Genomic DNA, 118,370 nt, shown 5'->3' with positions numbered 1-118,370 from the left:
CGCCGACCTCACGGATACAGAGACGACACTTGAACCCACTACGCCACCCAGTCTGGTGGTATAATCTTTGCAAAATCGAAAGAAAGTTAAATAAATAATGGGAATATTAATGTTTAATACGAATTGTGTTCAGGTTTAAATTACAGATTATTCGTTGCTTATTTAATTACGTTTATCCTGTACATTTATCCTTCTTGGTGTTTTCCTGGACATTAACAAAGCCTATGATGCAGTCTGCACCATCTCAGTGTCAGTGGCAAAATGTTTTGGTGGGTCCGAGATCTTCTGTCTGTCGGGTCATTTCAAGTGAGGGTGGGCCAGACCCTGTCTTCCTGCTTTCATCTGAAGGAAGGCATCCCCCAGGGCAGCTGTCTAAGCCCTACACTTTTCAATGTTATGATCAATGATATGGCCTCCCTCCCAGTCTCAGGGAGCCATGGCAAGATGCTGCTGTCTGCGGACAACATAGCTCTGTGGTCCGGAGTAAAAATTTCACTTTTGCGTGAAGGAAACTTCAGGCTGATGGAGCTGTGGGTCCAAAGATGGGGGTTCCAGTTCCCTGGCCCCAAATCCAAGTTTGTAATTTTTCACCGCAAGAGAATGGCCCAAGACAGACACATCAATATCAGTTGGTGGAACAATAATCAGAGCATCTTCTGAAGTGGCATTCCTGGGTGTTGTTTTTGACAAGGGACTTACATGGACCACCTTTGGAGGCCATTTTTCCCCGCAGAGCAGGGGTTGGTCCCCTTTTTGAAGCAATGTTTTATGGCCATGGCCTAACCCTTAACCCTAATCCAAACCTAACCCTAACCCTAACCCTAACCCTGCCGCCAACCATGTTAGTTGTCTCTTGCAACACTCAGGGAATTACCAGTGAACTGGTCCAGGCTGAGTCAACCCCCCTGTAGGCTATCAGCTAGGGGGGTCAACCGGTACCAAATTGAGGGAGTAAGGCTAATAATGATTTTTGACAAGGTTTTTACCTCTAGAATAAGAAAATATGTGATAGCAAATTCAACGATGTAGCTAAATGTGTGTTATCACCCATTTTCAAAATGGCCGCCAAATTTCTCAAACTATCAATGGTCAATGTAGTGTTTTTTTCACTATTCACCCTATACCCCAAATTTGGGTATCTTATACCTGGTTTTAGGGGTTAGAAATGATTTTACAACTTTCTAAATGTCAACTTATGTGGACTGCTGGCAATTCCATGAGACAGATTGCTAACCAATTGGGACATCACCATACCAGTATTAGTCGTTTGATAAGAAAGTATCAACAAACAAATGATGTGAAGGACAGGCAGGAATGTGTCACCCAATTTTGTTCTCTTCATTGCGTTCCAACATCTGGACAAAATGTTGCACAAGATTACCCTACACCGCAACGAAAAGGTGCAAAAATTCATTGATACATTTCCACTATGTCGAAAATACGTGGTGGTGCGATACTTTTTTCCATGTGTATACTTGCAAATCTACTGAATGCCAGTTATTTTCGTGCATATTTTGTGCATAAAGTTGTTGCTATGATGGCAGCCATTTTGTGAAATTGGGCGCCATATTGGATTCTATCTTCTTGGATTAAAGTTCAGATGATGTATTTCATACTTTTAGAGAGTTGTAAAGTCTTAAACATCTCAAAACGCAATGCTATTTGTTACAAATTCCTACAAGAATATGAAACATGGTGTTTTTAATAGAAAAACATGCATTTTGGCGGCCATTTTGAAAATGAGGTGATAACACCCATTTAGCTACATGGTTGAATTTGCTATCACATATTTTCATATTCTAGGGGTAAAGACCTATCCAAAAATCAATATTAGGCTTACTCCCTCATTTTGGTACCAATGGACCCTATTTTGGGGGTCTGGATGATGGCCTACTGGTGTTAATTCAGCGATCAACCGGGATTCAAACCCAGGATCCCAAGCCAACACCAGGCTTCCCCCCACACTAAGAAGGTTGCGGTCAAATGCGCCAAGGGCATAAATCCAATTCGATGCCTCACTGGCACTTCCTGGGGCGCCCATCAGGGAAATCTTCTCCTCCTGTACAAAGCCCTTATCCGCCCCCATCTTGACTATGGTTGCCAAGTTTTTTTCTGACATGTCAAAAACTAACCACAAAGAACTTGAAGCTATTCAGGCCAAAGCCTGAATCGTCTGTCTGGGTGCTTTTGTGAGTACGCCCGTCTCTGCCCCTCCTGGTGGAGGCCGGTGAGATGCCTCTATCCCTCCGCTAGGAAGTGTCCCGGCTTAAATTCTGGGCCACATCCATATCTTCTGGGGCCAATCGCCCGGTCCAAGCTGTTTTCGCAGACTGTTGGGAGTATGAGGCATGGAGCAGAATCAAAATTCCCCTCCCTTCGGTATGGCCTGCAGGTGAGAAGCTAGAGAAATGGGTCTGGACTCCTTACCTATTAAGTCCGTCAATAAAGTTCAAATCTGCCTCCCCTGGACTCTCAATATGCCTCAAATCCACCTGGATTTATAGGGGAAAGTCGACGAGGATAACCCTTCAGCTTCCTGCATCCAGGCGATCCAATTCATCCATTCGGTTTGGAGTCAATCTCTCCACATTTACACGGATGGTTCTAAAGTCCCTTCCCTTGGGAGAACTGCATACCTGATGTTAAGGTGACAAAGGCCAAGAGGTTATCTGATTGTCTCTCTGTCTTCGCAGCTGAACTCTGCTATTGTACTGGCTCTGGAATGGATAATCGAGTTCAATCTCTCAGTGCCGTGATCTTTTCTGATTCCCTCTCTGCGCTTAAGGCACTAGAATCCTTACAGGAAGGATGTAGGTTTGACCTGGTTCTCGAAGTACTGCACCTGATCAACATTGCCATTTGCAGAGGATCTGTGGTCAATCTGTGTTGGATCCCTGCTGATGTGGGCATTTTGAGGAAATGAGGCCTGCGACCATGCAGCCAGGTGTGCACTCACCTCCAAATGCGTCACCCAAATCCCTTTGGGTCCGGCTGAAATTGTGAATGTGGCCAGGGACAAGATTGTTTAAAAAATGGCAATCCCAGTGGGAAACCACCACTAAAGGTAGGTTCTGTTACAGGGTGAACCCAGAGGTGACCCTCCTATTAGGCTCACTCAGTTGTCCCGCAGAGACCAGGTGGCGCTCTCCAGACTAAGACTTGGGCACTGTCGCCTTAATTCGTATCTTCACGTGATAGGGTGTCACCCTACCAACACCTGTAGGAAACCCGGGTCAACTTTGCCACTTGTTTCTGGAATGCCGTCTATATGATGGACCCAGGTTGCTCCGATTTAAAATCATTAGCTAGGCGGGGGTTGGTGTGTCTGATCTACCGTTCATTGTTGGTCATTTAAACCAGAAGCATCCTCCACTGACCACTGTGCGAGGCGGTCCTAAAGTTTTTGAAAGCGACCGCGAGACCATATAGTTTTATGGAGCTTTCATAGGCTTCTTTTTCCTTCTCTTTTCTTTTTTTTTGTTATGTTTTCTTTTCACGGTCAGTTATGCCCAGGTACGTGGCGTGTTTAGAGTCTCCCGGCTCTGAAAACGCCATAAAACGTAAACAACAGAGGAAGAAGAAGAGGTAGAAGCGGGAGAAGAAGATTTAGCATTCCACCTCCCTGTATTCGGTAAAGAAGAAGATCCGGCTAGGGGGTGTGGCTGATATCTGACCGTCCTCTGCCCATGAGGAAGACATGGCGTTTGCAGCGCTGTTCCGGTCGTTGCGGATTGTGCAGCCGTTGTCATCGTGCAGCCGCGTAAGTTGAACTGCACTTGATGTGGGTTCAGCAATCGAGGAGTGTAAAAGTGGATCGATATCAAGGCTTAATTAATGGAGGGTGAATCGGTGCATCGATCATCAGCGCCTGGTCTGAGGGCACTCGTTTAGCAAGTACAGTGTAAAGTACAGTACTGTATAATGAACTGTACCTTAATAACACGATGGTATTAACCAAGATTTCCATTATACTGTATCTGTGCTTCACATATTAACTCGTACAGTATAAAGTACAGTACTGTATAATGAACTGTACCTTAACACGATGGTATTAACCAGGATTTCCATTATACTGTATCTGTGCTTCACATATTAACTCGTACAGTATAAACGGTCTTTTGCTCCACAATGTTGGGCAGATGGTGATGATGTTATCTGATTAATTATTGTTTCTATTTTTATGTGTAAATTAGTTTGTTATTGATAAATGTTGTTTTGGTTTTGATTAAGTACAGTTAGTATTTACCGTTGGGCTTCGGAATATGGGAGATGGGGGTAAGTTGAGCCATGGGGTAGGTTGAGCCACACCTTACTGGAAGTGCCAGGATGGAGAGAGCTGAAAGGTGGCGCCATCTATTCATAACAAGTCGCATACTTTGCTTGTTGATGTCAGGAAAAAGCAGTTTTAGAAACGTGCAGTGAAGAAGATCCTTCGGGGGTTTTTTTTTTTTTTTTTTTTTGTTTTTTTTTTTTGTTTTGTATACAAGGTCGATGCTCGTGAAAGAGCGAACATTAATCACACAGAAAGACAAACCGACACATAAAACATATAACATAGGGAGCGGTAGACAAGATGGGGAGAGAGGGGGAAGGACACAAACACAACATTTGAGAGCAGTGACCGAGAGACATGGAGACATCGAGAGATCTGAGAGAGGGCGAGGGCTTGGGGGGGGGGGGGGGCGTGGGAAGGGGGCGGTGGGAGAGGTATAAAACATATGGACACTGCCAGGACTTCCAGGAAAGAAGTTGGAATTTCAAACAAGGTGGATCTGGGGTGAATTAGCGGGGGTAGAAAAGATCAAGGTTTTGGATGGGGGAAGATAAGAGATGGTGGTGAACAGCTGTTTTAAAGACCTGGAGGGAGGAGTGGGATTGAAGGGAGTGAGGGAGTTTGTTCCAGAGGCGGGAGAAAAGAGGAATGAAAGAGTGAAGGTGAGCAGAGAGCCGAGATTTCGGCAGTTTAACCATCAGAGGGTTGCTGGCAGATCTTGTGCGACCTGTAGGAATATTTGGGGGACAGAGCACAGAGAGAGCTGGGGGTGCAAGGCCGGAGAGGAGTCGGTAGAAGACAGAAAGACCACCTACCTGCCTGCGGTGAGTGAGTGAAAGGCCCTCAGAGATAGCTTCATCGCGGGAGATTCCAATAATTCTGAAAGCTTTGGTTTCAACAGCGTGAAGCCGAGCTAGGTGTGAGGCAGGAGCACCGGCCCATAGGGGAGAACAGTATTCCATTGAGCTGCGGATGAAAGCCTTGTATGTGGTGAGGAGCTCAGGTGTGCCGAGGAAGGACTTCGCACGACGGAGGATGCCCAGTCGGCGACTGGCTTTGGAGGCCAGCTTGGAAATGTGGTTTTCCCAAGAAAGATCATGGCAGATAGTGAGACCCAAAATCTTGAGCGACAGAACTTCTTGGAGAGGATTGTTGAGAAAGTAGATGGGAGGGTTGTCCAGTCGATCTTTTCGGAGAGACATAGTAAGAGTGTGAGATTTGTCAGGATTGAAAGACATGTTCCACTTGTTTGACCAGTCTGTGATTTTGTCCAGGTCTTCAGAGAGTGAGGAGGCAGCAGACTGCCGATCTGAGGGAAGAGGAATGGAGCGGCAGAGAGTGGAGTCATCAGCAAAGAGATAGAGAGGATTTTCGAGAGAGTCAGAGAGATCATTGATGAAGACCAGAAAAAGCACGGGGCCCAGAACACTGCCTTGGGGAACTCCAGCCTGAACAGGAAGAGGAGATGAGAGAAACCCATTCAGGGCCACACGTTGACGACGACTAGAGAGGAAGTCCGCCAGCCATGCGTGGAGATTTCCATGGATACCAAAGGAGGAGAGTTTGGTGAGCAGAGCGGGGTGCCAGACCGTGTCGAAGGCACGTGATATGTCGAGGGAGACAGCTCTAATTTCCTGTTTGGCATTGAGGACCTCCATCCATTGTTGAGACAGCAGAAGCAGCATGTCCAGAGTAGAGTGACCTGGTCTGAAACCAAATTGATGATCAGAGATCAAGCCATTGGAGAAGAGGAAAGATTTCATATCCGAAGCAATGATGGATTCCATGACTTTGCTGATAATTGGGAGAAGGCTGATTGGTCTGTAGTTGCTAGGATCTGTTTTTGCACCTTTTTTGTGCAAAGCGGTGATGTTGGCTGATTTCCAAGCAGATGGCAGTTGACCTTGAGCAAAAGAGAGGGTGAAGAGAACAGAGAGAGGGTGAGACAGAGCAGCAGAGCAGGATTTTAGGACCCGTGGGCTGATGCCGTCGGGTCCAGTTGCAGAATCAGAGTCGAGGGTTGACAGAAACTTTTCCACCTTGTCAGGAGGAAAGGACACGGAGTCCAGGAGCAGCAGGGTACGACTGGGTATGGTGGGTACAGAGAGGGATGGGTTTGGGACACAAGATTTAGAGGCAAACACAGAGTTGAGACATTCAGCTTTTTCACGTGCGGAGTCAGCTGTGTAGCCGTTTGAGGTAAGGGAGGGGATGGAGGGGGAACAAACACCAGAAACGGATTTGACCAGACGCCACCAGGATTTGGAAGAGGGAGACAGATAAGAGAGTTCGGTCTTGAGAACGGAGAGATATTGTTTCCTGGCTCTCCTGAGGGTGGACACACACTTGTTTCGGGCTTTGTGAAAGGAAATGAGATTTCCTTCCGTTGGATTTGCTTTCCAGGAGACGAAGGCAAGTTGTTTCTGGGCAACCGCCTCACCACAAGATTCCGTGTACCATGGACGGGAGGAAGGGTATGACAACTGAAGACGAGATGGGATAAATCTGTGCATGAGAGAGAGCAATTTACTTTGGAAGAATTCCCAGGATGAGTTGATGTCAGAGGTGGTAGAGATGGGAGACCAGTCCAGATGATTGATGGCTGCTTGAAGACCGTGCCAGTTGGCCTGAGTGAAATGCCAGACTCGTCGACGCTGAGCAGGCTCCCTGAGGATGGTCAGAGAGATGTCCACTTTAACAAGGACATGATCAGATGATCCGATCGGAGCAGAAGAAGAGCAGCAGACATTTTCAGGGAAGTTAGTCATAACCAAGTCCAGAAGAGAAGATGTTCCGTTGACTGAGATCCGGGTCGGGAAATTGACAGATTGTGTCAGTCCCAGTGAGTCGCAGAAGTCCTTTGCTGAGGAGCCATGGCTGGTGAGAGAGGTACCCACACCCAGCCAACTGGCATGATGACAGTTGAAATCACCACATATGAGGAAGAGAGAGTTGGGATGAGTAGATAGAAGTTGGTCCATATCATCAGACAGCGAGATGTAGATTGAGTCATCACTGTTTGGTGGACGGTACAACACACATATGAACAAGAGGTGGGAGCGAAGGGGAAGCCGTAGCCAGAGGTATTCCTGGGGGTGAGGTGGAGAGAGTGCAGTGCAGGGCGAGTGAGGAAGAGAGTTTTTGATAAAGATAGCAACCCCGCCTCCAGGACGAGGCTCAGGTCTATCATACCGGAGGAGGGAGTAGCCCGGGAGAGATACTATGGAATCAGAGACATCATAAAGGAGGAAAGTTTCTGTTAAGCAGATCACGTCTGGTTTGACAGAAGCAACCTGTATGGAGAGATCAGTTAAGTTTGAACGAAGGCCCCGGATGTTTGAGGTCCATACCGTTAATGAAGAGGAAGGGGGAGCATCAGATACAGAACAGGGGGGAGGAGGGGTAGGGTAAGATGTGGAAGAGGTGGAAGAGGTAGGGAGAGCTGTTGAAGGTGTGTCAGAGATTTCAGAATAGCTCGGAGAAAGGGAAGGATGGGGCGGACAAAAGGTTTGATGGTGATTGGGTGAGCCACAATGAGGTGTTATTTGAGGAGGGGGAAGAGCGAGGCAGAAGGTTGGGGGAGATGGAGGTGAGAGTTTGAAGGGGGAAGAAGCGGGGAGGACGCTTTGAGGAGGGGGAGTGAGAGGGGGGAAATTGAGAAGCAATGAGGGTGGGGAGATTTGAAGGGGAGGGGTGAGGGGGGAGTTTGGGAGGGAAGGGGCAAGGGGAGGGATTTGAAAGGGATGGGATATGGGGGAGATTTGGAGGGGAGGGGTGAGGCAGGAGTCTAGGAGGGGAGGGGCGAGGGGGCGTCTTGGCGGGGAGGGGTGAGGGGGTAGTTTAGGAGGGAGGGGGCAAGGGGGGAGATTTGAAAGGGATGGGTGATGGGGAAGATTTGGAGGGGAGGGGTGATGGGGAAGATTTGGAGGGGAGGGGTTATGGGGAAGATTTGGAGGGGAGGGGTGAGATTGGATTTTTGAAAGTGTACGATTTATGGGAAACGAACATTTATTGCAAAATGAGTTTCTTGTGACCTTCGAGTTAAAAATACGTTTAAGGACGCTGGATGGAGGATGGAGTGCAGGAGAGTTTAGGGAATGTAGAAAAAAGGCACTATAGGAGATGGATATTTTTTTTGGGATGAATTGATTTGGTGAGCAAGTCGAAAGCAGCCTTTTAAAGAAGAAGAAGAAAAAGGTGTTATAAAATATGACGGAATACATAACTTGAGGGGAAAGTGTAAACATTGAAGGTTAATGAGTGAAAACTATCTGGGGAAATGGGGGAGAAACACGTGGTCGAAGAACGAACGAACGAATAAGAATGAATAAACGAATGAGAACAGAGAAGGAAAATGTTTTTTTTTTTTTTTTTTTTTTTTTTTTTTTTTTTTTTGAGTTGAGATTTACACAAGGAAGTAGGCTATGGGTGAAAAGACTGGGAATACAGAGAACGAAAGTTATTGGATCACAAAAGACGGACCGCTGAGAGAAAAACAAAGCCTCAAGGTTGTACAGTGCACACTGTACAAGGCCTCAAGACACGACACGGCAAACAGACGATCAATTTATGAAAGATAAACACCGAGAAACAACCAAAGTTGCACACAATAACTTCACACACCGAAAGATAAATACAGTTTCGACAAAATACAATTGTGAACAGACTTAACTTCGAAAAACGTGGAGACCGTGTGGAGCTTCGAAAATCCCTGCCGCCGTCTCCAAGATCTCGCGAGATATCAACATACCGGTTGCTCAACATACCGCCTTCCCTCCCCCTCTGCCCCTCTCCCAAACCTGTGTAACACACGGCACCTACTTTTAGAAATCTTCCATGGTAGGTACTCGGATGTGTTCTCCATTACATTGAACCAAGACTGAACCTTTTTTGTTTTATTTCTAGGGAGTGGTGGTTGTTGAGAGATGGTGGGAGCCGCGGCTTGCCAAGCTTGGTCGGAAGCCGCGAATTGAAGACAGGGACCGCATATACTTTGTGGCGCATGACACTAAATGGGATCCACCCAAGTACCTGGAGGTCATCCTCATGCAGAGTGTAGAAAGTGAGGTTAAGGATGGAATAATGTGCTTGTGAAATCACTTTCAGAATTATTGTACTAGTTTATGGATCTGTGTTCTGAATTTGGTTTCTCTATTTCCTTCTGAGAATATTTCAGGTTTGAGGTCATCTTTTTTTGTGGACAGGGGTCCCCCTCACTGTGCTGCCCCCCCCTCACTGTGCTGCCCCCCTCCCCTACTGTGCCATCCCCCCCCTGTGGCACCCCCCCCCCCGCCTGTGCAGTCCCACCCCCTGTGCCGTGCCGTCCCCTCCCCCCGTGTCCCCCCCATCCCGTGCCGTCATTTCACGTGAATAGTTGTTGTTGATTTTGTTGTATAGCCCCAGCCAGTTGTCTCAAACAATCTCGTGGCACGGAGACAGCCGATCAATCTCCCGGGAGTGATCCAGAGATGCCCCCCAGGCCCCCCCCCTCCCTTCTCATCCAGGATTGTGTACCCCGCCTTCACGAAATCAGGGCCATTGTAGAATTAGAAATAAAGAGAGAAAAGCCCATTCCATGGGGACTGCACTGCCTGTCGAATCCGGGCAGGAGTGAAGAATGGGGAAGACTTGACCCCCGACATTCTTTGGGGGGTACAACCAATGCGAAGAGGCATCCCCGATAGTTGTCATGTGAACCGTTGAATCGTTCCTTTGTTCATGGGGTCATTGTTTCCATTGGTGTTTGGAGTTTGTATCTGTCACTCAGAAATACAGGTAGAAGTGGCAATGTAGAAAATGATAACACTCTCAGAATGAGGTTGTTCTCAGGTTGGATATGATATAGATCAGGGTATGCAGAGTTACTTTGAGAAAATGGTTCTCACACTGCTCAGCACCCAACGGCTTTCACTGCATGCTCAAAACAGACTATAAGAAAAATGTTAGACTTGCAACTGAAAATCATAAATTTTCAACATATTCCTGGAGGATGACCCTTGGAAGCCACACCCTCGTGCTCGTACCTTACCTGCTTCAGGAAATTGCACAACTCCCCCCCCCCCGTTAACCAACCAGAGTTTAACAAGGCATAGATTTGAGATGGTGTACAACAATAGGAATGTTATAACTGGAAGTAATCGTTTTGGCACAATATTATAACGAGTATTTAATTGTGTGTGTTTTGTACCGAGTCTTATTTGTCATTTGTGTTTGAAACTGACACTTCCCTTCAATTAATCCATTCATTATTTCAGAGCTTGGGGATCGTGGGGACGTGGTGACTGTAAGGAGAAGACTTGCCCGAAACAAGCTTTTTCCGTCGGGTTTGGCTGTGTATGCCTCACCTGAAAACAAACTTTATTATCAGGTATTGCAAAATATATTTCCTTCAGCAAGTTTGAGAGAATGTTGGAGATTGATGATGGTCAATAACAGCTCATTGATACATGTTGACATGGGGTGTAGCAAACGGATATGACAGACCTCCGCCCAGTTTAGTCTGAGGGCCCGGACACCACAAATTTGGATTATCGATACTATCTGGAGGACTAATCATCATATTTTTGAGATATTATAGGTCTTCACTTGAGCTCAGAGCTCAGAAATCCTGTCTTGCTATATTAAACAAGCATTCTGAGTATTGCGCTGCAATACATGTCCCCTACCTTTAGTCTGTCGTCCAGAAAACTGTTGGGGAAATTACCAAGTGTTATTTACCCACAGGTTCTGAATCGTTCAACAACAACAACAACAACGTGCATTTTAAGGCCATTTTCCCTGCAAGAGCGGGGGTTAGCCTTGCGGTCCCCATGACAATCTTCTCCATTTTGCCCTATTTTCTGCATCTCTCCTTGTTAACCCCTGTGCCCGCATTTCTTCTTCCACCATCTTTAGCCAAGTCTTTCTCGGTCTTACCCGTCCTCTACTTCCTTCTACATTCATTTCCATCACTCTTCTCAACCAGTCACTTTCATCCTTCCTCAACACATGACCAAACCATCTCAACCTGTTCCTCTTCACAGCATCAATCACAGGCTCTATTCCCATCATCTTTCGCAATTCATCATTTGTCTTCCTCTCTCTCAACGACACTCCGCACATCCACCGAACCATTCGCATTTCCACCCTTTCCAGCCTTCATTGCTGCTCTACATTCATGACCCATGTCTCGCTCCCATAAATCATAACACTTCTCACACATGCAGCATACACCTTTCCCTTCAGCTTCAACGACACTACCCTCCTCATCAGCACGCCACTCAGTTCCCGAAACTTCTTCCATGCACATCTCACTCTAGCAACCATTGCCGAGTCTGATCCACCTTCTCCATTCAGCATGTCTCCGAGGTAGCAAAATGTTTTCACACCTTCCAGCTTCACGCCGTCTCCAAGATCCAACTCAACATTTCCTCCATCTGCAGCTCCCTCTGTGCACACCTTACATTTGAATGTAGCTGCCACACTGGTTAATGACCCTCTCAGACCACTACATTTTTGATGAAGCCACTCAGCGCACATTGTACATTGAATGGAGTTCACTCCGACACCCTTCCTGCACACAGCACATGGCCACTTCCCAGTTCTTTCCACCTCACCACATGTTTTACCACTTGCCATCACCTTCGTCTTTCCTATATTCACCTTCAGACCTTTTGTCTCCATACATTCCTTCCACTTGTTCATCTTTTCCTTCAGTCCATCCATACTTTCCGCAATCAACACCAGATCGTCTGCAAACAACAACTCCCACGGTAAACCCTCCTTTACGGTCTGAACCAGCACCTCAATCACAGCTACAAATAGTAGTGGACTTAGTACCGACCCCTGATGCACTCCCACCTTCACCTCAAACTCACCACTGTTCCCGTCCTTCGTCCTTACAACTGTGCGCTCTCTTTTGTACATTGCCATCACAACTCTGATCAACCATTCCTCCACTTCTAACTTCCTCAATGCCCATGTCAATACTTCGCATGGAACCCTTTCGAATGCTTTCTCCAGATCAACAAACCCAAGAAACAACTTCTTCCTCTTCTCCATGTACTTCTCCTGCAACTGCCTCACAATAAAGAGCGCGTCTGTCGTTCCTCTTCCTGGCATAATAGTCCGGCATCTAAGCTAAATATAGCATAACAATTGTGCATTTTGTGAGGAAAGCACCAAATTTGGCACACTAGTAGACTATCATATTATGAAAAGATCTAGATATTGGGCCATCTCAGATTCAGAGATTTGATTTTTGCAAGATTTGCAGATTTTGCAGATTTGCAAGCTGAGATTGCAACGCCAGGGACGGCCGACTCCTTCCTGCGAGCTGCCCACGTCACCCGCACAAGAAGAGCTCATCAAATCACTGTGGCGGCACTGCACATCCTGCAACACCGTGCGCATGAACGCCACCGTATGACATATGCTGATGATGCAGAAGACCTGCCTGAGTTCGAAGACTGGTGTCACCAGAGAGGAGAAGACATTCCCAACTTTCAGTACTGGGCAACTGTGCTGGAACTAGAGATGTTGGTACTGGTCTACGTGCGTTCTCTGTGGCAGGCTTCATTCACGATGTACCTTGATGCCCTGACGGAACTGGTCCCATGGTTCCATGCCTTAGACCACACACACTATGCCAGGTGGGTCCCTGTTCACCTGAGGGACATGGTTGCACTCCCAATGAAGCACCCAGATGTAGCCAGAGAATTCAGGGCTGGCAACTTCACTGTTCAGAAGACGAAGAAGGTGTTCTCTTCGATCCCAATCGACCAGGCGCATGAACAGAATAACGCCTGCATCAAAGGAAATGGTGGAGCAGTCGGCCTTACTGACAAACCCAAGTGCCCTGCGGCGTTGGATGATTGCCGGGCCAGAAGTTGCCAGGGCCGTAGAAGAGTTCCAAGATGGCCATCAACACTGGGGGAGGCGAGAGGACACACGTCATCACGACCAGACACCAAGTGTGCAGACCTCTTTCCCCAAGGATGTCCGCGCCCTTGTCAGCATCATAGAAGAGCTTGGCGACCCCTTTGAGGAAGAGAGCATGGATCTGGTTGTCCTTGACACAAAGGAAATTGCAGGTCCTGCTGCAGTTGAGACTGTCAGGAATGTGAAGAAGATTGGCCAAGAGCAGTTCCAGGCTTTCACCAGAGAATGCCTGGTGGAAAGGACCAAGCCAATTGATGATGCAATTCGTCGGAACAAGCTGAAGGTGTCATTTTGGAAAATGGCTGCCACCGCCATCAGGGGCTGAATTTGAGATGGCCCAATATCCAAATCTGTTCATAATAGGATAGTCTACTAGTGTGCCAAATTTGGTGCTTTCCTCACAAAATGCACAATTGTTATGCTAAGTTGCCCCACTATAAATCCAAACTGCATTTCGTCGATCTTCACCTTCTTCCTTATCCTCCTCTCCAACACCCTTTCCAATACCTTCATTCCATGCTCCAATAACTTTATCGCTCGGTACGAGCCACACTCCAGAGGGTCACCTTTCCCCTTGTATAGAGGGACGAGGGTACTCAGTTCCCAATCCACTGGAATGCGACCTTCTTTCACCACCAGATTACTGATCTCTGCCATTCTCGTCACACCCCAACTTCCTGCTGCCTTCAACATATCTCCCACAACTCCCATCGGCCCTACCGCTTTTCTACTCTTCATTGCTTTTATCGCTTCCTCAACTTCTTTCTCAGTTATCTTCTCTGCCGGTCCTCAAACTGGGTTACTCTCTATGTTGCCATCCCATGCATTCTCTGTATTCAACAGCATTTCCATATATCTTTTCCATCTTCCTTTAATTCCATCTGGGTCCACAACGATTTGTCCCACTTCATCCTTCAAGCAACTCACCCCCATCACATCACACCTCTCTTTCGCTATCTGCTTTGCAATCCTGAATACCGCTCTCTGACCCTCTTCCAAATCCAAGCGTTCTCCGAACATTTTCGTACATGTCTCCTGCGCCTTTGCTACCTCTTTCTTTGCAGCCTTCTTGGCTGCCTTATAACTTTCATGCTCTGCTTTTTCTGCTCCCGTACCCTTCGCCTTCTGCCACTCCTTGAACTTCTTCCTCTTCTTGTCAATCCTCTTTCCAACTTCATCATCCCACCACCATGTTTCCGAGTGCCTCGGTGGTCCTTTTGTCCATCCACATACCTCACCAACGGCTCCCAACAGACTATCTTTCATTGACATCTAACCACGTTCAAGCTCAACCACATCATCCTCTACCCGACTCAGCCTCTCTTTTAATGCCTCCCTTACTGTCACCTCTTTCAACCTCCACACCTTCATTCTCGGTTGGTACTTCACCCGCCGAGCTCTCCTCGCAACTTTCACCCTTATGTCGCAGACAACCAAGTGGTGCTGTGAAACAGCCTCCTTCCCCGGGATCACCTTTGTGTCCCGGAGGTGCCCCCTATCTCGCCTACGCACCATCAGGTAGTCAACAGTTGTCGTCGACCCACCTGACGTGTATGTAACATTGTAACAAGCTTATTATCCCCTTTCTGGAACTGAGTATAACAAATCAGCAAACTCCAAAATCCTTTCACCTTCTCCATTTCTGAATCGTTCCCAATCGCTAATTACCTCAGGATGGGCTCACCTGTGATTCGCACTCGGGACATCGATTTATATACCTTGCAGACAGGTCAGCAGAAGCACGAGAAAATAAGTTGTTGATAAAGGACCTTTCGAGTCGCTAAATATCAGTAATTTATTATATTTTCCGGTTCACGATCAATGATCGATGTGTATATATATATATATATATATATATATATATATATATATATATATATATATATGTTGCTCGGCTTGGCTCCCCCCCCCTCCCGAAAGCGCGCGCTGTGTCACGCTTTTGTCGTTCGCGAGACGAGGCTGAGGGCGTGTGGTGCGGCTTGAGGAGAACTCCAGAATAAACCATTTTCCATTTTCTAAATCCATTTTTCCATTTCCAGAGATATCCATTTTCTAAATATTTTCGTTTAATTAACAATGCCTGCCAAACCACGTGCCCTATCGCAAATTCCAAAAGGACATTTTAGTAGATTGACATGCAGAACAGATCTGTGAAGTTTCCCCTCGATTGGATCAAAAATGAGGGAGGGTCTCGGTTTTAAAGGTTCATCTCTATATAATTCCAGCAATGTGTGTGTGTGTGTGTGTGTGTGTGTGTGTGTGTGTGTGTGTGTGTGTGTGTGTGTGTGTGTGTGTGTGTGTGTGTGTGTGTGTGTGTGTGTGTGTGTGTGTGTGTGTGTGTGTGTGTGTGTGTGCGCGACCGCTGTTTCTCGACAACTACCGGTCCGATATACTTGAAACTTGCCAGGTATATTGCTGGGGACCCGAGGATGTGCCTTTTCAAGGTTTGAAATTAATCGGACAAGTGGTTCCCAAGGTATGGTCACCGTACTCGCAAGCCGTTCGCTTTGGCTTTGCGAATGGACCAAACCATTTCATGTAAATAGAGGGGGGGGGGGGTTCTGTGGTCGTTACTGCCACGTGGTTTCAAAGTTTTTTTTTGTTGTTGTTGTTTGCACGCATGTTTTTTTGCACGCACGTACGGGCAAGCACGTACGGGCAAGCACGTACGTGCGGGCACGCCCTAGTGCTTAAAAACGTCATAACTCTGAAACCATGTGACGCATGACGTCATGCTCGCTGACTTTTTTGTTCGTCATGCGTATGCGATTCTGCCAGCAAAGTTTGGCCTCGATCTGTTCAGCCGTTGCAGAGAAAAAGGGGTTTTCGTGATTTCATGAAAAACAATATGGCGGCCGAACCACGTGACCTGTGACGTCATAATTACCATTAAAATGTTCTGCAGACCGAGTCCCCCCTATGGTGAAAATTTGATCTCAATGGTCCAATTATTGCAGAGAAAATCTTTTTTAAAGGAAATTAAAACTTAAAATGGCACTGAGTTAAGGATCATCAGAAATATCTGAATTCCCAAAGTTCAAAGTGCCATAACTTTGTCAAAAATGATTGAAACGTCCTGAAGTTCGAACCTGGCCTGTAACTTATCATAAGGAAACCATGTGCCAAGTTTGAAATCATTAGCATTAAGCGTTTAGAAAAAAAGTCCGGAAAACCTTTCTTTGCGTGACGGACTGACGGACGGAGGGACGGCGTGCAAACCTATAGTCCCCTCTGGTGTACACCGCTCGGGGACTAATAAGGTCATTCTTAGTATGCATGTGTGTTCATCTGAAAATCATTAAAAAAACAAGGCTGTCCCAATCACCGCCAAATTCTGCATACCATAAATGAGGGTAGTACCCATGGTAACCCATCCCTTCCTCCCACTCTCCTCGCAGAGAGACAACTTGACAATGCTTCCAAGGGGGTGGGTGTTTCTAATAGTTGATGTGGCTGGAATCTTTATAGTCACAAGAATTCCTCCTGTTCAGTGTTGTGTGTACATTAACAAGGCCGTTCCAGGTCTGTGTTAGCAGACGGAAGTCGACACAATCAGGCAATGAAAGGTTATCAGTCATCAATCTTCATCATCAAATTCTACCATACCCACACCATGTGAAACATCACCTTCAATCACATGAGCCTCAACTTTGTTATCACATGATTTGAAATGACGATTCAGTACATTTGATTCAATTTTTGATCCAGGTATATTTTGCAGTCACATCAACGAGATCACCACATACAAGACAGTCGTTTCCAGGACTGCCTCCAATGCCACTTGTTAAAAGTCATTTCTATCCTTTGTGATCGTCCATGCATGCCTGATTGAACCAGTATGCAGAGTATCTGGATATGGGCACAAACTGCCTCCACACAAACATTAGGCAGTTTGCACAAAGAAAGTACTGCTGGAGATGGAAGCTTAAGGCACATTTCTGCAATGCAGTTCATTACCCCGTGCATGCAAAGCAAAAGGCGGGGCTAAGCAATTGGTTCACTTTGTCTGTCTGTCTGTTTACAGACGTCAGTTTATGATGAACGAAATACTTTATTTCAATTGAATATTCTATTTTGAACATTAATTGGAAAACTAACCAGGAAGTTTAGCAGTACTTTTGCTCTGAATTTGGCCCAATCGTGTATGCACAGAGAAGAAGCAGCGTGGTGTGGCTTAACTGTGAAGGTAGCTGGCTTGAGATCTTGGGGTCCTGAGTTTGAGCCCCTGTCCTGAGAATAGCACGAAACTTCAGGATTTTTAAAACGATCTTTAAAATCATTTTTGAATTTAAATGGAAGTATAGACTTGAACACTGCGTGGGGTATCGTGTTCTATGAATTCTCTAGTTTGATGAAGAAATACCTTTATGTAAGCGATGATTTGTACTGTTGTCTATCCAATTCTCTAGTTTGATGAAGAAATACCTTTATGTAAGCAATTATTTGTAAAAAATAATATTGCCAAATATGCAGGGTGGGCCGTTTATCTATTCCCGATTTGGAAACCCTGAGATAAGAAACAAAATCGAACAAAATATTTACAGGATGTAGATACATATTTCAAGTTTTTGTGGTAGAAGTTTTTATTCAATGCAGAAATGTACAAAACTAGTTATGAATTTTGATGCGATTTCCATAATTTTTTTCGCGATTTTCTGTCGCATTCCCACCGTAATTTCTCCAAAGCTGCTTGAATCCGCTCTTTTAGGTCTTGAATGTTTGCTGGTTGAGTTGCTTAAACTTTGCCCTTAAAGAAGCTCCACAAGAAGAAATCACACAGGGTGGGATCTGGCGAAGGAGGCGCCCAATATGCCTTGGCCTCTTTGTTCGCCAGACCTCACCCCGTACAATTTTTTTTCTTGTGGGGCCGAATTACAAGGGTTCAAAACCGGGAATAGATAAATGGCCCTCCCTGTACTAGTTACGATCAACATATTGTGCACATTTTGTCAGGACTTTTAATTTTGGGCCTTGGCTTCATTCCCCAAAATCGACGATGGCAATCCTGCCATTCCCATTGACTTGTCACGCTGTGTGTGTTCTAGTTTTGGAACAATTTTTTTAAAATTCTACTTCTCATAATCTTTGTTTCATTGTAACACAGGTTCGAATGTCCATTGATTGGTCCTTTCTTTTTTACGAAATACTGTTTATGCTTCTGTTTGTTTCATCACCTCAATTCCATCTTGCATAATTATGGCTGTGTTTTGGCAATTCAGGATGTCAGGTTCTAATAAAGTCATCACCTCGAATAAATAGATATCCAGGGTCGTATAAAAGTGAATGTCAAACCACCCAGTGTATGCATTCCCTGCCCAGAGACCAATACTCTGGACATGGGATTTAATTTAATATAAAAAGTTCACTCAAATACTTTTACACCATATCTACCCACAGGCCAAAGAAGGAGATGTACAGACTTCAACTGGCAAAAAGGTGAGAGGGAACATGTCCCCTAAAAAGGGAATCTAAAAAGCTTTTAAGTGCAACTTTCTTTTTAAAATTGCCCTTGCACTATAATATGGCTGATAAAGATTCTCCAAAAAACTTAATTCTGAGTTAAATAAAAATGATGAGATGCTGGAGAAGGTCCTTGAAGATTTCACCATTATAAATGCACTATTATGTACCTTCTGATGGAAGAACTCTGTTAATTGTGAGCTCAGATGGCTGAATGGGCAGAGTGTAAGCTTGTACTTGTTTGCTTAATCTCCCATATGGTTCATTTTTAATTTTGCACCATGAAAGGAAAAGGGTAACACCACCTTGATTATAAACGAACAACTTGTAATACATCTACTGTATAAGCAGAGGAACTAAATAACAGAATAATAAACTAGAACAAACAATCAGATTGCAGACCCTCTCCAGGACCTGTTTTCAGTGGTTTCTAAGGCCTTTGTGTTAAAACAAATATGGCGGTCGTGACCAATGACGTCATCTTTTTTTTTTCTCCACCAATTTCTCCCCACATGATGCTCAAGAAATTTCATCTTGATCGGATGAAGTCTTGTACTTGTGGAATTATGACATCATAATGGAGGCACCTATTACCTCATCATTAACATATGTTATTCCACATGGAGAGTTATTTAAAATGAGCCATTTCTCTTTTTTTTTGTATTCAGCGCTTTCGGAGATATAGAGGTGCAAAGTTTTTCGGTTTTTCCAAGATGGCACCCGTACCACGTGACCTATGAAGTCATAATTATCATTTGAAAAATTATGCAGGTGGAGTTGCACCTATGGCGAAAATTTCCTGTCAATCGGACCAACGGTTGCAGAGAAAATCATTTATTCTGTGCGGACAAACAAACAGACACAGACAAACGAACTCAAATGCAATACCCTCTCCTCTGGCGAGGGTAATTAGAACAGCACTTGGTAGAGAACATACCTCCACCTGGCTGAACATTCTACGTTTTGTATCTACTGATAGGTCGGATCAACATCCACGCCTGAGCCAAAATGTAATCCGCTTGTTCTTGTCACCTCATCCACCAAGTTTTGTCATAACCCATCCACGGCTGCACGAAATCTGCTTCCTATGGTGTCAACAACGACCATGACAGGCATTTGGCGGCCACTTACAGTGTGGTGGTGACAATAATAACAGCGAGCATTCGGTGGTCAATGGCTGTGTGGCATGCATTGATAACAACGAGCGGTGATTGGCGATGTGGCCGGTGCCGGCGACAAAAACAGCGAGCGTTCGGCGGCTAACAGCGGTGTGCCTGGCATTGGCATCGACAGTGACTACGACGGGCATCTGGCAGCCCATGTTGGGGTGGCCCTTGTTGGTGGCCAATACAACAGTGTTTTGGTGACTTCTGGAGTGGCAGCTTTGACAGCGGCTTTAGATCTGTTGGAGTGGTGTGTAGCGCTGCTTGTTCCTTTGACGGCACCCTTGGAAATGACGCTGCATTAAATAACCCCTTAGTTTCCAGCATGGTCGCTCTGGTCACTACACCTCCATGCCCCAAATGCAAGCACGTCAACACGAGGAAGCGTTCCAGCCAGTGTCGGTCATGCAATTCTTGCTAAGTTGTCTGGGCGTCAGGCGGAGGTGTTTTTGACCAATTGGTCATGCCCTGTCTGCCATAGGATTTAATTGATTCCTTCCTCGCCTCCCCACCTCCCCCACATCCCCCCAGCTACTGCTGCCAAACCAATAGACATCTCCATCTTTGTTGAGATGTCGTGACAAATTTGGCGTACTCCATAAAGTACCCAAGACGCTCGTATTCCTGTCGCCGACGCCATTGGTAAACTTCTCTGCAATGTCCTTTGGACCAGGCCCTTTTGGCCTGGTATACAGTGGTATAGTCGCGTTTTTTGCTTCTTTGGCTTTAGGGTTACCAATAAGGAAGCACCAGACTCCTCTGATGTCTTGCTGGCATCCAAAGTCGAGCATCTGGTGGCCGATTTTTATATTAATGAATTTATTTTTTTGATTTGGACGGTTTGCTGCTTCCAATCGCCATTTCAAGCAACCCCACCATTAAGCCCCGCAAAGTTGACGACCGGCGAAACATTAACAAAACGGTGAAGGCCATATTCGCCGACATGGATAATCAAGGAGGCCGTCAGAGATGTGGTCTGCGAGGGCCATGCTCCACAATCAGCTGAAATGGGTGATGTGCTTAAAGCCATACATCCAGCTGCCCCACAAGACCTCAATCTTCCAGTTGCACCCAATGGTGAATTGGCTGCTCTGATGGTTCTCATCCAGACCTCGATCTCGGTCAATTTATTTCCCCCCGGGGTCGGCTGCAGGCCCTGATGAGCTCAGACTGGGTCACCTTCAGGCTTTCCTTGTCAAGGAATCTGCTGATGCGGGAGCTGGCCTACTCTCTTCTTTCACCCTGTTCATTATCATGGCCATGTGGGGGGGGGGTAGTTTTGGAAGATCTGCGTCCTATTTTTTTCAGTGCGAACTTATTTGCTTTAACCAAGAAAGATGGCGGTGTTCGCCCGATTGCTGTAGGCAATACATTTTGCCGACTCGCAACCAAAGCTGGAGTCCGATCTTTTCCAATGAACTTGGGGTTGAGCTATACTCTGTCTAGTTGGACTGAATGATCGTTTTGAGGCCATTTTCCCCGCTAGAGCGGGGGTTAGCCTTGCGGGCCCCATGACAATCATGGTTCCCTGTTTGAGGCAATGTTTTTTTTATGGCCGGATGCCCTTCCTGACGCCAACCCTTGGTCGCCTTTTACGATGCGCAGGGATACGGTGTACCTATTCTAAACCCGGGGTACACACCGGGATCATTCATCCCAGAAAGCTGGTACTCAAATTTGCCGACCTCGGAAGGATGACAGGCTGAGTCAACCCCCCTGGCATTAATTCAGCGATCGACCGGGATTCGAACCCAGGATCCTAGGATCCCAAGCCGGCACCCTAACCGCGAAGCCAACACCAGGCCAACACCAGTTGGACTATTCAACCAAAGTTGGGTGAGAAGCGGCTGCTCACGCTGCTGGATTCTGGCAAATCCGCCCCCAAACCACGTCTTCCTTTAGGTCGACGTGTGTATTGCGTTCAATTTCTAGAGGCATGATATTTTTGGGCTGAAGCACGAAGACACAACCCAGCATCTATCCGCTCATCTGGCAGGCCATTGTTCTACGGTGACATGGCCATTCCTTCAGTAACAGGCATCCAACAGGGTGACCCCTTCGGGCTCGACCTTTTCTCTCGAGACATCGACCACAATGCTAGGAGGGTTCAGTCGTAGCTTAACATATTGTCGTGTGGCCGCCTTTGATGAAAATCAGGTGGTCACGGAAGCCGATTGAGAAGGCCTTAGCTCTCGAGGCGAAAACTCAATGGCGGACTCAAAGACAGAAAGCTATACAAAATTGCGCGGGATGGAGGGGCGGCGCAAGTCCCCTGCAGTCTTACCTGTTCTCGGGGCGTCTCCAATGCCGCTGCAAATTAAATAAATCACACGGAAAACTGCGTTCAGGTATATACAGAAAATAATACAAGGGTTTATTTACAAGGATAGCGGGACAGGAAAACATGCGCCCGTAATAAATGTCCTAATAGGGACGTCCCCACACACAGATTTCGGATACGAGACGAGGGAATGAATGAAGGAAAAATAAAACCGTTATGTATTTGTTTAATGTGGTGCGTCCTTATCTGTCCGTCCTGGTGTGTCCGTCGTCCAACGCGGCTCCCTCAGTCCACCTAGCTCGCGGGCTCAGCCAGGCCCCGAGCGACCCGCTCCGCTCCAGCACCGAGCCTCGCTCCCACCACCAAAACTCGCTCCCAGCACCAAAAGTACCGTGAAGGGCCGAGCACTGCTTCAAGCTCCGAAGATAACGAACCAACGACCACCAGCGCAGAGGCAAAAAGAACGAGCTTCAAGCACAGAGAGAGATCTCCAATACGAAGGGGTCCAGCGCAAAAGAGAGAGACAAAATGTCGTCCAGCCAGCCCTTTTATCACCTTGCGTGTGACGTCAATCTCGCGCATTCCCAATCAGAGCCTCGTCTCTCGACCTCTCAAATGTTCTGCTGTGCTGGTGCCCTCCCATTGATCAAGTGCTTCCCTTCCTCCATGTCACGCCACCCTCGTGGCCAACCACAACTCCTTCCCTTCCCTCCAATCACGGGGCAGTTCTCTGTCCCTTACACAGACCAATCACAGTCCTCCTGGGCGTGGCTATAGTCTGCCACGAGGCTCGTGCTAGGCTAGCTGGTGGTGTAGCTGGCTGCGGCCCATGCGGCGGTGCCCCGATCTGGCTTCCTGCCTGTTTTATTCCAAGGTCATTGTTGTAAGGGAGGGGAACTAATTAATGTGTGCACTAAGGACCTATCTAAGTGTTTATTTGAGTGCGTTGCCATGAGGGACACAGGTTTCGCGACAGAGGGGACGACGAACGAGGGAACTTTATCCATAATCCCTGCACTATTTAGCATGCCCTGCTCCCTCGTAGCGGGGACATCAATACAGCTTATACCGACAACCCGGGCGAACATAGAACTTATTACAGGTAGATTCCCTATCACAACAGTCGGATACCTACCTATAAAGATCTATCTGGCTATATATTCCTCTACCCCCTGACATAACAATATGGTACCTCGATGACGGATCTTTTGGTTATGAGCCTGTGAAAGTGCTGGCTGACCTTCAGAATATCATTGTTCAACTGACTGACATTGGCCTTGAGATCAATGGAGGCAAGTGTGAACTGACCATCCTTAACCATGCATCGTCAGACGACTGTCAAATTACCAAGGCCTTATTCATGGCAGTCCTCCCCAATATTATGAATGCCCTGATCAACGACTACACCCTTCTTGGCGCTCTGATCTCTTCAATGCCATCGCCCAAAGCTATCAATAAAAAGCATGACGATCTGATCCGAATGGCAGGTCACCTGAAGCTAATGGGTGCACATGAAGATTTTTTTTTTTCTCAGAAACTGCTTCATATTGTCCAAGCTCCTGTATATCTTGCATGCATCCCCTCATACCTGAATGGCGTGCAGGTAGGAGCTTTTGACCACACCGTTTGCGAAACTGTCAGAAAAATCTCTAATGTCGCTTGGACGCAAGCCATGCTTTCAGTAAAGCAGGGTAGCCTGGGTTTCAGGAAGGCTATTGGCATTGCCCTCCCTGGGTTAATCTCCTCATTGCTGGCTGTCCTCCCCTTACGTGATGCCGTTCTGTCCTGCATAAGTGGTTTGGCGCAAACGTGGGAGTCGACAGCGGCCATGTTGACATGAAGTTTGGTTTATGCCGTTGCCTGCGAACCTGAAGGCGTTTTCTGGCTCAGCCAAAAAGTTTGGGACGTCGAGCCGGCAAGAGTGTCATTTGCCTGTCTGATGATCAGGGCGGATAAGGTTACCAGAGCCCGTGTTTTGGCTGCAGTGGCTAAGGAGAGCAGGACGTGGCTTAATGCAGTCCCTGTTCCCTCTTTGTAAACCCAGCTTGACCCAGAGTCCCTAAGGGTTGCATTAGCCCTGCGAGTTGGAGTGACGGTCTGTGAGCATCACAAGTGTCGATGCGGCAGAATGATGGACACACTCGGCCACCATGGTCTGTCATGCTGTTTCAGTGCCGGTCGATTGTAGACTTTCTGCCCTGAATGACATGGTTAAACGTGCCCTTCATGGGGCAGGGGTACCATCAGTTCTGGAACCCCTTGGTTTTGACTGTGGTGAAAACACACGCCTGGATGGCTTGAGCATAATCCCATATAAAAAAGGGAAAAGCCTAACTTGGGATTGCACCTGCATTGACACATTCGCTGATACACATGTCTACAATACAGCCATTATGACTGGAGCGGCGGCCACCGACGCAGAACACATGAAGCGCCAAAAATATGCCGGCGTCATCGAAACTTGCATGTTCAAGTCCATCGCCATTGAAACGACGAGTTTATGGCCAATCGACGTCGCCCCGTATCATCAGCGATATTGGTGGAAGGCCTGCTGCGACCAAAGACAACTGGCATGGTTTAAACAACGACCGTGCTTAGCCGTCCAGCGGTGAAATGCCAAATGACATCAGTATTTTGGCCTCGGCACGGAAAACATAATCACTTTGCATCTTCACATCAGTGAATTTTTTTCATCATTTTAATGTATTTTAACAATTTTGTGTTTTTCTGGTGTGTATATAAACCGGTCCATAAATTTTTGAGATATCGTGCTATATATCGTTTTTGGCCCTATCTCTCAATGGTGAAGAATCAATTTTATATTCTCGTATCTGGATGCGTACATATCTTCACCAAAATCTAATCAATTAGTCCTTGTCGCACACCCATTCTCTTCAATGAATTTCGTCCAAATCCATCCACACCTTTTTTGAGATATCCTGCTCACAGACAATCACAGGTGAATGCGTAACCTCTGTCCACCATCCATCGGTGGCGGAGGTAATAACCAATGACCCTCACTAACCACAATGCTATGGGCCACAGTGGAAGCTAGAGAGGAAGGAAATCAAATTGCGAACTCGAAAAAGCAATGAGCGATCGCAGACCCTCGTCAGCGATCGTTATGACTGTGTGTTTTTAAGAGTACGTATTTTAGACGGTCACATTCTAATTGTACATACTTTTCGTACATACACAAGGAAAACCGTCGCTTGTATCAATTGTTGTTTTTATTTATATATATATATTTTTCCTTCTAGACAGTTGAGTTTTTGAAACATTGTCATTTTGAAGTTTGCATGAGGAAAAAGAACGTGGAATGGGAACTGACCAAGGAAATTGTCTGCCGACAATTCTTCAGGCAGGTGAGACTTCAGACAGGTGGTATCATATAATTTATAAATTGGCAGTGACTTAATGAATTATATAAGAGTTTTGTGTTACATAATTATTGCCCCTGTAGTAAAGTGGAACGATACCAAGTTGAAATGAGACTTGAACTTGCATTAGTTAATTAATCGACGATTCAACGTGCATGGTTACATTTTTGTACCATTTGTACATTTAATAACAACCGTATATGGAAAGAGAACTCCCGGGAAGGTTTGTGACACAATTGTTTTCTTTTTTTAATGGGTACGTGGGTACATGTGGCGAAACTGCAAACGCCAACTTACGACGATGGTTATCCCTGCACGGAGGGAGGCCAGGATCTCCCAGGAATCCTTTTTTTGTTCTCGCTCCATAGATTAGCCATCACAGCTACGCCGAGGAAATGGAAAGCCCTGCTTTTTCATTTACGCAAAGGCAGAGACGAGGAGACTTCAGAGTTTGTTTCCTGTCATTGCCCGTGCCTAATACGTACCCCAGACAGTTTGATCAAAAGAAAGAAAAGAGTGGGAGGGTGAGAAATAATTTTTCTTTTCATCTTCCTCTTGGTGTGTTGTTGTATATTATTCGCATTTCAGCATTTAAAAAGGTTGTGATTAATATACTATTAGCAGTCTCCTCGCTCCCCGAGTGGACAGCTAGGCCGGTATCTATACACCGCCTAATTTCATTTTTTCCCATTAACCAATTTTTTATTTTTTTTGCAATTACACATAGATTGATATTCCCATAAGCGAAGCGACTTATATTACATTCTAGTGCTTGGGAAATGCGAGATGACAGTTTGTACAGAGGCTGCAAATAGGCCCCAGAGTAAACATCTCAAATGGCAAGTATGCTACCTCTGTGCTATCCTGTCAGTCCAGACTCTTGGTGAGTGATATGTATATTGTTTGGAGCCATGGTTTCCAGTACCTGGGAATGCATGGGACACTTACACACAAGGGGGAACAATACTCCACAGTACAAAGTAGACATGCCTCAAAAATTGCGGACTTAGCATAACAGTTAATTTCCTGTTGGTTGCCATCTTTGTAATGTGGTCTGCCTGGTAAACGTCTTGCCTGATGATGCGATGGGACTTTCAGGGAATGAACTTGCTCTAGAGGTTATTCATAGAAGTAGATCGTTGGGTTTGTTTGTTAATAATTATGGAGAGAGATTGTGAGGATTTGGGACTTGCATGGACAAAATGTCATGAACAATCAATCTCTGATCCATATTAGTCTCGGCCCGAAAGGGTTGCGAGACTATTGGTGTATGCATGCATCAGTCAGCTCTTCCATGAGCCTTTATAAACTAGGAGAGAAAAAAGAAGAAAGGCTCGTCCATATGTTAGGCTGTGTTAAAGGCGTGAGATATATCCACGGACACAGCCCTAACATTTACTTCCGGTTTAGGTCCTCCTTCTGTCCGTACCCTCCCCCATCCACCATCCATTGTTGTGCGAGGGGTAACAGTATGTCCGGGTTTGCTTGACCAGGCCAGAAATCAAACTGGTGATGCCATTAGCAGGCATGTGCGACCAGTTTGAGAATGCAAGCTTCTTGATATTACCTGCCTCTTTTCAAGCTGTGTATTTGGACTGAGATGGACAGCAACAACAACAACAACAACATGCATTTTAAGGCCATTTTCCCTGCTAGAGCAGGGGGTAGCCTTGCGGTCCCCATGACAATCTTCTCCATTTTGCCCTATTTTCTGCATCTCCCCTTGTTAACCCCCTTGCCCGCATTTCTTCTTCCACCATCTTTAGCCAAGTCTTTCTCGGTCTTCCCTGTCCTCTACTTCCTTCTACATTCATTTCCATCACTCTTCTCAACCAGTCACTTTCATCCTTCCTCAACACATGACCAAACCATCTCAACCTGTTCCTCTTCACAGCATCAATCACAGGCTCTATTCCCATCATCTTTTGCAAGTCATCATTTGTCTTCCTCTCTCTCAACGATACTCCGCACATCCATCGAACCATTCGCATTTCCACCCTTTCCAACCTTCGTTGCTGCTCTACGTTCATTACCCATGTCTCGCTCCCATAAATCATAACACTTCTCACACATGTAGCATACACCTTTCCCTTCAGCTTCAACGACACTCCCCTCCTCATCAGCACGCCACTCAGTTCCCGAAACTTCTTCCATGCACATCTCACTCTTGCAACCGTTGCCGAGTCTGATCCACCTTCTCCATTCAGCATGTCTCCGAGGTAGCAAAATGTTTTCACACCTTCCAGTTTCACGCCATCTCCAAGATCCAACTCAACATTTCCTCCATCTGCAGCTCCCTCTGTGCACACCTTACATTTGAATGTAGCTGCCACACTGGTTAATGACCCTCTCAGACCACTACATTTTTGATGAACCCACTCAGCGCACATTGTACATTGAATGGAATTCACTCCGACACCCTTCCTACACACAGCACATGGCCACTTCCCAGTTCTTTCCACCTCACCACATGCTTTCCCACTTGCCATCACCTTCGTCTTTCCGATATTCACCTTCAGACCTTTTGTCTCCATACATTCCTTCCACTTGTTCATCTTTTCCTTCAATCCATCCATACTTTCCGCAATCAACACCAGATAATCTGCATACAACAACTCCCACGGTAAACCCTCCTTTATGTTCTGAGCCAGCACCTCCATCACAGCTACAAATAGTAGTGGACTTAGTACCGACCCCTGATGCACTCCCACCTTCACCTCAAACTCACCACTGTTCCCGTCCTTCGTCCTTACAGCTGTGCGCGCTCTTTTGTACATTGCCATCACTACTCTGATCAACCATTCCTCCACTCCTAACTTCCTCAATGCCCATGTCAATACTTTGCGTGGAACCATATCAAATGCTTTCTCCAGATCAACAAACCCAAGAAACAACTTCTTCCTCTTCTCCATGTACTTCTCCTGCAACTGCCTCACAAGGAAAAGCACGTCTGTCGTTGCTCTTCCTGGCATAAATCCAAGCTGCATTTCATCGATCTTCACTTTCTTCCTTATCCTCCTCTCCAACACCCTTCCAATACCTTCATTCCATGCTCCAATAACTTTATCGCTCGGTACGAGCCACATTCCAGAGGGTCACCTTTCCCCTTGTATAGAGGGACGAGGGTACTCGGTTCCCAATCCACTGGAATGCGGCCTTCTTTCACCACCAGATTACAGATCTCTGTCATTCTCTTCACACCCCAACTTCCTGCTGCCTTCAACATATCTCCCACAACTCCTGTGGGCCCTCCCGCTTTTCTCCTCTTCATTGCTTTTATCGCTTCCTCAACTTCCTTCTCAGTTATCTTCTCTGCCGGTCCTAAAACTGGGTTACTCTCTATGTTGCCATCCCATTCATTCTCTGTATTCAACAGCATTTCCATATATCTTTTCCATCTTCCTTTAATTCCATCTGGGTCGACAACGATTTGTCCCACTTCATCCTTCAAGCAACTCACCCCATCACATCACACCTCTCTTTCGCTATCTGCTTTGCAATCCTGAATACTGCTCTCTGACCCTCTTCCGAATCCAAGCGTTCTCCGAACATTTTCCGACATGCCCCCTGCGCCTTTGCTACCTCTTTCTTTGCAGCCTTCTTGGCTGCCTTATAACTTTCATGCTCTGCTGTTTCTGCTCCCGTACCCTTCGCCTTCTGCCACTCCTTGAACTTCTTCCTCTTCTCATCAATCCACTTTCCAACTTCATCATCCCACCACCATGTTTCCGAGTGCCTCGGTGGTCCTTTTGTCCATCCACATACCTCACCAACGGCTCCCAACAGACTAGCTTTCATTGACATCCAACCACTTTCAAGCTCAACCACATCATCCTCTACCCTACTCAGCCTCTCTTTTAATGCCTCCCTTACTGTCACCTCTTTCAACCTCCACACCTTCATTCTCGGTTGGTACTTCACCCGCCGAGCTCTCCTCGTACCTTTCACCCTTATGTCGCAGACAACCAAGTGGTGCTGTGAAACAGCCTCCTGCCCCGGGATCACCTTTGCCCCCTATCTCGCCTACGCACCATCAGGTAGTCAACGGTTGTCGTCGACCCACCTGACGTGTATGTAACAAACTTATTATCCTCTTTCTGGAACCGAGTATTACAAATCAGCTCCATCAGCAAACTCCAAAATCCTTTCACCTTCTCCATTTCTCACACCATATCCGTAACCCCCATGAACTCCCTCAAAACCATCCGTACTCCTTCCCACATGTCCATTTAGGTCTCCTCCTACCACAACAACTTCCTCATCTTTCACGTTTTCAATCAGCTTCTCTATTGCACACCAGAACTTGTCCTTCTCTTCATCGCTCCGACCAACCTGCGGAGCATATATTCCGAGATAACGTTCACCAAGAGCTTTCCAATCATCATTTTCACCATCATCAACCTATCACTCACTCTAGTCACACTCACCACACTGTCTACAAACTCCTCAGAAAACAGGACACCAACACCATTCACGCCCTACGGGCACCCTTGCCACACAAACTTGTATTTCTGTCCCTGCCTACCCTTCACCATTCTCACACCACTTCCCTTCCATCTCGTCTCTTGCACACAACATATGTCCACTCTTCTTCTGACCAATACTTCCACCACTTCTCCTGATCTCCCTGTTAATCCTGTCATTGTCCCTACATTCCATGTCCCAAACCTCAGAAACCGATCTCCACTTCGGGCTGTACCCTGCCCATATGTAGTTGTAATTGTCATGGTTCTCTTTTTGAGGCAATGTTTTTATAGCCGGATGCCCTTCCTGATACCAAGTTTAAAACATGGAAATTCTGGGGGGGGGGGGGGGGGGAGGGGGGAGGGGGGAGGGGGGAGGGCGGAGTCTGTATCACGGCTGTGGTTTAAACATATTTAAATAATATTTAAACAAAACAATGAAAAATAATCTGGGAAAAGTCTCTTTGTGCGGATGTGGATTTGAGAAAGAAGGAGCAGAGGTGGAAGAAAAACGAGATATAGGGGGCGGGGCACAAGTCGAGACGAGGAGGAGAGCGAACAAGCACGTGTCCAGGAGGAGAGAAAGAATTAATAAAGAATTTTTTTGTTTGTTTGTTTATTTGTTTGTTTTGTTTTTAAAACGTTGGACAAAGGGTAAGATGTGCGTGAGAGGTAGGGGGGAGAAAAGAAAATCAAAGAAACAAGCAAATACTATGAAGGAAAGAACTTGTATTCACAAAATACTGACGGGGGGGGGGGGGGGGAGGGAGCCTGGAGAGACCAGGCCGCGCATGAGGTGCGAACAAAAAACGACTAATTACACACAAATTTGCAATAATTACAAAACCAAAACTAAATAGAAACAAAATAACACACAATAAAATAACCAGTGGAAATTTGACAAAGACACGAATGGGAAAATACTCAAACTTTGATGTCGTGGAGAGATCGAAGCAAGCCTCCTCGCTCAAGGGACCGGAAGCGGAACTCACTGAGATGGACAGCATAGATTTAAATTGATGTTTGGATCGTTGACAAACACTTGTACCCTTTGTGTGATTTGTATACTTGCAGTAGAGTAAACCCCCCATATTCTAAAGGTTACGTTCCTAGAAAACCTTGTGAATGCAGAATTAATGAATATGGTTACTTTGGTTTAATTGGGGAAAGGGGGTTGCTTTTTGGAAGCTTCTCGTGGAAGAGTGAGAACACTGAACAGATCAGAATGCAATGGAAAGAGAAGGGGTGGGTACACACAAACAGCAGGGATAAATGAATGATCGTTTTAAGGCCATTTTCCCCGCTAGAGCGGGGGTTAGCCTTGCGGGCTCCATGACAATCATGGTTCCCTGTTTGAGGCAATGTTTTTTATGGCCGGATGCCCTTCCTGACGCCAACCCTTGGTCACGCTCTTACGATGGGCAGGGATACGGTGTACCTATTCTAAATCGGGGTACACACCGTGATCATTCATCCCAGCAAGCTGGTACAGCAGAGACAAACAGCAGGGATGAGGGGCAAAATAGGATACTTGGACAAACAATGCATGTGGGGAGGAATGAGAGGCAGGGGAGGAAGCATGGGGTGGGCAAGGTGGATGCAGAAGCAAACTCTCAGGAAGAAAAAAACTGGAAATTGTGAAGGGGGTGGGTTTGGGTTTCGAAAACATCATGGTTTTGGATTGGAGATGATCAGATGGTGGTGAACAACTTTCTTGAAGACTTGGAGGGAAGAATGAGATTGAAGACGATGTGGAAGTTGGTTCCACAGGTGGGAAAAGAGAAGATCAACTGAGTGGAGGTCAGCAGTGATGAATGGATCCCGTTGAGAGCCACTCATTGGCTACACGAGAGTAGAGGAAGTCAGTAAGCCATGTGTTGAGTTGGCCTTGGATGGCCGTCGGCACAGAGTTTGGAGAGCAAGGCAGATGCCAGATTGTATAGAAAGCTTGGGATATGTCCAGAGAGATGGCCCTTTTCTCATGTCTGACATTGATGGCCTCCATCCATTGGTGAGAGAATAGGAGCAGCATCCCGGGTCAGACTGAACATTGGGGGTAGATGGTAGAGTATTACGAACGATGATTAAATTTAATAAATTACAGTGTACACAGAACAGTCTATTTTTAAATTTGCATTTCATGGAGGTGATGCCGATGGTGGTGGTGTTGGAGTGGAAGTCAGAAGCACAATTCATGGCCACTGCGGACGCAATCACACCCGTAGCCAGCCTGCCTAATCACTTTCTTTTGTCTCGTTCCAGCAAACTCGCCTTCCCAATTCATCTTGTGCTTGGAGGCCATGATTAAGGCCAATTAATAGGCAAAAAAACAAATCACAAATACTAGAAATCGAGCATAAATTTCCCAATTCGTGAATACCTGGAACTTGTGAAAAGAGAACTCGTGAATATGGAGGGTTTACTGTACTTCAACCATTGCAGAAAAAAGTGTATTTAACAGGGAGGCTCCAAAAAAAAAAAAAAAAAAGGTAAATCATTTAGTGCTTAGAAAACAAAGGATTTTGTAGAAGGTGCTCAATTTTTACTTTGAAATTTTGAGAAAGGAAGAAGATTGTATTTTATGCAACAATCTTTGCTGAAAGTGCCTTTTTTCCGATGAGTTCAATAATAATTGATCACATGTTCAATTCAGGCCCCCTGCCTCTCAATGACGACTGCAGCACGCACATAGGAATCGTCTATTGCATGATTGATCACATCCCTTGCACATGTCTTTCAGTTCCTTTAGGGTGTGAGGAGTGTTGTAGAAATCTTTCAAGTCTCACCTCACCCCAATCCCACAAAGTAATCGGGGGGGGTAACAAGTTAGGGAAATATGGCAGCCAATGATTTTCTGTCTGATGAGACAACACGTCTCCTAGGAAGCGTTGTGCTACTAATTCCAGTGCAGGGGCAGCAGTTTGAGGTGTAACACTATACTGCTGGAAGGTGATCGGTGCCACGTCCACACCATGCTTCTGTGAGAACGTCTGTTTGTTCTTGCGTAGAGTCCTCCATAGATTTTCTGACTTGGACATTGGGGATCTATATAATCTCTGTGGCCTTGTCTGTTTGGAAAATCTTTTCTAAACTGCATGTGAACCTCCGTGTGCACAATAATAGGCTTCGATTGTGCCTGCAAATAGAAAATAAATATGCAAAAGTTTAGAAATGATAGATTATGAAATGGTCTCCATTTTTGGGTCTCACTCTAGGTATTTAAAGGTTCCACAATCTGCAGAGGAATAATTGATTCTTGTTTCTAAAAGCAGCGTTGTACCAAGTCCTTGTGATTTGTTGTACTCTTGTTTCTACCCATTTGAACCCAACCTTAGCTGGGTGTCGTCGTGCCACCACACACCCTGCGCCTGCCCGATGAGTCGGTGACCACATACGGCGAGTCCTGGTGTGAAGTAACGGTGAGGACAAAGTTTACCTGTTTGGAAAGGAAGATGAATAACTGTTTGCAGTACACAGTTCATTTTTGTATTCCGGTTTAACTGCTTGGCATCGGATATGACGTATAATAGATCTTTCATGGCACCAACAATGACATTGTCTATCTGCCTTTCCTTTGGGTGCAAGATGTGGACCAGGTGTCTTTTTTGCTGTGCTGTGGTATTTAGACTGCGTGCGGGAAGTGAAAAGTGGGGTAAAGCAATTTGTTCACATCCGTCTGTCCGCAAACCCCCCACCCCCCAATGTCACCCTTTTACAAGGAACACAAACACCACACATAGACATAAACACCCTCTTGATGGTCGCATAACGAGATGCTAAAAATATCCTTGTAGTTATGCAGGAACAACCTAATTTAATGTTATATTTTGAAAACGTAGGAAAATTAGAACGGCACTCGGTAGAGTGTATACCTCCGCCAGGCTGAACAGTTTGTTTTGTATCCCACTGATAGGCCGGATCTAGATTTGGACCTGAATCAAAATCTAATCAACTTGTTCTTGTCACCTAACCAACTCATTCACCTAGTTTAGTCGTCCATAACTTTTTTAAATATCATGTTATATATCGTTTTTCGTCGGATCTCTCAATGGTTAAGAATCACTTGGAAATTAAATAACTATCATATCTATATCCACATTCAAATCTTCACCAAAATCGAATCGATTAATCCTTTTCACACACACAACCTCTCCACCAAGTTTCGACCAAATCCGTCCGTAACCTTTTGAGATGTCGTGCTATGTATCGGTTTTAGCTATATCACTCAATGGTGAAGAATCACTTAAAAAATTCTCTGATCCGGATCCAGATTAGAATTTCCACCAAAATTGAATCAATTCTTCCTTGTCACATACACTACCTCTCTGCCAAATTTCGTCCGAATCTGTCCACAACTTTTGGAGATATCTTGTTCACAGACAGACAGACAGACAGGGGTGAAAACTTAATCTCCATCCACCTTCGGTGACAGAGGTAACGAACCTGTAGTTTAGCGTTACTTTGGCTCTGAATTAGTCCCGATCGCACATCCGCAGAGAGGAGTGAGATTAAATTTTATTTTACTCTGGCAGTCAAACAAAATTGAAAATCATTCCAAATTAGGCAAAACTTACTGGTTTAAGGATGTCATAAAGGACACAAATAACATGCACAAATAACTAATGTAACATGTTCAATAAGTTTGTGTATAAAACGCTGCATCAACGACAATAACCTTTTGGAGAATTTTTTTTTTACAACCTTTAAAATCTTTCTTTTGTTCCAATTGAAGTATACCCTTGAACAATGAAGAACACAAATCGCCTTTTAGCATTTTCAAAACCCTTCTGTTTCGCAGTACTTGGACAAAATATTACAGCATTGTACGTCATCACGACCAATCAGATTTGCCGTTCATAGAACAGGCCCATGTCCATGTTTCTCAAGTCTCAAGTCTCAAGGTGTTGTATGAAATCTCTAGTTACAAATGCTGCAGTCTTTATACATGACATACGTGCTTTATCTTTCTTTATACATGACTTTATACATGACATATACATGACATGACATAATCTCCAAGAACATTTCACTGTTTTCCCACCTGTGTCGACGCCATCATGAAACCTAGAGCACACCTGCTTTTAGTCAATCGGTGTTATTTTCAAAGAATGAATATCGCTCATTCTGGACTCCATTCACCAGGTGAGTTTTTATTTTTGTTTTTATTTGAAATGCTTATTCCAATGTTCCTATCGTCTTGTGTTGTCAGGTCAATGGCCTGGATTCGGTCAGGATTCCATTGCACGTGGTCGACACGCTGTCTTCTGACCGGCGTGACCTCCTCAAGAGGCAGTCTCACCTGAAGGCCCTGGCGGCACGAAAAGCCAAGGAAGCTCAAAAAATCAGTGAAAGGGGCAGTGATGGAGAACTTGTGGAAATATTTGAAGCCGACCGGCAAAACAAGAAAGAAGAGTGGGAACATGACAATTTGGATTTGGCCATCGGGTCAGAAGATGTAAAGGAAAAGGATTGACGCAACCATTACGGGAATTGCTCTGTGTGATATTTAATGAAGAGGACATGTTTATCCGTCGAGTCGACATGGAGAATTTCTTCTGTTCCACCATGAGGTTTGCGTTTCGTATCTGTTATTCCTTGCAAGGATAGATGGAAATGGGTAGAACATGAGTGTCCCAATTCCAGTACATACAAGTGTACTCTTCCTTCTTGGTTACAAACTTTGGCAAGACGTCACTCCACTCTCATCCAGGTGCGGCTTTGGTTTTAATATTTCTGCATTCGTTTTCTTCTCCTTTGGAGGGAGGTTAGCACATTGTTTAAAATACATAAGTAAAATTTTTGTTTCTCTTATCCTGTCTGTCTGTTCCTTTACTCCATTCTGTGCCTTCTGTTTACCACAATCTGTCCTCTTTAGCATTTCGCAATTTGAGACATCTCGGGGTAAAATAAACATATTTGAGATAACACGTCTGCAGAGCCATGTCTTTTGATTCGGGAAAATATTGTTAGGCTTATGGGGGTAGATGAAGGAATCCCACATCTCAAAGGTAGGACTGTATAATCTATATAATAATACCGTAAGGACTCGACTTTGTTATCCCTTTTACGCTGCACCCAGTGACCCAATGCCCACGGCACTAATAGATTTACGATCTACGAACCTCGCTCTTTGTTTATCACGTACAGACATACTCGAAAAATCTGAATTAGCCGACGTTGGGGCCCAAAAGCATCCGATTAACTGCCGATATGACGCCATCTTATGACGCCATCGTATTGGCGTCTGCTGGGTGAAGGCGCAACAAGCCGTCCGCTGATTGGACAGTCGAAGGCGACAGCAAGCCGTCCACTGAGTGGACAATCCAGAGCATGCATTTGTGCCGGTGTCGGCGATCGTTGTTCATATACGCACTCTTCATTCTCATCTTTCTTCCTAACTCTTACTCGGACAAGCAAATTCCCTATGCCATCCATAATGGTACACACTATCCATACACCAAATCCTCCCTTCCGTGGATGTTCCACGGGTTTCGGCTAGTTAGCATGGATCGTGGACGCGTAGAAGAAATCTTGATGTACTTAAGTAGGAAAACTGTAGATTAAGATTGTGTCTTCACATGAGGGGTGAAGCAGTGATAATTAGTTATGGATTTAAGGTTAGTTTTCCCCAGTATGTGATTTTTCCCTCTGTAATTTTCCCTAATGCTTTGAATTTAATAATAATAATAATAATAATTCATTTATTTTGTATAGCGCTTTTCCAGAAGCCCAAAGGCGCTTTGACAGAGTGGCAAACATAATGCATAACAATACATGAAAACAACAATTGCAAAAAGACAAGAATCAATAGGGAAATATTTAAAGCAAAAGGAGGGAGAAGGAGAAGAGATAGTCAGGGGTTAAATGCTGTGGGTTGAATGTTGAATGCAGTGTTGAACAGGTGGGTCTTTAGTGATGTTTTGAATGTGGTGAGTGAGGAGGAGTGTCTGATGGTGTGAGGTAGTGAGTTCCAGAGGGTGGGAGCAGCGATGGAGAAGGCCCTGTCCCCCCAGGATCTGAATTTGGTCCGGATGGAGGGGGTCAGGAGGTTGGTACCAGCAGAGCGGAGGTTGCGGGTGGGAGTGTGTCTGGAGAGGAGGTCAGCCAGGTAGGATGGGGCCAGGTTATGGAGGGCTTTGTATGTCAAGAGGAGGATTTTGTACTGGATTCTCTGGGGGATGGGGAGCCAGTGAAGCTTGTAAAGGACGGGGGTGATGTGGTCACGGGTCCGGGAATGGGTGAGTAGACGGGCAGCGGAGTTCTGAATGTATTGGAGTTTATTGGTGATTTTTGAGGGTGAACCATAGAGGAGGCTATTGCAGTAGTCCAGACGGGAGGTGATGAAGGCGTGGATGAGGGTTTCTGCAGCCGTGGAGGAGAGGGATGAGCGGAGACGGGCAATGTTTTTCAGGTGAAAGAAGGCTGACTTTGTGATCTGTTTAGTGTATTTGTCGAAGGAAAGGGTTTGGTCAAAGATGACGCCAAGATTCCGGATGTGAGGGGAGGTGGATACTGGGATACCGTCGATGTTGAGGGCAAAGTTATGGGTGGATTTTGTGAGCGTTTTTGGGCCAATGATGATTATTTCAGATTTATCACAGTTAAGCTTGAGGAAGTTGATTTGAAGCCAGGATTTTATTTCAGTGATGCAGTTTGTCAGGATAGAGTGGGTGTCGGTGGAGACGGACTTGGTGGAGATGAAAAGCTGGATGTCATCGGCGAAGCAGTGGAATTGGAGACCATGACGGCGGATTAAGTGACCGAGCGGGGACAGGTAAAGGATGAAGAGGAGGGGGCCAAGAACTGAACCTTGGGGGACACCTTGGGGGAGGGGAGCAGTGGGGGATTTGCAGTTATTGATGGAGATGAACTGGCATCTGTCAGAGAGGTATGATTTAATCCAAGAGAGGGCAGTGCCGGTAACGTTAAAGGTGGATTCGAGTCGGGTGAGGAGGATAGTGTGATCGATGGTGTCAAAGGCAGCGCTGAGGTCGAGGAGGACGAGAATGTTGAGGTTGCCAGCGTCAGAGGAGAGGAGAAGGTCGTTGGTGATTTTGAGGAGAGCAGTTTCAGTACTGTGGTTGGAGCGGAATCCGGATTGGAATGTTTCATACAGGTTATTGGCAGAGAGATGATGTTTGAGTTGAGTGGCTACAGCGCGTTCCAAAACTTTTGACAGAAAGGGTAGGTTGGAGATGGGTCTGAAGTTGTTTAGGGTGTCAGGGTTTAGACCAGGTTTTTTTAGAATGGGGGTAACAGCAGCAATTTTGAGGGAAGGTGGGACGATGCCTGTAGACAGGGAGGAGTTTATTGTTGCGATGATAAGTGGAGAGAGAGCAGGGAGGGAGGCTTTGACAAAGCTGGAGGGGATGGGGTCAAGAGTGCAGGTGGCAGTTTTCATTCCTATGAGGAGTTCAGAGAGGTCAGTAGGGGAGATTGGGGAGAACCGAGACAGGGGATGGCAGGACAAGGGGGGGCAGGTGGTTGGAGGGGGAGCGGGTGCGGCGGTGGTCAAGCTGTTGTAGATGTTGTCAATTTTGCGTTGGAAGAAAGAGAGGAAGGAGATGCAGTTGTCTACTGTGAATGACTGGGTGGTGGTGTTCAGGGGGCGGAGGAGTTTGTTTATTGTCGAGAAGAGTGCTTTTGGGTTTCCGGAGCCAGAGTGGATCATTTGAGAGTAGTAGGCGGAGCGGGCGTGGGAGAGGGCATCTTTGTAGTGTTGTAGGTGGTCCTTGTAGGCTTGGGAGTGAACTGTGAGACCTGTTTTATTGCGGAGTCTTTCAAGTTGGCGAGCACGAGTTTTCATCAGGCGGAGTTCAGGGGTAAACCAGGGAGCAGAATGGGTGAAAGAAACTGTTTTGGTTTTTACAGGTGCAAGCTGGTCAAGGCAGGAGGAGAGAGTGTGGTTGTAGTAGTCAGTGAGGTCGGAAGGGGTGTGGAGGTCAATGAAGGGAGAAGTGGACATTTTTTCAGAGAGGGTGGATGAGAATGAGGTAGGTGAAAGAGCGTTTAGCTTACGGAAGTTGATTGTGCGATAATGCCTTGGTGTTGGGGCGGGGATGTTGATGGTCAGAGTGATGGCTAAGTGGTCAGAGAGGGTGAGGTCGGAGCCATAGAGATGGTGCAAACTTAATCCAGTGGAGCAGACAAGGTCCAAAATGTGACCACGGATATGGGTAGGAAAGTCGACATGTTGAGTGAGGTTAAAGCAGGTGAGTAAATCAGTGAAGTCAGTGGTTATTGTGGAGTCAGTGGAGTCCATGTGGATATTGAAATCACCAAGGAGGAGGATTGAGGGGGAGAGGGAACATAGCTGGGTCAGAAAGTAGGAGAAGTCAGACAGGAATGATGGGTGTGGTTTGGGAGGGCGGTAGACGACAGCCATGACTGACTGCGTGTGACCAGAGAGTTTTAAAGCCAGGTGTTCAAATGATGGAGCAGATGAGATGGAGATGAGGTTGGTCTTGATGTCTTGACGGTGGATAACGGCAATTCCACCACCTCGGCCCTCCGAGCGTGGTTTATTGACGTAGGAATATCCATTGGGTGTGGTGAGGTTAAGTGTGTAGTAGTCCAGAGGTTGTTGCCAGGTTTCGGTGAGACAGAGAAAGTCCAGTTTGTTATCCAGGATGTATTCGTTCAGGATGAGGCATTTGTTGTTGAGGGACCGGGTGTTGAACAGGGTGAGCTTGATGTTGTTTTGAACAGCAGGGATGAATTCAGGTGATTTAGCCAGGGTTCGTAGGCAGGAGGTGCGATCGTGTGGGTTGCTGTGACCAGGTGCGCTGGGACGAAGAGTGAGAGTGCGCAGAGCCGACCAGAGGACGGGGATGGAGTGACCTGATTGCAAATAAACAAACTTACGACCGGAGCCACGGTGAATGTACCTGGGTCGTCGGAGGAGTCCATTTGATTTGATGGCAGAGATGCATGATGGGGTGGAGCGGGTATTGAGCAGAAGAAGCCTTGCGGCGGAGTACCTCAGAGCCATGCCAGGCAGGAGCGAAGGGACGAGTACGAGGCCAAGGTCGAGGAGGTAAAGCGGCAAACGCAGCGGCAAACGCAGCGGCAAACGACTGCAGCCGCTAATCAAGACCACAGCGGCAAACAGCCACCGCCGCAAACAACGGCCACAAACAACGGGAGCGGGCCTGAGGAAATAGTGGAGGAGCCGGGCAGGCGAAGCCAGGAGCAGAGCCGGGACCGAGCAGAGGGCAGACCCAACGGTCAAAAATCCGCCACGACCACCAGAAAAACAAACTATGTACAATGGCCCAGTCGGAGAAGCGGCGAACAAGTAACGCCAGCGTCCTCTCCAGACCGGACCGGAAGCGGAAGTGAAGATCCTCTTGGATCCAGAAGAAGATCCTTTCCACCTTTACCACGTCCAGACATGACTCGCGTTAAAAAAAACCCAATTCGGGGAATTTACCATGGCCGGCCATAAAAACTTCCATTTAACGACGACAACCGCCGACAGAACCCGAGCAGAGCCGATAGGACTAAGCCCCGCCCACATGAACACTCACGGCAAGTAAGCCCGCCCACATGAACACGCCCCTGGAGTGGCGAGGGCCGGGGGGGTGACATCAGCGAGAAGCTTCGAGAGCAGAGAAGAGCAGAGCTGCTCGAAACAAGATGCTCACCATTTTTTTTTTGGTTCGGTTGGGTTGTGGAGTTGGTGCGCTTTCAAGGAGAGAGGGAGTCGACAGCAGCTCTTTTCTTTGGTGGGCTGGAGGCCACGCTGAACATCCTTAAGCGGTGGAGGAGCCTAAGAGACAATCTTTTGACTTTGGCTCACCTTGCATTCATGGCGCCGTCAAACTGGGCGTCGCCGACTCGCCACCATCTTGTACCAGGTTCCCGCTGAAGGGACATCGAACTCTGAGCCTCGTCCCCAGCTGCCAACCTCGCAGAAGAAATAGGGCCAAAAACGATTTATAACACAATATTTCAAAAAGTTGTGGACGAATTATGACAAAATTTGGTGGATGAGTTGGTTAGTTGACAAGAACGAGCCGATTCGATTTTGGTTCATGTCCGGATGCAGATCCGGCCCATCAGTGGGATACAAAATGTAAACTATTTAGCCTGGCAGAGGTATGCTCTCTACCAAGTGCCGTTCCAGTTTTTGATGCGATTATTAAAGATTTTGTGCAAACGTTCCTCTGCAGCGAACTTTTATCTTAAGTCCCAAAATCTCTTTAAGGAGAAGAGTCCCACACAGCAAGTTCTGAATGCTTATTTGCCTGAGAACCAACCCTGGACAGGTTGCCACTCCATCGCAAGGGTGGCCAGGATCCTGGGACGTAATGGTGTACACTTGCAAAAGATACTAGGATCTTTAATCCCCCACCTCCCCACACAAAATGCTTGGAGATGGAACACCAAGTTGTTGAGGTCCCTCCTAAGCATGGAAGTGCTGATCCGATATGAAAAATTTGCTTGCTTGGGCCTGGTCCTCATTGGCCTAATAATAGAGGGAGTTGGGTTGGAGCAGAGACCCTTAAACTGGTGATTATCACCATGCGTGGGCACTGAGCCTCCCCTCCCCCCCTACCCCCTCCCCAATTTAGCCCTTTTACAAGGAGCACAAACACTACACAGTCATAAACACATTCTTGATGTTCCCATAAGATGCAAAAAATCTCCTTGTGGTTGTGAATCTGTGTGGTGCAGCTGAGGTAGTCAAAGGTTCCTTTCTTCATCCTGTACCGGTGTCTAATTCTCGCTGTTCAGTTTAGACTCTGGTTGTGGCATAACAACCACGTTTTGGCACAAATATTGTCATTGCATCAGAAACACGACAACTCAGTGAATTAAATTGTCCCATTTCAGTTACATCGAAGGCTGGATGTTAAGGGCCGAAGGAAGACGAGACCTCTTACTCGTTGGCGCACCTCTGAGCTGATTATTATTCGATTTGTTCTCCCATGTGGTTCTGGCACCCCAGGTGCCATGCCGATCTCTGGATGGACATTACGGCCGGCTGAATGGGTGACCTCCATGAGGAATGGAGTGTATGATAGATCATTTGGTGGAGTTTGAACATGAGGTGTCTATTGGGGATTTGAAAATTCTAAGACCAGGTGATCCTGATCGGGTGGAAGGGCTGTATCGGGTTTCAGAGCATTTAGTTGGTAAATAAGGGACGAGTAGGGATACAAAGTTTCAGGGGGTAACCTCCTCTGGGAGCCCCCACCATCCGAAATCGAAAAATCGACTCATGTGTGATCGATGGGCTCCTGTCTTGTATTCAGGTGTCAAGTTTCAGAACAAAGAGCCAGGTGTTATGGGAGGAATAGCAAAAATAGGACAAAGTTAATGGACAACGACCGGATAAGTTAAGAATTAACATCTCTCAGGTCAGTCCTTTGGGACTGTCACATGTAACCCAGTGCAACCTGCTGCATGATCGGGTTGTCTCCCTTATGTTTTATGTGCCGCATGACCTTCCTGTTCAGGCTGGAGTTCCCCAAGACAGTGTTCTGGGCCCTGTGCGTTTTCTGGTCTTCGTCAATGATCTCTCCGACTCTAGAAAATCCTCTCTATCTCTTTGCTGATGACGCCACTCTCTGCTGCTCCATTCCTCATCCCTCAGATCGGCAGTCTGCAGCCTCCTCACTCTCTGCAGACCTGGACAAAATCACAGACTGGTCAAACAAGTGGAACATGTCTTTCAATCCTGACAAATCTCACACTCTTACTATGTCTCTCCGAAAAGACTGTCTGGACAACCCTCCCATCCACTTTCTGAATAATCCTCTCCAAGAAGTTTTGTCACTCAAGCTTTTGGGTCTCACCATCTGCCATGATCTTTCCTGGGAAAACCACATTTCCAAGCTGGCCTCCAAAGCCAGTCACCGACTGGGAATCCTCTGTCGTGCGTAGTCCTTCCTTAGCACACCTGAGCTCCTCACCACATACACGGCTTTCATCCGCAGCTCAATGGAATACTGCTCTCCCCTCTGGGCCGGTGCTCCTGCCTCACACCTAGCTCGTCTTCACGCTGTTGAAACCAAAGCTTTCAGAATCATTGGAATCTCTCACGATGAAGCTAACTCCGAGGGCCTTTCACTCACTCACTGCAGGCAGGTTGGTGGGCTTTCTGTCTTCTGCCGACTCCTATCTGGCCTTGCTCCCCCAGCTCTCTCTGTGCTCTGTCCCCCAAATATTCCTACAGGTCGCACAAGATCTGCCTGCAACCCTCTTGTAGTGAAACTGCCAAAATCAAGACTCTCTGCTCACCTTTTTTTTTTGTTTTTTTGTATACTGAATCAAGGCTCGTGAAAGAGCTGACATTTATTTCACAAACAAATCAACCAGACAAACAAAATATATAAAAAGAGGGAGCGGAAGACAAGAGAAGGGGAAGCACACAAACACTTGAGGCCACACAACATTTAAGAGCAGGGAGATGTGTGGGAGGGAGAGGGCTTGGGGGGAGGGGGTGGCAGAAGTATCAAACACAAGGACACCAAGGACTTCCAGGACAGAAGTTGGTATTTCAAAAAAGTGGAATTGGGGTGAAATTAGCAGGGATAGAAAAGATCAATGTTTTGGATGGGGGAAGATAAGAGATGGTGGTGAACAGCTGTTTTAAAGACCTGGAGGGTGGAGTGGGATTGAAGAGAGTGAGAGTTTGTTCCAGAGGTGGGAGAAAAGAGGAATGAAGGTGAGCAGAGAGTCTTGATTTTGGCAGTTTAACCATAAGAGGGTTGCAGGCAGAACTTGTGCGACCTGTAGGAATATTTGGGGGACAGAGCACAGAGAGAGCTGGGGGAGCAAAGCCAGATAGGAGTCGGTAGAAGACGGAAAGACCACCAACCTGCCTGTGGTGAGTGAGTGAGAGGCCCTTGGAGTTAGCTTCATCGCGGGAGATTCCAATGATTCTGAATGCTTTGGTTTCAACAGCGTGAAGACGAGCTAGGTGTGAGGCAGGTGCACCAGCCCAGAGGGGAGAGCAGTATTCCATTGAGCTGCGGATGAAAGCCTTGTATGTGGTGAGGAGCTCAGGTGTGCCAAGGAAGGACTTCGCACGACAGAGGATGCCCAGTCGGCGACTGGCTTTGGAGGCCAGATTTGAAATGTGGTTTTCCCAGGAAAGATCATGGCGGATAGTGAGACCCAAAAGCTTGAGTGACAGAACTTCTTGGAGAGGATTATTCAGAAAGTGGATGGGAGGGTTGTCCAGTCGTTCTTTTCGGAGAGACATCGTAAGAGTGTGTGATTTGTCAGGATTGAAAGACATGTTCCACTTGTATGCCCAGTCTGTGATTTTGTCCAGGTCTGTAGAGAGTGAGGAGGCTGCAGACTGCCGATCTGAGGGATGAAGAATGGAGCGACAGAGAGTAGAGTCATCAGCAAAGAGATCGAGAGGATTTTCAAGAGAGTCAGAGAGATCATTGATGAAGACCAGAAAAAGCACAGGGCCCAGAACACTACCTTGGGGAACTCCAGCCTGAACAGGAAGAGGAGATGAGAGAAACCCATTCAGGGCCACACGTTGACTACGACTAGAGGGGAAGTCTGCCAACCTTCACACTTTCATTCCTCTTGTCTCCCACCTCTGGAACAAATTCCCTCACTCTTCAATTCCACTCCTCCCTCCAGGTCTTTAAAACAGCTGTTCACCACCATCTCTTATCTTCCCCCATCCAAAACCTTGATCTTTTCTACCCCCGCTAATTCACCCCAGATCCACTTTTTTGAAATACTGACTTCTTTCCTGGAATTCCTTGCAGTGTCCATGTGTTTTTTTTACCTCTCCCACCCACCCTCCCTTCCCCTGCCCCATCCCCCCAGCCCTCCCCCTCCCACAGATCTGCCGATGTCCCTGTTATCTACTGTTGTACTTGTGTGCTTCCCTCTCTCTCCCATCTTGTCTCCCGCTCCCTTTATTATGTTTTATGTGTCCGTTTAGCCTCCATCTTGTATTTAAAAAAACAAGAAAACACAAGTGATGGCACTGATGGCATTTCCCCCAAGCTCAGTGGCTGTGTTAAGTGTTTGTGTGTGAGATCCATTACGAGCTTTAGAACATGTATGAAAAAGTCTGGAGGAAGGGGGTGGGAGGAGGGAGGGGAAGAGGTGAGAGAAGGACTCCTCATTGTGGGGTACCTTTTCTTTCGTCCTCCATCCCTTCCTTCCTCGCAGCCCTCCTCGCTCCCAATACTTGTCCTCACGCCTCCTCCCTTCAGCACTCCCCATTCCCTCCTCGCTCCCCTCCCCTCCTCGCTCCCCTCCCCTCGTCACTCTCCCCTTCCCACTCCTCTCTGTCCTCTACCCCTCCCCTCCCTCCTCATTCTCCCCTCCTCAATAACTCTTCGCATATCCCTCCCCTCTCTCCACCCCTCCTTCCCTCCTCACTCCCCTCCATCCTCACTCTCCCCTCCCCAATCCTCTCGCTCCTCATTCCTCCACCCCTCCTCACTTCCAATCCATCCTCTCTCTCCCTCCTCTGGCCCCCTCTCCTTCCACTGTCTCTTCCTCCCTCCTCACTCTTTTCTCCCTCCTCTTATCCCCCTCCCCATCTCATTCTCCTCCCGCCACCCTCTTGATATACCCATCAATGAAATGACCGGTTGTATGCGCTAGTTTCTAATAATATAAAGGTGGGTGTGTGTGTGTGTGTGTGTGTGTGTGTGTGTGTGTGTGTGTGTGTGTGTGTGTGTGTGTGTGCATGCATGCGTGCGCGTTAGTCTCCTCCATAACTCAAAAAACATGAAACCTCGCGGCCCCAAACTTTGCAAACATACTTATCGAACTTTAAGGGAGTGCAGGAATTAAAACTGTGTTTAAACACTCCTTTATACTTATCGAACTTTAAGGGAGTGCAGGAATTAAAACTGTGTTTAAACACTCCTTTTGAAGATTATTAAATCTAAAATTGAGCAAACAGTCTGTATAATGACCCCGGTACAAGACTCAGTGGTGTAATGAATGGTTCGGCCGTTAGAGCGTCTGCTCCGAGTTTGGGAGGTTGGTGCTTCAAATCCCATCCGAATCATACCAAAGGATTTAAAAATGGTGCGTGTGGCTTCATTTCTTGACGTTCAGCATTTTAAATAATAAACACGACCTGAAGCATGAAAGCCGTCCATGCGCATGCACGAACGGTCCAGTTGGGTTCGCAGGGCAAATGGTCAGCAGGTGTCCAGTGGTGTCTGTGGAGCGCAGGGCAGAGAGTCTAGCTCAGATGGTCTAGCTCAAAAGGTCTAGCTCCGAAGGTTTATGGTCTAGCTCAGAAGGTCTATGGTCTAGCTCAGATGGTCCAGCTCAGAAGGTTTATGGTCTAGCTCATATGGTCCAGTTCAGAAGGTCTAGCTCAGAAGGTTTATGGTCTAGCTCATATGGTCCAGCTCAGATGGTCTAGCTCAAAAGGTCTAGCTCCGAAGGTTTATGGTCTAGCTCAGAAGGTCTATGGTCTAGCTCAGAAGGTCTATGGTCTAGCTCAAAAGGTCTATGGTCTAGCTCAGAAGGTTTATGGTCTAGCTCAGATGGTCCAGCTCAGAAGGTCTAGCTCAGAAGGTTTATGGTCTAGCTCATATGGTCCAGTTCAGAAGGTCTAGCTCAGAAGGTTTATGGTCTAGCTCATATGGTCCAGCTCAGATGGTCTAGTTCAGAAGGTCTAGCTCAGAAGGTTTATGGTCTAGCTCATATGGTCCAGCTCAGATGGTCTAGTTCAGAAGGTCTAGCTCAGAAGGTCTACCTCAGAAGGTCTAGCTCAGAAGGTCTAGCTCAGAAGGCAAAATCCAAGATCAGTTCTGAGGATCAGTGTAGATACACACAAGGGATTGAATAATGCGGACCATCGTTTGGGATCGTGCCAGCAGTGAAGGACTCATTATTATTAGTGCCTCGTGACCTCGTTTTCAGGTATATGGGTAAAAATAGCCGAATGGGGCGTGGAAAGTACACAGGTGCGATGAGTCAAGTCGGTGCCCTCCCTATCCAGCCTTGAGAGGCGTATCATATAAAAGGGACCGGATGGGGTGCTGTGCACGGTTAATGTGGGAAAATAACCCCGAGGTTGTACGTACTGTACTATAGGCAGGTGTGTACAATGGCGAGTACCACGAACTGCGGCTCTGCCCGGTTTCCATGCGACCTCCCAGATGTCACACTTTTTGTGGCTCGGTCGTTTTCACGGACTTTCAGTGGATGCTACGATAATGTCTCGTGCGACTCCAAACCTGACGTCGCGTGCGACTCCAAACCTCATGTCACGTGCGACTCAAAGCCGCATGTCGCGTGCGACTCCAAGCCGCATGTCACGTGCGACTCCAATCCTCATGTCACGTGCGACTCAAAGCCGCATGTCGCGTGCGACTCCAATCCTCATGTCGCGTGCGACTCCAAGCCTCATGTCGCGTGCGACTCCAAGCCTCATGTCGCGTGCGACTCCAAGCCTCATGTCGCGTGCGACTCCAAGCCTCTTCGTTTTCCCAAATCCCGTCAATTTTATTCCCCAAAACCCCGAAAGAATCAAGATCAAGCGCCCAATTCCGTGCAACATGTGATGTCTTGGACGAGGCCAAGACGTGGTCCATTCGAAGCGACAGAAGATCCTGAAGTCTGTGAGAAGGAGCGATCGGTGCTGTTTAAGGTGCTCACCTTGCTGCCGTGTTTCGGGAAGTGTGAAGATGAAGGAGACCACGAGTCCATTATCTGGCTACATCCGATTGTACAGTGAGTATTGGATTGGATGGTGTGCACACGTGATGGTGTGATGCACGTGGTGTGTCGGTGTGGTGTGCACACGTGATGGTGTGATCCACGTGGTGTGTCGATGTGTCGTTGTACTTGTAGTGTGCACACGTGATGGTGTGATGCACATGGTGTGTCGATATGTCTGTGGTGTGCACACGTGATGGTGTGATCCACATGGTGTGTCGATGTGTCGTTGTACTTGTAGTGTGCACACGTGATGGTGTGTCGATATGTCGTTGTGGTGTGCACACGTGATGGTGTGTCGATATGTCGTTGTGGTGTGCACACGTGATGGTGTGATCCACATGGTGTGTCGATGTAGTGTGCACACGTGATGGTGTGATGTACATGGTGTGTCGATATGTCGCTGTGGTGTGCACACGTGATGGTGTGATGTACATGGTGTGTCGATATGTCGCTGTGGTGTGCACACGTGATGGTGTGATCGACATGGTGTGTCGGTCTGGTGTGCACACGTGATGGTGTGATCCACATGTGTCGTTGTGGTGTGCACACGTGATGGTGTGAACCACATGATGTGTCGTTGTGGTGTGCACACGTGATGGGGTGATCCACATGGTGTGTCGATGTGTCGTTGTAGTGTGCACACGTGATGGTGTGATGTACATGGTGTGTCGATATGTCGCTGTGGTGTGCACACGTGATGGTGTGATCTATATGGTGTCGATATGTTGCTGTGGTGTGCACACGTGATGGTGTGATCTATATGGTGTCGATATGTCGGTGTGGTGTGCACACGTGATGGTGTAATCCACATGGTGTGTCGGTGTGGTGTGCACACGTGATGTGTCGGTGTGGTGTGCACACGTGATGGTGTAATCCACATGGTGTCGATATGTTGGTGTGGTGTGCACACGTGATGGTGTAATCCACATGGTGTCGATATGTCGCTGTGGTGTGCACACGTGATGGTGTGATCTATATGGTGTCAATATGTCGGTGTGGTGTGCACACGTGATGGTGTAATCCACATGGTGTGTTGGTGTGGTGTGCACACGTGATGGTGTAATCCACATGGTGTCGATATGTTGGTGTGGTGTGCACACGTGATTGTGTGATCCACATGGTGTGTCGTTGTGGTGTGCACACGTGATGGTTTGATCCACATGGTGTCGATGTGTCGTTGTGGTGTGCACACGTGATGGTGTGATCCACATGGCATGTCGTCGTGTCGTTGTGTGCACACGTGATGGTGTGATCCACATGGTGTGTCGTTGTGGTGTGCACACGTGATGGTGTGTCGATGTGTCGTTGTGGTGTGCACACGTGATTGTGTGATCCACATGGTGTGTCGTTGTGGTGTGCATACGTGATGGTGTGATCCACATGGTGTGTCGTTGTGGTGTGCATACGTGATGGTGTGATCCACATGGTGTCGTTGTGGTGTGCACACGTGATGGTGTGATCCACATGGTGTAGATTTCCGACGGGACTCGAACCCAAAATGAGTGGTGCTTCGTAATGAGTTGTGAATCGCAGGCAAGACCTGTCTGGGTGTCCGTCCCAGGACCTTTTTGGGTGTCTGTCCCAAGACCTGTCTGGGTGTCTGTCCCAAGACCTGTCTGGGTGTCTGTCCCAAGACCTGTCTGGGTGTCTGTCCCAAGACCTGTCTGGGTGTCTGTCCCAAGACCTGTCTGGGTGTCTGTCCCAAGACCTGTCTGGGTGTCTGTCCCAAGACCTGTCTGGGTGTCTGTCCCAAGACCTGTCTGGGTGTCTGTCCTAAGACCTGTCTGGGTGTCTGTCCCAAGACCTGTCTGGGTGTCTGTCCCGTCTGCGAGCATTAGTTGTACAATGAAGATCTCACGGTGTTTTTATAGTGATGAGTAGGCGAGTTATCTCAGGCATCCTGAAACAAATTACAAAAAATCCTCATTTATGTAACTTCTTTATCTGTCGATGACTCGAAGAAGTGAATAATTACTACTGCAACAACTACAACAACTACAACTATAACAGCATGTTTTGTGCTGTTGCTCACTTTGCTGCACCTCGAATTGGATGTGGAGTAGAAGCTGAAACTAGATTCGTATCCAAGTTCTTCCTGAAGACTCGATCTTTGCTCTTTGCTTATTCTGGTGTTGCCTGAAAACTCCAATTCAGTATTTGATCTTCCGTTTGATTACAAGGACATTGCATCAGCATGACAGGTGTAGCCAGGTGACCGCGACGCTCGAGTGATGTAATCGGCGGGTGATTTCCCATTTCGCAATATTGAATTTCCCGATCTAGATTATGGATTTGCTCAAGAATAATAATAATAATAATGGTTTGGTGGAATTGGTTCGTCATCAGAGATGTGATATTGATGATGATTTCGCATTCTCAGCACTCTTCCTTTTTTTTCATTTGGTGACTTGTACTTCAATCTCCATCCACACAACCCCCGCCCCTCCCCCACAACCCCCGCCTCTCCCCCACAACCCCCGCCTCTCCCCCACAACCCCCGCCTCTCCCCCACAACCCCCGCCTCTCCCCCACAACCCCCGCCTCTCCCCCACAACTCCCGTCCCTCCCTCACAACCCCCGTCCCTCCCTCACAACCCCCGTCCCTCCCTCACAACCCCCGTCCCTCCCTCACAACCCCCGTCCCTCCCTCACAAACCCCCGTCCCTCCCCCACAACCCTCGCCCCTCTCCCACAAATCCTCGCCCTGCCCCTTCCACACGATCCCTGTCCCTTCCCCACGATCCCTGCCCCTTCCACACGACCTCTGCCCCTCCCCCACGACCCTCCCCCACAACCCCCGAATCCTCCCCCACAACCCCCTGCCCCTCCCCCACAACCCCCTGCCCCTCCCCCACAACCCCCTGCCCCTCCCCCACAACCCCCTGCCCCTCCCCCACAACCCCCGAACCCTCCCCCACGACCCCCAAACCCTCCCCCACGACCCCCGAATCCTCCCCCACAACCCCCGAACCCTCCCCACAACCCCCGAACCCTCCCCCACAACCCCCGAACCCTCCCCCACGACCCCCGAACCCTCCCCCACGACCCCCGAACCCTCCCCCACGCCCCCCGAACCTCCCCACCCCACGACCCCCGAACCCTCCCCCCATGACCCCCGAACCCTCCCCCACGACCCCCGAACCCTCCCCCACGAACCCTGCCCCTTCCACACGAACCCTGCCCCTTCCACACGACCCCTGCCCCTCCCCCACAACCCCTGCCCCTCCTCCACAACCCCCCCATTCAGTGCCGTCTGTGTCTCCTTTTTTGTGACGTATTTTATCAACATGATTTTGTGAATAATATTGAAACACAGAGCGTCATTCAGTTCCGGGAAAGCAACTTTTAAAAGTCCATAAAGTACACGGATTTCACAATGGATGGCGTGTGCTTTGTACTTACGAAGTGAGTTCGTTCACTTCAGGTTCGGACCATTTCACCCGACGCTGCTGCCAGGTGCAAGGTAAAGAGAACGTTATAAAGTCTGGGTCATTCGGCCCAATCCCGCATCCATTGAAGTATTCCTGCCTTTTCCGAAGCATTGAGAGGGAACAAAACACCATACACAACCTTGGCAGAGAGCAGGTGAGCTATCGTCAGCACCCAGGCCAAATTCCAGCTCTAACCTACAGGGGGCACTCAGAGCCTCCGTTAGGTGCCCGCGGAGCCAGCAGCTCTTCATGTTTAAACAGACATGACGTCTTAAAATCAAATCTGAAATCTTAAAATCAAGACTCTCTGCTCACTTTCACTCCTTTATTCCTCTTTTCTCCCCCCTCTGGAACAAACTCCCTCACTCTCTTCAATCCCACTCCTCCCTCCAGGTCTTTGAACCAGCTGTTCACCACCATCTCTTATCTTTCCCCATCCAAAACCTTGATCTTTTCTACCCCCGCTAATTTCACCCCAGATCCACTTTTTTGAAATACCAACTTCTTTCCTGGAAGTCCTTGCAGTGTCCTTGTGTTTATACTTCTCCCACACTCTCCCCCCCCCCCCTTCCCACGCCTCCTCCCCCCCCCTCTTCCCACGCCTCCTCCCCCCCAAGCCCTCTCCCTCCCACAGATCTCCCGATGTCCCTGCTCTCAAATGTTGTGTTTGTGCTTCCCCTACTCTCCCCATCTTGTCTACCGCTCCCCTTATTATATTGTTACTGATCGCGGTTTAGATGTTATGATGACCGAGCGGTGGTGTATTACCGCGACCTAACAGGATCCCCGACTCACCCGATTCATCTCCCAAACGTTGGCCGGATCGCACCGCAGCTAGTCAATAGGGAAAAGACGAAAACGACGCAATGCAAAGAGGAAAAGGAATAAAACGAGAAGACGTACAGACGAGTAATGGGATTTATTATTTACACAAGCAAAACGGAGCAATCAAGGTTTATTTACAACACATAAGACGCAGGTGACACAGTGCAAATACTAGCTTATAGTTATACAGACTTAACTTATTCCCAGGACAGAACAAACAAAGACACTGACTCATGCGGGGAATGACAGGAATGGCAGGAGGTGGATGGCTGGAGGTGAACGCTTGGTGGAGCCAACGCGGAGCTTGGTGGAGGTGAATGCTTGGTGGAGCCAACGCGGAGCTTGGTGGAGCCTTGGTGGAGGTGAACGCTTGGTGGAGCCAACGCGGAGCTTGGTGGAGCCTTGGTGGAGGTGAACGCTTGGTGGAGCCAATGCGGAGCTTGGGGGGTTGGTGTGACGGGTTCTCTCTCCTTCCCTCACAAGCTTCAGGACTCTTTCTCTCTCTTTCTTAGTCCCACCCAGTCCAACAACTTCCTCTCTTGCTTAGTCCAACTCAAGGCCTTCCTGTCTTCTGATCTCCTCCCTCCTCGACTCCTCACCGCAACCAACGCAACCACTGACCGCCACCACCGACTCCTCACCGCAACCAACTGACCACCGACTCCACTGACTGACTCTTCACGACTCTCTCTTGACGACCAACTCTTTGTGACCAACTCAAAGTGCATCTCCTCTGGGAACACCCCCGCCGTGGGTTATATAGGCCCCGCCCCTTAACCTTTTCGAACCTCCCCCAAACGTTCTCTCCCCGCCCTCTCAAGCCAAACCCCTTGTTCATGGTTGGTCGAGTGGGGCTGGCTCACTCCTCCCCTCTCTGACGAGGTGGGGACCCGCCTTCCTTCCCCCAACCCTGCCTCGTGGTCAATGGCGGATGAAGGGAAAACCGCCCAACATGCAGTTGGCAATGCGAATTGCAATTGACGGAAAGGGGGGAATGGAAGTGTTGGGAGTGGGAATGAAGGGAATCTATCTCTTTCACTGGTGCAATGGAGTACTTCAATTAATGGGAGACACAGCCTTACCCTAGAACACAGAATAAGAGATAACTATCAACAGGGGTATTCTATTACTTGGCTGATGTGTATGCTTGTGGACTAATTATGGGATGCCCTTTCACCTTTACACAGCTCCGGAGGTAGGGGGGCGCAGAATAAACAATAATAATAATAGTACAGTACACAATCAAAAAATATACAGTCCTCATCTCCGCAACACTGCACCCTCCTCCTCTTAGGCACGTCCCGGGCCTACAACTTTTATTTTGAGTGTGACACGTAGGTGTAGTTCCCTCTATTTTTAACCTGACCCTGAGTGCGACAGTTTTAAAACATAAATAAATGTGTCCCGCTGCTCCATTGCACCCTGCCTAACAGACTTACGCCCACAGTTAACCGAATTGCGGAATGGTCTTCAAACTATACACTGACGGTGGGAAGCATTATTTACAATTGACGCTACTTTTATTTACAAGACTAACCCAGGACCTGTGATTGTTCTTTCTGGGGGGGAGACAGTCTGCTCTGCATCAATGCACCATTAAAGCACCCAAAAACGCACCAAAGCACCCTCAAGCACCAATCGGTGCACAGTCATCACTGTTCATGAATAAAAATAACCAAACAACCCCTAACCCTGCAGGTGATCTCTTGCTCTTCGGCTCCCTCTGCTGGTGATTATTATTTGTTCTTCCAGATGTTGTCATTCTTTTGCTTTGCTTACTGGCGGCCTATTTGCAATAAAAGAATGCACCTAACGTGTCCGTTTTTATTTTATTTATGGCCCACAGGGGCCGACTACGTGTGCTTCACCTGTGGGGCATTGGTGCCCTGTGGCCAAGGTCCGCCAGCAAGATTTCGGGCCCTCATGGCCGGTTCCAGCAGAGGGGCCATGCCCCAACCCATGGGGTCCATAAGTCGTGCTCGGCCACAGACATGTGGTCCATAATGTGGTGCATCGATGCAGACAGCTGGTTCTGGGAATTTCGGGCGCACAATGGCCGACCCACGCACGCTCCCCTCGGCACCCAATGGCGCACAGGTCATGTGGGAGACAAAAGGGGAAAGACAATTGAGCGAGGGGTAAGGTCACAAGGGTACACATCAATAAGGCAATGCAAGGCGAAATGCGTACGGAGGGCGAAGTGAGAAAGCTCGTCCCTACCGTACGTCACCCCCCTGTCACCTACCCTACCCTTGCCCTTACCCCATATGTACAAAAATCTACACATTTACAAATTCGTCACTACTGTCACGTCTTCCCCATACTTCCCCGATACCAAATTCGTCTCCACAATCCCTCTACTTCAAAATTTGCCATCACCAAATTCATCATCAATCCTCATAAGGAGGCAGAGATGGAACATCAAAGCACAATGTCACACCCACGTCATGATGCGTCTCACAATCCAAACATTTGCACAGTAAAAATAATTAAACATGGCATGGTGCGGAGTACCTGTCACCTCAGGTGAGTGGATGCAGATGGTGCGAGGAGACTTCATCCTAACTACTTTCTAAATGACATTAACACACTTTACACTACCCGGGGTCTCTCCCTGCCAATCCATTGGCCAACTTACACTATGGGTTCTAAAAACCAATTCCCATTGACCAAACTGTGGTGCTTCTCAATTTGGGGTCTCACTCCCCCGATTCATCTCCCGGTGCTCTCGCACAATTTCTGGGCTGCGACGTGTAGCTCTCCCAGCAGGTCTACCCACCTGCACACCTCCACCACTGTAGTTGCCACCCGAGCTTACCTAGCTCCTCACCCTAACCTAACTAACTGGGGAAGGCCTTCTCCTGGCTCTGTCACCCCATGGTGCCCTCTGGCACTGGGCTACCCGGGTCCGTCCTCCGGATCCTCGGGCCCCATCCACAACAACTACTACCGGCTCCCAGAGCCCACCTGCGGCCTCACCTGGCCGACATCCTCACAGTGGTGGAGTGCCCAACCAACTACACACACTAACAGGCTACACGCCCAGCCATTTCCACAACACTAATGCACCCATCCAAAGACCATTCTTTCACCCGCACCACAGATGCCAATATCCAACCACAATTTACCTGTACCCTCTACCTAACACTTACACTACCCGCCCCGGGTACTCGTGATGGGGGTCCACTCTTCCCCCATTCACACCTTCGCACCATCCACTCCACTCCACAATTTCCACCATTCTCACTCCACGACCATCCATTCCAATACTCCAGATATTCCACACTACCATTTATTCCACACAGCCACATACACCTGTTGTTGCACACCTGTGCCCTCACACCTGGTGCCACCTGCACCCTCCTTTCTTCCTGGACCATTTGGTCAACACAACACGCAATCACCACTACTCCACACACCTGTTCAGTTGCACACCTGTGCAATCACACCTGTTCAATCACACCTGTTCAATCCTCAAACACACGGCATCATCTCAGCTAACTACTCCCCTCTGAAACTTGCGCTTCCCAGTCGTCCCTTTAAACTATTGCGCTCCCTCGTCATTATAATCCACACTAATCTACCTGCGTCCCCACTACAGGTATCAGTCACTAACTAATCTTAACGTCACCTAATGTCATCTTCGCTAGATCCCTACACACAATATAATGTTGCGGATATGGGATTTGGCCTCCATCCATATCCGCTTGTAAATATTCCCCTATTTCCCCAATACTCCCCAACTATCCCCAATCCCCCATTCCCTAGTCCCATTGTCTGTAAACAACACTCTGTAGCCCCGACCTTCCCCTTTTTCCCCCATTAAATGTCGTACCCAGGTTCACCGCATCTCACGTAGACAACTATAGGACATCTTGCTAGTTATTCTTAGTCTATGTCAGTTAAGGACTCGTTTCCATTAATTCTGACTCTTCGTTGCACCAGAATGTGATTGTATGGCACCAGTAGTAAGTTTAGGACCTCCCAATACCTCCCCGCATCTCTTCCTCATGAAACAACAACACCAACAACAACAACAGCGGCGCGGGGAGTGCACGTCCTCACTCCGGCTTGGTTAGCCGCCATTGACCATGTGCTCCGACGGGGTTACCACTCAGGGGCTCACTGTCAGCTCCTCGTCAAGGGCGGAGCCCGGTAACCCCCCGCACCCAATAAGAAATGGCGGACCGATTCCATCTGGGGCGGAGCTAACGAGCCGAGGGCGTGTCACTCCCCGCTGGATATGCGCAGGAAGACGGAGGTGACGTCAGATGCGGCTCAGCTACGAAGAAGAAAGGACGCCACCTCCGAGCGCTGAGAGATACCTCCCGCATCTCTGGACCGGACCGGGTCGATTCTGCCCCTGAGCCAAGGTGCACCTTGAGCCATCGACTACCTGCCCCTCCTTGCCATCAATCCCTGTGTGAGTCAGTCTTGTCCCGTTTGTCTGTGGTCTGTCGGGGCTAAGATAAGACCGTGTTTAAGTGCCCACCTTTCTGTGCTGTACCTCTTGTGCCGTGTAATCTAAACGTTCTGCATAACAAATATTATATCCTCCTCCGGAGGTCTTGAGAACTGTACCCCTGGTGTCGTGTCATTTAACCCAGCCATTGTGTCCTTTCCTTCATTGATCTAGCGTAGCGCGATTCGGCCAACGTTCGAGTATAATCGGGTAACTTGTGCGAACACGGCGGCCATTCCGCTCGGCCCATCATAACATCTAAGTCGTGTCCGTAACAATTGGTGTCAGGAGTGGGATCGGTCCCGGAGCGCGTTTCACGCGCTCGAAATTATAACGGCGAAATTTAATTGTGTTTTACAAAAAAAAAAAAAAAACCCGAATTTTGAAAGTCGCGCTATGGCAGACCAAGACGGCTGGGTTCCGGTAGAGGAGAGTGAGGCAGGGTCGATCCAGGACCAAATTGAGGGACATGAGGAGAGCGAAGCAGTGAGGGTAGCAGGGTCGCAAAATGGCGCCTCGCACATAGCCACGACGACCGCGCCCGCGACCGTAGTAGCGCCACCGGTGGATTTGAACCTTTTTCTTATGCAAATGAAGGCCCTTATGGACAAGAATAATGAAGAAATGAAAAGCAGTATGGGGGCAATGAGGGACGAAATGGGGGTAATGAGGGACGAAGCGAGGGGTACCGGTGAGGGATTAGACAAGAAATTAGAGGGGTTAGACAATGGGATAGAAGGGGTGAAACATGGGTTAATGGGGGTGGAAAATAGAATGGCTGCCCAGGAGAATCAGATAGAGGGAGTGAAAAATGGGTTAGAGGGGTTAGAAAACAGGATGGAAGGCAAATTGAGGGACATGAGGGACCAAGCGGAAAGGGAAGTTAAACAAATGGGGCAGCAGATAGAGGGGGTCAGAATGGGGGTAGAAACCAAACTGGATGCTCACAGGGAGGAAATGGAGCAGATGAGGGTGGCATCTGGGCAGGAGATGCAAGTGATGGGAGAGGAGATCAGAAGAGGTGTGAGTGAGGAGGTCGGAGGAGTGCGCGAGGAGGTGAGGCACTGTAAGGAGCACATGGAGAAGGAGGTGAGAAAGGGGACTGTAAAGTTACAAGGGGGCATAGAGGACCTGACGCAGGAGGTGGAACAGCTGACGGAGGGACAAAAAGGACTAACGGAGCAGGTTCAAAGGAACACTGCGGTTTTAGGAGGGTTAAAAGCGACACAGAAAGAACTAAAAGATGACTTGATAGTGACGAAGAGGGAATGTCAGATGGTACGTGAGGGACTGACAACGAGGTTGGACGAGGTGACAGAGGTAATGGAGATGAAGGACCGGCAGGTGAGGACGCACATGGAAACGGTCAAGGTAGCCTTAGAGGACGAACTTGAGGAGACGTACCGGGAAATAAAAGAGGTGAAGCAGAAATTAGAAGAAGTGGAAGAAGGGGTGAGCGAAATTAAGAAGCGACGGAGAGAGGATAAGAAAGAGATAAAAGAGGAGGTAAAAGAATTGGTCCAAAGTCTGTATTTGGATCGTGATGATGTGCTCATTAACCGGATGAGGGATTCGCAGGTGATGGAGGAGAAGCGAAGAGGAAGAGGACCCGGTGTAAGTGGTGACCAATATGGTCGTGCGTATGATGCGCCAGGTGATTTAAGAAGCTTGGGGGTCGAGATGGACCCGGGTGTTCGTGAGAGGCCGTTGGTGAAGTGTGCGACAGGTCTGGTGTGCGAAAAAGGAGGTGTGCGAGAAAGTCCGACTCTGGGGTGTGTGAGGAAAAAGTGCGTGCCAAGGAGTGAGGGTGCTGGCGAGAGTGAGTCGGTCGTAGCGCGTGTGCGAGAGAGCACATGGAAGCGCGGTGTGGTAAGTGTTACAGAGGGTGTGATGGGAGAGTGTGCGCAAGAGTGTGCGCGAGAAAGGTGTGTGACGGACAGGTGCATGGGGAAAGAGTGCGCTGTCAAAGGCAAGGAAGAGTGTACACCTGTGGTGAGTGTTACAGAGGGTGTGACGGGAGAGTGTGCGCAAGGGTGTGCGCGAGAAAGGTGTGTAATGGACGGGTGCATGAGGAAAGAGTGCGCTGTCAAGAGTAAGGGTGAGTGCGCTGTCAAGAATGGAGGTGAGAGTAGTGAGAGTGACAAGGAGCGTGAGTTGGTTGTGACAGGTGAGCGAGGATGTACACCTGGAATGGAGGGATGCACACCTGGAATGGTAGAGCGTGAGTGGGAATGCACGCTGGAATTGGTAGTGAGGCACGTGGTTGGGTGTGCGAGTGAGAGCACACCTGTGATTGTCACAGAGGAGGTGACCGAGGAGGGGGCGCGAAGAGGTGTGTTGGTGAGGTGTGCGAGCGACGAATGTGTGCCAAGGTGTTCGGTGGTCAGGTGTGTGACCAAGTCGGTGAGCGGAATGGGTGTACCGAGGTGTGTAAGAAAAGGTACGACGAGGAGCATGGAAACGGCTGCATGTATGAGCAAGAAAGGGGTAGCGTATGCTTGTAAGCATCCAGGTGAGGCATCGACGGTAACCGGGTTAGCGGTTAGAGCGACTTTTAGCCGAATCAGGCCCTCGGTGCGTGCTGGGCCTCGCTTTGAACGGCCGCGTCCGTGCTCCACTAGGCGGAGCGGGCAGCCCGATAGGAAGGGTCGTCATGGCGACCACTTTTTGTTGAGGCATTCCGGCAGGTCGAGATCGGGCCATGGGATGGCTCCGTGCCGAGATGGTGCGTGGGACCTCGGCCCGGGTAAACCTCCTTCCCTGCACCGAATGCGGGACGTGTCCAGCCGCTGGCACCAAACAACCCGCATTCATGGCTTGGCTTTACGAAGCCGGGCTTTGGACAGGAATTGGCGCACCGAGAGGCATTAGTGAGTAGACTGTGTGATGAGGATAGTGTTTTGGCCCCAAAATTAGAGAAAAACAAAATTTGATGATTGGCAAAGGAGTGGCAGTAATGATTGGCAGATGATGGGTAGTGATTGGCAAATTTTTGATTTGTTGAAATTTGATGTGCAAAATTGGTAGTGAGCGATGGGCCCGGTGGGTAAGGGTGGCATCCCTGCCACCCTTCCCATAGTGGGGCAAAGGAGCTATAGTTTATGGGGTGTATGGCAGTGAAAACTAGCCCGGGTGGGTTAGGTTATATTGTAGGGATCTAGAAGAGATTGACATTAGGTAACGTTAAGTTTAGTTAGTGACTGATACCTGTAGTGGGGACGCAGGTAGTTTAGTGTGGATGATAATGACGTGGGAGCGCAATAGTTTAAAGGGACGACTGGGAAGCGCAAGGTTCAGAGGGGAGTAGTTAGATGAGATGATGCTGTGTGAGGATTGAACAGGTGTGATTGAACAGGTGTGATTGCACAGGTGTGCAACTGAACAGGTGCATGGAGCAGTGAGTGTTGTGGATCAGCGCGAATGCGCTTGGGGAGAGAAGGGTGCAGGTAGCACCAGGTGTGAGAGCACAGGTGTGCAAGTACAGGTGTGTGGAATATATGGAGCAGAGAATGAGTGGTGTGGAGAGAGTTGGAGTAAGTGGTACGGAGTGGTGTGCATGGTGCGAAGGTGTGGATGGGGGAAGAGTGGACCCCTTTCACGAGTACCCGGGGCGGGTAGTGTAAGTGTTAGGTAGAGGGTATAGGTAAATTGTGGTTGGATATTGGCATCTGTGGTGCGGGTGACAGAATGGTATTTGGATGGGTGCATTAGTGTTGTGGAAATGGCTGGGCGTGTAGCCTGTTAGTGTGTGTAGTTGGTTGGGCACTCCACCACTGTGAGGATGTCGGCCAGGTGAGGCCGCAGGTGGGCTCTGGGAGCCGTTAGTGTCAGTGGGGCCCGAGGATCCGGAGGACGGACCCGGGTAGCCCAGTGCCAGAGAGGGCACCGAGTGGGGAGAGCGCCAGAGGGCCTTCCCCAGGTAGTTAGGTTAGGGTAAGGAGCAGGTAAGCTCGGGTGGCAACTACAGTGGTGGAGGTGTGCAGGTGGGTAGACCTGCTGGGAGAGCTACACGTCGCGGCCCAGAAATTGTGCGAGGGCACCGGGAGATGAATCTGGGGAGTGAGACCCCAAATTGAAAAGCACCACAGTTTGGTCAATGGGAATTGGTTTTTAGAACCCATAGTGTAAGAGGGCCAATGGTTTGGCAGGAGAAAGACCCCGGGTAATGTAAAGTTGTTAAAGTCATTTAGGAAATAGTTAGGATTGATGAACCTGTCGCACCATACGCAGCCACTTACCTGTGGTGATGATGACTCCACACCTGTGTTTCTTTGTTCTGTGTGCAGGAAATGAGAATTGCTGTGTGGATTGGTGAGACGCATCACGACGTGGATGAGACATTGGGGTGATTCCATCTCTCCCTCCTTAGGAGGGACTGATGATGAATTGGTGATGGCAAATTTTGATGTTGAGTTGGAGATGGCAAATTGTGATGAGAGTTGGAAATGGCAAATTTGATTGGTTAGGAGGGAGAGAAGACGAATTTGGTTTATGGGAGGAACGGGGAAGACAGTAGGGACGTTTGTTGATTTGTAAAGTAGATGTTTATGGGTAGTGTTGTGTTTTGTGGATACAGTAAGGGGTAAGGGAGGGGCAATGTAGGTTACCTGGTGGGGGGGGGGGGCGTACGGTAGGAACGTACCTGTCTCACCTGGTTCCCATGTGCCCCCAGTGTGCATCATCTTGTATTGCGTGCACTTTTGCGCCCTTACCACCTTACTCACTTGTCCTCTTCTTTTGTCTCCCACCTCCGAGGATCTGGCTTTGGGGCAGAGAGAGAGGAGAGAGAGGTGCTGGCTCCGCAGTTGTGGGCCTGTACTTTCGCTGCTTGCTGCCTGGATCGATACACCATATGGACCGCAATGTTTGTGGCCGCCCACCATGGACCGCAGTTCTTTTGCGGGCAAGCACCACCCGTTGATGGACCTATGGGTCAACATGGCACCTATGCCATACAGGTGAACCACTAATAGTTGGCCCCCCTGACACCACAATACAGAAATGGACGCGGTTGGCGCCTTTCTTTATTTTTAAAGAAGCAAGAAGGCCAAGTGCACCACATGAAGGCAAGACCAGCGGCAGAACATCGGCCGGCTGCGACACCACCGGTGATTGTTGAACACTTTATTGGTGCACCGGATGGTGCTGACTGTACATGATGGGGTGGTGCTTTTGGTGCTTGGAAGGGGTGCCCTGCACATTATTAAAGGCCGTAGGGCCACAGAGCACTCGTGGGTTGGTGTATCGATGCTGGCATGCGTGCTCTCTCTATGCATAACATCTGCATGTGTTCCTCCAAAAACAGGTCCTGGATCGTAGTGTAAATATCAGTGTAGTCTTGTGTAAATAATGCTCCCTACCGGCTGTATGTTTAGTTTGAGGATGCTTTCCGCGATTCGGTTATCCTGTGGGTGTGTTTCTGTGAGGAGAAGGGTGCAACGTCGCAGGGGGACATATTTACTCATTTGTGAACATCTGTAAAACTGTCGCACTCAGGGTAGAGTTAATAGTAGAGGGAACTACATCTGAGTGCCACACTAAAGTAGGTAAAAATTTATCGGGTCGGGACGCCCCGAGGTAGAGAAGGGTGCAATGTTGCGGATATGGGATTTGGCCTCCATCCATATCCGCTTGTAAATATTCCCCTATTTCCCCAATACTCCCCAACTATCCCCAATCCCCCATTCCCTAGTCCCATTGTCTGTAAACAACACTCTGTAGCCCCGACCTTCCCCTTTTTCCCCCATTAAATGTCGTACCCAGGTTCACCGCATCTCACATAGACAACTATAGGACATCTTGCTAGTTATTCTTAGTCTATGTCAGTTAAGGACTCGTTTCCATTAATTCTGACTCTTCGTTGCACCAGAATGTGATTGTATGGCACCAGTAGTAAGTTTAGGACCTCCCAATACCTCCCCGCATCTCTTCCTCATGAAACAACAACACCAACAACAACAACAGCGGCGCGGGGAGTGCGCGTCCTCACTCCGGCTTGGTTAGCCGCCATTGACCATGTGCTCCGACGGGGTTACCACTCAGGGGCTCACTGTCAGCTCCTCGTCAAGGGCGGAGCCCGGTAACCCCCCCGCACCCAATAAGAAGCGGCGGACCGATTCCATCTGGGGCGGAGCTAACGAGCCGAGGGCGTGTCACTCCCCGCTGGATATGCGCAGGAAGACGGAGGTGATGTCAGATGCGGCTCAGCTACGAAGAAGAAAGGACGCCACCTCCGAGCGCTGAGAGATACCTCCTGCATCTCTGGACCGGACCGGGTCGATTCTGCCCCTGAGCCAAGGTGCACCTTGAGCCATCGACTACCTGCCCCTCCTTGCCATCAATCCCTGTGTGAGTCAGTCTTGTCCCGTTTGTCTGTGGTCTGTCGGGGCTAAGATAAGACCGTGTTTAAGTGCCCACCTTTCTGTGCTGTACCTCTTGTGCCGTGTAATCTAAACGTTCTGCATAACAAATATTATATCCTCCTCCGGAGGTCTTGAGAACTGTACCCCTGGTGTCGTGTCATTTAACCCAGCCGTTGTGTCCTTTCCTTCATTGATCTAGCGTAGCGCGATTCGGCCAACGTTCGAGTATAATCGGGTAACTTGTGCGAACACGGCGGCCATTCCGCTCGGCCCATCATAACATCTAAGTCGTGTCCGTAACAATTGGTGTCAGGAGTGGGATCGGTCCCGGAGCGCGTTTCACGCGCTCGAAATTATAACGGCGAAATTTAATTGTGTTTTACAAAAAAAAAAAAAAAACCCGAATTTTGAAAGTCGCGCTATGGCAGACCAAGACGGCTGGGTTCCGGTAGAAGAGAGTGAGGCAGGGTCGATCCAGGACCAAATTGAGGGACATGAGGAGAGCGAAGCAGTGAGGGTAGCAGGGTCGCAAAATGGCGTCGTCGCGCACGAGGTTGCGGGCGCGCAAAATGGCGCCTCGCACATAGCCACGACAACCGCGCCCGCGACCGTAGTAGCGCCACCGGTGGATTTGAACCTTTTTCTTATGCAAATGAAGGCCCTTATGGACAAGAATAATGAAGAAATGAAAAGCAGTATGGGGGCAATGAGGGACGAAATGGGGGTAATGAGGGACGAAGCGAGGGGTACCGGTGAGGGATTAGACAAGAAATTAGAGGGGTTAGACAATGGGATAGAAGGGGTGAAACATGGGTTAATGGGGGTGGAAAATAGAATGGCTGCCCAGGAGAATCAGATAGAGGGAGTGAAAAATGGGTTAGAGGGGTTAGAAAACAGGATTTTATTTTTTTTTTTTTTTTTTTTTTTTTTTTGTATACAAGATCGAGGCTCGTGAAAGAGCGAACATTAATCACACAGAAAGACAAACCGACACATAAAACATAACATCGGGAGCAGTAGACAAGATGGGGAGAGAGGGGGAAGGACACAAACACAACATTTGAGAGCAGGGACCGAGACATGGAGACATCGAGAGATCTGAGAGAGGGCGAGGGCTTTGGGGGGGGGGGGCATGGGAAGGGGGCGGTGGGAGAGGTATAAAACATATGGACACTGCCAGGACTTCCAGGAAAGAAGTTGGAATTTCAAACAAGGTGGATCTGGGGTGAATTAGCGGGGGTAGAAAAGATCAAGGTTTTGGATGGGGGAAGATAAGAGATGGTGGTGAACAGCTGTTTTAAAGACCTGGAGGGAGGAGTGGGATTGAAGGGAGTGAGGGAGTTTGTTCCAGAGGCGGGAGAAAAGAGGAGTGAAAGAGTGAAGGTGAGCAGAGAGCCGAGATTTCGGCAGTATAACCATCAGAGGGTTGCTGGCAGATCTTGTGCGACCTGTAGGAATATTTGGGGGACAGAGCACAGAGAGAGCTGGGGGTGCAAGGCCGGAGAGGAGTCGGTAGAAGACAGAAAGACCACCTACCTGCCTGCGGTGAGTGAGTGAAAGGCCCTCAGAGATAGCTTCATCGCGGGAGATTCCAATAATTCTGAAAGCTTTGGTTTCAACAGCGTGAAGCCGAGCTAGGTGTGAGGCAGGAGCACCGGCCCATAGGGGAGAACAGTATTCCATTGAGCTGCGGATGAAAGCCTTGTATGTGGTGAGGAGCTCAGGTGTGCCGAGGAAGGACTTCGCACGACGGAGGATGCCCAGTCGGCGACTGGCTTTGGAGGCCAGCTTGGAAATGTGGTTTTCCCAAGAAAGATCATGGCAGATAGTGAGACCCAAAATCTTGAGCGACAGAACTTCTTGGAGAGGATTGTTGAGAAAGTAGATGGGAGGGTTGTCCAGTCGATCTTTTCGGAGAGACATAGTAAGAGTGTGAGATTTGTCAGGATTGAAAGACATGTTCCACTTGTTTGACCAGTCTGTGATTTTGTCCAGGTCTTCAGAGAGTGAGGAGGCAGCAGACTGCCGATCTGAGGGAAGAGGAATTGAGCGGCAGAGAGTGGAGTCATCAGCAAAGAGATAGAGAGGATTTTCGAGAGAGTCAGAGAGATCATTGATGAAGACCAGAAAAAGCACGGGGCCCAGAACACTGCCTTGGGGAACTCCAGCCTGAACAGGAAGAGGAGATGAGAGAAACCCATTCAGGGCCACACGTTGACGACGACTAGAGAGGAAGTCCGCCAGCCATGCGTGGAGATTTCCATGGATACCAAAGGAGGAGAGTTTGGTGAGCAGAGCGGGGTGCCAGACCGTGTCGAAGGCATGGGATATGTCGAGGGAGACAGCTCTAATTTCCTGTTTGGCATTGAGGACCTCCATCCATTGTTGAGACAGCAGAAGCAGCATGTCCAGAGTAGAGTGACCTGGTCTGAAACCAAATTGATGATCAGAGATCAAGCCATTGGAGAAGAGGAAAGATTTCATATCCGAAGCAATGATGGATTCCATGACTTTGCTGATAATTGGGAGAAGGCTGATTGGTCTGTAGTTGCTAGGATCTGTTTTTGCACCTTTTTTGTGCAAAGCGGTGATGTTGGCTGATTTCCAAGCAGATGGCAGTTGACCTTGAGCAAAAGAGAGGGTGAAGAGAACAGAGAGAGGGTGAGATAGAGCAGCAGAGCAGGATTTTAGGACCCGTGGGCTGATGCCGTCGGGTCCAGTTGCAGAATCAGAGTCGAGGGTTGACAGAAACTTTTCCACCTTGTCAGGAGGAAAGGACACGGAGTCCAGGAGCAGCAGGGTACGACTGGGTATGGTGGGTACAGAGAGGGATGGGTTTGGGAGAGAACCCAAGAGAGAGTGTGCGACAGGTCTGGTGTGCGAGAAAGTGCAATTGCATGGAAGGCAAATTGAGGGACATGAGGGACCAAGCGGAAAGGGAAGTTAAACAAATGGGGCAGCAGATAGAGGGGGTCAGAATGGGGGTAGAAACCAAACTGGATGCTCACAGGGAGGAAATGGAGCAGATGAGGGTGGCATCTGGGCAGGAGATGCAAGTGATGGGAGAGGAGATCAGAAGAGGTGTGAGTGAGGAGGTCGGAGGAGTGCGCGAGGAGGTGAGGCACTGTAAGGAGCACATGGAGAAGGAGGTGAGAAAGGGGACTGTAAAGTTACAAGGGGGCATAGAGGACCTGACGCAGGAGGTGGAACAGCTGACGGAGGGACAAAAAGGACTAACGGAGCAGGTTCAAAGGAACACTGCGGTATTAGGAGGGTTAAAAGCGACACAGAAAGAACTAAAAGATGACTTGATAGTGACGAAGAGGGAATGTCAGATGGTACGTGAGGGACTGACAACGAGGTTGGACGAGGTGACAGAGGTAATGGAGACGAAGGACCGGCAGGTGAGGACGCACATGGAAACGGTCAAGGTAGCCTTAGAGGAAGAACTTGAGGAGACGTACCGGGAAATAAAAGAGGTGAAGCAGAAATTAGAAGAAGTGGAAGAAGGGGTGAGCGAAATGAAGAAGCGACGGAGAGAGGATAAGAAAGAGATAAAAGAGGAGGTAAAAGAATTGGTCCAAAGTCTGTATTTGGATCGTGATGATGTGCTCATTAACCGGATGAGGGATTCGCAGGTGATGGAGGAGAAGCGAAGAGGAAGAGGACCCGGTGTAAGTGGTGACCAATATGGTCGTGCGTATGATGCGCCAGGTGATTTAAGAAGCTTGGGGGTCGAGATGGACCCGGGTGTTCGTGAGAGGCCGTTGGTGAAGTGTGCGACAGGTCTGGTGTGCGAAAAAGGAGGTGTGCGAGAAAGTCCGACTCTGGGGTGTGTGAGGAAAAAGTGCGTGCCAAGGAGTGAGGGTGCTGGCGAGAGTGAGTCGGTCGTAGCGCGTGTGCGAGAGAGCACATGGAAGCGCGGTGTGGTAAGTGTTACAGAGGGTGTGATGGGAGAGTGTGCGCAAGAGTGTGCGCGAGAAAGGTGTGTGACGGACAGGTGCATGGGGAAAGAGTGCGCTGTCAAAGGCAAGGAAGAGTGTACACCTGTGGTGAGTGTTACAGAGGGTGTGACGGGAGAGTGTGCGCAAGGGTGTGCGCGAGAAAGGTGTGTAACGGACGGGTGCATGAGGAAAGAGTGCGCTGTCAAGCGTAAGGGTGAGTGCACTGTCAAGAATGGAGGTGAGAGTAGTGAGAGTGACAAGGAGCGTGAGTTGGTTGTGACAGGTGAGCGAGGATGTACACCTGGAATGGAGGGATGCACACCTGGAATGGTAGAGCGTGAGTGGGAATGCACGCTGGAATTGGTAGTGAGGCACGTGGTTGGGTGTGCGAGTGAGAGCACACCTGTGATTGTCACAGAGGAGGTGACCGAGGAGGGGGCGCGAAGAGGTGTGTTGGTGAGGTGTGCGAGCGACGAATGTGTGCCAAGGTGTTCGGTGGTCAGGTGTGTGACCAAGTCGGTGAGCGGAATGGGTGTACCGAGGTGTGTAAGAAAAGGTACGACGAGGAGCATGGAAACGGCTGCATGTATGAGCAAGAAAGGGGTAGCGTATGCTTGTAAGCATCCAGGTGAGGCATCGACGGTAACCGGGTTAGCGGTTAGAGCGACTTTTAGCCGAATCAGGCCCTCGGTGCGTGCTGGGCCTCGCTTTGAACGGCCGCGTCCGTGCTCCACTAGGCGGAGCGGGCAGCCCGATAGGAAGGGTCGTCATGGCGACCACTTTTTGTTGAGGCATTCCGGCAGGTCGAGATCGGGCCATGGGATGGCTCCGTGCCGAGATGGTGCGTGGGACCTCGGCCCGGGTAAACCTCCTTCCCTGCACCGAATGCGGGACGTGTCCAGCCGCTGGCACCAAACAACCCGCATTCATGGCTTGGCTTTACGAAGCCGGGCTTTGGACAGGAATTGGCGCACCGAGAGGCATTAGTGAGTAGACTGTGTGATGAGGATAGTGTTTTGGCCCCAAAATTAGAGAAAAACAAAATTTGATGATTGGCAAAGGAGTGGCAGTAATGATTGGCAGATGATGGGTAGTGATTGGCAAATTTTTGATTTGTTGAAATTTGATGTGCAAAATTGGTAGTGAGCGATGGGCCCGGTGGGTAAGGGTGGCATCCCTGCCACCCTTCCCATAGTGGGGCAAAGGAGCTATAGTTTATGGGGTGTATGGCAGTGAAAACTAGCCCGGGTGGGTTAGGTTATATTGTAGGGATCTAGAAGAGATTGACATTAGGTAACGTTAAGTTTAGTTAGTGACTGATACCTGTAGTGGGGACGCAGGTAGTTTAGTGTGGATGATAATGACGTGGGAGCGCAATAGTTTAAAGGGACGACTGGGAAGCGCAAGGTTCAGAGGGGAGTAGTTAGATGAGATGATGCTGTGTGAGGATTGAACAGGTGTGATTGAACAGGTGTGATTGCACAGGTGTGCAACTGAACAGGTGCATGGAGCAGTGAGTGTTGTGGATCAGCGCGAATGCGCTTGGGGAGAGAAGGGTGCAGGTAGCACCAGGTGTGAGAGCACAGGTGTGCAAGTACAGGTGTGTGGAATATATGGAGCAGAGAATGAGTGGTGTGGAGAGAGTTGGAGTAAGTGGTACGGAGTGGTGTGCATGGTGCGAAGGTGTGGATGGGGGAAGAGTGGACCCCTTTCACGAGTACCCGGGGCGGGTAGTGTAAGTGTTAGGTAGAGGGTATAGGTAAATTGTGGTTGGATATTGGCATCTGTGGTGCGGGTGACAGAATGGTATTTGGATGGGTGCATTAGTGTTGTGGAAATGGCTGGGCGTGTAGCCTGTTAGTGTGTGTAGTTGGTTGGGCACTCCACCACTGTGAGGATGTCGGCCAGGTGAGGCCGCAGGTGGGCTCTGGGAGCCGTTAGTGTCAGTGGGGCCCGAGGATCCGGAGGACGGACCCGGGTAGCCCAGTGCCAGAGAGGGCACCGAGTGGGGAGAGCGCCAGAGGGCCTTCCCCAGGTAGTTAGGTTAGGGTAAGGAGCAGGTAAGCTCGGGTGGCAACTACAGTGGTGGAGGTGTGCAGGTGGGTAGACCTGCTGGGAGAGCTACACGTCGCGGCCCAGAAATTGTGCGAGGGCACCGGGAGATGAATCGGGGGAGTGAGACCCCAAATTGAAAAGCACCACAGTTTGGTCAATGGGAATTGGTTTTTAGAACCCATAGTGTAAGAGGGCCAATGGTTTGGCAGGAGAAAGACCCCGGGTAATGTAAAGTTGTTAAAGTCATTTAGGAAATAGTTAGGATTGATGAACCTGTCGCACCATACGCAGCCACTTACCTGTGGTGATGATGACTCCACACCTGTGTTTCTTTGTTCTGTGTGCAGGAAATGAGAATTGCTGTGTGGATTGGTGAGACGCATCACGACGTGGATGAGACATTGGGGTGATTCCATCTCTCCCTCCTTAGGAGGGACTGATGATGAATTGGTGATGGCAAATTTTGATGTTGAGTTGGAGATGGCAAATTTGATTGGTTAGGAGGGAGAGAAGACGAATTTGGTTTATGGGAGGAACGGGGAAGACAGTAGGGACGTTTGTTGATTTGTAAAGTAGATGTTTATGGGTAGTGTTGTGTTTTGTGGATACAGTAAGGGGTAAGGGAGGGGCAATGTAGGTTACCTGGTGGGGGGGGGGGGCGTACGGTAGGAACGTACCTGTCTCACCTGGTTCCCATGTGCCCCCAGTGTGCATCATCTTGTATTGCGTGCACTTTTGCGCCCTTACCACCTTACTCACTTGTCCTCTTCTTTTGTCTCCCACCTCCGAGGATCTGGCTTTGGGGCAGAGAGAGAGGAGAGAGAGGTGCTGGCTCCGCAGTTGTGGGCCTGTACTTTCGCTGCTTGCTGCCTGGATCGATACACCATATGGACCGCAATGTTTGTGGCCGCCCACCATGGACCGCAGTTCTTTTGCGGGCAAGCACCACCCGTTGATGGACCTATGGGTCAACATGGCACCTATGCCATACAGGTGAACCACTAATAGTTGGCCCCCTGACACCACAATACAGAAATGGACGCGGTTGGCGCCTTTCTTTATTTTTAAAGAAGCAAGAAGGCCAAGTGTACCACATGAAGGCAAGACCAGCGGCAGAACATCGGCCGGCTGCGACACCACCGGTGATTGTTGAACACTTTATTGGTGCACCGGATGGTGCTGACTGTACATGATGGGGTGGTGCTTTTGGTGCTTGGAAGGGGTGCTCTGCACATTATTAAAGGCCGTAGGGCCACAGAGCACTCGTGGGTTGGTGTATCGATGCTGGCATGCGTGCTCTCTCTATGCATAACATCTGCATGTGTTCCTCCAAAAACAGGTCCTGGATCGTAGTGTAAATATCAGTGTAGTCTTGTGTAAATAATGCTCCCTACCGGCTGTATGTTTAGTTTGAGGATTCTTTCCGCGATTCGGTTATCCTGTGGGTGTGTTTCTGTGAGGAGAAGGGTGCAACGTCGCAGGGGGACATATTTACTCATTTGTGAACATCTGTAAAACTGTCGCACTCAGGGTAGAGTTAATAGTAGAGGGAACTACATCTGAGTGCCACACTAAAGTAGGTAAAAAGTTATCGGGTCGGGACGCCCCGAGGTAGAGAAGGATGCAATGTTGCGGATATGGGATTTGGCCTCCATCCATATCCGCTTGTAAATATTCCCCTATTTCCCCAATACTCCCCAACTATCCCCAATCCCCCATTCCCTAGTCCCATTGTCTGTAAACAACACTCTGTAGCCCCGACCTTCCCCTTTTTCCCCCATTAAATGTCGTACCCAGGTTCACCGCATCTCACGTAGACAACTATAGGACATCTTGCTAGTTATTCTTAGTCTATGTCAGTTAAGGACTCGTTTCCATTAATTCTGACTCTTCGTTGCACCAGAATGTGATTGTATGGCACCAGTAGTAAGTTTAGGACCTCCCAATACCTCCCCGCATCTCTTCCTCATGAAACAACAACACCACAACAACAACAGCGGCGCGGGGAGTGCGCGTCCTCACTCCGGCTTGGTTAGCCGCCATTGACCATGTGCTCCGACGGGGTTACCACTCAGGGGCTCACTGTCAGCTCCTCGTCAAGGGCGGAGCCCGGTAACCCCCCGCACCCAATAAGAAGCGGCGGACCGATTCCATCTGGGGCGGAGCTAACGAGCCGAGGGCGTGTCACTCCCCGCTGGATATGCGCAGGAAGACGGAGGTGACGTCAGATGCGGCTCAGCTACGAAGAAGAAAGGACGCCACCTCCGAGCGCTGAGAGATACCTCCCGCATCTCTGGACCGGACCGGGTCGATTCTGCCCCTGAGCCAAGGTGCACCTTGAGCCATCGACTACCTGCCCCTCCTTGCCATCAATCCCTGTGTGAGTCAGTCTTGTCCCGTTTGTCTGTGGTCTGTCGGGGCTAAGATAAGACCGTGTTTAAGTGCCCACCTTTCTGTGCTGTACCTCTTGTGCCGTGTAATCTAAACGTTCTGCATAACAAATATTATATCCTCCTCCGGAGGTCTTGAGAACTGTACCCCTGGTGTCGTGTCATTTAACCCAGCCGTTGTGTCCTTTCCTTCATTGATCTAGCGTAGCGCGATTCGGCCAACGTTCGAGTATAATCGGGTAACTTGTGCGAACACGGCGGCCATTCCGCTCGGCCCATCATAACATCTAAGTCGTGTCCGTAACAATAACCTAACCCACCCGGGCTAGTTTTCACTGCCATACACCCCATAAACTATAGCGCATTTGCCCCACCTGTGAGGGATGGTGGATTTGCCATCCCACCACATCGGGGGTCTCTCACTATAAATTTTGCTCGTCCAAATTCCAACCAATTCAAAAATTTTCCATTTACTGCCAATTCTACCCACTATTATAAATTTCGTATCAAATCACGATCACTATCACTATCACCCGTCTACTTATTACATCCTCTCGGTGCGCCAATTCCCTTTTAAAGCTCGGCTTCGTACAGCCGAGCAATGAATACGGGTTGTTTTGTGCCAGCGGCTGGATACGTCCCGCATTCGTGGCAGGGACGGGGGCTTACCCGGGCCGAGATCCCACGCACCACCTCGGCGTGGAGCCATCCAATGTCCCGATCTCGACCTGCCGGCACGTCTCAATAGAAAGTGGTCGCCATGACGACCCTTCCTATCGGGCTGCCCGCTCCGCCTAGTGGAGCCCGGACGCGGCCGTTCCAAGCGAGGCCCAGCGTGGATCGCGCACGGCGGTCCTTTCGAACCCGCCGTGGCTCGGATCCCCGCTGGTTCTCGCGGCACGCGAAGCCCGGCACGCACCGAGGGCCCGATTCGGCTATAAGTCGCTCTAACCGCTAATTCGGTTACCGTCGATGCCTCACCTGGATGCTTACATGCATACGCTACCCCTTTCTTGCTCATACCTCCAGCTGTTTCCATACTCCTCGTCGTACCTCTTCTTACACACCTCGGTACACTCATTCCGCTCACCGACTTGGTCACACACCTGACCACCGAACACCTTGGCACACATTCGTCGCTCGCACACCTCACCAACACACCTCTTCGCGCCCCTTTCTCGGTCACCTCTTCTGTGACAATCACAGGTGCGCTCTTACTCGCACACCCAACCACGTGCCTCACTACCAATTCCAGCGTGCATTCCCACTCACGCTCTACCATTCCAGGTGTGCATCCTTCCATTCCAGGTGTACATCCTCGCTCACCTGTCACAACCAACTCACGCTCCTTGTCACTCTCACTACTCTCACCTCCACTCTCGGTCGCGCACTCACCCTTACTCTCGACAGCACACTCTTTCCTCATGCACCCGTCCGTTACACACCTTTCTCGCGCACACTCTCCCGTTACACCCTCTGTAACACTCACCACAGGCGTGCATTCTCCCTTACTCTTGACAGCATGCACTTTCCCCATACACCCGTCCGTTACACACCTTTCTCGCGCATCCTTTTGCGCACACTCTTTCGTTACTTCCTCCGTAACACTTACCACACCGCGCTTCCATGTACCCCCTCGCACACGCGCTACGACCGACTCACTCCTGACGGCACACTCACTCCTCGGCGTGCACTTTTTCCTCACACACCCCATGGTCGGACATTCTCGCACACCTCTTTTTTCGCACACCTGACCTGTCACACACTTCACCAACGGCCTTTCACGAACACCCGGATCCAAACCAATCCCCAAGCCGACTGAAGCTTTCCTCACATCATATACATTGCCACTCACCTCCTTACCTCGTCGTCGCACCTCCTCTGCCACCTGCAAACTTTTTATTTGGTTAGTGAGAACCTCATCGTGATTTGAGCACCGACCTTGTACCAATTCCATTACCTCCTCCTGGATTTCCCTTTTAGTTTCTGTCCGTCTCTTCTTAATTTCACTCACCTCTTCTTCCACTTCCTCTAATTTTTGTTTAACCTCTTTTATTTCTCGGTGCGTCTCCTCAAGTTCGTCCTCTAAGGCTACCGTGACCGTTTCTATGTGCGTCCTTACCTGCCGGTCCTTTGTCTCCATTATCTCTGTCACCTCGTCCACCCTCATTGTCAGTTCCTCACGTACCATCTGACATTGCCTCTGCGTCGCTATTAATTCGTTTTTAATTTCTTTTTGTGTCGCCTTTAACCCTCCTAGTACCGCAGTGTTCTTTTGAACCTGCTCCACTAGTTCTTTTTGTCCCTCCGTCAGCTGGTCCACCTCCTCCGTCAGATCTTCTATTCCCCCTTGTAACTTTGCCGTATTATTTCTCACCTCTTTCTCCATACGCTTCTCACCTCGCTTTACCTCCTCGCGTAGCCCCGAAACCTCCTCACTCACACCTCGTCGTATCTCCTCCATCTCCCTTGTAGATGCCACCCTCATCTGTCCCAATTCATCCCTCTGAGCATCCAGTTTACTTTCTAACCCGATTTGCACCTCCTCTATCTGGTTCCCCATTCGTTTGATTTCCCGGGCAGATTGTTCCCCTATTTCCCGCAATTTGTCCTCCATCCTATTTTCTAACCCCATTAACCCATTTTTCACCTCTTTTATCCCGTTGTCTATCCCCTCAAAATTATTGTCTAACCCCTCACCGGTACCCCTCGCTTCGTCCCTCATTACCCCCATTTGGCCCTCCAATCGCTCACTATCAGCCCTCATTCCCACAATTTGGTTTCCCAACCGCTCACCCATTTCTCTTTGCTCTCGGGTGGACTTATCATTTTGGGCATCCATTTTTGCCATCATTTGAATCATAAAGACTCGCATGTACTCTGGCATCTCTGGCTCGGCTGCCGCGACCACGGGCGCAGCGCAATTTGGTGCCGCTACACCCACGTGCGCGAGGACGCCATCTTGTGCGTCTGATACTCCCTCAACCGCCTCCTCATTGCTCCCCTCCATTTGATCCTGGGTTACTCCTAACCCCTCTATCTCTCCCACCGGCATCCCGTCGCCTTGACCAGCCATGGCGCGATTTCAAAATTCGGGTTTTGCTTTAAAACAAATTTCGGCAGCTCGTAATTTTGACCAAATTTTTTTTTCTCTATTCGTTTTAAAAATTTGGTTCGGGCCTCGAATCCCACTCCCAGACACCAATTGTTACTGATCGCGGTTTAGATGTTATGATGACCGAGCGGTGGTGTATTACCGCGACCTAACAGGATCCCCGACTCACCCGATTCATCTCCCAAACGTTGGCCGGATCGCACTGCAGCTAGTCAATAGGGAAAAGACGAAAACGACGCAATGCAAAGAGGAAAAGGAATAAAACGAGAAGACGTACAGACGAGTAATGGGATTTATTATTTACACAAGCAAAACGGAGCAATCAAGGTTTATTTACAACACATAAGACGCAGGTGACACAGTGCAAATACTAGCTTATAGTTATACAGACTTAACTTATTCCCAGGACAGAACAAACAAAGACACTGACTCACGCGGGGAATGACAGGAATGGCAGGAGGTGGATGGCTGGAGGTGAACGCTTGGTGGAGCCAACGCGGAGCTTGGTGGAGCTTTGGTGGAGGTGAACGCTTGGTGGAGCCAACGCGGAGCTTGGTGGAGCCTTGGTGGAGGTGAACGCTTGGTGGAGCCAACGCGGAGCTTGGTGGAGGTGAACGCTTGGTGGAGCCAACGCGGAGCTTGGGGGGTTGGTGTGACGGGTTCTCTCTCCTTCCCTCACAAGCTTCAGGACTCTTTCTCTCTCTTTCTTAGTCCCACCCAGTCCAACAACTTCCTCTCTTGCTTAGTCCAACTCAAGGCCTTCCTGTCTTCTGATCTCCTCCCTCCTCGACTCCTCACCGCAACCAACGCAACCACTGACCGCCACCACCGACTCCTCACCGCAACCAACTGACCACCGACTCCACTGACTGACTCTTCACGACTCTCTCTTGACGACCAACTCTTTGTGACCAACTCAAAGTGCATCTCCTCTGGGAACACCCCCGCCGTGGGTTATATAGGCCCCGCCCCTTAACCTTTGCGAACCTCCCCCAAACGTTTTCTCCCCGCCCTCTCAAGCCAAACCCCTTGTTCATGGTTGGTCGAGTGGGGCTGGCTCACTCCTCCCCTCTCTGACGAGGTGGGGACCCGCCTTCCTTCCCCCAACCCTGCCTCGTGGTCAATGGCGGATGAAGGGAAAACCGCCCAACATGCAGTTGGCAATGCGAATTGCAATTGACGGAAAGGGGGGAATGGAAGTGTTGGGAGTGGGAATGAAGGGAATCTATCTCTTTCACTGGTGCAATGGAGTACTTCAATTAATGGGAGACACAGCCTTACCCTAGAACACAGAATAAGAGATAACTATCAACAGGGGTATTCTATTACTTGGCTGATGTGTATGCTTGTGGACTAATTATGGGATGCCCTTTCACCTTTACACAGCTCCGGAGGTAGGGGGGCGCAGAATAAACAATAATAATAATAGTACAGCACACAATCAAAAAATATACAGTCCTCATCTCCGCAACAATATGTTTTGTGTGTCTGACGTTTTGTGTGATAAATGTTAGCTCTTACATGAGCCTCGATCCTGTATACAACAAAAAAAAAAAAGTGATTTTTTTTTTTGCAAGTTTAATCAATCACTAGGGGAGTCTATAAGAGACTTGGTCTCCTTTTGTTATTGGACTTATGAGGTTTACTCTCCATGAAATGGAGAGGAAACCTATTATTACTGCTAGATTTTTTCTTATTAATCTTCCGCCCTATTTTGCACCTCCGAAAACTTCATAATTAATGTTCTCATCAACCGCTGGTCGGATTGACAGGAAATTTTCATCAAATGATCATCTCGGCTCCGATAATTTTTTAATGCTAATTATGACGTCATAGGTCACGTGGTATGTGCGCCATCTTGTAATACAAATTCAACTTTTCCCCTCTGTATCTCCGAAACGCCTCAATGGAAAAATTTGAGGAATGGCTCATTCTAAAGAACTCTTCAATGGGAACAAAAGACATGTGTATCGAGTATATTTAAAATGCTAACGTTAAGAGGTTAGAATTCGTCAAACAAAAAATTTTCTCCCCCGAAAATGGGATTTTTTTCCCAGATGCTTAGTTTAAAAAAAACTCATGATGCAAAAATTTTCGAAGTCATACGTCACATGGTTCGGCCGCCATCTTGTTTTCCGTGAAAAAACACAAAAACCCCTTTTTCTCCAATGGCTGAATGGATCGACACATGGTTTCATGCATATTCGGCATGCATATTCGCATACCCATGACGAACAAAAAAGTCGGAGCACGACGTCATCGGACACATGGTTTCAGAGTTATGACGTTTTAAAGCTCAAACTAGAAATGGAATCGCCTCCATAATTTGTGGAGATATCGAGTGGAATCTTTACACAAATGTTCCGCATGGGGGTATGTTTCAACGTTACTTGAGCCATTTTGATATGTCACATGGTTTGGCCGCAATAAATAATGGAAGTTAAATTTTAAAAAGCTTGTAACTCTTGAACCACTGCATGGATCGACTTGAATTGTTAATGCAATGTAGCTCTCATCAGGCAGAACAAGGGTGCAAAATTTCAAGATGATTGGATGTAAGGTCTCGAAGCTATAAGTCTTTATTGTTGAAAGAAGAAGAAACGCTCCATTTTGTCCTACCAGGCCATGTCTCCCAGTGCTATTGCCATTTTAAGTTTTAATTTCCTTTAAAAAACATTTTCTCTGCAATAATTGGACCGATTGAGATCAAATTTTCGCCATAGGAGGGACTCTGTCTGTAGAATATTTTAATGGTAATTATGACGTCACAGGTCACGTGGTTCGGCCGCCAAATTGTTTTCCGTGAAAACACGAAAACCCCTTTTTCTCTGCAACGGCTGAACAGATCGAGGCCAAACTTTGCAGGCAGAATCGCATACCCATGATGAACAAAAAAGTCAGCGAGCATGACGTCATGCGTCACATGGTTTCAGAGTTATGACGTTTTTAAGCATAAACCTTCAAAACCTAGCTCCTCCCTCATTTTTGATCCAATCGAGGAGAAACTTCACATATCTGTTCAGCATGTCAGTCTACTAAAATGTCATTTTAAAATTTGCGATAGGTCACGTGGTTTGGCAGATATCGTTAATTAAACGAAATGTTTTTTTTTAAATGGATATCTCTTGAATCCCTTTATTTATCGACGTGAAACTTCATACTGTAGTAGAAGTCATGAAGAGTAACAAGTGTGCAAAATTTCAAGATGATTGGATGTACGGTCTGGAAACTAGAAGTTGTTATTGCCTGAAGAAGAAGAACCACAACACTTTTTTTTTGACCAGGCCATGTGACATAACCACCTCACGAGCTAAGGGTAGCTCGAAATTAAATTGTCTTCGGATTTGGCAGTCGCTGGAGGGTGTTAACATTCGAATGCAACAAATCTGGGCAAATTCTGATGAATTTTCGTAAAACTACACGATATTGTCATTTACATTGGAAAATAACATTGTAAAACTCTCCGCCGCCTCGGCTTATTTCTCGCTCTGAAGTTCATCCTGTCTTCAATTTTAAGGAGAAAGAGAGGTATCTGCAAGCAATGGTGACCTTTATTTGGTGTAAAATCCGATTTAAAATGACGAAGTTATTCAAAATCTAACATTTTAAATGGATCGCATTTCCAAAGTGAATCTTCCACAGGTAAAATATCCACACGTGCAGGCACACCTTACGGCGTCAAATTGGCTCCGATTTCAAATCGGATTTTGATGGTCGTATTGCCTCGAATGAGTTAACAAAATACCACAACAAATTTGGTGACAATCATGAAAAATTTGACCAAGTTCGATCGATGCGATACTTTGTTCTTACGCTGACATACGGCACGGGCCACGGATGACGTCATGCCACGGCATGACGTTCTTCGAAGGGTGGCAGATATCGTTAATTAAACGAAAATATTTTTTTAAATGAATGGGGTGGGGGGGATGTGTGTGTGTTTGTGTGGAGGGCTGTGCGTGTGGGGGGAGGGGTGTGGGGGTGTTTGTGTGTGGGTGTGGGTGTATATGTATGTGTGTGTGTCTGTGTGGATGTGTGCGTGTGTGGATGTGTGCGTGTGTGGATGTCTGTGTGTGTGTGTGTGTGGGGGGGGGGGGGCGGGGGGGGATATGTGTGTGTGGGGGGGGGGGGTTGGGGTGTGCGTGTGTGTGTGTGTGTGTGTGTGTGTGTGTGTGTGTGTGTGTGTGTGTGTGTGTGTGTGTGTGTGTGTGTGTCGAGGTGGGGGTGTGTGTGTGTGTGTGTGTACATGTGGAGGGGTGTGCATGTGGGGGGAGGGGTGTGGGGGTGTTTGTGTGTGTGCATGTGTGTTAGGGTTGGGGGGGTGGGGGGATGTGTGCGTGTGTTTGTGTTAGGGGTGGGGGGATGTGTGTGTGTGTGTGTGTGTGTGTGTGTGTGTGTGTGTGTGTGTGTGTGTGTGTGTGTGTGTGTGTGTGTGTGTGTGTGTGTGTGTGTGTGTGTGTGTGTGTGTGTGTGTGTGTGTGTGTGTGTGTGTTGGGGGTGGGGGGATGTATGCGTGTGTTTGTGTGTGTGTTAGGGTAGGGGGATGTGTGTGTGTGTTGGGGGTTGGGGGGATGTGCGCATGTGTTTGTGTGTGTGTATGTGGGTGGGGGGTAGGGGGAATGTGTGTGTGTGGGGGGGGGGGGTGTGGGGTTGTGTGTCGGGGGATGTGTGTGGGGGATGTGTCTTGGGGGGTGGGGGGAGGGGGATGTGTGTGTGTGTGTGTGTGTGTGTGTGTGTGTGTGTGTGTGTGTGTGTGTGTGTGTGTGTGTGTGTGTGTGTGTGTGTGTGTGTGTGTGTGTGTGTGTGTGTGTGTGTGTGTGTGTGTAGGGGGGATGTGTGTGTAGGGGGGATGTGTGTGTAGGGGGGATGTGTGTGTAGGGGGGATGTGTGTGTAGGGGGGATGTGTGTGTAGGGGGGATGTGTGTGTAGGGGGGATGTGTGTGTAGGGGGGGATGTGTGTGTGTAGAGGGGATGTGTGTGTGTGTAGGGGGGATGTGTGTGTAGGGGGGATGTGTCTGTGTTGGGGGAGGGATGTGTGTGTGTGTGGGGGGGGGGAGGGATGTGTGTGTGGGGGGGGAGGGATGTGTGTGTGTGTGTGTGTGTGTGTGTGTGTGTGTGTGTGTGTGGGGGGGGGGAGGGATGTGTGTGTGTGTGTGTGTGTGTGTGTGTGTGTGTGTGTGTGTGTGTGTGTGTGTGGGGGGGGGGGAGGGATGTGTGTGTGTGTGTTTGGAGGGGTGTGCGTGTGGGGGTAGGGGTGTGTGTGTGTGGGAGAGGGTAGGGGTGTGTGTGTGTGTGTGTGTGTGTGTGTGTGTGTGTGTGTGTGTGTGTGTGTCGGGGTTGTGTCAAAGCATGTCCAATGAAAGTGGGGTTGTATCAAAAGTGGGGTTGTATCAAAAGTGGGGTTGTATCAAAAGTGGGTGCGAGTAAACCGGTCATCACTGCCAGCAGTTTTAAAGTGGCAGTTCTAGTTGTTATTATTCTTTCTGCCAAATTTTGGGGAAGCTGCAGCGTTATAGGAAAGAGCTGTTGCTCCGATCAACGATCAAGTTGAAACTTTCCAGGAATGTTGGGGCCAATGGGAATTGATGGCATCTTTTTTCCAAATTTTTATTTTGCAATCGCCATGGCAACTAGCTTGGATTTAAACGAAAACTTTAAAAATCTTCTTCTCTGAAACCGCAAATGCTATCGATTTGATTATTTTCATGTTATGATCGACTACCCATGGTGCAAAAAAGTTGTGTAAGATGACGTCATTGGTGAAGCAGTTTGGCAGCAACGTTGAGGTAAAAAAAAAAAAAAATATCCGATTAGTAAAAAAAACTTTTTGTGGCATCTACGCATCGATACGAAGTTGAATATGGGGGGAAAAAAATATTGATCGGTCACATGGTGTGGCAATGAAAAATAAAACAAAATTGATCAAAATTGATGATGTCATAGGTCACGTGACGAGGCGGCTCTATTGGATTTCATGAAAACCCTTAAAATGCATCTCTGCCTTAATTTTTCTATCGATCGAGTTGAAACTTTGACCACTTATAGTATTCCACTTGACTTGATGTATATCCTCTGGATGACGTCATAGGTCATGTGGCATTGCGGCCATATTGGATTTCATGAAAAACTTCTAAAATGCACCTCCTCCTTCATTTTTCGGATCAATTCAGTTCAAACTTTGCATAATTGGGTCCGAGCTGCCGTTGTCAAGGACGTTGTTGCACACTTGTCCAATCAGAATGAGGTGTCTTGGTCCCCGGGGCATCACTGCTCGCCGTTTTGATTTCTTCTTGTTTCCATACTTTTCACAGTAACATCCCTACATCCTTTTTCATTTAAAAAAAAAAAAAAAAAGAGTTTTTATTACTTGTTGAAAAGCTTTCCAACGACCTCAAAGTAAATCGAAGGAAACTTACTGTGAATCATTCACTCGATTTTACGTCATTTCCTCCATCTGGCGGAAGTACCTTTAGGACGTCAGTCAGCGTTATCTTCATTCTTAACATACTCAGCATTAGGCCCACATAAGCTATCCTGGCAAATAATGAACAGCGATTGACATTGGACTTAGTTCATTGTTGGCCACATATCACACTCTGGTTGACCCACACTACTGTCCTATCGAGTTTAGTTACAATCGGTCCAGGCATAGCCGAGATATGACAATACATTCCCATGATGGTGTGGAAAGACAGATCCTTGCAGACACGCAGACAGACAGACAGAGCTGGTCATTGTAATACTTTGCTAACCCCTCCGGAAACGAGGTCTGAATCCATTATTCGCCTGAAGATCTGTCACCATATTATTACTTACTAGCAACGGTACACGCCCTATTGGCGGGGCTTCAATGAATGAATGAATAAATAAATGTAATGAATAAGGCCATGGCGTCGCGTTGGCAGCAGCGCCAATATGAAAATGTTTGCCAAGAACTTCAAAGAGAGAAAAGGAAGTTTTATCAGCAATGTCGTCTATCCTGAAGTTCTAAGCTGAAGAAGAGGTACAAATTCTTTCCATTTTTTTTCCTAAAGAAAAGCGTACAGTTGATATCACGATTGTGAAACACAATGGAATAATATTTACCGATATGAACAGTGATGTGGCTTTTATTGAAATTCTAGAAATACTGTTTCGATTTTGATGATTTGCTTGTGATATGATTTAACGGATGTTTATATAAATCGTTTAAATAATAATTTGTGCCTCCCAATTGAAGCTCTGCCCTCAGGGTGGGTACCGTTGCTAGTAATATATAATGGCGATACAACAAATTTTACCGCTTTGCTTTGAAGAACAGGAATGAAGGGGGAGGAGCGTGTTAATATGTCTGGTTGAAGGCTTTGGGCGGTGAGGGGGCTTGAAGCCAGATTTTAATCTTACAGCCGCCATGTTGGTGCTCGCCATCACTGCGATGCGAAGCGAAAGACGCCTCAGAGCTGTCACATTCACAATCGCTATATAGGATACGTGTACATGAAACTGATACGTGTTTCCTTCATTGTAAAAACTACCAAGTCAACAGTTAAAATGATTTTGAGCCGATATGTGTTATGGCCTTGGCAAGATCGATGGAGACAGCGATCTGTTAGCTTATACACCGCCCAAATAGCTACGTGGAATTCTCTCATATAGAGATTAAACTCACGTCATTTGAACTTTGGCCGAGGTCATTATTTACTTTTGATGATGTTTATATACGAATCAAAAAGAAGATAATTGGTTTTGGGTCGTCCTTTCCACATTTTTTTTTTTTTTTTTTTTTTTTTTTTTTTTGTATACTGAATCGAGGCTCGTGAAAGAGCTGACATTTACTTCACAAACAAATCAACCAGACAAACAAAATATATCAAAAGCGGGAGCGGAAGACAAGATGGGGAGAGAAGGGGAAGCACACAAACACAACATTTGAGAGCAGGGAGATGTGTGGAAGGGAGAGGGCTTGGGGGGGAGGAGGCATGGGATTGTGAGTCCCACGTGGGATTGGGATTGGGATCGTGGGATTGTGAGTTGGAGAGACGACCATGATGGCGGGGAGGGGGTTGGCATTCTCTCAAGCAGGGATTCAACCCATGTCCTTATAAAAGGGCTTTGTCCGAGGTCATTATTTTTAACTGTGTGTTTTCATTCGGCAGGTTGCGATCGGTGCAGCCGTTTGTGCGGTACCCGGGAAAATAACGTTATGCGGGAGTCCAAACCTGAAAATGCTGGAGACCAAAGCTGAAATTGGAAAAACAATATAGCCTATTTTACTCCAGGGGGTCCCAGGATTACCCACCCAACATTTCGTTGCGATTGGTTCAGCCGCTTTTGCGGTACCTTCGAACACGGACGGACAGACGGACATTTCGTGAATTATAGTAAGATTAGCCCTCCAATCGAAAGGGTCCCCCACATGAGGTTTGCAGGGGACCACCCACATACCCAGCGGAGGCTCTGGCCAGGCACTGCATCAGCGGCGCAGCCACACTCCCAGAAACGATACAACCAACAGCCACGAGCTACATTTTAAACCAGAACAGAACTTAGTGGAGCGCATACCTCCACCAGGCTGAACAGTTTGTGTTGTATCCACCGATAGGCCGGATCTGGATTCGGACCTGAACCAACATCGAATCGGCTGTGTCAGTCGGCTGTGTCGGCTGTGGAAGTCCTGTATCGGCTGTATCGGCTGTATCGGCTGTGTCGGAAGTCCTAGCTGTGTCAGTGTTTTTTTTTTTGTTTTTTTTACCTCTTCCGATATATGGTGTCGATATGTCGGTGTGGTGTGCACACGTGATGGTGTGATCTCTATGGTGGTGTGGTGTGCACAGGTGATGCTGTGATCTATATGGTGTCGATATGTCGGTGTGGTGTGCACAGGTGATGGTTTGATCCAGATGGTGTGTCGATGTGTCGTTGTGGTGTGCACACGTGATGGTGTGATCCACATGGTGTCGATATGTCGGTGTGGTGTGCACACGTGATGGTTTGATCCAGATGGTGTGTCGATGTGTCGTTGTGGTGTGCACACGTGATGGTGTGATCGACATGGTGTGTCGTTGTGGTGTGCATACGTGATAGTGTGATCCACATGGTGTGTCGTTGTGGTGTGCACACGTGATGGTGTGATCCACATGGTGTAGATTTCCGACGGGACTCGAACCCAAAATGAGTGGTGCTTCGTAATGAGTTGTGAATCGCAGGCAAGACCTGTCTGGGTGTCTGTCCCAAGACCTGTCTGGGTGTCTGTCCCAAGACCTATCTGGGTGTCTGTCCCAAGACCTATCTGGGTGTCTGTCCCAAGACCTATCTGGGTGTCTGTCCCAAGACCTATCTGGGTGTCTGTCCCAAGACCTATCTGGGTGTCTGTCCCAAGACCTATCTGGGTGTCTGTCCCATCTGCGAGCAATAGTTGTACAATGAAGATCCCCCCCCCCCCCCCTTCCCATGCCTCCTCCTCCCAAGTCCTCTCCCTCCCACAGATCTCCGATCTCCCTGCTCTCAAATATTGTACTTGTGTGCTTCCCCCTCTCCCCATCTTGTCTCCCACTCCCTTTATGATGTCTCGTGTCCGTTTTTTTTGTCACTAATGTTAGCTCTTACACGAGCCTCGATCTTGTAAACCCCCCAAAAAAAAAAAATTGTAAGGACTGTGATTGGTCGAAAATCTGCTCTATGATTGGATTTAAAAAAATCTGCAGGTACAGTGATACCTGAGGTTGCCTTTATTGCTGTCCTACAAATAAAATAATGAATTATTTTATTTTCCTTTCCATGCACAAAGGTGTAATCTTCTTCATGTTCTTTTTTGTGCAGGCCGCCTTCAGAGGATGACGACAAGGAAGATGAATTAGAAGATAATTCAGGAGCTTTTCATGACTATTCTAACATTGGTAAGTACAAGGTTTTAATAGATAACCCTAAACCTGAGCTACATAAATTCAAAAGGGACAACCAATAGGAGAGACAACAACTGAACATGTCATTGAAGGCAAAACTACCTGTATGGCTACACGTGGAGATGATGTTGATGGACAGACATCACCACCCCCATAGTAGCGCCCTGTACTAAACTTGCTTCCTGTCTATTGACCCAGATTCACCTTCTCGCTTCCTGCGCTCTCAGCACAAACCTTTCTGTTGTACACAGAGTCAACCTCATGGACGAGCTAGAGCAATGAAGCTACAGAAGAAAAGGTAGAGAGGGATGGGGGAACAGCAACAGCAGAGTTGAAGGACAAAATAGAGGAAGATTTGGACAAACAATGGGTGTAGGGAGGAATGAGAAGAGTAGGGGAGTAACGAGGGGTGGGGGAAGATTTGAGGAGTAAGGGAGAAATGAGGGGTAGGGGAGGAATGAAGAGGTGGGGGAGAAATGAGGAGTCGGGGAGGATGGATGCATGGGGTGGACAAAATGGATAAAGAAGCAATAAAAAAAAAAAGTAAACATCTGGATCTTCACAATAAATTAATCAATTCTTCCCTGTCTCACACACTCCAACTTGTCCACCATGATTCAGCAAATCCGTCCACAACTTTTTGAGATATCGTGCTTTATATCGTTTTTCGCCCTATATCTCAATGGTGAAGAATCACTTTAAAAATTCTCATATCCGAATTTGAATCTTCACCAAAATATAATAAATTCGTCCTCGTCACACACCCAACCTTTCCACATTTTGAGATATCCTGCTCACAAACAAACAGACAGGGGTGAAAATATAACCTCCACCACCGGAGTAAATGTAAACGCGAGCTGCATGACACTTGCTCAAAAGAATAAAGGTGAATGTTGGTTAATATACAGGAATATATCAAAAGTTTCAATATGATGAAGGTCTTTATTGTTTTATTTGCTGGTGTTTTATTGTTTTTATTGCTAGAAGGTTGCTAGTGTTAAATATTTTTATGAAACTAGTTGCACAGGATCTCACAGTGCTCAAAATTGCTGTGTCATCATACTTTATTATTACAGGTGAAGGTAAATGAACATGGATTAGTAGAATCTTGCAGTTGTGAAGAATTCACCTATTTGATATGGTAATTCAGTTCTGTGTATGGACTCAGAGGCTTTCTGTTCGACTTTCATCCTCCCATTCCTGAATAGGCCCAAATCGTTGGAACCTTGTGCCCAAAAAGCCTCCCCGACTCCATCCTGTGCGGAGCATCGAGAAGTTGTACAAGACCTGACATCACGCCTCTGTGCTTCTCCGTGGGTTGTCTGTCCAATAAATGACACTTAATGGCCACATTATTATGTTATTATGTGGGATAGTCCCATGTCCTACGTGCATATGTATATTTATATAATTATCTGAATATATATGCTAAACATTCACATACGGACAAAGATAAATGAATTTACCTTGGAGGATTCAAGGCTAATGCAAATGCATTTACAGTAACTTAAGGTTGTGAGAATGCACTTTATATCTAAAAGTCTGGGAAGGACAGGTTTCAATTCCCATGTGGCCTGCTAAAAAAAATTTTTTTACATTTATTTAATAAATAGTTACTGCTAGTTACTGCTTAACACTGCAGTTAAGTGCATGGTCTATTGCTAAGACAAACTCAAACATTAGTCGTTACCTTACAAATTCCTAGTCAAATGAGCTCCAGTCAAATGTCAGACCGAACCAGGTGATTCTTGAAGGATAAATCTTGGACAAAATGACAAAAGGACTTTTTGTTTTTGTTTTGAAGGACAAAAAAATCCTCCCTGGGCTCACTCCACGTTATAAAGAAGATGGGATTAATTGGGGGCCATAAAAGTAATCTTATGCTCAACAACACCGTAATAATACTCCGAAACACACAAAACCTGTGAAATTTGATATGAACTTTAACCTGTTCCACGCTGTTAATTTTTTTTTTTAATGGTGTGGAATTATCTCAAAGGAAAACTTAAATTTGAATAAACCTCGGTTCCACAAAGTATTTCCCCCTCGGCTATCTACCTCGTCTTTTAATTACTAGTGCACCCACTTCCCACGAAGCGGCAGGAAAGGGTCATTTTATTATGCTCTGTGGGGTATATAGATTACAGTAGATCTACACACAGATCCATGTGTCTGTGGTGGATGCGAAAAGCATAGAATGCCTCAAGGATGTTGGGATTCCTCCAAATTATTTTCAGTTTTGTGTTACTGTTAAACAGCAGTGGCGACTGTTTCAAAAGGTAATCGTACGTATTTGTGGTTTATAATATTTTTGGTGTGCCCCAAGAACACGATAAGCTCATTTATACATGTTCAGATGGCGTTTTTCCAAGGAGGGAACCCCTTTGGGGAGGGGGGATATTATTCGTATTAATATTGTTTTGTAATACCATTAATATTATGCTGTTGTCATTGGTGGTGTTATTACTTTTGTTATTAAAAGCTACCTTGGAAAAATGCCATGATAAGCTATCTTAATACAGTTATACACCTCGACACGCAACCCCCTTGGCAGGGAAAACCCCCTTGGGGAGGGGGGCAAATGAAGTTGCTATAATCTCTATCATGTAACCCTTAGTCCCCCTGTCAAGTTGGGTTGCTATTGGATAAGTAGCGACCAAATGTATCACGGCCAAAAAAACAGACAGACACCAAATTGCATATTGTAGTATGATTACCCCATGCACCAAGCCAAAAAACAGGGTTAACTGCGAACTGAAATGCAAGGTTAACCGTGAACCAAAAAGCAGGGTTAAGCAATCGGTTCACTGTCTGTCTGTCTGTCTGCCTCTGTCTGTCTGGCAGTGAAACAAAATTGAAAATAATTCCAAACATGGAACTTGCTGTTTTTTGAGGATGTCATAAAGAACACAAACAACAGGCATGAAAAACTAATGTAATGTGTTAAATAAAGTGGTGTAATAGACACTGAATCAATGGCGGTAAACTTCTGGAATTATTTTTTGTCTACGACCGTTACAATCTTTTGAACACAAATAATTTATACCAGCAACGGTACCTGCCCTACGGGCGGAGCTTCAATTGGGAAGCCCAAATGAAAAGGCAAAATATCAGAAGGCTGTTTTTATTTTAAACGATTCATATAAACTTCCGTTGAATCATATCACACGCAAATCATCAAATCTAAACAGTACATGGCGCCCATTTTGAAAAAAGAGTGAATTCTGCAAAACGAAAGCGGCCGCTACACGTCTTTCTCAGTCGCACGTTTATGTGTGAAGAGTGCGCGCCGAATCTGTAACACAGAAGCGGCCGCTACACCTGTTTCTCAGTCGCTTTGCACACACTGCCATGTTACTTTGGAGCCGCACGTTTATATAGGAAGAGTTCGTCAGGAGTCGATCTACTCTCCTGGTATGTAGAATAAACAGTATTTGTAGAATTTCAACAAAAGCCACATCACTTTTTTTTTCTTTTTCTTTTTTCTTTTTTGTACACAGAATCGAGGCTCGTGAAAGAGCTAACATTTATCACCAAAAAAAAAATCAAACAGACAAACGAAATATATAAAAAGAGGGAGCGGTAGACAAGATGGGGAGAGAAGGGGAAGCACACAAACACAACATTTGAGAGCAGGGCACAACACTGTTCATATCGGTAAATATTATTTCATCGTGTTTGGAAAAATTGGAAAACTTGGAAAACTTGGAAAAACAATATAGCCTATTTTACTCCCAGGGGTCCCAGGAATACCCACCCAAAATATCGTTGTGATCGGTTGAGCCGTTTTTGCGGTACCTTCGATCAGACGGACAGACAGACATTTGGTGAATTATAGTAAGATACTTGAACAATGTAGAGCACAAATCGCCTTCTTGCCTCTTCCAAAAACTCCAGTTCTGCAGCACTTGGACGTGTTAAATAAGGTGGTGTATAAGACTATCGACTGCAGTAAACCCCCGATTTCTTTTTATACAACCTTTAAAATATTTATTTTATTTCAATTTAATTATATACTTGAACTCTGTATGGAGTAAGCGGTAAGGTATTCTATGAACTCTCTAGTTCAATCTCCAGTAGCATTTGTTATTGGGACTTGAGCTAAAGCATTTTTGGATACATTCTTCATGTTTGCACTATGAACCTTTGTACTTTTACATTGATGTTGATCGGCTTGTACATAATAAATCCGATGAAATGGATTCAATGTTTTTGCATCCTGGATTTCTATCGGTGTCGTATACAGTAGTTGTTAATAATGGGCTGGCAAGATGGCCACGTGGTGTGCACACTCGCCTCAGAGTTGACTCGCCTGGGTTAGAATCCCAACCGAGCGATAAACGGTCATTTTGGTGTGTGTGTGTGTGTGTGTGTGTGTGTGTGTGTGTGTGTGTGTGTGTGTGTGTGTGTGTGTGTGTGTGTGTCTAACGGGCCTTCAGTGTTTTTGGGGTCTTCGTGGTCTTTTGGTTCTTCATGGTCTTTTGGTTCTTCATGGTCTTTTAAGTTTTTTGGGTCCTCTGGGTCTTTAAGGTTTTTTGGGGGGGACTTCGGGATGTTTTGGGTCTTTTGGGTCCTCTGTGTTTTTAATGTTGAGTCTACGGTGTCTTAAATGGTCTTTAAAGGTTTGCAGGGTGTTTTGGGTCTTCAGGGTTTTTGGGGGTCTTCGGGATGTTCTGGGTCTTCTCGGGGTCTTTGGGGTCCTTTAAGGGTTTAAGGCCGAACGGGTGTTAGCAGTCTAAAGGGTTGAAAGTTATATTCCGACGAAGTAATTAATAGACAGGATGCAATTGCCTTTCAAACAGTACGTCATTAAGACAGTCACACTGCTTCACGGACGGACTACATAGGGATGGTGTGTGTGTGCACACCACGTGGCCAAAAAACACAAACAGTACGTCATTAATAGACATATAGTCACTGCTTCACGGACGGACCGTTTTTCTGTTTTATTTGAAATATATGGATTGACGAAAGTGGACATTCATAGTGGATCGGCTTGTACATTAATCGCATGGAGACCACTCTACGTTTACACTAAACACCAGGACATTGGCAGACAATCGGTAAACCACCCATTCTGAGTCTGGAAGGTCGGTGGTTCGAATCCCGGCCCAAGTAAAATGGCACTTGCTGCTTCCTTTCCTGGTGTATTTGGATTTTGGAGGAAGATTTAAGTTGCAAAGTTGGAGAATTTGGATGGTGGGAGAAATTGGGAGCCGCGCGCTAAAGTTGCGTATGTAATATGTAGATAGCTTCAGAGTTCACCCGAGCTCTATATCGAGTGCAAAAATGGATTTTGTCGGACAAATGACGGACAAGGTTGAATGTCGTGGGACGTTGACGTTTCGGAAGGTGTTTGAATATCAAGGAGAACCCCGCTCGAAGTTAAACAAACACTGAGGTGCGACAACACGAGTGGTAACATGGCGCAAGCGTCCTCGTCCTCTAGATCGTGACGTCATCAGCCAACGTGAGAACTCGATAAACGTAGCGCGGAGCTGATCCGGTTTGATCTGGTTCTTTGTGGTACTCGTACACTACGCGATCCGGTTATAAAGGCCGTCGGGAGGAGGGAAAAAGGCGGACGGGACCGACGCGCCGGATGTCAGGTCGTGTCGCGATTCGATCTCCACGACTCATCCGCCATCCGGCTCGTGATCCGACCCGCGCCGCTCGGATCCCTCGTCCGTTCTGTCGTTTCATTCCCCTCCTCGAACCCCCCCTCCTCCTCAAGTCCCTCGGCATCGTGTCCCGCCGCGCGATTCGTTCCGATTCCCACAGTCGGATCGAAAACGGATTTTGGAATCTTCATCCCTATGCGTCCCAATTGAACGGACGAGGAACATGGCGGCGTCGCCGTGTCTTTCCTGTCACTTTGTCTGAGCCGCGTCGTCGTCGCCGGCGCCCCCCGAGCCCGCCATGGGCAGGTACAGTCAGATCTGGCATTACTTCAGCGTGTGCGAGGAGCAGCCCACGCGGGCCGTGTGCAACTTCTGCGGCGTCAAGGTTTCCAGGGGTGGAAGAAAGGTGAGCGACTTCACCACCACCAACCTCATCCGGCACCTGCTACAGCACCACAAAGCCGCATACGAGGTGGGTGGCCCTTTACTTTATCGGAGTGGTGCGGGTATTCCCTCCCCGAGGTGGTGCGGATATTCCCTCCCCGAGGTGGTGCGGATGAAGAAACATTCGACAAGGGAACCGATTGGCGGGACGAGCGGTGTACGTGGGAATTTTAAATAAATAAACAAATCGAGCGGGAGGCGGAGCCACATTGATACGGGAGGCGGAGACAATAGAGGAAAGGGAGGAGCGTAGTCGCCGTATTGTCCAATGAAATAAGAAACTCGAAGCGGTTTAAATGGCATTGACCACGTGTTGGTGTTGTGGCCTTTCCGAGAGGAAACTGGAGGCGAGAGGAGGACATTCGGCCCATAATGCCTGCACCACATCAACACCAGACCAAATACTGCACATCTGTCAGGACGACGTTTTTTTTTGTTTTGTTTTTTTGTTTTTTTTGTATACAAGATCGAGGCTCGTGAAAGAGCGAACATTAATCACACAGAAAGACAAACCGACACATAAAACATATAACATCGGGAGCGGTAGACAAGATGGGGAGAGAGGGGGAAGGACACAAACACAACATTTGAGAGCAGGGACCGAGAGATATGGAGACATCGAGAGATCTGTGAGAGGGAGAGGGCTTTGGGGGGGGCATGGGAAGAGTGGGGGGGGGCATGGGAAGAGGGGGAGGGGGGGATTTCATTGGGGAATGAGGGGTTGAGTAGGGGTGAGAACATTTGGGCATGCCCAGGGATATCCCAAAGGTGCCAAAATAAAAATGGGGAAATATATTTATTTTTATAATGATTTTTCCTCCTTTTTCAGGCGTGTCGTAAAGGCCATTTTTGGTTGAGAAGACATAACAACCACACAATGCACCTGGACGAGATCAACCGCACACTATCCTTACACAAGAACAACCACACACCACCCCTTGACAAGAACAACCACACACCACCCCTTGGTGAGATCAACCACACACCACCCCTTGGTGAGATCAACCACACACCACCCCTTGACGAGATCAACCACACACCACCCGATGAGAACAACCACACACCACCCCTTGGCGAGATCAACCACAAACCACCCCTTGACGAAAACAACCACACACCACCTCTTGACGAGAACAACCACACACCACCCCTTGGCAAGATCAACCACACACCACCCCTTGACGAGAACAACCACACACTATCCCTTGGTGAGATAAACCACACACCACCCCTTGACGAGAACAACCACACACTACCCCTTGACGAGATCAACCACACACCACCCCTTGGTGAAATCAACCACACACCACCCCTTGGTGAGATCAACCACACACCACCCCTTGGTGAGATCAACCACACACCACCCCTTGACGAGAACAACCACACACCACCCCTTGATGAGATCAACCACACACCACCCCTTGGTGAGATCAACCACACACCACCTCTTGACGAGAACAACCACAGACCACCCCTTGGCGAGATCAACCACACACCACCCCTTGATGAGAACAACCACACACCGCCCCTTGATGAGAACAACCACACACCACCCCTTGGCAAGATCAACCACACACTATCCCTTGACGAGAACAACCCGACACCACCCTTTGGCGAGATCAACCACACACCACCCCTTGACGAGAACAACCCCACACTATCCCTTGACGAGATCAACCACACACCACCCCTTGGCGAAATCAACCACACACCACCCCTTGGCAAGATCAACCACACCACCCCTTGACAAGAACAACCACACACCACCCCTTGACGAGATCAACCACACACCATCCCTTGACGAGATCAACCACACACCACCCCTTGACGAGAACAACCACACACCACCTCTTGGCGAGATCAACCATACACCACCCCTTGGCAAGATCAACCACACACCACCCCTTGATGAGATCAACCACACACCACCCCTTGACGAGATCAACCACACACCACCCCTTGATGAGAACAACCACACACCACCTCTTGGCGAGAACAACCACACACCACCCCTTGGTGAGATCAACCACACACCACCCCTTGGTGAGAACAACCACACATCACCCCTTGACGAGATCAACCACACACCACCCCTTGGAGAGATCAACCACACACCACCCCTTGGCGAGATCAACCACACACCACCCTTTGGTGAGATCAACCACACACTATCCCTTGACGAGATCAACCACACACCACCCCATGACGAGAACAACCACACACCACCTCTTGATGAGAACAACCACACACCACCCCTTGGCAAGATCAACCACACACCACCCCATGGCGAGATCAACCACACACCACCCCTTGGTGAGATCAACCACACACCACCCCTTGGCGAGATCAACCACACACCACCCCTTGGCGAGATCAACCACACACCACCCCTTGGTGAGAACAACCACACATCACCCTTTGACGAGAACAACCACACACTATCCCTTGACGAGATCAACCACACACCACCCCTTGGTGAGATCAACCACACACCACCCCTTGGTGAGATCAACCACACACTATCCCTTGACGAGATCAACCACACACCACCCCATGACGAGAACAACCACACACCACCTCTTGATGAGAACAACCACACACCACCCCTTGGCGAGATCAACGACACACACACACACACCACACACACACACACACCACCACACACACCACCACACACACACCACACACACACCCCTTGGCGAGATCAACCACACACCACCTCTTGACGAGAACAACCACACACCACCCCTTGGTGAGAACAACCACACATCACCCTTTGACGAGAACAACCACACACTATCCCTTGACGAGATCAACCACACACCACCCCTTGGTGAGATCAACCACACACCACCCCTTGGTGAGATCAACCACACACTATCCCTTGACGAGATCAACCACACACCACCCCATGACGAGAACAACCACACACCACCTCTTGATGAGAACAACCACACACCACCCCTTGGCGAGATCAACGACACACCACCCCTTGGCGAGATCAACGACACACCACCCCTTGGCGAGATCAACCACACACCACCTCTTGACGAGAACAACCACACACCACCCCATGACGAGAACAACCACACACCACCTCTTGATGTGAATAACCACACACCACCCCTTGGCGAGATCAACGACACACCACCCCTTGGCGAGATCAACCACACACCACCTCTTGACGAGAACAACCACACACCACCTCATGACGAGAACAACTACACACCACCTCTTGACGAGAACAACCACACACCACTCCTTGGCGAGATCAACGACACACCACCCCTTGGCGAGATCAACCACACACCACCTCTTGACGAGAACAACCACACACCACCCCATGACGAGAACAACCACACACCACCTCTTGACGAGAACAACCACACACCACCCCTTGGCGAGATCAACGACACACCACCCCTCGGCGAGATCAACGACACACCACCCCATTGGCGAGATCAACCATACACCACCCTTTAACGAGATCAACCACACACCACCCCTTGACAAGAACAACCACACACATGACAGTCCGCACAGATGCACATAACCACCCATCCATACTCGGTCTACTTAAAGTTCTGCCAATACCCTTATACCCGTCTTTCTCCAATACTTCCAGGTACCAATCTAATTCCAATTGAAATGTACCTGCTGTTTCTGCTGCTACTGCCTTTCCAGGGAGACCATTGCATGCATTCATCACTCTGAGTGAAAGACCCTTATACGTTACTGGTACCACCATCTTAACTCTCCTCTTATTTACTCTAAGGCTATGGTCCCTGGTCCTGTCACTGTCTACTCTGCTGGATAATTATTCTGCACTCATTTTGTCTTACCCTTCATTATCTTAAACATCTCCATCGTATCCCCTCGTAGCCACCTCCTTTCCCTGTCTCCTTCAGCCACTCCTGATAGCTTAGTCTAGCTAGGCCCAGAATCTATCCAGCCATCTTGCAAACTTTATGTTAGGGTGGTAGCATGAGCTCTTTCATGAAATAGTTTTGTGATTGTTATTTACAGAGATGTCGAAGCTCCTTGGACATAAACTTGTACGTCCGAACACCGTTGTATTCTGAAGTCCTGACGATGTTACTTCCTGTTTACAAAGAATTTTTTTTTTCCAAGTTCCCTTAGGGAGCAGAGTGTGAGTCTCATCCTGTGCTGCATTCATTGATGTCTGGAGGTCAAAACAGTTGCACCATTGAGTACATATTGACTTGACGTATGAAGCCGAGGGTGCGGTTTGGTACATGTGTTCATCCACTGTCGACTAAAGTAGCATTCAGTGGTGGAGGTTAAAGGTCATACAGTGTCTTTCCCAAGAGCAGGCCATTGTGTTCCAGCACCTGGCCAAATTCCAAATTCCTACCCTGACTACCACTGGGAAAGGTAATGTTTGGCCAATGTCGTAGGTTTATTATCTCCCTCGAGACTGCTTTGGCATCTTTAACATCCACCAATGAATGCTGACAGACGGGATTCCCGTTTAACGTCTGTCCGAGGGACGGCACGCACATTGATGAATCGCCTACCTGGACGACAGTTTATAGCTGGGTCGGGATTCAAACCCAGGCTAGACAATTTAGAGGCGAGTGTGCATAGCCATTGGCCATCCTGTGGGGTCTTGGTACGACTCGGCCAGGGTCAGATTCAAATAAACGACCTTCCAATCTCGTAGTGGAGCAAGATAATATTTTTCTGTGATCTCCGGGGGGAGGAAAGGGGGTTGGGTCGGAGGTAGGGAGGGAGTGTAGCATGTCAAATTTTATGTGAGACATGCATTATAGGTTCAATTCCTACTTTATCTTGAATGCTTCTATGTACCTATGAATACATTTCAAATACTTATGTTTGTTTTCTCTTTTGGTGGGGGGGAAACAGGAGTATCGGCAGCGACAGCATGGACACAAACTGCAGCGAGAGTCTCCGGCAACCCTGTACGAGCAGCTGTATAGTGATACGAGGCTCACCTACAGCCAGTCCTACCTACCCCTTGAACCTTGGGAGTATGGCATGCTCTCCAGCAATTGTGATGTCGGTGATGGCAGTACTGAAAACTGCAATGAACAGGCAGCATCGGATGGTGTTAGTGGGTCTTCGAATCAAGACACTGGGCCAACAAACCTTTCAATGGTAGCCTTTGAGAGTGGGCCACACCAGCTGACCCTGGCTACTGCATCAGAATGTGGTATAACAGGCAGAACACAGCTGATGTCCCCAAGCGATGAAAAAGCGGCAAAACCAAGCCTTAAACGAAGTTACAGTGACGTTAGTCAAGAATATTTAGGGGAGGAGGAGGAGGAGGAAGACGGGGTGGAGGAGGAGCCAGGGCGTGATGACACTGCGGTTGTAGTGACGGCTGCTTTGCCCTCATGGCTTATTGACCGTAAAGTTATCGAGATGCTGGCATTAGACTGGCGGCCTCTCACAGCTGTGGCTGAAGTTGGATTCCGCCGACTGCTTTCGCAGCTGCAACGTGGTTATCGACCGTGTGGTGAAGCCCACTTTCGTGAAAGAGTCCTCCCAGAGGTCTGTATTGGACTCCGCCGCAAATTGCAATCGTCGTTAAGAAATGCTGCCATTGTCTGCCTAACCGGTGCTGTGCAGCCCCTAACGCCTTGCGGCTCGGGTTTAATCATGCTGTTTGGACACTGGTTGGATAACCGCTCAAGGCGTTGTCATGGTCTTCTTCGAGTCCTCCCTTCGACAGCACGCCCTGCGACATTGGCCAAACAGCTGCAACGCCTCATTATTGAATGGGGTCTTGAAGCGCCTTTCACTGCTCGTCCTGGTCCATTGCTCGCTCGGGGCATACCAAATTTAGAGGAAGCTGCCAAGATGGCAGGACTTCCATCTGCAGCTTGTTTCTTACAGGCTTTCACCACAATGATTTATGAAGGTGCTTTGCAGCGTACCACGGTGCACCACCTCTTCGAAACTATCGGTGTATCGTTTGAGGGCTTTTCAAGCCCCACAATGTTTAACCAAGACCAAAAGTACTGGCGTGGTCTGGTAAAGGCATTGCACGAGGCCCGCAGGCACGCGGAGTCTGGTTTTGAGGAGTCGGAGACGGACTGCACAAAGCTGCTCAAACCTGCACATTTGACCCTTATCGACGAGCTTATCGACGTGCTCGAATCGGCAGAAATGATTGCACTTGAGCTGGGAAAACCAGATGCGACACTCGGTTCAACCCTCCCGCTCATGCGTGTTTTCCGCCGCTTCTTAGAGATGAGCACCGATGAGAGGAACAATGATATGAATAAGGCCAATGAGTTGTATGAAATTACAGGTGTGCGACGAAATATGTTGGTGCTAATTGACAACTGGTTAGCCGAGGCAGAGAATCGCCGTGACACTGTTTTGGCGACGGTTGTGGACCCTCGTTTCAAGGCGACATTCTTTTCCTCCGATGAGGTGGCACAAAAGGCCTGCAGGTGGTTAGCCGAAGAAGCTGCTGTGGCTGTAGGTCAAGGAGCGGCAACAGTTTCTACTGGGGATGGTGTGGGGTCGGTGGAGAGGCATGATGGGGCTGCTAACATTGAGGAAGAGTTTCGAGAAGATTCGAATGAAGGGAATGGGAAAGAGAGAGCAGAGAGTCATGAAGGTTTGTGGTCTCGCCCTCAAGAACGTGACTCTGCTGGTGGAAGTCCCAAGTTCTGGCACCTTTTCGATACTATGGGCAAGGAATTGCAACGTTCTCCTGGTGGTCGTCTAGCTCTAAGTCCTCAGGTGATTAATTTATACGATTTGATTTATACGACTTTATTTGAGTTTATTATTTATTTAGTCGTTTGAAGAACCACCTTTAGAGGCCATTTTTCCCCACAGAGCAGGGGTTGGCCTTTTTTTGGGCACCGTGGTCCCCTTTTTGAAGCGATGTTTTATGGCCGGATGCCCTTCCTGCCACCAACCCTGTTAGTCGCCTCTTGTGACACACAGGGAATTACCAGTGAACTGGTACTCAATTTGCCGACCTCGGAAGGATGACAGGCTGAGTCAACTCCCCTAGCGTTAATTCAGAGATCGACCAGGATTCGAACCCAGGATCCTAGGATCCCAAACCGGCACCCTAACCGCAAAGCCAACACCAGGTTTGAGAGGGTCATTAACCAGTGTGGCAGCTACATTCAAGTGTAAGGTGTGCACAGAGGGAGCTGCAGATGGAGGAAATGTTGAGTTGGATCTTGGAGACGGCGTGAAGCTGGAAGGTGTGAAAACATTTTGTTACCTAGGAGACATGCTGAATGGAGAAGGTGGATCAGACTCTGCAACGGTTGCTAGAGTGAGATGTGCATGGAAGAAGTTTCGGGAACTGGGTGGCGTGCTGATGATGAGGGGAGTGTCGTTGAAGCTGAAGGGAAAGGTGTATGCTGCATGTGTGAGAAGTGTTATGATTTATGGGAGCGAGACATGGGTAATGAACGTAGAGCAGCAACGAAGCTGGAAAGGGTGGAAATGCGAATGGTTCAGTGGATGTGCGGAGTATCGTTGAGAGAGACGAAGACAAATGATGAATTGCGAAAGATGATGGGAATAGAGCCTGTGATGGATGCTGTGAAGAGAAACAGGTTGAGATGGTTTGGCCATGTGTTGAGGAAGGATGAAAGTGACTGGTTGAGAAGAGTGATGGAAATGAATGTAGAAGGAAGTGGAGGACGGGGAAGACCGAGAAAGACTTGGCTAAAGATGGTCGAAGAAGAAATGCGGGCAAGGGGGTTAACAAGGGGAGATGCAGAAAATAGGGCAAAATGGAGAAGATTGTCATGGGGACCGCAAGGCTAACCCCCGCTCTTGCAGGGAAAATGGCCTTAAAATGGCTGTTGTTGTTGTTGTTGTTGTTGTATTTGAGTTGATAATATACTTCACGCTGTGGAACACAAATTGGCACTTCCAAAACCCTTCAGTTTAGCAGTACTTGAACAAAATAATACGGCATTTTACGTCATGATGGCCAATCAAATTTGCCACTCGCAGAACCTGCCCATGCCCTTGTTTCTCAACACTACGTGGGGTAAGGTGATACATGATCTCTCGAGTTAGCCAGTCTCGTACACAGCAGGAGACGGGGTTTTGTAACCACTCCTGTGTGTCTGTCTCTGTCTGTGTGTGTGTCTGCACGGGCTGTAACTTTGTTAACATTACTTCTAATTGCATCAATTTTTCACCAAAGCTTCATCGGGATAACGCCGAGAAGGCAAATTAGTAATTTCGTCAAAAGGTTAAAGGTCAGCGTCACCTAAAATCATCAATTTTCATCCAGTTGACCAGAAATTTTAATTTACCATTTGAACTTTGTCGTCAAATTTTCAACAAAGCTTTATTGTGTTAATATGGAGAAGGCAAATTAATAATTTGGTTAAAACGTCAAAGGTCAGCATCACATAAAATTTCAATTTTCACCCGATTGACCTGAAATTTCAATCATTTGTATATTGAGTCACTGAATTAGTTCATCGATCAAAAGCTAGGAGCTGATAATTGTTTTAGATCTAAAGCTGAAAGATCAAAGCTGCATAAAATCATCAATTTTCATTTTGTATTTCTGGTTAAACTTTTTTCGTTATTTTGAGTATATCGAAGAAAAAGAAGAAGAAGAAGCAGACGTCTGAATACAAACGGATGCGGACGGGCTTTGCATTTTCAGATGCTTTCTAGTTTAATTTGCAATAACTTCTGATTTACAATATCCTCGTGGACTTTGAAACTCGAGCCGCATGATGTGATCTGGAAATGTAACTTATTTACTGTGCGAGTGCAGGAAGAAGCCCATTTGTATCTTCTGGAGCCGTTACTCAATCGCTGCCGCAGTCCATTTGCATGGTGGCATCACTCTGGCCGCCGCTTTCCCCAGTTACGAGCCCTTGCCCAACGTCTTCTAACCGCACCCGCCTGCTGCCCACAACCCGATGGTCGCATCGCTTGCTCTGCCGCAGTTGGAGATGCGGATACAGCAAGCGCCCTGCTCTTTATCCGCCACAATCTGCCAAATGTCAACTTTGACTACTGAACCTGAATTGTATCATTGCTTTACCATCGTTGATTGGAAGGTCACGGTGCAAGGGGGCAGCTGGACAAGAAATGTTTTTGGATTACTTTGTTGAATGAAGGAGAACGACAAAATCCATTACCGCACAAAAGTTTATTTTATCGCATACGAAAAACTACATACCACTCAGGGTCCTACGTGTGATGCCCGTCCAGGCTTGGTGCCCGGTGGCTCCCCCGATCCCACTCCGGGTCTCGCATCCAGTCGTCAAAGTAAAGATGAAAGTACCAGGCAGTGGAGCGGAATCTTCCAGACGTGAGCAGTCTCTCGGTGAAGGAGTCGCTTCAAAAGACCTGCACAATTCTTGTTACAAGCAAAACCTGCGATGCAAATTTTCTCGTATATTTCTTTATTTTTGCCTCCGTTAACTCCATCTCAAGTTCTCTTTTGTTTTTGGCAACAGTAGTTGTCTGCAACGCATGGTTTGACTTCAAATGACTTCTCAAGTCGGTGCAAGACTACAAAGCCCTGCACAACTCTCACAATCATATTGCTAATGTGTACAGTCATGTGAAAAAGTAAGTACACCCCATGTAAAGTTTTGACTTTTTCAACATATTTCAACATACAGCTATTTGATCTTCATTTCAACAATATTCATAGATGAAGGTGATATAATATAACAAATATCATGAAACATTTACATTTTGTAGTCCATTGTATCATTTAAATAAACATAAAAGCAAATTTCGCATGTGGAAAAAGTAAGTACACCCTTGGCTCTAATAGGTGGTGTTTCCCCCTTTGGCAGAAACAACCTCAAGTAGGCGTTTCTTATAACTGTCTACCAGTTTCTGACATCGACTGGGAGAAATTGTTGCCCACTCCTCCATGCAGAATTATTTCAGCTGTGTGATGTTTGAGGGGTTTCTTGCATGCACAGCTTGTTTCAAATCCCCCCACAACATCTCGATGGGATTTAGATCCGGGCTTTGACTTGGCCATTCCAGAACCCTCCATTTCTTTCATTTCAGCCATTCCTTGGTGGATTTACTGGTATGTTTAGGGTCATTGTCATGTTGCAAGGTCCGGTCCACCTTCGGTTGAGCTTCAACTTTATTGTTACGGAATCGGGCGACGGCACTCCCCTTAGCAAGGGGGGGTTAATCCCCTTGTCTTGTTAAGCTGGCCGTCTCCGTCCCTGGACCCACCCCGCTCCTTTGTGGGATAGGATTGGCCAAGGTGATTGATCAAGCGATTCCCGGACACCTCCGCCAATCCCTCCTCAAAGCAGGTGGGTGGCCCCGCTCGAATCCCGGACAAGATGGTATTTGCTGAGCGGTTTAGCAATCCGAGCCGTTAGCAATGGCCTAAACCCGATTATAAGCGGTTCTGCCAAAATCGCGCCACAGGTACTCAATCGGGATATTTTTTGGGCAAAGAGAACAGACATGTTACATCATGAGGCAAATCACAACTTGTGCCATCTGGAGTTTGAAAGTTCTCCATATGAAGATGAAAATGTAAAAGCCCTTAAAGCAAAATATCCATATAAACATTGTTCCAAAAAGAAACGTTGAACTTTTTACTCATCTAGGAGCAAGGAAGAAAGTAAATTGAGATCTTTTTCGTTCGGGTGAAGATTCAGCACTCTGTTGATATCATCTTCTTTTGTAGGAAATATATTCAGCAGAGCCTCACGGAGCTCACTTTTTCCTCTGCCAATTGGACCCCTCGCTGCTACTGGTCTCTGAACATTGAGGTGAGACGCAGGGGTGCCGATGAGACCGGTACTGATGGGACCGCTGCTGATTGGACCGGTGGGGAGCTGTGGCTGCATGCCAGCGTTTTGGTTGTGTGAATGTGGACGTATATTTGAACAAAGAAAGGCATCCACATTTGGATCATGTGGCCCCAGAGGATCATCAGGAACCATGAAAATATCCTCTGCAAAAGTAAACTGCAGGATTCGATCATCATGGGCAGAGATGCGACGTCCTTCCACCATTCGGGATGGAGTGCAGGAGACAATACCTAATTCTTCCAGCTGCTCCAGAAAATGACTCTCCTTAATGGTCGAAGTGTGATGGGATCTGTGTTGTGGCACAAACACCGTGATCTTGCGATGTCCCCGGTCCCAAAAGTACTTCACGCACAATGCAATACCCCGGCAAGACATGAACCGATTTATTCCATGTCTCATGGCCACATTACAGCCATCCACGATGATGTGTCGAAGGCAATGAAGGCCAGGAACATCAGGCAAACAAAGTTTGTAAGGAATTTTGAGGCGCTTAATGAACCGTTCTACTGGCATGAGAAGGGGTCCACTTTCCAAACTGCTTTGATCTGCTTCAGGCCAAACCAAAGGCCTGCCAGTTCCTGATACAGGGAATGGAAAATGAGGTTGTTCAATCACTCCAGTTGCTCCTTCAAAAACACTTTGCCTGTCATTTGGTGGTGCTCGAGGACTTGGTAGCCCAAGAGGAGCCAGTCCACCTCTCTTTGCCACCTGAGTTTCAATCCGGTCCAAGATCTGCGACGGGTCCAAATCAGTGTGTGTGCCTTGCTCGTGCCGGGTTGCTTTGACAGCGAGCTGTATAATGTCACGGTCATAACCCATGGCAATAAATAAATTCTCCAGCTGTACATCGTTCATGGCTGCATCAACATGATGTTCAGAGTCTTCCAGCATGGCCTTGGAGCTTGTAATGGGCAAGTCGCTTGGACTATGAGAACCACATCTCGTGTTGCTTACTTTTTCATCATCAAGCTCAAGAGATTTGCGTTTCACTCCTTGCCCAACTGCACGTGATCCTTGTCTTTCGTGATGAAGATTTGTCGCTAATTGCTGACTAAGCTCCAAAATCAATTGTACAACCAATATATCATTCCTATGATGGTACCATCAGTTTCGTGCAATATAACTCACTGTGCTCCAAGTGAGCGAAAATAACATTCCCAATGTCTCTGTCCCGGCGTCAAGCCAAAGTCGATCCATGCTCCAGTGATCGTCAGAACGATATCGTATCGAGACCAGAATCCCGTTCGGTTGACAGTCACACTGCCAAAGATGGGCAAAAGTGTCCTCAAGAGTGTTCCCCCTGTACTGTCTTTCCCTCGTGGTCCCCCTGTGCTGTGTTTCCCTCGTAGTCCCCCTGTGCTGTCTTTCCCTCGCGGTCCCCCTGTGCTGTCTTTCCCTCGTGGTCCCCCTGTACTGTCTTTCCATCGCGGTCCCCCTGTGCTGTCTTTCCCTCGCGGTCCCCCTGTACTGTCTTTCCTTCGCGGTCCCCCTGTACTGTCTTTCCTTCGCGGTCCCCCTGTACTGTCTTTCCCTCACGGTCCCCCTGTACTGTCTTTCCTTCGCGGTCCCCCTGTGCTGTCTTTCCCTCGTGGTCCCCCTGTACTGTCTTTCCGTCGTGGTCTCCCTGTGCTGTCTTTCCGTCGTGGTCTCCCTGTGCTGTCTTTCCGTCATGGTCCCCCTGTGCTGTCTTTCCGTCGTGGTCCCCCTGTGCTGTCTTTCCGTCGTGGTCCCCCTGTACTGTCTTTCCCTCGTGGTCCCCCTGTGCTGTCTTTCCCTCGTGGTCCCCCTGTGCTGTCTTTCCGTCGTGGTCCCCCTGTGCTGTCTTTCCCTCGTGGTCCCCCTGTACTGTCTTTCCGTCGTGGTCCCCCTGTGCTGTCTTTCCGTCGTGGTCCCCCTGTGCTGTCTTTCCCTCATGGTCCCCCTGTGCTGTCTTTCCCTCGTGGTCCCCCTGTGCTGTCTTTCCGTCGTGGTCCCCCTGTGCTGTCTTTCCCTCGTGGTCCCCCTGTGCTGTCTTTCCCTCGTGGTCCCCCTGTGCTGTCTTTCCCTCGTGGTCCCCCTGTGCTGTCTTTCCCTCGTGGTCCCCCTGTGCTGTCTTTCCCTCGTGGTCCCCCTGTGCTGTCTTTCCCTCGTGGTCCCCCTGTGCTGTCTTTCCCTCGTGGTCCCCCTGTGCTGTCTTTCCCTCGTGGTCCCCCTGTGCTGTCTTTCCCTCGTGGTCCCCCTGTACTGTCTTTCCCTCGTGGTCCCCCTGTTCTGTCTTTCCCTCGCGGTCCCCCTGTACTGTCTTTCTGTCGCGGTCCCCCTGTGCTGTCTTTCCCTCGTGGTCCCCCTGTGCTGTCTTTCCCTCGCGGTTGTCAGCTCTTTCACGAGCCTCGATTCAGTATACAAAAAATAGGATTTGAGGACTGTCTGGATTTAATATCAAAAGGAGAAATGGTAGGTGTTTTTAAAGTGTGACATGAGCTGGAAGGGCAGGCAGAAGTCCTTGTTGGATTATCCAGAGTCATGATGGTCTTTTCCACAGGTCGGCACAGCATAGCATGATGCTCCATTGCATCTTTGGTTGGACCTGCTTTCTGTTGTATATTAACTTTTTCTTCATTTTCTGCTTTCTTACAAATAACACCCCCTCCACTCTCTAGCTTTTCTTCACCACATTGCCTTTTATTGCTCCCAACTTTCTCAACATCACGCGTCTTCCTGCAAGAGTCTCTCCACGCTGGATTTCCAATATTTAGAAGACAGTGTTTCACCGAGATTGGTAAATCATTTAGTTCCACAGCATATTGATCAGAATGGCATGTAACAAGCTCTTCAAATTTACTTCTTACATCTCTGGCATCAATCTTGTGGTTTTCATGCTGCAGACATTCAGCAAGATGCTGTACAAGAGTTTGTGCAAGTAGCATTGCAGTTGGGTCGCCCTGCAACATAATCCGGCCTTCATTGATTAATCTGTAGGTCAGCGCCGCTTTCCCACACAATTGCTCGTTCAAACCAGCCGTCCAAACCCACAAGCACACATTGCAGAACCTTAGGAAATGTCACCTCTCGCTTCAAGAACTGTTCTCCAAACTGGCCCACGATATATGCCTTGGCCTTCGTAACGGCCTCCTGCGGACCAAGTAAACGTAACCATATCGCCAGGTCAGGCGGACTGCGTTGTTGTTCCACCACAACTCGATAAACAGCATGTACCCTGGTGGTGAGAGTGTCGAGCCGTGACTCGGAACATCGAGGAACCGTGAACTCCTCTTCGACGAAATCCATATCGGAGAAATGTCCTCTCAACTTTCCGTACTCTTCCTCTTCCTCTTTATATTTCTCTTCCTCGTCCACAATCGAAGAACCCAAAATCGACCCACCGAAGAACCCACATTATCCTCAAGCACCCTCTGGTACAATGAAGAATTCATAGTGGATTCTATGATGGTGAGCTGCCCAGGCCCTGATGCAGCAAAGCTGCCCCAAACCATAATATTTCCACCACCATGCTTTACAGTTGGTATCAGGTTCTTGTGGTCAAATGCTATCTTTGGTTTTCGCCAAACATGTCTTCTGGTATTGTGGCCAAATAGCTCTACCTTTGACTCATCTGTCCAGAGCACATTGTTCCAGGAGTGCTGGTCTTTGCCTAGGTGCTCATTGGCAAACTTTAGTCTTGCCCTGATGTTCTTTCTGGACAGCAACGGTTTCCTCCTGGCACACCTCCCATGTAGATCAAATTTGTGCAGCCTCTTTCTAATGGTAGACTCGTGCACTTTGATGTCAACAGTGGCAAGAGCTACCTGTCGGTCCCGTGATGACACTCTGGGGTTCTTTGAGACTTCTTTCAGCATCTTGCGGTCTGCTCTCGGGCTGAACCTGCTGGGGCGGCCTGGCCTGAACAAGTTGGCAGTTGTTTGGAATCTTCTCCACTTGTAGATGATCTTCCGGACAGTCGAATGATTGATTTCAAATTGTTTGGAGATCTTTTTAAATCCCTTCCCAGACTCGTAGGCATCTATAACCTTCTTTCTGAAGGCCTCAGAGAGCTCTTTTGATCTCGGCATGGTGACGCCGCACACGTCAACAACAAAGAGCAAACCAAACTAAATGTCTGAGGTTTAAATAAGACAGGTTCCTCCAAGATCCTCTCTAACGATGTTCTAATCATTTGCACCTGATTCTAATTTTCGGTATTTGATGTAGTGATAAATGTAGTGGTCTACTTACTTTTTCCACATGCGAAATTTGCATCATGTTTATTTAAATTATACAATGGACTACAAAATGTAAATGTTTCATGATATTTGTTATATTATATCACCTTTATCTATCAATATTGTTGAAATGAACATCAAATATCTGTGTTGGAATATGTTGAAAAAGTCAAAACTTTACATGGGGTGTACTTACTTTTTCACGTGACTGTAGATTTTTGATTATATAAATAATGAACTCTTGTGATGCCTGAGCGATGCACCAATGATATCCATGATTTTTTGTTTTGTTTCTTTTTTGCAAATTGTCAGCCTTTGTAATATTAATAATTATAATAATAGTAAGGGGTGTTGCAAAACATTTTACCTTCTTTCCCCCCGAGAACCCGTTACGGTTGTGCATGCATTCGGGGGGAAAAAAGGTAAAATGTGTTGCAACACCCCTTAATAACAAAAGATACAAGAAAGCATCCAATTATATACATTGGAAAGTTTGCCAACACTACATTTTTCCAGCAACAGACAAATGGTATAAAAGAGCCAGAAATGGTAATGGAAAATAACAAAGTTACAATTTTGTTGGGGATTGTTTGAACATTGGACTTTGGGACTTTGGAATCATCCAAAGTGGGAAATAAAATTAAATTGTCAATTTATTCACTTGACGACAATTTCAAAAAACCTGAGAAACTGGCAAAGTGTGTAAAGTTCAAATTGGGAATGACGGATGATGAACCCGGCACAAGGATGTTTCGGTCACATCGCAGGTTTGTTCCCTGTCCATCATCATCCTGCCTGCGGAGAGAGGGCAACAGAATTGTGCTTTAGTTTCATTGTGGGAATTCTTGCCTCTCATCTGTTATGGCTCTCTCGGTCTAATGACCCTCCACAGCTCCTTCCAGTAATTCTCCCACATCCCTGGTTGAACTTTCAAAATTTCCACTGATTGCACACCCCAACTCTTATGTTCATGTCTGTGGAAGCACCTTCCTGAAACTCTTCTATCCCGCTCCAAGCTGGTGTTCTATCACCCATGTCACTCCCCATCCTTAACCACAATTTATTTTTTTCTTACCCTTCCCCTCCATGCCCCATTAACCCACCCTGTTCCAACCTTCTTACTTGCAGGTTACTGTGTTTCCTCCAATCATCTCTCTCTCTCTCTCTCTCTCTCTCTCTCTCTCTATCTATCTATCTATCTATCTATCTATCTATCTCTCTCTCTCTCTATCTATCTCTATCTCTCTCTATCTCTCTCTCTCTCTCTCGTCATCCTACTGTCAGCTCATAACCTCCATCAGCTTCTTCTTCCATGAGCATTGATCTTATTGATCTTGTCAGATCTTGATCTTCCATGAGCCTTGATCTGTCGGTTCATAACCTCCATCAGCTTCTTCTTCCATGAGCCTTGATCTTCTTGATCTTGTCAGATCTTGATCTTATTGATCTTGATCTTGTCAGATCTTGATCTTCCATGAGCCTTGATCTGTCGGTTCATAACCTCCATCAGCTTCTTCTTCCATGAACCTTGATCTTGTAAAGAAAAAAACGACAACAATGCGGAAAGAGCATCACCATTGCTGTTGTAGTTGGTGACTTGGGATGAGTTAATAAGGAACTTCACACATCAAGTGAACACTTTCCATTGAACAATTTATTGACAACAATCCTCAGTTCATCTTGGGTCCATGTGCAATCGATCAATCCATGATAATTAGGAATAGTTCTCGCCAATTAGCACGATCTTCTGAACTGTTTGAACAGGAGCGTGGATTCAAATGTCGACCCAGCTATGAACTGCCTTCCTGGTGTTGCACAGGGCGAGGCATCAATGTGTCTGACGTCCCTCGGATGGACGTTAAACCTGACGTCTAGTTTGTCGACATTAGTAGGTAGGCTACACGTAACAAGACCCCACGGCGTCTTTCGCGAAGAGTAGGCGAGTTATCGCCGGCATCTTGAACAAATTCCTGAACTTAGCCGAGTGTCCTGCTTCGGAGTGGCGATCCGTCCAGGATTTTACACCCAGGCCAAGACCCTGCACTGGCAGGACGGATTCTCTGCATGGAGCATGATGCTCGAGTCCCAGAAAACAAGATACTTTTGGGGTTGTGAAATAAAATGGTGACAAAGTTCACTTCCCTGCCCTGACTCACGACATCCGAATTGCTGAAACTTTTTTTAACGATCGTGACAGCACAAAGTGTGATGTATCATGGCTAAATTGCCAAAGCTGATTTGTGTTGCTTTGTTGTTGTTGTTGTTGTTGAAGAGAGAAAATGTCTGAAGTATGTATATACATATGTGTAATGATATAAAAAAACAATACCCTGCTGCATCTCTTGTTTTTAGGAATGTTTTGCAAGTATGTTTACCTCCGCTACCAAAGGTGGATGGAGGTTATGTTTTCACCCCTTACCTGTCTGTTTGTCCGTTTGTTACTTGCAAAATCGAAGATTGTTCAAGTATATTGGTCGGTTGCGTTTGTGGTTCTGTCTGTCTGTTTGTTTGTCACCGGCCTACAGGTCACAATTTTCAACCGATCTTCACGAAACTCCACCAAATGGTAGAGTTGGTCAAAAGCAAGAAGCCTATTGTTTTGGGGGGTCAAAAGGTCAACATAGGCCAAAGGTCACCAACTTTGCTAAATTTCTAAAATCCTCAATTTTCATCCGATTGACTTGAAAATTGAAAAGGACTTGCATATCTGGTCACTGAATTCAACCACCACGTATTTTTTAGGTCAACATAGGCCAAAAGGTCAACGTAGGCCAAATTTCTAAAATCCGCAATTTTCATCCAATTGACTTGAAATTTGAAGAGGACTTGCATATCTGGTCACTGAATTCAACCACCAAGTATTTTGAGGTCAACATAGGCCAAAAGGTCAACATAGGCCAAATTTCAAAAATCCTCAATTTTCATCCAATTGACTTGAAAATTGAAAAGGACTTGCATATCTTGTCACTGAATTCAACCACCAAGTATTTTGAGGTCAACATAGGCCAAAAGGTCAACATAGGCCAAATTTCAAAAATCCTCAATTTTCATCCGATTGACTTGAAAATTGAACAGCATTTGCACATTGAGTCACTAAATAGGAAAACTAACTATTTTTGAACTCAAAAGGTCAAAGGTCAACTCAAGGTCAACCTTCCAAAATCATTTTTCATCTGAAAAATCGTCAATTTTCCTCCTATTAACCCGAGCTTTGAACAAGATTGTCAATTTTAATATTGATGAAATGGACAATTTGCTGTATGAATGGAATTTCTTTTTCTTGGTTGGGGGGGGGGGGGGGCGGATTTTGCAAGTATCATGTTCCGCATGACGTCTTCTTGTTTGTTTGTGAACAACATATCTCAAAAAGTTGTAGACGGATTCGGACGAAATTTAGCAGAGATGGAGCGTATGTGACAAGGACGAAATGATTAGATTTTGGTGGAGATCCGGATTCGGATCCGGCTACTAGAAGTTTTTAAGTGATTCTTCACCATTGGGAGATGGGGCTAAAACCAACATATAGCAGGATATCTCAAAAGGTTGTGGACGGATTTGGACCAAACTTGTTGGACAGGTTGTGTGTGTGACAAGGAAGAGTCAATTCGATTTTGGTGAAGATCCAGATCTGGATCCGACTAGTATCATTTTTAAAGTGATTCTTCACCATTGGGAGATAGGGCCAAAAACGAAACAGAGCGGGATAGCTCAAAAAGGTATGGACGGATGATTTTGATAAAATGTGATTCTGTATTGTGATTTTCTGGTCAACTCTGGGATACAAAACGTAAACTGTTGACCTGGTGGAGGTATGCTCTCTACTGAGTGCTGTTCTAGTTTATTACTGTAACTCTTAGAACTTTTGGCCTTCTTGTCCTCCCTCCACTATCTTCAGCAAATAAGGCCTTAAAATCTGCAGGTTGTTATCTCGTGGCAAGTTTTTGTTAACAACCTGATATTAGTACCAGACGTACATAATCATATCATGATGATAAATCATCAATGTTCCCTCGTTTTTATTTTCACCTTAATTCGAGAACAACGGCCAAAGAAACGGTTTCAAATGCCGCGTATTCCCTCCATAGGTGGCGTATGTTCAAATTTCTATTCAAATATGTTTTATTATTATTATTAAATATTATTTCTTATTATTCAAATATATTCAAAAATATGTTCAAATTATTTTATGTTCCATACGGTATTCCCTCCATAGGTGGCGCTCGTGAGTAAGTGGCGATCAGCCAATCAGTGTCGTTGACCGGTCTCTCGCTCACCGATCCAATATGGCCGCGCCCATGGATTGTTGCGTACACAGTGCACCCTCTGAAAACGGCCTTTCGCGATTTTCTTGGATTCCTTTTTCAGCGATTTAAACAATGGTCTGAAAGATGGAAGAGTCTGGAAGGTTTATAGAACATCTCCCTACAGTTTTCTGCCACGAACGAGGAAGGCCCTCTGAAACCAGATTTTGAAAGTGTGACGGACCGGAAATGCACATTAACTTGTGAAATGTTTGACCTTCGGGTACTGAACATCTTAATGGTGAATTTTAATGCCAGTCAGAGCAGCAATTGTGAAGGAAATGCAACCAGAAGTCACTGGTTGTACTGTGAGTAAGGTAGGCCTATTGCTATACTAGTACAACCTGCTAATGATCCACCTGTTTGTATCGACAAAGAAGTATTTATCATGATTTCTCCTCATTGTGAATTGGAGATGTTGAGAGATGATGCCCAGAGATCAAATATGATAACTATATTGAAGATATGAAATTTATTGTCAACTCCGATGTGCAATGTGCTCGTCGCGAGGGCCTTTGGGCAAGTCATTCCAAACAGGTAACTTAATGTTTTTTTAAATGGATGTCATAAGGGACTCAAACAACAGGCACGGAGAACTAATGTATCGTTCTCTTCAGGTACCGGTCGATGACAAACAACAAGCACGAAGAACTAATGTATCGTTCTCTTCAGGTACCGGTAGATGACAAACAACAAGCACGAAGAACTAATGTATCGTTCTCCTCAGGTACCGGTCGATGACAAACAACAAGCACGAAGAACTAATGTATCGTTCTCCTCAGGTACCGGTAGATGACAAACAACAAGCACGAAGAACTAATGTATCGTTCTCTTCAGGTACCGGTAGATGACAAACAACAAGCACGAAGAACTAATGTATCGCTCTCTCCAGGTAGAAGGACAAACAGCAGGCACGAAGAACTAATGTATCGTTCTCTCCAGGTAGATGACAAACAACAGGCACGAATAACTAATGTTACGTTCTCTCCAGGTAGATGACAAACAACAAGCACGAATACCTAATGTAACGTTCTCTCCAGGTAGATGACAAACAACAGGCACGAATAACTAATGTATCGTTCTCTCCAGGTAGATCACAAACAACAGGCACAAATAACTAATGTATTGTTCTCTCCAGGTAGATGACAAACAGCAGGCACGAAGAACGAATGTGTCGTTGTCTCCAGGTAGATGACAAACAGCAGGCACGAAGAACTAATGTATCGTTCTCTCCAGGTAGATGACAAACAGCAGGCACAAATAACCAATGTATCGTTCTCTCCAGGTAGATGACAAACAACAGGCACGAATAACTAATGTAACGTTCTCTCCAGGTAGATGACAAACAGCAGGCACGAATAACTAATGTATCGTTCTCTCCAGGTAGATGACAAACAGCAGGCACGAAGAACTAATGTATCGTTCTCTCCAGGTGGATGACAAACAGCAAGCACGAAGAACGAATGTATCGTTCTCTCCAGGTAGATCACAAACAACAGGCACGAAAACTAATGTTCTTTCTCTCCAGGTAGATGACAAACAACAGGCACAAAGAACTAATGTATCGTTCTCTCCAGGTAGAAGGACAAACAACAGGCACGAAGACCTAATGTATCGTTCTCTTCAGGTAGAAGGACAAACAGCAGGCACGAAGAACTAATGTATCGTTCTCTCCGGGTAGATGACAAACAGCAGGCACGAAGAACTAATGTATCGTTCTCTCCAGGTAGATGACAAACAGCAGGCACGAAGAACTAATGTATCGTTCTCTCCAGGTGGATGACAAACAACAGGCACAAATAACTAATGTATCGTTCTCTCCAGGTAGATGACAAACAACAGGCACAAAAAACTAATGCAACGTTCTTTCCAGGTAGATGACAAACAGCAGGCACGAAGAACGAATGTATTGTTCTCTCCAGGTGGATGACAAACAGCAGGCACGAAGAACGAATGTATCGTTCTCTCCAGGTAGAAGGACAAACAGCAGGCACGAATAACTAATGTATCGTTCTCTCCACGCAGAAGGACAAACAGCAGGCACGAATAACTAATGTATCATTCTCTCCAGGTAGATGACAAACAACAGGCATGAATAATTAATGTAACGTTCTCTCCAGGTAGAAGGACAAACACAGGCACGAATAACTAATGTATTGTTCTCTCCAGGTAGATGACAAACAGCAGGCACGAAGAACTAATGTATCGTTCTATCCAGGTAGATGACAAACAGCAGGCACGAAGAACTAATGTATCGTTCTCTCCAGGTAGAAGGACAAACAGCAGGCACGAAGAACTAATGTAACGTTCTCTCCAGGTAGAAGGACAAACAACAGGCACGAAGAACTAATGTATCGTTCTCTCCAGGTAGAAGGACAAACAGCAGGCACGAAGAACTAATGTATCGTTCTCTCCGGGTAGATGACAAACAGCAGGCACGAAGAACTAATGTATCGTTCTCTCCAGGTAGATGACAAACAGCACGCACGAAGAACTAATGTATCGTTCTCTCCAGGTGGATGACAAACAACAGGCACAAATAACTAATGTATCGTTCTCTCCAGGTAGATGACAAACAACAGGCACAAATAACTAATGCAACGTTCTTTCCAGGTAGATGACAAACAGCAGGCACGAAGAACGAATGTATTGTTCTCTCCAGGTGGATGACAAACAGCAGGCACGAAGAACTAATGTATCGTTCTCTCCAGGTAGATGACAAACAACAGGCATGAATAATTAATGTAACGTTCTCTCCAGGTAGAAGGACAAACACAGGCACGAATAACTAATGTATTGTTCTCTCCAGGTAGATGACAAACAGCAGGCACGAAGAACTAATGTATCGTTCTATCCAGGTAGATGACAAACAGCAGGCACGAAGAACTAATGTATCGTTCTCTCCAGGTAGAAGGACAAACAGCAGGCACGAAGAACTAATGTAACGTTCTCTCCAGGTAAAAGAACAAACAACAGGCACGAATAACTAATGTAACGTTCTCTCCAGGTAGAAGGACAAACAACAAGCACGAATAACTAATGTAACGTTCTCTCCAGGTAGAAGGACAAACAACTAGCACGAAGAACTGATGTATCGTTCTCTCCAGGTCGAAGGACAAACAACAGGCACAAAAACTAATGTATCGTTCTCACCAGGTATAAGGACAAACAACAGGCACGAAGAACTAATGTATCGTTCTCTCCAGGCAGAAGGACAAACAACAGGTACGAAGAACTAATGTATCGTTCTCTCCAGGTAGGTGACAAACAACAGGCACAAATAACTGATGTATCGTTCTCTCCAGGTAGATGACAAACAACAGGCACAAATAACTAATGTATCGTTTTCTCCAGGTAGATGACAAACAGGAGTCACGAAGAACTAATGTCGGTATCATTCTCTCCAGGTAGATGACAAACAGCAGGCACGAAGAACTAATGTATTTTTCTCTCCAGGTAGAAGGACCAACAACAGGCACAAATAAATAATTCCCTCCGGGTCTTCAAGACAGTTGTTCACCGCCATCTCAGATCATCCCCAATCCAAAACCGTGATTTTTTCTACCCTTGTTAACCACCAATCCCTCCTCCTTCCAAATTAACACTTTTCCCTCCTGGTAGTTGCCTCTACCACCGAAGGACGATGGAGGCCATGTTTCACCCCTGTCTGTTTGTCTGTTTGTCTGTTTGTGAACAGGATATCTCAAAAAGTTGTGGACGGATTCAAACTAAATGTGGCGGACAGGTTGGACATATGACAAGGATGAAATGATTACATTTTGGTGAAGATCTGGATCTGATCATTTTTTATGTGATTCTTCACCATTGAGAAAATGGGCCAAAATGTACCTTCACCATTGAGTGATTGGGCCAAAATGTACCTTCACCATTGAGTGATTGGGCCAAAATGTACCTTCACCATCTATATAATAATAGCGAAAGGACTCGACTTTGTTATCCCTTTTACGCCGCACCCAGTGACCCGATGCCCACGGCACTAATGGATTTACGATCTACGAACCGCGCTCTTTGTTTATCACGTACAGCCATACTCTAAAAATCGGAATTAGCCGATGTTGGGGCCCAAAAGCATCCGATTAACTGCCGATACGACGCCATCTTACGACGCCATCGTATTGGCGTCTGCTGGGCGAAGGCGAAGCAAGCCGTCCGCTGATTTGACAGGCGAAGGCGAAAGCAAGCCGTCCACTCAGTGGACAATCCAGAGCATGCATTTGTGCCGGTGTCGGCGATCGTTGTTCATATATGCACTCTTCATTCTCATCTTTCTTCCTCACTCTTACTCGGACAAGCAAATCCCCTATGCCATCCATAATGGTACACTCTATCCATACACCACATCCTCCCTTCCGTGGATGTTCCACGGGTTTCGGCTCGTCTATATAATAATAGCGTAAGGACTCGACTTTGTTATCCCTTTTACGCCGCACCCAGTGACCCGATGCCCACGGCACTAATTGATTTACGATCTACGAACCGCGCTCTTTGTTTATCACGTACAGACATACTCAAAAAATCTGAATTAGCCGATGTTGGGGCCCAAAAGCATCCGATTAACTGCCGATACGACGCCATCTTACGATGCCATCGTATTGGCGTCTGCTAGGCGAAGGCGAAGCAAGCCGTCCGCTGATTGGACAGGCGAACGCGAAAGCAAGCCGTCTACTGAGTGGACAATCCAGAGCATGCATTTGTGCCGGTGTCGGCGATCGTTGTTCATATACGCACTCTTCATTCTCATCTTTCTTCCTAACTCTTACTCGGACAAGCAAATCCCCTATGCCATCCATAATGGTACACTCTATCCATACACCACAGTGACCACATCCTCCCTTCCGTGGATGTTCCACGGGTTTTGGCGAGTTGAGCATGAGACTTCAAAAAGTTGTGGACGGATTTGGACCAAACTTGGTGGACGAGTTGGTTCGGTGACAAGAACAAGGACAAGGTGATTCGATTTTGGTTCAGGTCCTGATTCAGATACGGCCTATCAATGAATACAAAACGTAAACTGTTCAGCCTAGCGGAGGCTTAGCGGAGGCGGAGGTTCAGCTAGCACCTAGTGCCATTCTAGTTACCTCCGCCACCAAAGGTGGATGGAGGTTATGTTTTAACCCCTGTCTGTTTGTCTGTCCGTTTGTCCGTTTGTGAACAAGATATCTCAAAAAGTTGTGGACGGATTTGGACGAAAGTTGGTGGACATGTTGTGTGTCTGACAAGGACAAACAGATTCTATTTTGGTGAATATCTTAATATTTTCATTCTGTATCCATGTGTCCACCCAATGCGTCCTTTCCTGCCCCCTATTCCACCCCACATCTATTGTTTGGACAAGTCTTCCCCTTGAAATCTGCTGTTGGTGGCCCCCCCTCTCTCTCCACTGTTCCCTTTGTCCTGTTACATCTTGATCTGTTCAGTGTACTCGCTCTTCCAGTAACTCGGAATACCGGTACGAAAAGAAGAAAGTGTTTCATAAGGCGGTGTAAAAGACGGTTTATCAACTGCGCTAAATTTCCGAATTTTTTTTCTACAAACTTCTAAAATCTCTATTTTTATTTCAATTTAATTGTAAACTTGAACACTGTAGACTCGTGTAGAACACAAATCGCCTTTTTGACGCTTTAAAAACCCTTCCATTTCGCAGTGCTTGGCCAAAATTTTACGTCTTCACGACCAATCAAATTAGCCGCTCGTAGACTCCGCCCATGACCCATGTCCATTTCCGAGTTTCTCAAGATTGCATGGTATGGGACGGGGTGACCTGCTCGACAAAGTCTCTGGTTACATTTGAAATGGTGAACCTCGTCTACTTTTTAATCCCATTTTTTAAGTGGATTACTTGATGTTCTTCCCCCATCCTTGGAATTTTACAACGTACTTCATTCATACATCATGTTATCTACTACAAATGGATGAGTTGTGTGTGTGTGCGTCATACTTTTTGTGTCTATTAATTACGTACTATTGAAATGCCTTTTAAGCCTTGAGACTGTTGAGACCTCTTCGACCTTGAAAGACCCTTCAACACGAGACCCAAAAGACCCCAAGGACCGAAAAGATCGCGAGGACCCAAAAGTCCCGAGGACCCAAATCACTCAAAAGTCCCCAAGGACCCAAAAAGTTATTGATGACCCAAAAGTTCCCGAGGACCCAAATCACTCAAAAGTCCCCAAGGACCCAAAAAGTTATTGATGACCCAAAAGTCCCCGAGGACCCAAATCATCCAAAAGTCCCAAAGGACCCCAAAAGTCCTTGATGACCCAAAAGTCCCCGAGGACCCAAATCACCCAAAAGTCCCTGAGGACCCAAAAGTCTACATGGACCCAAAAAGTCCTTGATGACACAAAAGTCCCTGAGGACCCAAATCAGACAAAAGTCCCCAAGGACCCAAAAGTCCCTGAAGGCCCAAACGACCCAGATGACCCTGATGACCCAAAAGTCTCCAAACACCCAAAAGTCCCCACCGACCCAAAATACCCAGAACACCCAAAAGACCCCCTTAGTCCGGCAGGCAGGTATGCTACAATGCCCATGAAGACCAATGAAAATTTGGTACAACGGACCAACGGGCCCATTAGTTACATAAAACATTTGGAGTTTTTAAATGTGCCTCTGATTGTTTTGGCCCTATTTCTTCCTGGTTTAAGGATTGTGGCTATTTCTCCCTTGGGAGGAGCACTCGATTCAGCATGGACATTGTACAACACCTTATTCACACAACTTAAACGAGAGAGAGTGCAAAGTTTGCAAACACTGTCTGTCCCCTTTATCGTTTTTATTTCCTTATTGTCACCCATCTCATCTCAGTTATTGGAGCATGGAGTGAAGGTATTGGAAAGGGTGTTGGAGAGGAGGATAAGAAAGAAAGTGAAGATCGACAAAATGCAGTTTGGATTTATGCCAGGAAGAGGAATGACAGACGCGCTTTTCATTGTGAGGCAGTTGCAGGAGAAGTACATGGAGAAGAGGAAGAAGTTGTTTCTTGGGTTTGTTGATCTGGAGAAAGCATTCGATAGGGTTCCACGCGAAGTAGTGACATGAACATTGAGGAAGTTAAGAGTGGAGGAATTGTTGATCAGAGTAGTGATGGCAATGTACAAAAGAGCGCGCACAGCTGTAAGGACGAAGAACTGGAACAGTGGTGAGTTTGAGGTGAAGGTGGGAGTGCATCAGGGGTCGGTACTTAGTCCACTACTATTTGTAGCTGTGATTGTGGTGCTGGCTCGGAACATAAAGGATGGTTTACCGTGGGAGTTGTTGTATGCAGATGATCTGGTGTTGATTGCAGAAAGTATGGATGGACTGAAGGAGAAGATGAACAAGTGGAAGGAATGTATGGAGACAAAAAGTCTGAAGGTGAAAATCGGAAAAACGAAGGTGATGGCAAGTGGTAAAGCATGTGGTGAGGTGGAAAGAACTGAGAAGTGACCTTGTGCTGTGTGCAAGAAGGGTGTTGGAGTGAACTCCATTCATTGTACAATGTGCGCTAAGTGAGTTCATCAAAAATGTAGTGGTTTGAGAGGGTCATTAACCAGTGTGGCAGCTACATTCAAGTGTAAGGTGTACACAGAGGGAGCTGCAGATGGAGGAAATGTTGAGTTGGATCTTGGAGACGGCATGAAGCTGGAAGGTGTGAAAACATTTCGTTACCTAGGAGACATGCTGAATAGAGAAGGTGGATCAGACTCGGCAACGGTTGCTCGAGTGAGATGTGCATGGAAGAAGTTTCGGGAACTGAGTGGCATGCTGATGAGGAGGGGAGTGTCGTTGAAGCTGAAGGGAAAGGTGTATGCTGCATGTGTGAGAAGTGTTATGAATTATGGGAGCGAGACATGGGTAATGAACGTATCGCAGCAACAAAGGCTGGAAAGGGTGGAAATGCGAATGGTTTGGTGGATGTGCGGAGTATCGTTGAGAGAGAGGAAGACAAATGATGAATTGCGAAAGATGATGGGAATAGAGCCTGTGATGGATGCTGTGAAGAGAAACAGGTTGAGATGGTTTGGTCATGTGTTGAGGAAGGATGAAAGTGACTGGTTGAGAAGAGTGAGGGAAATGAATGTAGAAGGAAGTCGAGGACGGGGAAGACCGAGAAAGACTTGGCTGAAGATGGTGGAAGAAGAAATGTGGGCAAGGGGGTTAACAAGGGGAGATGCACAAAATAGGGCAAAATGGAGACGATTGTCATGGGGACCGCAAGGCCAACCCCCACTCTAGCAGGGAAAATGGCCTTAAAATGCCTGTTGTTGTTGTTGTTGTTGTGTATTGTTACCCATCTTAGGTCTTTACTCTTTGTCGTTTTTATTTCCTTATTGTCACCCATCTCATACCCCACTCCTCCTCCCCCTCCCCCCATAATATTTTTGGTAACTTTTCAACATGTCAGCATTTTGTCATGATCACTGTTGTCACCCACCTGTACTTCCTTGTTTTCCTTTATTCAGATTGATACTCAGTCCCAGTCGAATGTTGAAATGCCAGATCTGGAAATTTATCCTTTCCCCGCTTTACGCTCCAAAAGCAAATCGTTGTTGTTGTTGTTGTTGTTGTTGTCATTTTGTGATCTCTGCACAATTTGAAGGTTATTGCAAAAATTGCAACCTTGGTGAATGCTGATTTTTTTTTTTCGCAAAGTCGTTATTTCTGTGAAATCTGCAAATAGGCATTGCAAGTGATGCAGTAAAAGTGTTCTGTTTTTATAAATCCAGTATGACGAACAGAGCAGCACTCACACTCACACTCACAGTTAGATATGGAAATGTTTGTAATCTGAGAGTGCTCATTGAGGTTGTTTCACAATCTGCTTTTTCTTAGCCTTTAACTATGTACCTTCTCCCAACAGAGTTGAATACAGTTATATGCTTTGACAAACTATAATTCGGTCTTTTCATTTTATATTGCA

At 47.5% G+C, this 118,370-nt stretch overlaps 4 protein-coding genes across 5 annotated transcripts; 3 read left to right on the top strand and 1 right to left on the bottom strand.

Moving 5' to 3' along the window:
• Nucleotides 1-3,219: 3,219 nt before the first annotated feature.
• On the top strand, nt 3,220-35,864 carry MRPL9 (mitochondrial ribosomal protein L9). Its single transcript, XM_068126205.2, has 7 exons — nt 3,220-3,760; nt 9,179-9,335; nt 10,528-10,640; nt 18,590-18,628; nt 25,357-25,461; nt 33,275-33,358; nt 35,149-35,864. The coding sequence occupies exons 1-7, from the start codon at nt 3,698-3,700 to the stop codon at nt 35,410-35,412; spliced, it is 825 nt and encodes a 274-aa protein (XP_067982306.2). The 5' UTR covers nt 3,220-3,697; the 3' UTR covers nt 35,413-35,864.
• Nucleotides 35,865-46,942: 11,078 nt separating this feature from the next.
• LOC137433824 (uncharacterized) lies at nt 46,943-87,573 on the top strand. 2 transcript variants are annotated; one of them, XM_078786027.1, is made up of 4 exons: nt 46,943-47,300; nt 47,374-47,630; nt 84,001-84,077; nt 85,292-87,573. In XM_078786027.1, exons 2-4 carry the CDS (start codon nt 47,461-47,463, stop codon nt 85,372-85,374), a joined length of 330 nt encoding a protein of 109 aa, XP_078642153.1. In that variant the 5' UTR covers nt 46,943-47,300; nt 47,374-47,460; the 3' UTR covers nt 85,375-87,573. The 2 variants fall into 2 exon arrangements, with proteins under 2 accessions (XP_078642153.1, XP_067982307.2); XM_068126206.2 differs by having other exon boundaries at nt 46,943-47,630.
• A 2,092-nt stretch (nt 87,574-89,665) lies between these two features.
• On the top strand, nt 89,666-99,894 carry LOC137433830 (zinc finger BED domain-containing protein 4). The gene is made up of 3 exons (XM_068126220.2): nt 89,666-90,176; nt 95,036-96,886; nt 98,916-99,894. The coding sequence occupies exons 1-3, from the start codon at nt 90,003-90,005 to the stop codon at nt 99,162-99,164; spliced, it is 2,274 nt and encodes a 757-aa protein (XP_067982321.1). The 5' UTR covers nt 89,666-90,002; the 3' UTR covers nt 99,165-99,894.
• An 834-nt stretch (nt 99,895-100,728) lies between these two features.
• On the bottom strand, nt 100,729-104,214 carry LOC137433380 (protein KHNYN-like). Its single transcript, XM_078785226.1, is given in 3 exon segments — nt 100,729-102,003; nt 103,776-103,892; nt 103,894-104,214. Coding segments are annotated over 3 exon segments (1,713 nt in total).
• Nucleotides 104,215-118,370: the final 14,156 nt, after the last annotated feature.

This window comes from Myxine glutinosa, chromosome 10 (genome assembly GCF_964187855.1).
Source record: "Myxine glutinosa chromosome 10, kmMyxGlut1.1, whole genome shotgun sequence".
Lineage (NCBI taxonomy): Eukaryota > Metazoa > Chordata > Myxini > Myxiniformes > Myxinidae > Myxine > Myxine glutinosa.
The sequence above is the reverse complement of the archived record's forward strand: the minus strand, read 5'-3'. Positions and strand labels throughout refer to the sequence as shown.

Excerpts from the sequence above, each read along its gene's own strand:
- MRPL9 (XM_068126205.2), top strand. The coding sequence starts at position 3,698 with ATGGCGTTTGCAGCGCTGTTCCGGTCGTTGCGGATTGTGCAGCCGTTG. Across the intron at positions 10,641-18,589 it reads AAAACAAACTTTATTATCAG|GCCAAAGAAGGAGATGTACA; the intron begins GTATTGCAAAAT and ends ATCTACCCACAG. Across the intron at positions 18,629-25,356 it reads AGACTTCAACTGGCAAAAAG|ACAGTTGAGTTTTTGAAACA; the intron begins GTGAGAGGGAAC and ends TTTTCCTTCTAG.
- LOC137433824 (XM_068126206.2), top strand. The coding sequence starts at position 47,005 with ATGGCGAGTACCACGAACTGCGGCTCTGCCCGGTTTCCATGCGACCTC. Across the intron at positions 47,631-84,000 it reads TGGCTACATCCGATTGTACA|GCCGCCTTCAGAGGATGACG; the intron begins GTGAGTATTGGA and ends TTTTTTGTGCAG. Across the intron at positions 84,078-85,291 it reads TCATGACTATTCTAACATTG|GCCCAAATCGTTGGAACCTT; the intron begins GTAAGTACAAGG and ends ATTCCTGAATAG.
- LOC137433830 (XM_068126220.2), top strand. The coding sequence starts at position 90,003 with ATGGGCAGGTACAGTCAGATCTGGCATTACTTCAGCGTGTGCGAGGAG. Across the intron at positions 90,177-95,035 it reads ACCACAAAGCCGCATACGAG|GAGTATCGGCAGCGACAGCA; the intron begins GTGGGTGGCCCT and ends GGGGGGAAACAG. Across the intron at positions 96,887-98,915 it reads GTCTAGCTCTAAGTCCTCAG|GAAGAAGCCCATTTGTATCT; the intron begins GTGATTAATTTA and ends GTGCGAGTGCAG.